This window comes from Scylla paramamosain, chromosome 7 (genome assembly GCF_035594125.1).
Source record: "Scylla paramamosain isolate STU-SP2022 chromosome 7, ASM3559412v1, whole genome shotgun sequence".
NCBI classification, from domain to species: Eukaryota; Metazoa; Arthropoda; class Malacostraca; order Decapoda; family Portunidae; genus Scylla; species Scylla paramamosain.
Window position 1 is genome coordinate 15,926,171 of NC_087157.1, and position 144,179 is coordinate 16,070,349.

A 144,179-nucleotide genomic window follows, 5' to 3' on the forward strand; every position below is an offset into this window, starting at 1 on the left:
CGAAAAAAAAAGCTAAAATCAACTGTTTTGATAATATTCTTTTATCATATAATTGCTCTGAATTTTCCCAGAATTTTGGCATTTCGGTACCTATAAATATAAATAACAAAAAAAAAAAACCTAATTTTTTAATTTTTTTTTTATTTTTTTTATTTTTTTTCTAAATAAAGTGTTATTTGTGGGTTTTAGCTTTTTGGTACTTAAGGAACTTAAAAACACTCATAATACACGTTTATCGTAATGTCCTTTCGTTTCCCAAACATAAGGTTCTTTGCGTGTATTTAAGCGTTTTTATAGATAACATAACCAAAAACACTCAAAATACATGTTTTTAGTAATGTTATTCTGTTTCTTCATAAAGTGTGTTTTGCATGCGTTTTAGCGGTTTGGTATATAATGAGCTCAAAAAAACTTCAAGGCAAATTCTTGGTAAAAATTGGTTTTATTCCAATGTAATGTGATTGCCCTACTTTTTAGTGCTTTATTGCCTATCACGCACAAAAACACTCAAAAGACACTTTTCTGGTAATGTCATTTTTTTTCATACAAATATGCTTTCGCATGCAATTTGGGGTTTTGGTAACTAAGAATGTGAAAAGCACTCAAAATTCACGCATTTAGTAAGGTTGTTCTGTTTCTTAATTGAAAGTGTTATTGATGAGTTTCAGCATTTTGGTATGTAAGAAACTTCTCTAATACACACATTTGGTAAGGTAGTTCTGTTTGTCAATTAAAAGTTATTCATGAGTTTCAGCATTTTGGTATGTAAGAAAATTCTCTATGTACACGAGTTTTTACGATTTTTGCCTTGTGGTTCTTGTGATACTATAAAACACTCATTATACACGTAATTTCTCGTAATGTCCTTTCTTTCTCAATATAGAGTGCTTTCCATCCATTTTCGTATTTTTTGTAGGTAAAAAGTTCAAAAACAAATAAAAATATATCTTTTTGGTAATGTTATTCTGTTTCTTCATATTGGTTGATATGCATCCGTTTTAGCGTTTTTCTACGTAAATCACCAAAAAGACACTTTTTCAGTAATATTGTTGAAATTGCTGAAAAACACTCAAAAGACAGGTTTCTGGTAAAGTCGTGTAATTTCCCCATATAGGTGGCTTTGCATGCACTTCAGGGTTTCGTACATAAATCCGGAAAAAAGCTAAAATTATTTTTTTATAATGATTTTTTTTACAAAATTTCCCTGAATTTTGCCAGAATTTGTGCATCTCGGTACCTATGAAGATAAATAACAATTTTTTTTCTCTCTCTCTATAAAGAGTGTTATTTGTGGGTTTTAGCTTTCTGGTACTTAAGGAACTTAAAAACACTCATAATACACGATTTTCGTAATGTCCTTTTGTTATACAAACATAGTGTTCTTTACATGTATTTAAGCGTTTTTATACGAGTAGGTAACATGATCAAAACACTCAAAATACATGATTTTGGTAATGTTATGCTGTTTCTCCATTAAGGGTGTTTTGCATGCGCTTTAGCGTTTTGGTATGTAAGGAGTTTAAAAAAACACTTAAAGGCAAGTTCTTCGTAAAAGTTGGTTTTACCCTCATGTAATGTGATTGTTCTGCTTTTTAGTGCTTTGTTGCATATCACGCTCAAAAACACTCAAAAGACACTTTTCTGGTAATGTCATTTTTTTTTTCCCACATAAAGCTAGTTTTGCATGTAATTTGGCATTTTCGTAACTAAGAATGTGGAAAACATTCAAAGTACAAAATTTGGTAAGGTAGTTCTGTTTAACGATTAAAAGTTTTATTCATGCATTTCATCATTTTGGTAATAAACTTCTCTATATACCCGAGTTTTTGCGTTTATTGCCTTGTGGTTCTTTTAAAACTATAAAACACTCATTATACACGTTTCTCGTAACGTCCTTTTGTTTCCTAATATAGAGTGCTTTACATCCATTTTTGCATTTTTTGTATTTAACAAGCTCAAAAACAATCATAATACGAGTATATCTTTTTGGTAATGTTATTTGATTTCTTTATAGAGGTTGGTTTGCATTCGCTTTAGCGTTTTACTACGTAAAACACTGAAAAGACATGTTTTCAGTAATTTTGTTTTGGATTCACATGTTGACTGACTTCCATATTATTTATCGTTTTGGTGCCTAACATGGTGAAAAAAACTGAAAAGACAGGTTTCAGGTAAAGTCGTTTACCTTCCCTATATAAGTGGCTTTGCATGCACTTTAGGGTTTGGTACATAACAATCCGAAAAAAAAAACTATAATTAACTTTTTTGTTAATGTTCTTTTTTCCACATAAATTCTCTGAATTTTATCAGAATTTTGGCATCTCGATACCTATGAAGATGAATAACCCCCCCAAAAAATCCCTTTTTTTTTATTTTGTTATTTATTTTAAAAAAGTGTTATTTGTGTGTTTTAGCTTTCTGGAACTGAAGGAAGTTAAAAAAACATTCATAATACACGTTTCTCGTAATGTCCTTTCGTTTCCCAAACATAAGGTTCTTTGTATGTATTTAAGCGTTTTTATAGATAACATGATAAAGAACACTCAAAATATATTTATTTGGTAATGTTATTCTGTTTCTCCATAAAATGTGTTTTGCATGCATTTTAGCGTTTTGGTATGTAAGGAGCTCAAAAACACTTAAAGGCAAGTTCTTGGTATAATTTGGTTTTATTCCCATGTAATGTGATTGCTCTTCCTTTTAGTGCTTTATTGCCTAACACGCTCAAAAACACTCAAAAGACATGGAAAGCCTCCCATATGAGGAAATTAAAGACATTTCCAGAAATCTGTCTTTTGAGTGTTTTTCAGCATGTTAGGCACCAAAACGATAAATAATAAGGAACTCACTCTATATGGGAATCCAAAACAAAATTACTGAAAACGTGTCTTCTCAGTGTTTTACGTAGAAAAAACGCTAAAACTGATGCAAACCAACCAATATCAAGAAGCAGAAAAACATTACCAAAAATGTATATTTTGAGTGTATTTTAGCTTGTTACCTACAAAAAAAAAACGTAAAAATTGATATAAAGCACTCTATATTGGGAAACAAAGGGACATTGCGAGAAAAATGAATGTTTTATAGTTAAAAAAAAACACACAAGGCAAATAACGCAAAAACTCGTGTATATGGAGAAGTTTCCTAGATACCAAAATGCTGAAACTCATGAATAACACTCTTAATTGAGAAACAGAACAATCTTACTAAATGCATGTCAAAAAACACTTAAAGGCAAGTTCTTGGTAAAAGTTGGTTTTATTCCCATATAATGTGATTGCCCTGCTTTTTAGTGCTTTATTGCCTAACACGCTCAAAAACACTCAAAAACACTTTTCTGGTAATGTCATTTTTTTTCCCACATAAAGCAAGTTTCGCATGGAATTTGGGGTTTTGGGAACTAAGAATGTAAAAAACACTCAAATTACACGCATTTAGTAAGGTTGTTCTGTTTCTTAATTAAGAGTGTTATTCATGAGTTTCAGCATTTTGGTATCTTAGAAATTTTTTTTTTTGCGTTTTTTGCCTTGTGATTCTAGTGAAACTATAAAAGAGTCATTATACACGTTTCTCGTCATATCCTTTTTTTTTTCCTAATATAGAGCTTTGCATCCATTTTCGCGTTTTTTTTTATGTAACAAGCTCAAAAAACACTCAAAATATACCTTTTTGGTAATGTTATTCTATTTCTTCATATTGGTTGGTTTGCATCCATTTTAGCGTTTTTCTACGTAAATCTTTTAAAAGACACGTTATCAGTAATTTTGTTTTGGATTTCCATATAGAGTGACTCATATTATTTATCGTTTTGGTGCCTAACATGCGGAAAAACACTCAAAAGACAGATTTCTTGTAAAGTCGTTAAATTTCCCCATATAGGTGGCTTTGCATACACTTTAGGCTTTGGTACATAACTCCGAAAAAAAAAGCTAAAATTAACTTTTTCGATAATGTTCTTTTTTCCACATAATTTCCTTGAATTTTGGCAGATTTTTGGCATCTTGGTACCTATGAACGTCAATAAAAAAAAATAAAAATGCTATTTTTTTATTTTTTTCTCTATAAAGAGTGTTATTTGTAGGTTTTAACGTTTTGGTACTTAAGGAACTTAAAAACATTCATAATACACATTTCTCGTAATGTCCTTTCGTTTCCCAAATATAAGGATCTTTGCATATATTTAAGCGTTTTTATAGGTAACATGATAAAAAACACTCAAAATACTTGTTTTTGATAATGTTATTTTGCTTCTCAATAAAGGAGTGTTTTGCATGCGTTTTAGCGATTTGGTATGTAAGGAGCTTAAAAGACTTCAAGGCAAGTTCTTGGTAAAAGTTGGTTTTATTCCCATGTAATATGATTGCCCTGCTTTTTAGTGCTTTTTTGCCTAACACACTCAAAAACACTCAAAAGACACTTCTGGTAGTATCATTTTTTTCCCACATAAAGCTAGTTTTGCATGCTATTTGGGGTTTTGCTAACTAAGAATAAAAAAAAAAAAAACACTCAAAATACACGCATTTGGTAAAGTTGTTCTGTTTCTCAATTAAGATTGTTATTCATGAGTTTCAGCATTTTGGTATCTAAGAAAGTTCTTTATATACACGAGTTTTTGCGTTTTTTGCTTTGTGGTTCTTGTGAACCACAAGTTCTTTTGGCCGAAAATAATAAGACACTTATTATACACGTTTCTCGTAATGTCCTTTTGTTTCCCAATAGGGAGTGCTTTGCATCCATTTTCGCGTTTTTTGTAGGTAACAAGCTCAAAAACACTCAAAATATTGGTAGTTATTCTATTTCTTAATATTGGTTGGTTTTCATCCGTTTTATCGTTTTTCTACGTAAAACACCGAAAGGACACGTTTTCAGTAATTTTGTTTTCGATTCCCAAAGAATTTTGCCAGAATTTTGGCATATCAGTACCTATGAAGATGAATAACAAAAACAAAAATTTATTTTATTTATTTATTTTTTTTTTCTCTCTATAAAGAGTGTTATTTGTGGGTTTTAGCTTTTTGGTACATAAGGAACTTAAAAACACTCACGTTTCTCGTAATGTCCTTTCGTTTCCCAAACATAAAGTTCTTTGCATGTTTTTAAGCGTTTTTATAGATAACATGATCAAAAACACTCAAAATACATGATTTGCTAATGTTATTCTGTTTCTCCATAAAATGTGTTTTGCGTGCGTTTTAGCGTTTTGGTATGTAAGGAGTTAAAACACTTAAAGGCAAGATCTTTGTAAAAGTTGGTTTTATTCCCACATAATGTGATTGTTCTACTTTTTAGTGCTTTGTTGCATATCACACTCAAAAACACTGAAAAGACATTTTCTGATAAAGTCATTTTTTTTCCACATAAAGCTAGTGTCGCATGTAGTTTGGGATTTTCACAACTATGGATGTGAAAAACACTCAAAATACACACATTTGGTAAGGTACTTCTGTTTCTCAATTAAATGTGTTATTCATGTATTTCAGCATTTTGGTATGTAAGAAACTTCTCTCTATACACGAGTGTTTGCGTTTTTTGCCTTGTGGTTCTTGTGAAACTATAAAACACTCATTTTACACGTTTTTCGTAATGTCCTTTTGTTTCCTAATATAGAGTGCTTTCCATCCATTTTCGCATTTTTTTGTAGGTAACAAGCTTAAAAACATTCATAATCTATCTTTTTGGTAATGTTATTCTATTTCTTCATATTGGTTGGTTTGCATCCGTTATAGTGTTTTTCTTCGTAAATCTCTGAAAAGACACGTTTTCAGTAATATTGTTGAAATTGCTGAAAAAAACACTTAAAAAACAGGTAAAGTCGTGTAATTTCTCCATATAGGTGGCTTTGCATGCACTTCAGGGTTTGGTATATATTTCCGGAAAAAAGCTAAAATAATTTTTTTTATAATGTTTTTTTTATCTAATTTCCTTGAATTTTGCCAGAATTTTGGCATCTCGGTACTTATGAAGATGAATAACAAAAAAAAAAATTCAATTTTTTTATATTTATTTATCTTATTTTATTTTATTTATTTTTTTGTCTATAAAGGGTGTTATTTGTGGGATTTAGCTTTTTGGTACTTATGGAAGTTAAAAACACTCATAATACACAATTTTCGTAATGTCCTTTCGTTTCACAAACATAGAGTTCTTTGCATGTATTTAAGCGTTTTTATAGGTAACATTATCAAAAACACTCAAAATTCATGTTTTTGGTAATGTTATTTTGTTTCTCCATAAAGGGTGTTTTGCATGCGTTTTAGCGTTTTGGTATATAAGGAGTTGAAAAACAGCTAAAGGCAAGTTCTTGGTAAAAGTTTTATTTCCATGATTCTTCTGCTTTTTAGTGCTTTGTTGCATAGCACGCTCAAAAGACACTTTTCTGGTAATGTCATTTTTTTCCCCACATAAAGCTAGTTTTGCATGTAATTTGGGATTTTCGGAACAAAGAATGTGAAAAACACTCAAAATACTCACATTTGGTAAGATAGTTCTGTTTTTCAATTAAAAGTGTTATTCCATAGTTTCAGCATTTTGGAATATAAGAAACTTCTCTATATACACGAGTTTTAGCGTTTTTTTATTTTTGATTCCCATATAGATTAACTTCCATGTTATTTATCGTGTTGCTTCCTAACATGCTGAAAAACACTCATAAGACAGTTTTCTGGCAAAGACGTTTAATTTCTCCATATAGGTGGCTGTGCATGCACTTTAGGGGTTTGGTACATAACAGTCCGAAAAAAAAAGCTAATTTTAAATTTTTTTCTTAATGTTCTTATTTCACATAATTTCCTGAATTTTGCCCGAATTTTGGCATCTTTGTACCTGTGAAGATAAATAAGAAAGAAAAAAAATATCGTGTTTTTTTTATTTATTAATTGTTTCTCAATAAAGAGTATTATTTGTGGTTTTTAGTTTTTTGGTAATTAACGAATTTAAAAACACTCATAATACAGGTTTCTCGTTATGTCCTTTCGTTTTCCAGAAATAGGGTTCTTTGCATGTATTTAAGCGTTTTTATTGGTAACATGATCAAAAACACTCAATATACATGTTTTTGGCTATGTTATTCTTTTTCACCATAAAGTGTGTTTTGCATGCGTTTTAGTGTTTTGGTATATAAGGAGATCAAAAACAATTAAAGGCAAGTTCTTGGTAAAAATTGGTTTTACTCCAATGTAATGTCATTCACCTGCTTTTTAGTGCTATCACGCTCAAAAACATTTAAAAGACATTTTTCTGGTAATGTCATTTTTTTTCCCACATAAAGCTGGTTTCGCATCCAATTTGGGGTTTTGGTAACTAAGAATGTGAAAAGCACTCAAAATACACGCATTTAGTAAGGTTTTTGTTTCTGAATTAAGAGTGATCTTCATGAGTTTCAGCATTTTGGTATCTAGGAAACTTCTTCATATACACGAATTTTTGCATTTTTTGCCTCGTGGTTCTTTTGAACTATCAAACACTTTTCTTGCAATATCCTTTTTTTTTCCCATTTTAGAGTGCTTTTCATCAATTTTCGCGTTTTTTATAGGTAACAAGTTAAAAAACACTCAAAATATACCTTTTTGGTAATGTTTTTCTATTTCTTGATATTGGTTGATTTGCATCCGTTTTAGCGTTTTTCTACGTAAAAAAATAAGAAGACACGTTTTCAGTAATTTTGTTTTGGATTCCCATATAGAGTGAGTTCCTTATTATTTATCGTTTTGGTGCCTAACATGCTGAAAAACACTCAAAACACAAATTTCTGATAAAGTCGTTCAATTTCTTCACATAGGAGGCTTTGCATGCACTTTAGGGATTGGTACATAACAGTCCAAATAAAAAACCTAAAATTAACTGTTTTGATAATATTCTTTTATAATATAATTGCCCTGAATTTTCCAGAAATTTGGCATCTCGGTACCTATGAAGAAGAATTACAAAGAAAAAAAAAACTAATTTTTAAATTTTTTTTATTTATTTATTTATTTATTTTCTAAATAAATAGTGTTATTTGTGGGTTTTAGCTTTTTGGTACTTAGGCAACTTAAAAACACTTATAATACACATTTCTTGTAATGTCCTTCCGTTTCCCAAATATAAGGTTCATTGCATGTATTTAAGCGTTTTTATAGATAACATAATCAAAAACACAAAAAATATATGTTTTTGTTAATTTTATTCTGTTTTTCCATAAAAGTTGTTTTCCATGTGTTTTAAGGTTTCGGTATGTAATGAGCTCAAAAACACTTAAAGCAAGTTCTTCGTAAAAGTTGTTTTTATTCCCATGTAATGTGATTCCCCTGCTTTTTAGTGCTTTATTGCCTAACACGCTCAAAAACTCTCAAAAGACACTTTTCTGTTAATATCATTTTTTTTCCCACATAAAGCTAGTTTTGCATGGAATTTGGGGTTTTGGTAACTAAGAATGTGAAAAAAAAAAACACTCAAAATACAGGCATTTACTAAGCTTGTTCTGTTTCTTAATTAAAAGTGTTATTCATGAGTTTTAGCATTTTGGTATGTAAGAAAATTTTCTAATACACACATTTGGTTAGGTAGTTCTGTTTCTCAATTAAAAGTGTTATTCATGAGTTTCAGCATTTTGGTATGTAAGAAACTTCTCTATATACACGAGTTTTTGAGTTTTTTGCCTTGTGGTTCTAGTGAAACTATAAAACACTCATTACATACGTTTCTCGTAATGTCCTTTTCTTTCCCAATATAAAGTGTTTTCCATCCATTTTCGCATTTTTTTGTAGGTAACAAGCTCAAAAACACATCAAAATATATCTTTTTGGTAATGTTATTCTATTTCTTCATATTGGTTGGTTTACATCCGTTTTAGCGTTTTTCTACGTAAATCACTGAAAAGACACGTTTTCAGTAATATTGTTGAAATTGCTAAAAAGCACTCAAAAGACAGGTTTCTGGTAAAGTCGTGTAATTTCCCCATATAGGTGGCTTTGCATGCACTTCCGGGTTTCGTACATAACTCCGGAAAAAGCTAAAATTATTTATTTTATAATGATTTTTTTTTACAAAATTTCCCTGAATTTTGCCAGAATTTTGGCATTTCGGTAACTATGAAGATGAATAACAAAATAAAAAAAAAATTCTCTCTAGTGTTATTTGTGGGTTTTAGCTTTTTGGTACTTAAGGAACTTAAAAACACTCATAATACACGATTTTTGTATTGTCCTTTTGTTATACAAACATAGGGTTCTTTACATGTATTTATGCGTTTTTATAGGTAACATGATAAAAAACACTCAAAATTTATGTTTTTGGTAATGTTATTTTGTTTTTCCATAAAGGGTGTTTTGCATGCGTCTTAGCGTTTTGGTATGTAATTAGTTTAAAAACACTTAAAGGCAAGTTCTTCGTAAAAGTTGGTTTTATTCCCATGTAATGTGATTGTTCTGCTTTTTAGTGCTTTGTTGCATATCACGCTGAAAAACACTCAAAAGACACGTTTCTGGTAATGTCATTTTTTTTCCCACATGAAGCTAGTTTCGCATGTAATTTGGCATTTTCGTAACTAAGAATGTGAAAAACACTCAAAATACACAATTTGGTAAGGTAGTTCTGTTTATCGATTAAAAGTGTTTTTCATGCATTTCATCATTTTGGTATGTAAGAAACTTCTCTATATACCCGAGTTTTTGCGTTTATTGCCTTGTGGTTCTTTTAAAACTATAAAACACTCATTATACACGTTTCTCGTAATGTCCTTTTCTTTCGTAATATAGAGTGCTTTACATCCATTTTTGCATTTTTTGTAGGTAACAAGCTCAAAAACAATCAAAATATATCTTTTTGGTAATGTTATTGTATTTCTTCATATAGGTTGGTTTGCATCCGCTTTAGCGTTTTTCTACGTAAAACACTGAAAAGACATGTTTTCAGTAATTTTGTTTTGGATTCACATATTGACTGACTTACATATTATTTATCGTTTGGTGCCTAACATGCTGAAAAACACTGAAAAGTAAAGTTTCTAGTAAAGTAGTTTAACTTCCCTATATAGGTGGCTTTGCATGCACTTTAGTGTTTGGTACATAAAAATCCGAAATAAAGCTATAATTATTTTTTTTTGATAATGTTTTTTTTTTCCATATAAATTCCCTGAATTTTGGCAGAATTTTGGCATCTCGATACCTATGAAGATGAATAACAAAAAAAAAATTTATTTTTTATTTTTTAATTATTTATTTATCTTTTTTAAATAAAGTGTGTTATTTGTGTGTTTTAGCTTTTTTGGTACTGAACGAACTTAAAAAATTACTTATAATACACGTTTCTCGTAATGTCCTTTCGTTTCCCAAACATAAGGTTCTTTGTATGCATTTAAGCGTTTTTATAGATAACATGATAAAAAACACTCAAAATACCTGTATTTGGTAATGTTATTTTGTTTCTCCATAAAAAAAATGTTTTGCATGCATTTTAGCGTTTTGGTATGTAAGGAGCTCAAAAACACTTAAAGGCATGTTCTTGGTATAATTTGGTTTTATTCCCATGTAATGTGATTGCCCTGCCTTTTAGTGCTTTATTGCCTAACACACTCAAAAACACTCAAAAGACATGCAAATCCTCTCATATGAGGAAATTAAAGACCTTACCAGAAATCTGTCTTTTGAGTGTTTTTTCAGCATGTTGGGCACCAAAACGATAAATAATAAGGAACTCACTCTATATGGGAATCCAAAACAAAATTACTGAAAACGTGTCTTCTCAGTGTTTTACGTAGAAAAACGCTAAAACTGATGGAAACCAACCAATATCAAGAAGCAGAAAAACATTACCAAAAATGTATATTTTGAGTTTTTTTGAGCTTGTTACCTACGCGAAAATTGATATAAAGCACTCTATATTGAGAAACAAAGAGACATCGCGAGAAAAGTGTATAATGAATGTTTTATAATTAAAAAAAAAAACACAAGGCAAAAAACGCAAAAACTCGTGTACTCGTATATGGTGAAGTTTCCTAGATACCAAAATGCTGAAACTCATGAATAACACTCTTAATTGAGAAACAGAACAACCTTACTAAATGCGTGTCAAAAAACACTTAAAGGCAAGTTCTTGGTAAAAGTTGGTTTTATTCCCATGTAATGTGATTGCCCTGCTTTTTAGTGTTTTATTGCCTAACACGTTCAAAAACACTCAAAAACACTTTTCTGGTAATGTCATTTTTTTCCCACATAAAGCTAGTTTCGCATGGAATTTCGGGTTTTGGTAACTAAGAATGTAAAAAAACTCTCAAATACATGCATTTAGTAAAGTTGTTCTGTTTCTTAATTAAGAGTGTTATTTCATGAGTTTCAGCATGTTGGTATCTTAGAAACTTCTCTATACACACGAGTCTTTGCGTTTTTTGCCTTATGATTCTACTGAAACTATAAAAGAGTCATTATACACGTTTCTCGTCATATCCTTTTTTTTCCTAATATAGAGAGCTTTGCATCCATTTTCGCGTTTTTTTTTTTATGTAACAAGCTCAAAAAACACTCAAAATATACCTTTTTGGTAATGTTATTCTATTTCTTCATATTAGTTGGTTTGCATCCGTTTTAGCGTTTTTCTACGTAAATCTTTTAAATGACACGTTATCAGTAATTTTGTTTTCGATTTCCATATAGAGTGACTCATATTATTTATCGTTTTGGTGCCTAACATGCGGAAAAACACTCAAAAGACAAGTTTCTTGTAAATTCGTTAAATTTCCCCATATAGGTGGCGTTGCATACACTCTAAGGTTTGGTACATAACTCCGAAAAAAACCTAAAATTAACTTTTTCGATAATGTTCTTTTTTCCACATAATTTCCCTGAATTTTGGCAGAGTTTTGGCATCTTGGTACCTATGAACATCAATAACAAAAAAATAAAAATGCTATTTTTTATTTATTTTTTTATTTTTTTTCTCTATAAAGAGTGTTATTTGTAGGTTTTAACGTTTTGCTACTTAAGGAACTTAAAAACATTCATAATACACATTTCTCTTAATGTCCCTTCGTTTCCCAAATATAAGGATCTTTGCATGTATTTAAGCGTTTTCATAGGTAATATGATAAAAAACACTCAAAACACTTGTTTTTGGTAATGTTATTCTGCTTCTTCATAAAGGAGTGTTTTGCATGCGTTTTAGCGATTTGGTATGTAAGGAGCTGAAAAACACTTCAAGGCAAGTTCTTGGTAAAAGTTGGTTTTATTCCCATGTAATATGATTGCCCTGCTTTTTAGTGCTTTATTGCCTAACACGCTCAAAAACACTCAAAAGACACTTCTGGTAATGTCATTTTTTTCCCACATAAAGCTAGTTTCGCATGCTATTTGGGGTTTTGCTAAGAATGTGAAAAAACACTCACTATACACGCATTTGGTAAGGTTGTTCTGTTACTCAATTAACATTGTTATTCATGAGTTTCAGCATTTTGGTATCTAAGAAAGCTCTTTATATACAAGAGTTTTTGCGGTTTTTGCCTTGTGGTTCTTGTGAACCACAAGTTCTTTTGCCCGAAAATAATAAGACACTCATTATACACGTTTCTCGTAATGTCCTTTTGTTTCCCAATAGGGAGTGCTTTGCATCCATTTTCGCGTTTTTTGTAGGTAACAAGCTCAAAAACTCTCAAAATATACCTTTTTGGTAATGTTATTCTATTTCTTCATATTGGTTGGTTTTCTTCCGTTTTATCGGTTTTCTACGTAAAATACCGAAAAGACACGTTTTCAGCAATTTTGTTTTCGATCCTCAAAGAATTTTGCCAGAATTTTGGCATCTCAGTACCTATGAAGATGAATAACAAAAAAAAAAAATTTTATTTATTTTATTTTTTTTTTTCTCTCTATAAAGAGTGCTATTTGTGGGTTTTAGCTTTTTGGTACTTAAGGAACTTAAAAACACTCATAATACACGTTTCTCGTAATGTCCTTTCGTTTCCCAAACATAAAGTTCTTTGCATGTATTTAAGCGTTTTTATAGATAACATGATCAAAAACACTAACAATACATGTTTTTGGTAATGTTATTCTGTTTCTCCATAAAATGTGTTTTGCATGCCTTTTAGCGTTTTGGTATGTAAGGAGCTAAAAACACTGAAAGGCAAGTTCTTCGTAAAAGTTGGTTTTATTCCCATATAATGTGATTGTTCTGCTTTTTAGTGCTTTGTTGCATGTCACGCTTAAAAACACTCAAAAGACACTTTTCTGATAAAGTCTTTTTTTTTTCCACATAAGGCTAGTTTCGCATGTAATTTGGGATTTTCTGAACTAAGAATGTGAAAAACACTCAAAATACACACATTTGGTAAGGTACTTCTGTTTCTCAATTAAATGTGTTATTCATGTATTTCAGCATATTGGTATGTAAGAAACTTCTCTCCATACACTAGTTTTTGCATTTTTTGCTTTGTGGTTCTTGTGAAACTATAAAACACTCATTTTACACGTTTCTCGTAATGTCCTTTTGCTTCCCAGTATAGAGTGTTTTCCATCCATTTTCGCTTTTTTTGTAGGTAAAAAGCTCAAAAACACTTTTTGATAATGTTATTCTATTTCTTCATATTCGTTGGTTTGCATTTGTTTTATCGTTTTTTCTACGTAAAACACTGAAAAGACACGTTTTTAGTAATTTTGTTTTGGATTCACATATTGACTGACTTCCATATTATTTATCGGTTTGGTGCTTAACATGCTGAAAAACATTGAAAAGACAGGTTTCTGATAAAGCCGTTTAATTTCCTCATATAGGTGGCTTTGCATGCACTTTAGGGTTTGGTACATAACAATCCGAAAAAAAGCTATAATTAACTTTTTTGATAATGTTCTTTTTTTCCACATAAATTCCCTGAATTTTGGCAGAATTTTGGCATCTCGGTACCTATGAAAATAAAATAAAAAAAAATGCGATATTTTTATTTATCTATTTTTTTTATTGATTTTTTTTCTCTTTAAAGAATGTTATTTGTGGGTTTTAACGTTTTGGTACTTAAGGAACTTAAAAACAGTCATAATACACGTTTCTCGTAATGTCCTTTCGTTTCTCAAAGATAGGATTCTTTGCATGTATTTAAGCGTTTTTATAGGTAACATGATAAAAAAACACTTAAAACACATGTTTTCTGTAATGTTTTTCTGCTTCTCCATAAAGGAGTGTTTTGCATGCGTTTTTGCGTTTTGGTATGTATGGAGCTCAAAAACACATAATGGCAAGTTCTTGGTACAAGTTGGTTTTATTCCCATGTAATGTGATTGCACTGCTTTTTAGTACTTTATTGCCTAACACGCTCAAAAACACTCAAAAGACACTTCTGGTAATGTCATTTTTTTTCCTACATAAAGCTAGTTTCGCATACTTTTTTGGATTTTGCTAATAATGTGTAAAACACTGAAATTACACACATTTGGTAAGGTTGTTCTGTTTTTCAATTAAGATTGTTATTCATGAGTTTCAGCATTTTGGTATCTAAGAAACTTCTTTATATACACGAGTTTTTGCGTTTTTTGCCTTGTGGTTCTTGTGAACCACAAGTTCTTTTGCCCGAAAATAATAAGACATTCATTATACACTTTTCTCGTAATGTCGTTTTGCTTTACAAAAGGGATTTGCATCAATTTTCACCTTTTTTGTAGGTAACAAGCTCAAAAACACTCAAAGTATACCTTTTTTGGTAATGTTATTCTATTTTTTCATATTGGTTGGTTTGCATCCATTTTAGCGTTTTTCTACGTAAAACACCGAGTAGACGTGTTTTCATTAATTTTATTTTGGATTTTCATATAGAGTGACTTCCATGTTATTTATCGTTTTGGTGCCTAACATGCTGAAAAACACTTATAAGACAGTTTTCTGGGAAAGACGTTTAATTTCCCCATATAGGTGGCTTTGCATGCACTTTTAGCTAAAATTAACGTTTTTAATAATGTTCTTATTTTACAAAATTTTCAGAATTTTGCCCGAATTTTGGCATCTTGGTACCTGTGGAGATGAATAAGAATGAAAAAAAAATATCGTATTTTTTTATTTATTTGTTTTTTTTTCTCAATAGAGAGTGTTATTTGTGGCTTTTAGCTTTTTGATACTTAATGAATTTAAAAACACTCATAATACACGTTTCCCGTAATGTCCTTTCCTTTCCCACAAAAAGGGTTCTTAGCCCTATTGTGTGGGTTTCCTCTACCTACGGTAAGCACTTTGCATTTATTGATCTTAAATTGCATTTGCCATCTATCCGTCCATTCATTCATTCTATTTAAGTCTGCCTGCAAGGCGATGGCATCCGATTCTGACCTAATTAATCTACCTATCTTTGTGTCATCCGCAAATTTACTAACATCACAACTAATTCCACTATCCAAGTCATTGATATACATTAGAAATAACAATGGCCCTAATACTGATCCATGTGGCACCCCACTAATTACATGACCCCACTCGGATTTCGAGCCGTTTATTACCACTCTCTGTCGCTTGTCACTAAGCCATGACCCTATCCAGCCTAACACCTTCCCATCTATCCCGTGTGCCCTAACCTTTCTCAGGAGCCTTTGATGGGGTACCTTGTCAAATGCTTTACTAAAGTCCAGATATAAGATATCATAACTATCACCATTATCTGCTGCCTCGTACACCTTACTGTAAAACCTTAACAAGTTTGTCAGGCAAGACTTCCCCTTCGTGAAGCCATGCTGTGACTGATTTATCAAGTTATTTTTGTCTAAATGTTCCCTAATGTTCCTCGCTATTATTGACTCTAACATTTTATCTACAACTGAAGTTAAGCTGACAGGTCTATAATTAGACGCTAAAGTTTTATCTCCTTTCTTAAAGATGGGTACTACATTAGCCTGCCTCCACATTACTGGTACCTCACCCGACTCCAGTGATTTCCTAAAGACAGAAACTAACGGCTCACTAATAATCTCTTTACATTCCTTAAGTACTCTGCGGTATATTTCATCAGGTCCTGGTGACTTGAACATTTTTAGCCTATCTATCTCCTGTTCCACTATCTCCCTAGTTATGGAAATATCTGTCAGCTCCTCATTCTCATCTGCTCTAAACACCTGTTCACTATCCGGCATATCCTGTATGTTTTCCTGGGTGAAGACAGTTAAAAAATAATCATTCAGAAGTTTACTAATCTCCTCCCCAGAACTAACCAGCTCCCCATCTGCTGCCGTTAATGGACCTACAATATCCTTATTCTTCGTCCTGTATACCTGATAAAATCCCTTGGGGTCCGTCTTCGCCTGGCTGGCTACCTTTGATTCATAATTGTCCTTAGCTTTCCTCGTTAACTTCCTGACTGTTCTAACTAATTCATTATATTGTGTCCTTAAAACTTCTTCACCTGCCCTTAATCTCCTATATATATACTTCTCTTATGCCCTATATAATGCTTTAACCTAGTAGTCATCCATTTAGGGTCATTTTTTTGTGATCTTATTGTTCCATACGGGATATTTGCTAACTGACCTGTATGAACTTTATCTACTAAATATTTATACAATTCATCTACATTTACTTCACCTAGTCCCCTCATCTCGTCCCCTACCATCCTCTCCACTTCCTCATCTACTCGCCTCGACCTCACCTCTCTCATTTCAGCATGACCTGACATTCCAACATACTCACACCTAGCTCCCCTCTTCCTCTTTCCTCCTCCCTTCCGGACACATCTTCCCTCCTCTTGTCCTACACCCTCACGCCTCACCTCACCTCTCTCATCCTGCCTTATCTCTCTGAACTCCGTCCCTGACCTGACCTCACCCTGCATCCTTTGCCAGTCCACTCCTTGGAGGTACCTTTTTAATTCTTCAAAATTTGCTCTCCTAAAGTCAGGTATTTTACTAGTGTTTTTGTTTCTAACTGTTTCTTCCCATTCTAAATTGTACCTAATATCCCTATGGTCACTGTTACCTAGCTGTCCTCCAACCTCTACCTGCGTGACTGCTTCCTCCCTGCTAGTAAGAATTAAATCTAGAATATTATTCCCCCTTGTGGGTTCTACGACTACCTGTTTTAAAAAATTATCCTGAATTACCTTAAGAAATTCCTCTGCTTCCTTGTTACCCACCATCAGACTCCAGTCGATATTCCTAAAATTAAAATCTACCACACATACCTGACTGTACCTGCCTGCTCTATTTAATTCCTGCCACAGTGAGGTGTTAATTTCCTCTGTACTGGTCGGTGGTCTGTAAACGATCCCTAGTACTACTGACTGCGATCCTACTTTAATATCTACCCATGTCGACTCTGCTTTGTTATCTGTTTTAATTCTACTGTTGATACAACACTGTAATGTGTCCCTAACGTATAACGCGACGCCTCCTCCTCTCCTGTTTTCCCTATCTTTATAGAACATTGTATACCCATCTATCTTAACCTCTGGATTAAATACTTTTCCTGACATATCTAACCAAGTTTCAGTTAAAGCAATGATATCAAATTTCTCAACGCTCGCTATTCTTCTAAGCAAGTCTATTTTATTCAGAATACTTCTACAGTTTGTGTAGTAAACACTTAAGCTATTTCTCACCATACAGTTTTAGTGTTTTGATACCTATGAGGCTCAGAACCTCTAAATATACACGTTTCTGATAAACTCATTTTGTCTCCAAATGCAGAGTACTTATTTTACATTTTGGCGTTTTTGTAAGAAGCTCAAAAAGAATAAAAATTTACGGTTTAAGTAATGTTATTCTGTTTGTCGATAAAGGGTGTTGTGCATGCGTTTAAGTGTTTTGGTATGGAAGGAGCTTAAAAACATTGAAAACAGACGTTTGTAGTAATGTTTTGTATTCCCATATAAGGTAATTTCCTTGTTTTTTTTTTAACATTTTAGTGGCTAACACCCTGAAAAACGTTTAAAAGACACCTTTCTGATGATTACCATTCTTTTCCCTATATCAAGTGATTTCAATATATTTTGACGGAATATGAATTTTGGTACAATATGAAAAACACTCAAATACACGTTTTTAGTATTTTTTTTTTTTAACTTTCGAATATAGAGTGCTATTCACGCGTTTTTTTGCGTTTTGGTACCTAATAAGCTAAAAAAAACAATCATAATACAAGTTTCTGGCAATATCATTTTATTCCCATGAATTTTACCGTTTTGCTATCTAATACGCTCAAAAACACAAAACAACATGTCTGGTAATGTTTCGTTTTCCAGTAAAGTAGTTTATATGCAATTTGGGTTTTTTTGTACTAACTGCGAAAAACACTGAAAATAAATGTTTTCAGTAATATTGTTCTTTTTCTCTATATAAAGTGCTATTGACGCAATTTAGAATTTTGCTACCTAAGAAGGTTAAAAATATTCACAAAACACGTTTCTGATAATGTTTCGTTTCCCCGGGTGATTTGCATGCATTTGACGTTTTGATACTTAATAATGTAAAAAAAATACTCAAAACAGATGTTTTTTGGTAATGTCTTTCAGTCTCCATATAAAAAGCTATTCACTTGTTTTAGCGTTTTGGTAACTAAGAGACGTTTCTTGTAATATCGTTTCCTTTCCCATATAGGGTACTTTGCATGAATTTTGGCGTTTTTATATGTAACAATCTCAAAAATACTGAAAATACACACTTTTGGTAATGCTATTCTGTTTCTCCATAAAAAAAGAGTTTTGGATGTGTTTTAGCGTTTTAGTTCGTAAGAACCTCAAAAAAAAACCCTAAAAAGATGCGTTTTTGATATTTCTGTTTTGTATTCAATAAAGGGTGCTTTCCATGCTTTTTCGTATTTTGGTTGACAAACCGCTGAAAACACTAAAAAGGCATATTTCTGGTAATGTCCTTTCGTTTCCCAGTATAAAGCACTTTGCATTCATTTTAGCTTTTTGGTATCTAAGAATGTGAAAATTACTAAAAATACACGTTTTTGGTAATGTTGTTCTCTTTCTCTATATAGAGTGCTATTCACCAGTTTTAACGTTTTGGTACATAAGAATCTCAAAAAAAAAAAAAAACACCATAAAACTTTTTGGTAATATCATTTTGTTTCACTACATATAATACTTAGAAGGTATTTTGCCATTTCTGCACATAAGTAGCTCAAACATACTCAAAATATACATTTTTGGTAATGTTATTCTGTTTCTCCATAAAGCGTATTTTCCACGCGTTTTGCGGTTTTTTTTTTTCGTAAGAAGCATAAAAACACTCAAAAGAAACGTCTTTGTATTCTAATAAAACACATAAACAATGTGTTTTAGCGTTTTAGTGCCTAAAATACAGGAAAAAATTGAATATTTTAGTAATGTCACTTCGTTTCCTCATATAAATAATGTATTTTGTTGTTTTGATACCTAAGAATGTGAAAAAAAACTTTTTTTTAAGAATGTGAAAAAACGTTTTTTTTTTTTTACAACAGGACAACGTTTAATGTTGTCTTGTTCCATATAGAGTATAGTTTACATGTTTTAGCATTTTTGGTATATATAAAAAATATATATATCGTATTGTTTCATCATATAGGGCACGTTGCATGCATTTCGCCGTTTCTCTACCTAAGAAGGTCAAAAATACTCAAAATACACATTTTTGGTAATCTTTTCTTTTGGTGTTTTGGACGCCTTTTAGCATTTTGATAAGGTAGAATCTTCTAAATTCTTGAAAATCAGCTTTGGTAATATCGTTTTGTATTCTAATATAGGGTGATTTCCATGCATTTTGGCGTTTTGATGCCTAAAACGATCAAAAACACTAAAAACACACGTCGTCGGGTATTATCGTTTCCTTTCCCCATATACAGTTCTCTGCATCCATTTTGGCCTTTTGGTATCTAAGAATGTGAAAAATATTACACTGTATCTTCATATATTACACTGTAATATATTACACTGTATCTTCATATAGAATACTATTCACGCGTTTTTGGTTTTTGATCAAAATAATAAAAAAAACAACAACTTTAGAATGCACAGTTCTGATAATATATTTTTTTTCTTTTTTATCACATAGGATATTTTGCATGCATTTTGACGTTTCTTTTCCTAACAAGTTGATAAATACTCAAAACACACATTTTTTGCTGATGTTATTCAACTTTTCTATATCGTTTTTTTTTTTTTTTTGCATGCGTTTCAGGGTTTCCGTACATGAGAAACTCAAAAACACTCAAAAGACACGTTTTTTAGTAATGTTCTTTTTGTATTCCATTAAAGGGTGCTTTCGATGGGTTTTTTTTAGCGTTTTCGTATCTAAGAACCTCAAAAACACTCAAAAGACACGTTTCTGGTAATGTAATTTCGTTTCCCCATATGGAGTGCTTTAAATTCATTTTGGCGTTTTGGTGACTAACAATGTGAAAATAAATAAATAAATAAATAAATAAATAAACAAGCTTTTTTGGTGGTTATGTTTTTCCATATAAAGTGCTATTCACGCATTTTAGAGCTTTGGTACCTAAGAAACTTAAAAACTTAAAATACATGTTCCTCGTAATATCTTTTTATTTCCGTATATAGAGTGCTTCGAAAGCATTTTAGTATTTTGGTATTTTATAATAAAAAAAAAACACGTTTATTATAATGTTCTGTTTTTCATTACGAAGTGCTTTTCACGCGTTTTTGCATGTTTGTGCCTTAGAAGCTCAAAAAAAAAAAAAAAAAAAAGATACTCATTATAGACTTTTCTCGTCATGTCTTTTCGCTTCCCCATATAGAGTGGTTTGCATGTATTATGACGTTTTGCTACCTAGCAAACTCAAACACACAATACACATTTTTGGTAATATTGTTCTGTTTCCTAAAATAACTTGTTTTGTATGTATTTTGCCATTTTGGTGCCTAACAAAACACGTTTTTGGTAATGTTCAGTTTCTTCATATAGGATACTTTTCAAACATTTTAGTGTTTGCTTCCTAAGAAGCTCACAAACACTCATTATACACGTCCCTGATAATATCGTTTCGTGTCTCATTATCGGGTACTTTGCATGCATTTTGGCGTTTCTCTACGTAAGAAGTTAAAAAAAAAAAAAAAAAACACTCCATCCACGATTTTGGTAATGTTATTGCTTGTGTCCATAAAGAGTGTTTTACACCCGTTTGAGCTTGTTGATAATGGAAGAAGCTTTAAAACATACAAAACAAAAGTTTTCTTAATGTTGATTTGCGTTCTCATATAAGATCTTTTCCATGATTTTTTTAGAGTTTTGGTGTTTAACAAGCTCAATGGCACTCAAAAGTTATGAGTCTGGTAATGACATTTCGTTAAACCTTTTTGAGTCCATTGCATGCATTTTGTCGTTCTAATACCTAACAATGTAAAAAACACACCAGAAACGTGTGTTTTCAGTGCATTTGAGCGTGTCAGGTACAAAAAACGCAAAAAATTATGTGAAAAAAAAATTTAAAAAATCGTGTATTGTTACTATTTTTTCAGCTTTTGAAGTAGTTTCCTTCAATTTTTTTTATTACCGCTTCGGACCCTTTTTGGGGACCGAAATCTCAGTTTTTGGTGCCCTTGGCCGGTTTCCCTCCTACAGAAAGAAAAAAGAAAATGCAAAATCGCGTTAATGGCAGAACATTACCAAAAAACGCTTACTTTGAGTGTTTTTGAGATTCTTACGTAACATAACGATAAAAAGCATGCAAAATACCCTTTAAGGAGGAATAGAATAACATTACGAAAAATGTGTAATTTGAGTATTTTTTGAGCTTGTAAGGTATAAAATGGGAAAAATGCAAGAAAATATCCGATATTGTAAAACGAATTATAATTAAAAGAAACGTTTATTATGAGTGTTATTGACCTTAGGTAACAAAACGCTAAAACGCATGGATAGCACTCTGTATGTAGAAACAGAACAACATTATCAAAAACGTGTGTATTGAGTGTTTTCCACTTTGTTAGGTTCCAAAATGCCAAAATATTTGCAAACCACATTCTATGGAGAAAGGAAACGACATTATCATTGACAAAACGTTAAAAAGCATGGAAAGCACCCTATATGGGAACACAAAACAAATTTACCAAAAATGTTTCGATTGAGAGTTTTTAAGATCCATATCAAGACGTGCAATCGTATGCAAAACACCTTAATGGGTAAACATACTAACATTACAAAAAATTTGGATTTTTTTGTGTTTTCGAGTTTCTTAAGTACAAAAACGCCAAAATGTATGCAAAGAACCCTATATAGGAAAACAAAATTATATTACCAGAAATGTGTATAATGAGTGTTTCTAAACTTCTTATGTATTAAAACAATAAAACTCTTGAAAAAAACAGTCCATATATTCAAAACAGAGATAAAATACATTACCCAAAAAACGTGGATTCTGTGTTTTTCACAGTTAGGTACCAAAACGCCAAAATGCATGCAAAGTAAGTAATTTGGAAAAACTGAATAACGTTACCATAAATGTGTATTGTAAGTGTGTTTGAGCTGGTTAAGTACGAAAACGCCGAACTCTATGGAAACTACTCTATATTGGTAAACGATAGGACATTATAAGAAACGTGTATAATGAGTGTTTTTACCATCTTAGGTACCGAAAAGCAAAAATGCGTAAATAGCACTCGATATGGAGAAACAGAACTATATTACCAAAAACGTGTATTTTGAGACGATATTACCAGAAATGTGAGTTATGAGTGTTATTAATCTTAGAAAAAAAAATTCTTAAAGGCATGAATGTGTACAAATAGACTATTACCAAAAAATTTGGAGAGTTCTTATTGTTAGTTACCAAAACGCCAAAATGCATGCAAAACACTTTATATGAAGAAACAAAACGACATTACCAGATACGTGCCTTTTCAAAGTTTTCAGCCACCAAAATTCGAAAATGTATGGAATAAAAAAAAAAAAAAAAAAAACGTGCCTTTTGAGTGTTTTTGAGCTTTTTACGTATGAAAACGCTAAAAAGCATGATAACTCTATTTATATAAAAAAAAAATAATAAAATAAGTAACATTACGAAAAAACTATTTTCAATGTTTTTGGTGGCTTTTACGTATAAAATAACAAAATGCATGCAAATTTCCCTATATGGGAAACTAAGTGATATTAGAAAAATCTGTATTATAAGTGTTTCTGAGCCTCTTACATACCAGAACGCTAAAATGCATCTTTGGCACTTTAGGTGGAGAAACAGAACAAGATTACCAAAAAAAGACTATTACATTAACATTGTTAGATAGCAAAACGCCAAAATGGATCCATAGCACCTTATATGGGTAAATACAAGGACATTATGATAAACGTCTATTATGGGTAATTTTGAGCTTCTTAGTTACCAAATCTCAAAAATTCGTGAAGAGCAATCTTTATTGAAAAAAAATAAATAAATAAAAAAAAATGACTAAAAACGTTTATTTTTATTTATTTATTTTTTTTTTAGGTACCAAAACGCCAAAATGCACGCAACGAACTATATATGGGAAAGGAAATGACATTACTAGAAACGTGTCTTTTAAGTGTTTTTGAGCGTGTTAGGCACCAAACGCAAAAAAAAAAAAATAGTATTTAAATCACCATATATAGGAACAGAAAACATCATTATCAGAAGCGTGTCTTTTGACTGTTTTAAGCTTCTTACATATCAAAACGCTGAAATGGATTCAAAACACCCTTTATGGAGAAACCAAATAACATTACCAAAAATGTGAAGTTCGAGTGTTTTTCAGCTTGTTAGGTATAGAAACGGCAACATTATTACAAAACAAAATGGTATTACCAGAAACGTGTATTATGAATATTATTGACCTTCTTAGGTAACAAAAAGCAAACACGCGTGAATAGCACTGTATGTGTAGAAACACCAAAAAGGTGTTTTCAGTGTTTTCACTTTGTTAGTACGAAAACTGGAAAATACATGAAACGCAGTTTATATGAGGAAATTAATCAACATTAGCATAAATGTGTCTTTACAGTGTTTTCAACGTTTTAGGAACCAAAAATCTAAAAAACATGGAAAGCACACTATATTGAAAAAAAAAGATACTTAAAACGTCTTTTTTTTTTTTTTTTAGCTTTTCATGTACCGAAACGCTAGAATCTATGCAAAGCATCCTTTATGGAGAAACATAATAACATTATAAAAAACGTGTGTATTCTCTGTTTTCAGCTTCCTAAATACAAAAACACCAAAATGCATACAAAGTACCCTTTATGGGAAACGAAATGACATTACAAGAAATGTGTATTACAAGTGTTTCTGAACTTAGTATAACTGTAAATGTTAAAACACTGCCAAAAACGTCTATTTTGAGTGTTTTTTGCAATATTACGTACCAAAACGCCAAAATGCATGCAAAGCACCATTTACGAGGAAACGAAAAGATATGACGTGAAACGTGCCTGGTGTTTTAATCTTTTTAAGTACCAAAACTTTAAAATGCCTTCATAGCAGTCTATATAGAGTAACAAAACAACATTACCAAAAACATTTCTTTTGAGTGTTTTTTTCACATTATTATATACCAAAAAGTATGAAAACACTCAATATGGGGAAACGAAACGACATTGCCAAAAACATGTCTTTTGAGTATTTTTGAGCCTGTTAAGGCAACAAAACGCTAAAATGCATTGAAAGCATTCTATATTGCAATACAAAACACATTAGAAAAAGCGTACCTTTTGAGTGTTTTTCATCTTCTTACGTACCAAGAAGTTAAAACTTATGCAAAACATTCTTTGTGTAGAATAACATTACAAAAAATGTGCTTTTTGGGTGCTTTTAAGCTTGTTAGCTACAGAAACGGAAAAAAAATGTATGCAAAGTACTTCATATGGTGAAACAAAACTTCATTAACTTAAAGGTGCATTTCATGTGTTTTTGATCTTCTTATGTAACATAAATCCTAAAACGCGTGAATAGCACTCCATATGTAGAAACTCAATAATATTACCAAAAAAGTGTTTCGATTATTTCTCAGAGTGTTAAATACCAAAACGCCAAAATATTTATAAAGAACTTTATATGGGAAACGAACACACACACACACACACACACACACACACACACACACACACACACACACACACACACACACTCACACACACACACACACACACACACACACACACACACACACACACACACACACACACACACACACACACACACACACACACACACACACACACACACACACACACACACACACACACACACACACACACACGTATATATATATAGAGAGAGAGAGAGAGAGAGAGGAGAGAGAGAGAGAGAGAGGAGAGAGAGAGAGATGAGAGAGAGAGAGAGAGGAGAGAGAGGAAGAGAGAGAGAGAGAGAGAGAGAGAGAGAGAAGAGAGAGGAGAGAGAGAGAGAGAGAGAGAGAGAGAGAGAATACACACGTTTTTTATAAATGTTATTATGTTTCTCCATAAAGGATGCTTTGCATAGATTCTAGCGTTTCGGTACATGAAAAGATAAAAAAAAAAAAAAAAAAAGATGTTTTAAGTATCTTTTTTTTTTCAATATAGTGTGCTTTCCATGTTTTTTTAGATTTTTGGTTCCTAAAACGTTGAAAACACTGTAAAGACACATTTATGCTAATGTTGATTAATTTCCTCATATAAACTGCGTTTCATGTATTTTCCAGTTTTCGTGTAAACAAAGTGAAAACACTGAAAACACCTTTTTGGTGTTTCTACACATACAGTGCTATATATATATATATATATATATATATATATATATATATATATATATATATATATATATAATATATATATATATATATATATATATATATATATATATATATATATATATATATATATATTATAATATATATATATATATAGATATATATATATATATATATATATATAATATATATTTATTTATTTATATATATATATATATATATATTTATATATATATATATATATATATATATATATATATATATATTATATATATATATATATATATATATATATATATATATATATATATATATATATATATATATATTATATATATATATATATATATATATATATATATATATATATATATATATATATATATATATATATATATATATATATATATATATATATATATATATATATATATATATATATATATATATATATATATATATATATATATATATATATATATATATATATATATATATATATAAAAACTTAAACGTGCATTTCATGTGTTTTTCATCTTTTTATGTAAAATAATTCCTAAAACGCGTGAATAGCACTCCGTATGTGGAAACTGAATAATATTACCAAAAAAAAAAAAAAAGCTTTGATTTCCAAACTACCCTCCTACGGTTTCTATCCTTCTCTCTGTAACTTCATCTCAAGTTTCCTTTCTGACCGTTCTATTGCTTCTGTGGTAGTCGGTCACTGTTCTTCTCCTAAATCTATTAACAGTGGTGTTCCTCAGGGTTCTGTCCTGTCACCCACTCTCTTCTTACTATTCATTAATGATCTTCTAAACCAAACTTCTTGTCCTATCCACTCCTATGCTGATGATACCAACCTGCACTTTTCCACGTCTTTTCATAGACGTCCAACCCTTCATGAGGTAAACATATCACGCAGGGAAGCCACAGAACGCCTGACTTCTGATCTTTCTAAAATTTCTGATTGGGGCAGAGCAAACTTGGTATTGTTCAATGCCTCAAAAACTCAATTCCTCCATCTATCAACTCGACACAACCTTCCAGACAACTATCCCCTCTTCTTCAATGACACTCAACTGTCCCCCTCTTCTACACTGAACATCCTCGGTCTGTCCTTTACTTATAATCTGAACTGGAAACTTCACATCTCATCTCTAGCTAAAACAGCTTCTATGAAGTTAGGTGTTCTGAGACGTCTCCGCCAGTTTTTCTCACCCCCCCCCCCCCCCCCGCTGCTAACTCTGTACAAGGGCCTTATCCGTCCATGTATGGAGTATGCTTCACATGTCTGAGGGGGTTCCACTCATACTGCTCTTCTAGACAGGGTGGAATCAAAAGCTTTTCGTCTGATCAACTCCTCTCCTCTAACTGACTGTCTTCAGCCTCTATCTCACCGCCGCAATGTTGCACATCTAGCTGTCTTCTACCGCTATTTTCATGCCAACTGCTCTTCTGATCTTGCTAACTGCATGCCTCCCCTCCTTCCACGGCCTCGCTGCACAAGACTTTCTTCTTTCTCTCACCCCTATTCTGTCCACCTCTCTAACGCAAGAGTTAACCAGTATTCTCAATCATTCATCCCTTTCTCTGGTAAACTCTGGAACTCCCTGCCTGCTTCTGTATTTCCACCTTCCTATGACTTGAATTCCTTCAAGAGGGAGGTTTCAAGACACTTATCCACCAATTTTTGACCACTGCTTTGACCCTTTTATGGGACTGGCATTTCAGTGGGCTTTTTTTTTTATTAGATTTTTGTTGCCCTTGGCCAGTATCCTTCCTACATAAAAAAAAAAAATATATATATATATATATATATATATATATATATATATATATATATATATATATATATATATATATATATATATATATATATATATATATATATATATATATATATATATATATATATATATATATATATATATATATATATATATATATATATATATATATATATATATATATATATATATATATATATATATATATATATATATATATATATATATATATAAAGCACACTATATTGAAAAAGAAAACATTACGAAAAATGTTTTGTTTTCAACTTATTACGTAACAAAGCGTTAAAAGGCAAGCCGTTCATGAAGAAACACAATAATATCATCAAAAGTGTGTATTTTCAATGTTTTGAGCTTGTAATGTAGAAAAATACCAAAATTCATGAAAGTACCCTCTTTCGGAAATGATACGATATTACAAGAAACAGGTATTATAAGTGTTCCTGAGTTTCTTAAGTACCAAACAATAAAATGCGTTAATAGCACTTTATATGTAGAAAAAAAAAATAAGGATACCAAAAAAGTCTTTCTTTTAAATGCTATTTCCATTGTTAAGTAAAAAAAACGCAAAAAAGCATGCAAAGAATTATATATGAGGAAACGAAATGACAAGACCAGAAACGTGTCGTTTGAGTGTTTTTGATTGTGTTAGGCACGAAAACGTTACAAAGCATGAAAAGCAATTCATATGAGAATACAAAATAATATTACCAAAAACGTGTCTTTGGAGTGTTTATGAGTTTTTTACGTACCAAAAAAACGCATACAAAACATTTTTTTTTATTGAGGTAAAGAATAGCATTACCAAAAATGCTTATTTTATATTTTTTATTTTTTATATTGTTATGAACAGAAAAAAAATAAAGATGCCTGCAAAGTACCCTACATTATGAAACAAAACGATATTATCAGAAACGTGTATTGAATGTTTTTTTTTTATACTAAGATGCTAAAACGTATGAATAACATTCAATATTAGGGAATATAAATACATTAAGAAAAACGTGTTTTTTACATTGTTAGGTACCAGAATGACAAAATGTATTCAGAGGACTCTAAATGGTGTAACGAAATGCCATTACCAGACACTTGACTTTTGAGTGCCTTTGAGAGTGTTACATACCGAAACTCTAAAAAAAAAACATGGAAAGTATCATGTATGGGAATACAAATCAACATTACCAAAAACTTGTCTTTTGTATGTTTTAAAGCTTTCATACCAACACACTCAAACGCGTGGAAAACACCCTTCATGGATGGAGTAATTGTTTCTTTAACTTATTATGTACATAGAAGCCAAAATGCAAGCAAAGTACCCCATAATGAGTAAAGAAACGATATTAACAGGAACGTGTTTCTGAGCTTCTTAGGTACCAAAACACTAAAACGCTTGAAAAGTATTCTATATGAAGAAACTTAACATTACCAAAAAGGTGTGTTTTGTTAGGTACCAAAGCGGTAAAATGCTTACAAAGAAAGTTATTTAAAGAAACAGAACAACATTATGATGAACGTGTTTTTTTTTTTTTTTAAAGGTAACAAAGCACTAAAATGCTTTCGATGATCTCTATATAAGGAAACAGAAAAACATTACAAGGAATATGTATTATAAGTGCTTTTGAGCTTGTTCGGTATCAAAGCTCTAAAACGCATGAATAGCAGTTTATATCGAGAAATATAACATCACCAAAAACGTTTATTTGTTATTTATTTTCACATTGTTAGGCACCGAAACAATAAAATGTCCCCAAAGCACTCTATATCGTGAAACGAAATGACATTACCAGAAATGTGTCTTTTGAGTGTTTTTTTTTTTTGAGCTTGTTAGAGAAAGAGAAAAACATTACCAAAATCGTGTAATTTGAATGTTTTTCACATTGTTAAGCAGCAAAAACACCATAATGCTTGCTCGCTATACGAGAAAATTAAACAACAATGTAAGAAATGTGTTTTTATGTGTTTTTTCAGCGTGTTAGGCACGAAAACGCTAAATAGCATGGAAAGCACCTTATATAGAAATGCAAAATAACATTACTAAAAGCGTGTCTTTTAAGTGTTTTAAACTTTTTACGTTCCAAAACGCTAAAACATGTGCAACAAACACGAATAACCTTACCAAATAGAAAAACCTTACCAAAAACGTGTATTTTGAGTCTTTTTGAGTCTGTTACGTACATCAACTTAAAAATGCATGTAAAGCACCCTGTATGGGGAAACGATAGGACATTACGAGAAGCGTGCATTATCAGTGTTTTGAGTCGCTTGCATATATATTGAATATATCCTATTTCTCTTAATGGAGAAACAGAACATCACCAAAAACGTGTTTTTGAGTGTGTGTTTTTTTTTTTGTTTTTTTTTTTACCTTGTTATGTACCAAAACGTCAAAATACATACGAAGCATCCTATATGGGGAAATGAAAAGACATTAAGAGAAACAAGTTTTATTAGTATTTTTGAGCTTCCTAAGTACCAAAACGCTAAAACGCACAAATAGCACCCTATATAGAGAAAAAGAACAACATTAGCTAAAACCTTTATTTTGAGCGTTTTTCACATTATGTAGCAAAACATAATGCATGCAGATCCCTATATGAAGAAGCAAAACGATATTACAGGAAACGTGTCTTTTGAGTGTTTACTTGAGTGTTAGGAATTAATATGCTAAAAAGCATTGAAAGCACCCTATTTGGCAATATAAAATAACATTACCAAAAAAGTATCTTTAGAGTGTTTTTCATCTTCTTACGTCCGAAATCGCTGAAACGCATGCAAAACAACCTTTATGGAGAAAGAGAATAACATTACCTAAAACTTGTATTTTGATTGTTTTTGTGCTAGTTAAGTATAAAAATGCCAAAATACACGTAAAACATTACGAGAAAAGTGTATTATGAGAGATTTTTAGCTTTTTAGGTACCAAGACGCAAAAACACGTCATTAGCACTTTATATGGAAAAACAACTCTACCGAAAACTCTTACTTAAACTTTTTTGATATTGTTAAGTACCAAAAGACAAAATGCATTGAAAGCTCCCTTTATCGGGAAACAAAATTATATTATCATCAACGTGTCTTTTGAGTGTTTTTGATTGTGTTAGACACCAAAAGCGCTCTATAAAGGAATACAAAACAACACTACTAAAAACGTGTTTTATAGGTTCTTATTTACAGAAACGCTAAAACCCAAGCAAAACACCCTTTATGGAGAAGCGAAATAAATATTTCGTTGATAAGTTACATTCAGGACAGTTAGGGAACTGTATAAACTTACCAAGTTTGTCAGGTGAGACACAGCATGGCTTTGTGAAGCCATGCTGTGACTGATTTATCAAGTTATGTTTGTCTAAATGCTCTTAAATGTTCTTCGAATGACTCCATTATTTTACATTCAACAGAAGTTAAGCTGACAGGTCTATAATTAGACGTTAAAGTTTTATCTCCTTTCTATATTCGCCTGCCTCCACATTACCGATATCTCACATAACTAAAGTGATTTCCTAAGGACAGAAACTAACAGATTACTTAAAACCTTTTTCCATTCCTTAAATACTCTGGAATATATTTCATGTGGTCCTGGTGACTTAAACTTTTCAGCTTATCTATCTCCTGTTCCACTATCTCTTTAGTTATGGTAATATCTGTCAGCTTCTCATTCTTTTCTACTCTAAATATCTTCTCACTATTCGGCAAATGTTTTCCTGAGCAAAGACAGTTAAAAAATACTCGCTCACAATTTTACTAATCTCCTGCCAACAATAAAGCAGGTCCCATTCTGCTGTCTTTAAGGAACTATTGTTTCTCTATTCTTCGTCTTATATGTCTGATAAAATCCCTTGGGGTCCATCTTCGCTTGGCTGGCTACCTTAAATCATAACTATTTTTAGCTTTCCTTGTTAAACTCCTGACTTTTCTAACTAATTCATTATATTATGGCCTTAAAACCACTTCCTCTGTCTTTAATCTCATATATACTTCTCTTTCGCCCTATGTAGTGTTTTAACCTCAGTCATCCATTTAGGATCATTTTTCTGCGATCTTATTCTTCTGTAATGGATTGTTTTATAGTTTCGTAAGAACCACAAGGCAAAAAAACGCAAAAACTCGTGTATATGGAGAAACAGAAAAAAAAAACTTTGCCAAATAACGTGTAATTTGAGTATTTTCACATTTTTATGTAGCAAAACGCCTAAATGCATGCAAAGTTATATAATGAAAGGAAAGACCATTACAAAAAAAAACGTGTATTATGAGTATTTTTTATTTTCTTAAGTACTAAAACGCTAAAACGCATGAATAGCACTCTTTTATAGAGAAAAGAACATATCCAAAAACGTATATTTTATTTATTTATTTTTTTCTTACCTTAGGTACAGAAACGACAAAATGTATACCAAAGATCCTATATGGTTAAACAAAATGACATTACGAGAAACATGTATTATGAGAATGAATAGCTCTATATATGGATAAACAAAACAACTTTACCAAAAATGTGTATTTTGAGTGTTTTTCACATTATTATTTACCAAAACGCCAGATTGCATCGAAAGACACCTAAATGGCTTTCGACATTACCAGAAACGTGTCTTTTAGGTTTTTAAGGAATGTTATGCACCATAGCGCCAAAAACCAGGGAAATCACCATATATGGGAATAAAAATATTATTACGAAAAGGTGTCTTTTGAGTGTTTTGACCTTTTTACGTACAGTAAATATATAACACATATAAAACATCCTTTATGGAAAATAAATACCAATATAACAAAAATCGTCTATTTTAACTTTTTGAGCTCATTAAGTACAAAACCGCAAAAATGTATGCACATGGGTAAAGGAAAGAACATTACGAGAAACGTCTAAATGTTTTTTTTTTTTCCAGGTATGAAAACTCTAAAACGCTTAAATAGCATTCTATTTGGAGAAACTGAACAACATTACTTAAAATTTGAATTTTTTTTTTTTTTCACATTGTCAGGTTCCAAACGCAGAAATGAATGCAAATACGGTTAAACGAAAAGACTATATAAAAATGTCATCATGGTATGTACCAAAATATTGAAGAGGGGCATGGAAAACAGCCTATATGGGAATTTAGAGTGTTTCTGACGTCCTTACGAACTAAAACGCTAAAACGCATACAAAACACCCTTAACGGAGAAACAGAATAACATTACCATAAACGTGTATTTTGAGTGTTTTTAAGCTTATTACATAGAGAAAAAAAAATGGTAAAGGGCATGCAAAGTACTGTATATGAGAAAACAAATGAACATTACAAGAAACGTGTATAATGAGTGTTTTTAAGTTTCTTAGGTAAGAAAACGATAACGAAAGGACATTTATATGGAGAAACAGAACATTACCAAAAACATGTATTTTGAGTGTTTTTCACCTTGTTAGGTACCAGAATTCCAAAATGCATGTAATACATCCTATACGAGGAAATGAAAGGACATTACGAGAAATGTTTCTGAGCTTCTTGCGTACCAAAACGATAAAATGCACGTAACGGACTCTGTATGTTACCAAAAACTTGCATTTTGAATGTTTTACACATTGTTAGGTAACAAAACACCAAAATGTATGCAAAGCTTCCTATATGGGGAAACGAAACGACATTACAAGAAACATATCTTTTAAATGTTTTTTGTGCATGTTAGGCATCAAAACACTAAGAAGCATGGCAAGCACCCTATATGGTAGTATAAAACATTACCCAAAACATGTCCTTTGAATGTTTTTCAGTTTCATACAAATGAAAACCCTTAAAAAGCATGCAAAACACTCTTTATGGAGAAACATAAAAACATCAAAAAACAAGTATTTTGAGTGTTTTTGAGATTCCTACGTACAAAAACAACAAAATCCATGCAAGTACCCTAAATGGGGCAACGAAAGAACATTACGAGAAACCTGTATTGTGAGTGTTTCTGAGCTTCTTAGGTACCAAAACGATAAAAAGCATGAATAGCACTCTATATGGAGAAAAAGAAAAACATTACCAAAAACGTGTATTTTCATGTGTATTTCACATTCTTTGGTACCCAAAACGTGAAATGCATGTAAAGCACCATATATGCGGAAAAGAAACGACATATAAAAAAACGTGTCTTTGGGTGTTTATGAGCGTGTTATGCACCAAAACGCTAAAAACATTCTAAGAACCCTATATGGGAAAACAAAACTACATAACAAAACAACCAACAAAACAACTTTTATGGAGAAACGGAATAACATTACCAAAACCGTGTATTTTCATTATTTTTCAGCTTGTTACATAGAAAAACGCCAAATGCATGCAAAATTGTCTATATGGAAAACAAAAAGAGATTACGACAAACGTGTGTTGTTTTTTTTTGTTTTTTTAGCTTCTTTGGTGCCGAAATGATTAAACATGTTAATAGCACGCTATATGGAGAAACAGAACAATATAACCAAAAAAAGTGTGTTTTGAGTGTTTTTAAAATTTTTACCTACCAAAACGTCAAAAGGCATGCAAAGCCCACTACATGGGAACACGAAACGACATTACAAGAACCGTATATGTTATGTAGTTTTGTTTTCCCATATAGGGTTCTTACAATGTTTTTTAGCGTTTTGGTGCATAACACGCTCATAAACACCCAAAGACAAGTTTTTTGATATGTCGTTTCTTTTCCGCATATATGGTACTTTACATGCATTTCACGTTTTGGGTACCAAAGAATGTGAAATACACATGAAAATACACGTTTTTGGTAATGTTTTTCTTTTTCTCCATATAGAGTGCTATTCATGCTTTTTATCGTTTTGGTACCTAAGAAGCTCAGAAACACTCACAATACAGGTTTCTCGTAATGTTCTTTCGTTGCCTCATTTAGGGTACTTGCATGGATTTTGTTGTTTTTGTACGTAGGAATCTTAAAAACACTCAAAATACTTGTTTTTTGATGTTTTTATGTTTCTCCATAAAGAGTGTTTTGCATGCTTTTTAAGGGTTTTCATTTGTATGAAACTGAAAAACATTCAAAGGACATGTTTTGGGTAATGTTTTATACTACCATATAGGGTGCTTGCCATGCTTCTTAGTGTTTTGATGCCTAACATGCACAAAAACATTTAAAAGATATGTTTTTTGTAATGTCGTTTCGTTTCCCCGTATAGGGAGCTTTCCATACATTTTGGTGTTTTGTTACCTAACAATGTGTAAAACATTCAAAATGCAAGTTTTTGGTAACATACAGAGTTCGTTACGTGCATTTTATCGTTTTGGTACGCAAGAAGCTCAGAAACACTCATAATACACATTTCTCGTAATGTCCTTTCATTTCCTCGTATAGGATCTATTACATGCATTTTGGAATTTTGGTACCTAACAAGGTGAAAAACACTCAAAATACATGTTTTTGGTAATGTTCTGTTTCTCCATATAAATGTCCTTTCGTTATCGTTTTCTTACCTAAGAAACTTAAAAACACAAATTATGCACGTTTCTTGTAATGTTCATTTGTTTTCTCATATAGAGTACTTTGCATGCCCTTTGGCATTTTTTTTTTCTATGTAATAAGCTTAAAAACACTCAAAATACACGTTTATGGTAATGTTATTCTGTTTCTCCGTTAAGGGTGTTTTGTATGCGTTTTAGCGTTTTAGTTCGTAAGGACGTCAGAAACACTCTAAATTCCCATATAGGTTGTTTTCCATGCCTTTTCAATATTTTGGTACATACCATGATGACATTTTTATATAGTCTTTTCGTTTAACCGTATTTGCATTCATTTCTGCGTTTGGAACCTGACAATGTGAAAAAAAAAAAACTAAAAAATACAAATTTTAAGTAATGTTGCTCAGTTTCTCCAAATAGAATGCTATTTAAGCGTTTTAGAGTTTTCATACCTGGAAAAAAAAAAACCATTTAGACGTTTCTTGTAATGTTCTTTCCTTTACCCATGTGTGCTTTGCATACATTTTTGCAGTTTTGTACTTAATGAGCTCAGAAAGTTAAAATACACGATTTTTGTTATATTGATATTTGTTTTCCATAAAGGATGTTTTATATGTGTTTTATATTTACTGTACGTAAAAAGGTCAAAACACTCAAAAGACACCTTTTTCGTAATAATATTTTTATTCCCATATATGGTGATTTCCCTGGTTTTTGGCGCTATGGTGCATAACATTACTTAAATACCTAAAAGACACGTTTCTGGTAATGTCGAAAGCCATTTAGGTGTCTTTCGATGCATTCTGGCGTTTTGGTAAATAATAATGTGGAAAACACTCAAAATACACATTTTTGGTAAAGTTGTTTTGTTTATCCATATATAGAGCTATTCATTCTCATAATACATGTTTCTCGTAATGTCATTTTGTTTAACCATATAGGATCTTTGGTATACATTTTGTCGTTTCTGTACCTAACAAGGTGAGAAAAAATAAATAAATAAATAAAATATACGTTTTTGGATATGTTCTTTTCTCTATAAAAGAGTGCTATTCATGCGTTTTAGCGTTTTAATACTTAAGAAAATCAAAAATACTCATAATACGTTTTTTTTTTGTAATGGTCTTTCCTTTCATTATATAACTTTGCATGCATTTAAGCGTTTTGCTACATAAAAATGTGAAAATACTCAAATTACACGTTGTTTGGCATAGTTTTTTTTTCTGTTTCTCCATATACACGAGTTTTTGCGTTTTTTTGCCTTGTGGTTTTTACGAAACTATAAAACAATCCCTTACAGAAGAATAAGATCGCAGAAAAATGATCCTAAATGGATGACTGAGGTTAAAACACTACATAGGGCGAAAAATAAGTATATATGAGATTAAAGACAGAGGAAGTGGTTTTAAGGCCATAATATAATGAATTAGCTAGAAAAGTCAGGAGTTTAACAAGGAAAGCTAAAAATAGTTATGAATTAAAGGTAGCCAGCCAAGCGAAGATGCACCCCAAGGGATTTTATCAGACATATAAGACGAAGAATAGAGAAACAATAGTTCCTTAAAGACAGCAGAATGGGACCTGCTTTATTGTTGGGAGAAGATTAGTAAAATTGTGAACGAGTATTTTTAACTGTCTTTTGCCCAGGAAAACATTTGCCGAATAGTGAGAAGATATTTAGAGTAGAAGAAAATGAGAAGCTGACAGATATTACCATAACTAAAGAGATAGTGGAACAGGATATAGATAAGCTGAAAAGTTCAAGTCACCAAGACCACATGAAATATATTCCAGAGTATTTAAGGAATGGAAAAAGGTTTTAAGTAATCTGTTAGTTTCTGTCCTTAGGAAATCACTTTAGTCATGTGAGGTATCGGTAATGTGGAGGCAGGCGAATATAGAAAGGAGATAACTTTAACGTCTAATTATAGACCTGTCAGCTTAACTTCTGTTGAATGTAAAATAATGGAGTCATTCGAAGAACATTTAAGCGTATTTAGACAAACATAACTTGATAAATCAGTCACAGCATGGCTTCACAAAGCCATGCTGTGTCTCACCTGACAAACTTGGTAAGTTTATACAGTTCCCTAACTGTCCTGAATGTAACTTATCAATGAAATATTTATTTCGCTTCTCCATAAAGGGTGTTTTGCTTGGGTTTTAGCGTTTCTGTAAATAAGAACCTATAAAACACGTTTTTAGTAGTGTTGTTTTGTATTCCTTTATAGAGCGCTTTCCATGCTTTTTAGCGTTTTGGTGTCTAACACAATCAAAAACACTCAAAAGACACGTTGATGATAATATCATTTTGTTTCCCGATAAAGGGGGCTTTCAATGCATTTTGTCTTTTGGTACTTAACAGTATCAAAAAAGTTTAAGTAAGAGTTTTCGGTAGAGTTGTTTTTCCATATAAAGTGCTAATCACGTGATTTTGCGTCTTAATCTCTCATAATACACTTTTCTCGTAATGTCCTTTCTTTTCTCCATGTAGGATGCTTTATGTGTAATTTGAAATTTTTATACTTAACTAGCACAAAAACAATCAAAATACAAGTTTTTGGTAATGTTATTCTGTTTCTCCATAAAGGTTGTTTTGCATGCGTTTCAGCGATTTCGGACGTAAGAAGGTCAAAAACACTCTAAAGATACTTTTTTGGTAATGTTATTTTATATTGCCAAATAGGGTGCTTTCAATGCTTTTTAGCATTTTGATTCCTAACACTCAAGTAAACACTCAAAAGACACGTTTCCTGTAATATTGTTTTGCTTCTTCATATAGGGATCTGCATGCATTATGATGTTTTGCTACATAATGTGAAAAACGCTCAAAATAAAGGTTTTAGCTAATGTTGTTCTTTTTCTCTATATAGGGTGCTATTCGTGCGTTTTAGCGTTTTGGTACTTAGGAAGCTCAAAAACACTAATAAAACTTGTTTCTCTTAATGTCTTTTCATTTCCCCATATAGGATGCTTCGTATGTATTTTGACGTTTTGGTACATAACAAGGTAAAAAAAAAAAAAAGAAAAAAAAAAAAACACTCAAAAACACGTTTTTGGTGATGTTCTGTTTCTCCATTAAGAGAAATAGGATATATTCAATATATATTCAGGCGACTCAAAACACTGATAATGCACGCTTCTCGTAATGTCCTATCGTTTCCCCATACAGGGTGCTTTACATGCATTTTTAAGTTGATGTACGTAACAGACTCAAAAAGACTCAAAATACACGTTTTTGGTAAGGTTTTTCTATTTGGTAAGGTTATTCGTGTTTGTTGCACGTGTTTTAGCGTTTTGGAACGTAAAAAGTTTAAAACACTTAAAAGACACGCTTTTAGTAATGTTATTTTGCATTTCTATATAAGGTGCTTTCCATGCTATTTAGCGTTTTCGTGCCTAACACGCTGAAAAACACATAAAAACACATTTCTTACATTGTTGTTTAATTTTCTCGTATAGCGAGCAAGCATTATGGTGTTTTTGCTGCCTAACAATGTGAAAAAACATTCAAATTACACGATTTTGGTAATGTTTTTCTCTTTCTCTAACAAGCTCAAAAAAACACTCAAAAAACACATTTCTGGTAATGTCATTTCGTTTCACGATATAGAGTGCTTTGGGGACATTTTATTGTTTCGGTGCCTAACAATGTGAAAATAAATAAATGAATAAACGTTTTTGGTGATGTTATATTTCTCCATATAAACTGCTATTCATGTGTTTTAGAGCTTTGATACCGAACAAGCTCAAAAGCACTTATAACACATATTCCTTGTAATGTCTTTCTCTTTCCTTATATAGAGATCATCGAAAGCATTTTAGTGCTTTGTTACCTTAAAAAAAAAAAAAAAAACACGTTCATCATAATGTTGTTCTGTTTCTTTAAATAACTTTCTTTGTAAGAAGCATTTTACCGCTTTGGTACCTAACAAAACACACCTTTTTGGTAATATTAAGTTTCTTCATATAGAATACTTTTCAAGCGTTTTAGTGTTTCGGTACCTAAGAAGCTCACAAACACGTTCCTGTTAATATCGTTTCTTTACTCATTATGGGGTACTTTGCTTGCATTTTGGCTTCTATGTACATAAGAAGTTAAAGAAACAATACTCCATCCATGAAGGGTGTTTTCCACGCGTTTGAGCATGTTGGTATGGAAGCTTTAAAACATAAAAAAGACAAGTTTTTTGTAATGTTGATTTGTATTCCCATATATGATAGTTTCCATGTTTTTTTTTGAGTTTCGGTATTTAACACTCTCAAAAGCACTCAAAAGTCAAGTGTCTGGTAATGGCATTTCGTTACACCATTTAGAGTCCTCTGCATACATTTTGTCATTCTGGTACCTAACAATGTAAAAAACACGTTTTTCTTAATGTATTTATATTCCCTAATATTGAATGTTATTCACACGTTTTAGCATCTTAGTATAAAAAAAAAAAAACATTCAATACACGTTTCTGATAATATCGTTTTGTTTCATAATGTAGGGTACTTTGCAGGCATCTTTATTTTTTTTCTGTTCATAACAATACAAAAAAAAAAAAAAATCTAGAATAAGCATTTTTGGTAATGGTATTCTTTACCTCAATAAAAAAATGTTTTGTATGCGTTTTATCATTTTGGTACGTAAAAAACTCAAAAACACTTCAAAGACACGTTTTTGGTAATATTATTTTGTATTCTCATATGAATTGCTTTTCATGCTTTGTAACGTTTTCGTGCCTAACACAATCAAAAACACTCAAACGACACGTTTCTGGTCTTGTCATTTCGTTTCCTCATATATAATTCTTTGCATGCTTTTTTGCGTTTTGTTACCTAACAATGGAAATAGCATTTAAAAGAAAGAGTTTTTTGGTATCGTTATTTATTTTTTTTTTCTCCATATAAAGTGCTATTAACGCATTTTATTCTTTGGTACTTAAGAAACTCAGGAACACTTATAATACCTGTTTCTTGTAATATCGTATCATTTCCGAAATAGGGTACTTTCATGAATTTTGGTATTTTTCTACATTACAAGCTCAAAACATTGAAAATACACACTTTTGATGATATTATTGTGTTTCTTCATGAACGGCTTGCCTTTTAACGCTTTGTTACGTAATAAGTTAAAAACAAAACATATTTCGTAATGTTTTCTTTTCCAATATAGTGTATATATATATATATATATATATATATATATATATATATATATATATATATATATATATATATATATATATATATATATATATATATATATATATATATATATATATATATATATATATATATATATATATATATATATATATATATATATATATATATATATATATATATATATATGTGTGTGTGTGTGTGTGTGTGTGTGTGTGTGTGTATGTGCGTGTGTGTGTATTCGTTTCCCATATAAATTTCTTTATAAATATTTTGGCGTTTTGGTACCTAACACTGAGAAATAATCGAAACACTTTTTTGGTAATATTATTGAGTTTCTACATATGGAGTGCTATTCACGCGTTTTAGGATTTATGTTACATAAGAAGATCAAAAACACATGAAATGCACCTTTGAGTTAATGAAGTTTTGTTTCACCATATGAAGTACTTTGCATACATTTTTTTTCCGTTTCTGTAGCTAACAAGCTTAAAAGCACCCAAAAAGCACATTTTTTGTAATATCATTCTACACAAAGAATGTTTTGCATAAGTTTTAACGTCTTGGTACGTAAGAAGATGAAAAACACTCAAAAGGTACGCTTTTTCTAATGTGTTTTGTATTGCAATATAGAGTGCTTTCAATGCATTTTAACGTTTTGTTGCCTGAACAGGCTCAAAAATACTCAAAAGACATGTTTTTGCCAATGTCGTATCGTTTCCCCATATAGAGTGTTTTCATACTTTTTGGTACATAACAATGTGAAAAAAACACTCAAAAGAAATGTTTTTGGTAATGTTGTTTTGTTACTCTATATAGACTGCTATGAAGGCATTTTAAAGTTTCGGTACTTAAAAAGATTAAAACACCAGGCACGTTTCACGTCATATCTTTTCGTTTCCTCGTAAATGGTGCTTTGCATGCATTTTGGCGTTTTGGTACGTAATATTGCAAAAAACACTCAAAATAGACGTTTTTAGCAGTGTTTTAACATTTACAGTTATACTAAGTTCAGAAACACTTGTAATACACATTTCTTGTAATGTCATTTCGTTTCCCATAAAGGGTACTTTGTATGCATTTTGGTGTTTTTGTACATAGGAAGCTGAAAACAGAGAATACACACGTTTTGATAATGTTATTATGTTTCTCCATAAAGGATGCTTTGCATAGATTCTAGCGTTTCGGTACGTAAAAAGCTAAAAAAAGAAAAAAAAGACGTTTTTAGTATCTTTTTTTTCAATATAGTGTGCTTTCCATGTTTTTTTAGATTTTTGGTTCCTAAAACGTTGAAAACACTGTAAAGACACATTTATACTAATGTTGATTAATTTCCTCATATAAACTGCGTTTCATGTATTTTCCAGTTTTCGTACTAACAAAGTGAAAACACTGAAAACACCTTTTTGGTGTTTCTACACATACAGTGCTATTCACGCGTGTTTGCTTTTTGTTACCTAAGAAGGTCAATAATATTCATAATACACGTTTCTGGTAATACCATTTTGTTTTGTAATAATGTTGCCGTTTCTATACCTAACAAGCTGAAAAACACTCGAACTTCACATTTTTGGTAATGTTATTTGGTTTCTCTATAAACGGTGTTTTGAATCCATTTCAGCGTTTTGATATGTAAGAAGCTTAAAACAGTCATAAGACACGCTTTTGATATAGAGTTTTCTGATGATTGATATAGATGTTTTCTGTTCCTATATATGGTGATTTAAATACTTTTTTTTTTTTTTTGCGTTTGGTGCCTAACACGCTCAAAAACACTTAAAAGACACGTTTCTAGTAATGTCATTTCCTTTCCCATATATAGTTCGTTGCGTGCATTTTGGCATTTCGGTACCTAAAAAAAATGAATAAATATATAAAAATAAACGTTTTTAGTCATTTTTTTATATATATATTTATTTTTTTTTTCAATAAAGATTGCTCTTCACGAATTTTTGAGATTTGGTAACTAAGAAGCTCAAAATTACTCATAATAGACGTTTATCATAATATCCTTGTATTTACCCATATAAGATGCTATGGATCCATTTTGGCGTTTTGCTCTCTAACAATGTTAATGTAATAGTCTTTTTTTGGTAATCTTGTTCTGTTTCTCCACCTAAAGTGCCAAAGGTGCGTTTTGGCGTTCTGGTACGTAAGAGGCTCAGAAACACTTATAATACAGATTTTTCTAATATCGCTTAGTTTCCCATATAGGGAAATTTGCATGCATTTTGTTATTTTTATACGTAAAACCCACCAAAAAAATTGAAAATAATTTTTTCGTAATGTTATTTATTTTATTATTTTTTTTTATAAATAGAGTTAGCATGCTTTTTAGCGTTTTCATACGTAAAAAGCTCAAAAACACTCAAAAGGCACGTTTTTGGTTTTTTTTTTTTTTATTCCTTACATTTTCGAATTTTGGTGGCTGAAAACTTTGAAAAGGCACGTATCTGGTAATGTCGTTTTGTTTCTTCATATAAAGTGTTTTACATGCATTTTGGCGTTTTGGTAACTAACAATAAGAACTCTCCAATTTTTTTGGTAATAGTCTAATTGTACACATGAGTGTTATTCATGCCTTTAACAATTTTGTTTTCTAAGATTAATATCACTCATAACTCACATTTCTGGTAATATCGTCTCAAAATACACGTTTTTGGTAATATAGTTCTGTTTCTCCATATCGAGTGCTATTTACGCATTTTTGCTTTTCGGTACTTAGGATGCTAAAAACACTCATTATACACATTTCTTATAATATCCTATCGTTTACCAGTATAGAGTAGTTTCCATAGAGTTCGGCGTTTTCGTACTTAATCAGCTCAAACACACTTACAATACACGTTTATGGTAACGTTATTCAGTTTCTCCAAATTACTTGCTTTGCATGCATTTTGACGTTTTGGTACCTAACTGAAAAACACATAGAATCCACGTTTTTGGGTAATGTATTTTTTCTCTGTTTTGAATATATAGACTGTTTTTTTCAAGAGTTTTATTGTTTTAATACATAAGAAGTTCAAAAACACTCATTATACACATTTCTGGTAATATAATTTTGTTTTCCAATATAGGGTTCTTTGCATACATTTTGGCGTTTTTGTACTTAAAAAACTCGAAAACACTAAAAAATCCAAATTTTTTGTAATGTTAGTATGTTTACCCATTAAGGTGTTTTGCATACGATTGCACGTCTTGATATGGATCTTAAAAACTCTCAATCGAAACATTTTTGGTAAATTTGTTTTGTGTTCCCATATAGGGTGCTTTCCATGCTTTTTAACGTTTTGTCAATGATAATGTCGTTTCCTTTCTCCATAGAATGTGGTTTGCAAATATTTTGGCATTTTGGAACCTAACAAAGTGGAAAACACTCAATACACACGTTTTTGATAATGTTGTTCTGTTTCTACATACAGAGTGCTATCCATGCGTTTTAGCGTTTTGTTACCTAAGGTCAATAACACTCATAATAAACGTTTCTGTTAATTATGTTTCGTTTTACAATATTGGATATTTTCTTGCATTTTTCCCATTTTATATCTTACAAGCTCAAAAAATACTCAAATTACACATTTTTCGTAATGTTATTCTATTCCTCCTTAAAGGGTATTTTGCATGCTTTGTATCGTTATGTTACGTAAGAATCTCAAAAACACTCAAAGTAAGCTTTTTTGGTAATGTTGTGCCATTAACGCGATTTTGCATTTTTTTTTTCTTTCTGTAGGAGGGAAACCGGCCAAGGGCACCAAAAACTGAGATTTCGGTCCCCAAAAAGGGTCCGAAGCGGTAATAAAAAAAATTGAAGGAAACTACTTCAAAAGCTGAAAAAATAGTAACAATACACGATTTTTTAATTTTTTTTTCACATCATTTTTTGCGTTTTTGTACCTGACACGCTCAAATGCACTGAAAACACACGTTTCTGGTGTGTTTTTTACATTGTTAGATATTAGAACGACAAAATGCATGCAATGGACTCAAAATGGTTTAACGAAATGTCATTACCAGACTCATAACTTTTGAGTGCCATTGAGCTTGTTAAACACAAAAACTCTAAAAAAAAAATCATGGAAAGGATCTTATATGAGAACGCAAATCAACATTAAGAAAACTTTTGTTTTGTATGTTTTAAAGCTTCTTCCATTATCAACAACTTCAAACGGGTGTAAAACACTCTTTATGGACACAAGCAATAACATTACCAAAATCGTGGATGGAGTGTATTTTTTTTTTTTTAACTTCTTACTTAGATAAACGCCAAAATGCATGCAAAGTACCCCATAATGAGACACGAAACGATATTATCAGGGACGTGTATAATGAATGTTTGTGAGCTTCTTAGGAAGCAAACACTAAAATGCTTGAAAAGTATCCTATATGAAGAAAGTGAACATTACCAAAAACGTGTTTTGTTAGGCACCAAAATGGCAAAATACATACAAAACAAGTTATTCTAAGAAACAGAACAATATTACCAAAAATGTGTATTGTGTGTTTAAGCTCGTTAGGTAGCAAAACGTCATAATACATGCAAACCACTCTATATGGGGAAGCGAAAAGACATGACGAGAAAAGTGTATAATGAGTATCTTTTTTTTTTTTTGAGCTTCTAAGACACAAACATGCAAAAATGCGTGAAAAGCACTTCATAATGAAAAACAGAACATTATAATAACGTGTTTTTTTTTATTATAAAATACCAAAACACTAAAATGCTTTCGAAGCACTCTATATACGGAAATAAAAAGATATTACGAGGAACATGTATTTTAAGTTTTTAAGTTTCTTAGGTGCCAAAGCTCTAAAATTCATGAATAGCACTTTATATGGAAAAACATAACCACCAAAAAAGCTTGTTTATTTATTTATTTATTTATTTATATATTTTCACATTGTTAGGCACCAAAACGCCAAAATGAATTTAAAGCACTCCATATGGGGAAACGAAATTACATTACCAGAAACGTGTCTTTTGAGCGTTTTTGAGGTTCTTAGATACGAAAACGCTAAAAAAAACCCATCGAAAGCACCCTTTATTGGAATACAAAAAGAACATTACCAAAAAACGTGTCTTTTGAGTGTTTTTGAGTTTCTCATGTACCGAAACCCTGAAACGCATGCAAAAAAAAAAAAAAAAAACGATATAGAAAAGTTGAATAACATCAGCAAAAATGTGTGTTTTGAGTATTTATGAACTTCTTAGGAAAAGAAACGTCAAAATGCATGCAAAATACCCTATGTGATTAAAAAAAAATATATATATATTATCAGAACTGTGCATTCTAAAGTTGTTCTACCTTATCAAAATGCTAAAAGGCGTCCAGAACACCAAAAGAAAAGATTACCAAAAATGTGTATTTTGAGTATTTTTGACCTTCTTAGGTAGAGAAACGGCGAAATGCATGCAACGTGTCCTATATGATGAAACAATACGATATATATATTTTTTTATATATACCAAAAACGCTAAAACATGTAAACTATACTCTATATGGAACAAGACAACATTAAACGTTGTCCTGTTGTAAAAAAAAAAAAAAACGTTTTTTTCACATTCTTAAAAAAAAAAGTTTTCTTTCACATTCTTAGTATCAAAACAACAAAATACATTCTTTATATGGGGAAACGAAGTGACATTACTAAAAATATTCAATTTTTTTCTGTATTTTAGGCACTAAAACGCTAAAACACATTGTTTATGTGTTTTATTAGAACACAAAGACGTTTCTTTTGAGTGTTTTTATGCTTCTTACGAAAAAAAAAAAAACGCAAAACGCGTGGAAAATACGCTTTATGGAGAAAGAGAATAACATTACCAAAAATGTATATTTTGAGTATGTTTGAGGTACTTATGTGCAGAAATGGCAAAATACCTTCTAAGTATTATATGTAGTGAAACAAAATTATATTACCAAAAACTTTTATGGTGTTTTTTTTTTGTTTTTTTTTGAGATTCCTATGTACCAAAACGTTAAAACTGGTGAATAGCACTCTATATAGAGAAAGAGAATAACATTACCAAAAACGTGTATTTTTAGTAATTTTCATTCTTAGATACCAAAAAGCTAAAATGAATGCAAAGTGCTTTATACTGGGAAACGAAAGGACATTACCAGAAATATGCCTTTTTAGTGTTTTCAGCGGTTTGTCAACCAAAATACGAAAAAGCATGGAAAGCACCCTTTATTGGAATACAAAACAGCAATATCAAAAACGCATCTTTTGAGGTTTTTTTTTTTGAAGTTCTTACGAACTAAAACGCTAAAACACATCCAAAACTCTTTTTTTTATGGAGAAACAGAATAGCATTACCAAAAGTGTGCATTTTCAGTATTTTTGAGATTGTTATATATAAAAACGCCAAAATTCATGCAAAGTAACCTATATGGGAAAGGAAATGATATTACAAGAAACGTCTCTTAGTTACCAAAACGCTAAAACAAGTGAATAGCTTTTTAAATGGAGACTGAAAAACATTACCAAAAAACATCTGTTTTGAGTATTTTTTTACATTATTAAGTATCAAAACGTCAAATGCATGCAAATCACCCGGGGAAACGAAACATTATCAGAAACGTGTTTTGTGAATATTTTTAACCTTCTTAGGTAGCAAAATTCTAAATTGCGTCAATAGCACTTTATATAGAGAAAAAGAACAATATTACTGAAAACATTTATTTTCAGTGTTTTTTGCATTGTTAGTACAAAAAAAACACAAATTGCATATAAACTACTTTACTGGAAAACGAAACATTACCAGACGTTGTTTTGTGTTTTTGAGCGTATTAGATAGCAAAATGGTAAAATTCATGGGAATAAAACGATATTGCCAGAAACTTGTATTATGATTGTTTTTTTTAGCTTATTAGGTACCAAAAAGCAAAAAACGCGTGAATAGCACTCTATATTGGAAAGTGAAAAAAAAATACTAAAAACGTGTATTTGAGTGTTTTTCATATTGTACCAAAATTCATATTCCGTCAAAATATATTGAAATCACTTGATATAGGGAAAAGGATGGTAATCATCAGAAAGGTGTCTTTTAAACGTTTTTCAGGGTGTTAGCCACTAAAATGTTAAAAAAATCAAGGAAAGCACCTTATATGGGAATACAAAACATTACTACAAACGTCTGTTTTCAGTGTTTTTAAGCTTCTTCCATACCAAAACACTTAAACGCATGCACAACACCCTTTATCGACCAACAGAATAACATTACTTAAACCGTAAATTTTTATTCTTTTTGAGCTTCTTACAAAAACGCCAAAATGTAAAATAAGTACTCTGCATTTGGAGACAAAATGAGTTTATCAGAAACGTGTATATTTAGAGGTTCTGAGCCTCATAAGTATCAAAACACTAAAACTGTATGGTGAGAAATAGCTTAAGTGTTTACTACACAAACTGTAGAAGTACTCGTATTCTGAATAAAATAGACTTGCTTAGAGGAATAGCGAGCGTGGAGAAATTTGATATCATTGCTTTAACTGAAACTTGGTTAGATATGTCAGGAAAAGTATTTAATCCAGAGGTTAAGATAGATGGGTATACAATGTTCTATAAAGATAGGGAAAACAGGAGAGGAGGAGGCGTCGCGTTATACGTTAGGGACACATTACAGTGTTGTATCAACAGTAGAATTAAAACAGATAACAAAGCAGAGTCGCAGTCAGTAGTACTAGGGGTCGTTTACAGACCACCGACCAGTACAGAGGAAATTAACACCTCACTGTGGCAGGAATTAAATAGAGCAGGCAGGTACAGTCAGGTATGTGTGGTAGATTTTAATTTTAGGAATATCGACTGGAGTCTGATGGTGGGTAACAAGGAAGCAGAGGAATTTCTTAAGGTAATTCAGGATAATTTTTTAAAACAGGTAGTCGTAGAACCCACAAGGGGGAATAATATTCTAGATTTAATTCTTACTAGCAGGGAGGAAGCAGTCACGCAGGTAGAGGTTGGAGGACAGCTAGGAAACAGTGACCATAGGGATATTAGGTACAATTTAGAATGGGAAGAAACAGTTAGAAACAAAAACACTAGTAAAATATCTGACTTTAGGAGAGCAAATTTTGAAGAATTAAAAAGGTACCTCCAAGGAGTGGACTGGCAAAGGATGCAGGGTGAGGTCAGGTCAGGGACGGAGTTCAGAGAGATAAGGCAGGATGAGAGAGGTGAGGTGAGGCGTGAGGGTGTAGGACAAGAGGAGGGAAGATGTGTCCGGAAGGGAGGAGGAAAGAGGAAGAGGGGAGCTAGGTGTGAGAATGTTAGAATGTCAGGTCATGCTGAAATGAGAGAGGTGAGGTCGAGGCGAGTAGATGAGGAAGTGGAGAGGATGGTAGGGGACGAGATGAGGGGACTAGGTGAAGTAAATGTAGATGAATTGTATAAATATTTCGTAGATAAAGTTCATACAGGTCAGTTAGCAAATATCCCGTATAGAACAATAAGATCACAAAAAAATGACCCTAAATGGATGACTACTAGGTTAAAGCATTATATAGGGCGTAAGAGAAGTATATATAGGAGATTAAGGGCAGGTGAAGAAGTTTTAAGGACACAATATAATGAATTAGTTAGAACAGTCAGGAAGTTAACGAGGAAAGCTAAGGACAATTATGAATCAAAGGTAGCCAGCCAGGCGAAGACGGACACCAAGGGATTTTATCAGGTATACAGGACGAAGAATAAGGATATTATAGGTCCATTAAAGGCAGCAGATGGGGAGCTGGTTAGTTCTGGGGAGGAGATTAGTAAACTTCTGAATGATTATTTTTTAACTGTCTTCACCCAGGAAAACATGCAGGATATGCCAGATAGTGAACAGGTGTTTAGAGCAGATGAGAATGAGAAGCTGACAGGTATTTCCATAACTAGGGAGATAGTGGAACAGGAGATAGATAGGCTAAAAAAGTTCAAGTCACTAGGACCTGATGAAATATACCCCAGAGTACTTAAGGAATGTAAAGAGATTATTAGTGAGCCGTTAGTTTCTGTCTTTAGGAAATCACTGGAGTCGGTTGAGATACCAGTAATGTGGAGGCAGGCTAATGTAGTACCCATCTTTAAGAAAGGAGATAAAACTTTAGCGTCTAATTATAGACCTGTCAGCTTAACTTCAGTTGTAGATAAAATGTTAGAGTCAATAATAGCGAGGAATATTAGGGAGCATTTAGACAAACATAACTTGATAAATCAGTCACAGCATGGCTTCACGAAGGGGAAGTCTTGCCTGACAAACTTGTTAAGTTTTTACAGTAAGGTGTACGAGGCAGCAGATAATGGTGATAGTTATGATATCTTATATCTGGACTTTAGTAAAGCATTTGACAAGGTACCCCATCAAAGGCTCCTGAGAAAGGTTAGGGCACACGGGATAGATGGGAAGGTGTTAGGCTGGATAGGGTCATGGCTTAGTGACAGGCGACAGAGAGTGGTAATAAACGGCTCGAAATCCGAGTGGGGTCATGTAATTAGTGGGGTGCCACAGGGATCAGTATTAGGGCCATTGTTATTTCTAATATATATCAATGACTTGGATAGTGGAATTAGTAGTGATGTTAGTAAATTTGCGGATGACACAAAGATAGGTAGATTAATTAGGTCAGAATCGGATGCCATCGCCTTGCAGGCAGACTTAAATAGAATGAATGAATGGACGGATAGATGACAAATGCAATTTAATATCAATAAATGCAAAGTGCTTAGCGTAGGTAGAGGAAACCCACACAATATGTATACATTAGACAACCAAACTCTGGTAGGTACAGGGTACGAGAAAGATTTAGGAGTTATAGTTAGCTCTGAACTCCGTCTAGGGAAACAATGCATAGAAGCCAGAAACAAGGCAAATAGGGTACTAGGATTCATTTTTAGGAGTGTTAAAAGTAGAAGGCCGGGAGTAATATTAAAGTTATACTTGGCGCTGGTCAGACCTCATCAAGACTACGCGGTGCAGTTCTGGTCCCCACATTACAGGAAAGATATAGGTCTATTAGAATCAGTACAAAGGAGAATGACTAAAAGGATACAGGGGATGAGGAGTATCCCTTACGAGGCGAGGTTGAAGCTGTTAAATTTACATTCTTTAGAGAGACGTAGGTTAAGAGGGGACCTGATAGAAGTCTTTAAGTGGTATAAGGGTTATAACAAGGGAGATGTAAGCAAAATTCTTAGGATCAGCAACCAGGGTAGAACAAGAAATAGCGGGTTCAAGCTTGAAAAATTTAGGTTTAGGAAGGAGATAGGAAAAAATTAGTTCTCAAATAGAGTGGTAGATGAGTGGAACGGACTCAGTAATCATGTAGTTAGTGCTAGGACACTAGAGAGCTTTAAGAGAAGATTAGACAAGTTTATGGATGGGGATAGCAGATGGAAATAGGTAGGTGTGTTTCATACAGGGACTGCCACATGTAAGCCTGGTCGCTTCTTGCAGCTTCCCTTATTTCTTATGTTCTTATGTTCTTATAACAATGCGAGTAACACTCATAAGACACGTTTTTTTTTTAATGTGTTTGTTTCTACATATAGAGTGCTAATGAGCCTTTTTTTACCTAAGAAAAAAATCATAATACATGTTTCTGGTAATTTTTTTTTTTCACCATATATTTTTTCCACATATAGAGTTGTTTCCATACACTTTGGCGTTTCGGTCCCTAACCAGGTCAAACATACGTAACATGCACGATTTTGCTAACATTTTTTTTTCTTGAAATTACTTGCCTTGTATACATTTTGGCGTTTTGGTACCTAACAAGGCGAAAAAACACTCAAAACACTTATTTTTGGTAATATTTTCTGTTTCTCCTTATAGAGTGCTTTTCACGCATTTTGGGGGTTTGTGACCTAAGAAGCCCAGAAACACTCATTATTCACGTTTCTGGTAATTTCGTTTCTTTTTCCCAATAAATGTTACTTTGCATCTTTGCATCTCTTATCTACGTAAAAAGTTTAAAAACACTTAAAAATCTACGGTTTTCGTTGGGTTGTCTGGTTGGTGTTGGTAAGGAAGAAGCTTAAAAACACACAAAAGACACGTTTTTCTTCATGTTGATTTGTATTCCAATTTACAGTGCTTTCTAAGATTTTTAGCTCTCAAAAACGATCAAAAAGATACCTTTCTTGTATTGACAATTAATTTCTTTCTTTCATTTCTTTGCATGTATTTTGGCGCTTTGGTACCGAACAATGTGAAAAACACACACACACACACACACAAAAAAAAACGTTTTTCCTAATGTTGTTTTGTTTCTCCATATTGTATGTTGTTCACGCGTTTTATAATTTTGGTAAGTAAGAACAAAAAATAAATAAATAAATAAATAGATTAATTAATAAATAAATAATAACTCATATAATACTTTTTTTCTGATAATATCGTTTTCTTTTGTCATATAAAGTACATTGCATGGATTTTCACGTTTCTGTTCCTAAGAAGCTAAAGAATACTGAAAATACACATTTTTGGTGATGTTATTATGTTCCTACATAAGAAATGCATACCTTTTAGCAATTTGGTACATAAGAATCCCCTAATTTTTCCAAAGACACGTTTTTGGTAATGTTTTGTTTCCCCATATATGACGGTTTCCATGCTTTTTAACGTTTTTTGTACTTAACACAATCAAAACACTCATACGACACGTTTCTTGTTGTATTATTATTATTATTATTATTTTTTTACAATATAGACTAATTTTTATTCATTTTGGCGCTTTGCAACTTAACAAAGTGAAAAACACTCAAAATACACGTTTTTTAAAATGTTCTCTTTCTCTGTATAACGTGCTATTCAAGCGTTTTACGATTTTGGTACCAAAGAATCTCAAAAACTCATAATAAACATTTCTTTGTAATGTCCTTTTCTTTCCCCCACATATAAGGTGCTTTGCATGCCTTTAGGCGTTTTGTTATTTAACAATGGAAAAAGCACTGAAAACAGACGTATTTTAGCAATGTTCTTTTTCTTCATATAAAGTGCTCTTCATACGTTTCAGCGTTTTACTGTGGAAGAAGCTCAGAACTACTTGTAACAGAAGTTTCTTGTAATATTGTTTCTTTTCTGAAAAACTGTACTTTCGATGTATTTTGGTATTTTTGTACGTAACAAACTCAAAAGATTGAAAATACACGTTTTTTGGTAATATTATTTCGTTTCTCCATGAACATAGTTTTTAAGCGTTTTGGTATGTAAAAAACTTAAAACACAAAACACTTAAAAGGCACATTTTTCGTTACGTTATCTTGTATATAAGGTGCTTTCTATGTGTTTTAGCGTTTTTGAGGCCTTATACATAAAAAAAAAACTAAAAGACGGCTTTCTGGTAATGTAGTTTCGTTTCTCCAGATGAAGTGCTTTTTATGCATTTTAACAATTTGGTACCTAACATTGTAAAACATACTCAAAATACACTTTTTTTGTAATGTTCTTTTCTACATATAGATTGTTATTCATGCCTTTTAGTGTTTTGGTACCTAAGAAGCTCAAAACTCTCAAAATGCATAATTCTCGTAATGTCTTTTCGTTTCCCCATATAGGGTACTTTCTATGCATTTTTGCGTTTTTGTTTGAAAGAATCTCATAAACACTCATAATACATCTTTTTGGCAAAGAAAGGGTGTTTTGGAAGCGTTTTAACGTTTTAGTACGGAAGTAACTCAAAAACACATAAAAATTTTTTTTTTTAATTTTTTTCCTCCATATACGGTGCTTTCCTTTGTTTCTTAGCGATTTGGTGCTAAACACATTTATAAACAACACTCAAAAGACAATTTTCTGGAAATCTCGTTTCTTTTCATACCTAACCATGTGAAATACACTGAAAATAAACGTTTTTAGTAATGTTATTCTGTTTCTTCATATAATAGGTACCTAAGAAACTCAAAAACACTCTTAACAGACGGCTCTGGTAATGCCCTTTTATTTCCCCATATAGGGTACATTACTTCCGTATTGCGTTTATTCTATGCACAAGCATGAAAATATTAAAAAGACTTGTTTTCATATTGCTTCATAATCTCTCTCAATAAAAGGTGTTTGGATGCGTTTTAGCGTTTTGGTAAATAATATGTTAAAAATACTGAAAAGATATACTTTTTGTAAGCTTTTTTTTATATTCCTATATAGCGTGATATCCATGCTTTTTTAACACGCTTAAAAACACTCAAAAGACACGTTTCAGGTAAAGCAGTTTTGTTTCTTTTCATACATTTTGGCGTTTTGGTACATAATAATGTGAGAAGCAATCAAAATACACGTTTTTGGTAATGTTCTGTTTTTCAATATAGAATGTTTTTCATGTGTTTTAGCATTTTGTACCTAAGAAGCTTAAAAACTCTCATAATACACTCTTCTCGTAATGTCTTTTCGTTTCCCCATTTGAAGTAATTGTCACGTATTTTGGCATTTTTTCTACGTAACAAGCTCAAAACACTCAAAATAAGGTTTTTGGTAAAAGATACTGTTACTCCATAAATTATTTTTGCATGGGTTTCAGCGTTTTAGTACGTCAGTAGCTCCAAATCACTGAAAAGACACGTTTTGTTTTCACATATAGGATTCTTACCATGCTTTTGCCTAAAACGCTCATAAACACTCAATAAAATCATTTCTGGATATGGCTTTTATTTCATCATATAGGATGTTTTGCACGCATGTTGACGCTTTGGTACCTAATAATGTGAAATACACTTAAAATACACGTTTTTTCTAATGTTCTCTTTCTCCATAAAGAAAGCTGTTCATGCTTTCAAGCGTTTAAATACCTAAAAAGATGAAAAAAAAAAAATAATACAAGTCTCCAGTAATGACCATTCCTTTCCTTATACGGGGCAATTTGTATACATTTTGGCTTTTTTACGTAACAAGCCCAAAAACACAGAAAATACTTATATTTGGTAATGGTAATGTCTTATATATATATATATATATATATATATATATATATATATATATATATATATATATATATATATATATATATATATATATATATATATATATATATATATATATATATATATATATATATATATATATATATTATAGACAAGACAACGCTAAAAAGCAAAGAAAGCGCACTATGTGGGAAAACTGAAGAACATTACAAGAAACGTTCTTTCCAATGGTTTTAGGTAATTACCTCCCATAACGCTAAAACTCACGCAAACTTACTTAGTTGAGACAGAGTAATATTACCAGAAGCAAGTATTCTGAGTGTTTTTCAACTTGTTACGTGCATAAACGCCAAAATGCATGTAAAGTACCCTATATGGAAAAAAAAAAAAAAAGAGAAACGTGTATCAAGCGCGTTTTTCAGCTTATTAGGTACCAAAATGCGAAAACGCCTTGACGCGCACTCTATATGAGGAAACAAAACATTACCAAAAACGTGTATTTTGTGCTAAAACTCATGCAAACCTGCGTAATTGAGACAGGAAGTAATATTACCAGAAACAAGTATTTTGAGTATTTTTTTCAGCTTCTTACGTGCATAAACGCCAAAATGCATGTTAAGTACCCTGTATGGGAAAATGAAAAAAAAAAAAGAAAAGAAACGTGTATTAGGAGCATTTTTGAGCTTATTAGGTACCAAATTGCGAAAACGCCTTGACGCGCACTCTATATGAAGAAACAGAACATTACCAAAAACGTGAATTTTGTGCTAAAACTCATGCAAACCCACTTAATTGAGACAGAGAGTAATATTACCAGAAACAAGTATTTTGAGTGTTTTTCAGCTTGTTACGTGCATAAACGCCAAAATGCATGTAAAGTACCCTATATGGGAAAATAAAAAAAAAAAACATTAAGAGAAACGTGTATTAGGAGCGTTATTTTATTTTTTTTTTTAGCTTATTAGGTACCAAAATGCGAAGACGCCTTGACGCGCACTCTATATGAGGAAACAGAACAACATTACCAAAAACGTGTATTTTGTGTTTTTACATTGTTAGGTACCAAAAACGCTAAAATGTATGCAAAGCACTCTATATAAGGAAAATAATCAACATTACCAAAAAAAGAGTCATTTTATTGTTTTTAACAATTTTAGACAGCAAAACGCTAAAATTCATGACAAGCACTCTACTTTGCAACACAGTTACCAAAAAGGTGTCTTTCCTGTCTTTTTGAGCTTATCATGCATGAAAAAGAAAAAAAAATACTCATGCAAAACACCTGTTATAGAGAGAAAAAGAAAAAATGTTTTTTTTCTTTTATATAGGAAGGATACTGGCCAAGGGCAACAAAAATCTAATAAAAAAAATGCCCACTGAAATGCCAGTCCCATGAAAGGGTCAAAGCAGTGGTCCAAAATTGGTGGATAAGTGTCTTGAAACCTCCCTCTTGAACGAATTCAAGTCGTAGGAAGGTGGAAATACAGAAGCAGGCAGGGAGTTCCAGAGTTTGCCAGAGAAAGGGATGAATGATTGAGAATGCTGGTTAACTCTTGCGTTAGAGAGGTGGACAGAATAGGAGTGAGAGAAAGAAGAAAGTCTTGTGCAGCGAGGCCGCGGAAGGAGGGGAGGCATGCAGTTAGCAAGATCAGAAGAGCAGTTAGCATGAAAATAGCGGTAGAAGACAGCTAGATATGCAACATTGCGGCGGTGAGAGAGAGGCTGAAGACAGTCAGTTAGAGGAGAGGAGTTGATGAGACGAAAAGCTTTTGATTCCACCCTGTCTAGAAGAGCAGTATGAGTGGAACCCCCCCAGACATGTGAAGCATACTCCATACATGGACGGATAAGGCCCTTGTACAGAGTTAGCAGCTGGGGGGGGTACTGATTTTCCTTGAAATGACTACTGCTTCCGTGTCAGAGACCCGTCTTTGTTTGCTGAGCGCATAACAGAGGTGATAATGTCTGGCATGGAGGCGTACATTCCTCACTCTTTTTCTCGTCCTAAACCTTCTAAACCTTGGTTTAACACAGCTTGTTCCCGTGCTATACATGATAGAGAGGTGGCCCACAAAAGGTACTTAAGCCTTCCATCACCAGAATCTCATGCACTTTATATTTCTTCCCGGAACCATGCCAAGTCTGTTCTCCAACTAGCCAAAAATTCCTTCATTAACAGAAAATGTCAAAACCTTTCAAGATCTAACTCCTCTCGTGATTTCTGGCATCTAGCCAAAAAATATCTCCTTCTCCATAAGAGTGCTATTCATGCCTTTTAACGTTTTAATACCAATGATTTTCTAAAACACTCACAATAAAAGTTTTTAGTAATGTTTTTTTTTTTTAGTTTCCCCATATAGAGTACTTTGCATATATTTTGGCATCTTTCTACGAATAAAGTTCAGAAACACCAAAGAACACGTTTTTGGTAAACTTATACTGTTTCTCTATAAAGAGTTTTTTTTTTTTGCATCCGCTTTAGCTTTTCGTTCGGAAATAGCTCAAAAACACTGAAAAAGAGACGTTTTTGGTAATGTTTTCTTTTCTATACAGTGTGTTTTCCAAGATTTTTAGTGTTATGGTGCCTCTAACGCTCATAACCACTCAAAAGACAAGTTTCTGAAAATCACGTTTCCTTTCCCCCATAAGGTGCTTTGCATGGATTTTGCCAATTTTGTACCTATCAGTGTAAAATACACTCAAAATACACGTGTTTGGTCATGTTGTACTGTTTCTCCATATAGGGTGCTATTCATGTGTTTTAGCATTTTGGTGCCTAAGAAGTAAAAAAAAAAAAAACTCATAATACACTTTTCTCGCAATGTCTTTTCGTTTCCCTTTATAGTGCACTTTGCATGCATATGGGCATTTTTATACGTAACAAGCACAAAAACAATCAAAATACACGTATTTAATAAGGATATATTGTTTTTCCATTAAGGGTTTTATGCATGTGTTTCAGCGTTTTGGTACGTAAGTACCTCAAAACACTGAAAACACATTTTTTTTTTCTGTCTTTCTTATTTTTTCTCATATAGTCTACTTTCCAGGCTTTTTATCGTTTTCGTGCCTAGCACGCCTATAACACTTAAAAGACACGTTTCTGGAAATCTAGTTTCGTTTTCCCATATAGGGTGCTTTGCATGCATTTTGCCGTTTTCGTACCTAACTGTGAAATGCACTCAAAATACACGTTTTTGTCAATGTTGTGATTTTCCATATACAGTGATATAGATATAAAAGTGACAGATCTAAGAAGATCAAAAACACCTAATGTCCTTTCTTTTCCCCATATAAGGTATAAAGTATTTTGGATTTATTTATTTATTTATCTTTTTTTTTTTTTACGTAATAAGCTGAAAAACACATGTTTTCCTGTTTCTCCATTAAAGGTTTTCTTGCATCCGTTTTAGCGTTTTGGTTCGTAACCGGATCAAAAACACTGAAAAGAGACGTTTATGGTATTTCATATATATATATATATATATATATATATATATATATATATATATATATATATATATATATATATATATATATATATATATATATATATATATATATATATATATATATATATATATATATATATATATATATATATATATATATATATATATATATATATATATACTCTTTATAGAGAAACAGTATAAGTTTACCAAACATGTGTACTTTGGTGTTTCTGAACTTTATTCGTAGAAAGATGCCAAAATATATGCAAAGTACTCTTTATGGGGAAACTAAAAAAAAAAAAACATTACTAAAAACTTTTATTGTGAGTGTTTTAGAAAATCATTGGTATTAAAACGCTAAAAGGCATGAATAGCACTCTTATGGAGAAACAGAATAATATTACCGAAAACGTGTTTTTTTTTGTGTGTTTTTTTCTTTCACATAGCAAACGAAAATGCAAGCAAAGGGGAAATGATACGACATGTTCAGAAACGTATCTTTTGAATATTTTTGAGCTTGTTACTTACCAAAACACTAAAACGCATGGAAAACACCCTTTTATAAAGAAAATAAATAACATTATCAGAAACGTGCATTTTGAATGATTTTTACATTATTAGGTACCAAAACGCCGAAATACACACAAAACCGTTATATGGGGAAATGAAACGACAGTACCATAAAAGTGTCCCATTTTTTTTTTTCAGCGTGTCAAGCAGCAAAACGCTAAACTACATGAAATGCACCTTATAAGGGAATAGAAAAAAAAAAAAAAACATTACTAAGAAAAATGTGTTTTTCAGTATATTTAAGTTTCTTCCTGAAACGCTAAAATGCATCAAAAATATTGTTTTGCGAAAAACGTGTATTTTGAATGGTTTTCAGATTTTACGAACCAAAGCCAAAATACATACAAAGCAAAGCAAAGGAAATAACGAGAAACATGTAATATGACATATTTTATGATGTTTATGTTCCAAAAGGCAAAAAAAAAAAAGTGTGAATAGCATTCTATATGGAAAACAACAACTTTACAAAAACTTGTGCTTTGAGTATTTTTCAAATTGTTACGTATCAAAGCGCCAAAATGCATGCAAAGTATCCTATACGAGGAAAGGAAAGAACATTACGAGAAACATGTATTATGAGTGTTTTTTACTTTTTTTTTAGTTACCAAAACGATTAAACGCATGAATATGGAGAAAAACAACAACAATACCAAATACGTGTATTTTGAATGTTTTTCACAATGTTAGGTATGAAAAGCTAAAACGCATGCTAGTCTTTTTATCCGCAACGTGTCTTTTCAGTTTTTTTTTTTTTTTTCAGCTTGTTAAACACCAAAGTGCTAAAGAAAAATGGAAACCACTAAAAATGGGAACAGGTACCAAATCACGAAATATCATTCTATATGGATAAAAAGAACAGCATTACCCTAAAACACGCATTTTTTTTTCACATTCTTAGGTACCAAAACGCGAAAATGCATGCAAATACTCCATTATAGATAAACGAAGCGACAATACTAAAACTGTGTCTTTTGAGTGTTTTTCAGTGTTATTTTCCAAAACACTAAAAGCTATCGAAAAGACTCTATATGGAAATAAAAATTAACATTACGTGTGTTTAGAGTGTTTTTGATCTCCTTACGTACCAAAACTCTAAAACGCATGCAAAACACTCTTAATGGAGAAATAGAATAACATTACCATAAACGTGTATTTTCAGTTTTTGAGTTTATTAAGTAGAAAAAGATAAAAAAGACAAAACCGTCCATAAAAACCGTTTATCATGAGTGTTTCTTTTTTTTTTATTCTCTTAGTATCAAAACGCTTAAACGCGTGAATAGCTCTTTTTATGAAAAACCAGAACAAAATTACCATGAACGGGATTTTAAGTGCTTTTCACCTTGTGAGGTATCAAAACGCCGAAATGCATGTAATGCATCTTGAATGGGAAAAAGAAAGGACATAACGAGAAACGTGTATTATGAGTGTTTTTAAGCTTCTTAGGTATAAGAACGATAAAATGCATGAATAGGACTCTATATGGAGAAATAGAAAAACATTACCAAAAACGTGTATTTAGAGTGTTTTTTCACATTTTTAGATAGCAAAACATCAAAAAGCATGCAAAATCCCTATATGGGGAAATGAGTAGCAATACAAGAAACGTATTTCTTTTTTCTGCACATTAGGGACCAAAACACTGAGAAACATGTAAAAACACACTATATGGAAATAGAAAATAGCATTACCAAAAACATGTCTTTTAACCGTTTTTGAGTTTCATATATAAGAAAACCCTAAAACATGTAAGACACCCTTTATGGAAAATATAAATGAATAAATAAAATAAATAAATAAATAAATAAAACTATCAAAATCAAATATTTTGAGTGTTTTGATACTGTTGCGTATAAAAACGTCGCAAAGTACCCTATATGCGGAAACAAAAGTATATTAAAAGAAACCTGTATTATGAGTGTTTCTGAACTACTTAGTTACGAAAAGAATAAAACGCATGAATAACTCTCTATATGGACAAATAAGAAACATTACCAAAAATATGTATTTTTAATGTGTATTTCACATTCTTAGGTACCAGAACGGAAGCTGTATGGAAAGCACTCTATATGCGGAAAAGAAACGACATATCTAAGAACGTGTCTTTCAGTGTTTATTATGATGTTATGCACAAAAAAAAAACGCAAAAAAAAAGATAAATAACAAAGGAACCCTATATAGGAAAAAAAAAAAATCAACTCGAAAAAACTGGTCTTTTGGGTGTTTTTGAACAACTTATATACCAAAACACTATAACGTATGCAAAACAACCTTTAAGCAGAAACATAATAACATTACCAAAAAACGTGTATTTTCATTATTTTTTTTATTTTGTTTAGAAAAATACCAAAATGCATGGAAAAACACCCAATATGCAAAGCACTCTATATGGGAAACGAAACGTCATAACCAGAAACGAGTCTTAAGTATTTTTGAGCGAGTCAGTCCCAAAACTGTGAAAATCATGTAAAAAAGCGATATTACCGGAAAAAGTATATTATGATCGTTTTTGAGCTTCTATAGTATTAAAACACAAAAACGTGTAATTAGCACACTGTATGCAGAAAAAAAAAGAATATCACGAAAAAAAAACTGTATTTTGAGTGTTTTTCACATTAGTAAGAAAACGCCAAATGCTTACAAAGAACTTTACATAGGTAAAAGAAATGACATTATCAGAAAGGTGTCATTCTTTTTTTTTCAGGCATCATAATGCTAAAAAGCATAGAAAGAACTCTATATAGGAATACAAAGCAACATTAAAATAACTATTAACTAATTAAACTAATTAATTAATTAATAACTAATAACTAATTAAAATAATTAGGAAACGAAACGATATTACCAGAAACGTGTATAAGTAGAGTTTCTGAGCTTCTTAGGTACCAGAACACTAAAACGCGTCAAAACACTCTATATAGAGAAACAGAGCAACATTACCAAAAACATGTTTTATAGAATTTTTAACATTCTTATGTAACAAACACCAAAAAGTATGCAAAGCATGTGATTTTAAAAGCAGAACAACTTTAACAAAAACGTGTATTTTTTGAGCTCATTAGGTTTTAAAACGCCAAAATGCATGCAAAACATTCTGTAAGGGGAAATGAAAGGACATTATGAGTCACGTGTATAATAAGAGCTTCTTAGCTATCGAAAAGCAAACATGCGTGAATAGCACTTTATATTGAGAAACATAAGAATATTAAAAAAAAAAAAAAAAAAAGCGTGTAATTTTTGTGTTTCTCACATTGTTAGATAAAAAAGAAAATAAAAACGTAAGAAAGCAAGAAAAACACTCTATATGGCGAAACGGAACATTACCAGAAACTTTTGTTTTAAATGCTTTTGAGCGTGTTAGGAAACAAAATGCTCAAAATCATGTGAAATAAAACAATACTTTCAGAAACATCTATTTTTATTATTTTCTGAGGTTATTAGGTACCGAAACACCCCCCCCCAAAAAAAAAAAAAGCGCAAATAGCATTCTATATAGAAGAAACATTACAAAATCTCTTATTTTGTGTGTTTTTGAGTTTCTTACGTATGAAACCGATAAAAACTCCGAGGTAAAACTCCCATTATGAAAAAAAAAAAAGCAGAATAACATTACAAAAATGATATATTCTGAGTAATTTTAAGCATGTTATATACAAAAACGGAAAAAAAAATGCATGCAAAATCAACGATAAGATGAAACAAAACATAATTACCAGAAACGTATATTTTGAATGTTATTGACCTTAAGTAACAAAAACATAAGGAGCGTGAATAGCGCTCTATATGTAGAAACAAAAATATATATACATATATATATATATATATATATATATATATATATATATATATATATATATATATATATATATATATATATATATATATATATATATATATATATATAAACGTGTGTTTCGAGTGTTTTTCACATTGTTAAGTACCAAAATGCCAAAACGCATACAAAAATGGGGAAAAGAAACGACATTACCAGAAACGTGCGTTTTCACGTTTTTTCATCGTCATGGAAATCACCTTAATTGGGAATACAAATCAACATTACCAAAAACGTGTCCTTAGAGCTTCTTTAAGCTTCATTATCAACACGTTAAAACCCATGCAAAATACCTTGTAGGAACAAGCCAGAATAACATATGGAACAAAAAAATATTACCAAAAACGTGAATTTTAAGTGTTTATCACAATTAGGTAGCAAAACGGCGAAATGCATGCAAATCACTCTACATAAGGAAACGGAAAGACTTTTTTTTTTATGTAGGAAGGACACTGGCCAAGGGCAACAAAAATCAAATTAAAAAAATGCCCACTGAAATGCCAGTCCCATAAAAGGTCAAAGCAGTGGTCAAAAATTGATGAATAAGTGTCTTGAAACCTCCCTCATGAAGGAATTCAAGTCATAGAAAGGTGGAAATACAGAAGCAGGCAGGGAGTTCCAGAGTTTACCAGAGAAAGGGATGAATGATTGAGAACACTGGTTAACTCTTGAGTTAGAGAGGTGGACAGAATAGGGGTGAGAGAAAGAAGAAAGCCTTGTGCAGCGAGGCCGCGGAAGGAGGGGAGGCATGCAGTTAGCAAGATCAGAAGAGCAGTTAGCATGAAAATAGTGGTAGAAGACAGCTAGATATGCAACATTGCGGCGGTGAGAGAGAGAGCCTGAAGACAGTCAGTTAGAGGAGAGGAGTTGATGAGACGAAAATCTTTTGATTCCACCCTGTCTAGAAGAGCAGTATGAGTTGAACCCCCCCAGACATGTGAAGCATACTCCATACATGGACGATAAGGCCCTTGTACAGAGTTAGCAGCTGGGGGGGTGAGAAAAACTGGTGGAGACGTCTCAGGACACCTAACTTCATAGAAGCTGTTTTAGCTAGAGATGAGATGTGAAGTTTCCAGTTCAGATTATAAGTAAAGGACAGACCGAGGATGTTCAGTGTAGAAGAGGGGGACAGTTGAGTGTCATTGAAGAAGAGAGGATAGTTGTCTGGAAGGTTGTGTCGAGTAGATAGATGGAGGAATTGAATTTTTGAGGCATTGAACAATACCAAGTTTGCTCTGCCCCAATCAAAAATTTTAGAAAGATCAGAAGTCAGGCGTTCTGTGGCTTCCCTGCGTGATATGTTTACCTCCTGAAGGGTTGGACGTCTATGAAAAGACGTGGAAAAGTGCAGGGTGGTATCATCAGCGTAGGAGTGGATAGGACAAGAAGTTTGGTTTAGAAGATCATTAATGAATAATAAGAAGAGAGTGGGTGAGAGGACAGAACCCTGAGGAACACCACTGTTAATAGATTTAGGAGAAGAACAGTGACCGTCTACCACAGCTTTGTGCCAGACTCTATCAAAAGCTTTTGATATGTCAAAGGCAACAGCAAAAGTTTCACCAAAATCTCTAAAAGAGGATGACCAAGACTCAGTAAGGAAAGCAAGAAGATCACCAGTAGAGCGGCTTTGACGGAACCCATACTGGCGATCAGATAGAAGGTTGTGAAGTGATAGATGTTTAAGAATCTTCCTGTTGAGGATAGATTAAAAAACTTTAGATGGGCAGGAAATTAAAGCAATAGGACGGTAGTTTGAGGGATTAGAACGGTCACCCTTTTTAAGAACAGGTTGAATGTAGGCAAACTTCCAGCAAGAAGGAAAGGTAGATGTTGACAGACAGAGCTGAAAGAGTTTGACTAGGCAAGGTGCAAGCACGGAGGCACAGTTGTAGGAGTTTTTAGATTTTTAGGTATAAAAAAGCTAAAATGCATAAATATCACTCTAAAGCGAGAAACACATTACTAAAGAAGTGTATTTTGAGTGTTTTTCACGTCATCAGGTACTAAAACCGCAAAATGGAGGTAAAGCACCCTATATGGGGAAACGAAACGACATTACCAGAAACGTGTCTTTTAAGTGTTTTTGAGCATGGTAAGCACGGAAACGCTAAGAAACAGAACAACATTACCAAAAACGTATATTTTGAGTGTTTTTCACATTTTCAGCTACCAAAAAGCGCAAAAAAGCATGCAAAGCCAGCTATATGGCGAAATAAAATGACATTATCAAAAACGTGTCTTTTAAGTGTTTTTATTTTCTGTGCGTTAACAGTAAAACGCTAAAAAGCAGTGGAATCACTCCATTTGGGGAAAAAAAGCATTACAAAAACCTGTATTTTCAAAGTTTTTTTTACACTTTTACATAAAAAAAAAAAACGCTAAATCACATGCAAAAACCCTTTTTGGAGAAACAGAATAACATTGCCCAAAACGTTTATTTTTAGTGTTTTGTACTTCTTACTAAGAAAAAAAAAACACGTCAAAATGCATGCGAAGCACTCTATGAATAGAGGAATGGACAATAAGTGATAAGTGTATTACGAGTGTCTTTGAGTTTTTAGGCACCATAACGCAAAAAAACGTGTTTTTGGTGTTTTCCACTTTGTTAGGTTCCGAATCGCCAAAAAAGCATACAAAGCATCCTTTATAAGGAAACAAAAGGACATTACGAGAAACGTGTATAATGAGTACCAAAACGCTAAAACGGCTCAGTAGTAGTCTATATGGACAAACAGAACAACATTACATAAAAAGAGTATTTTGACTGTATTTTGCACTTAGGTACCAAAACACCAAAATGCATCTAAAGCCCTCTTAATGATGAAACGAAATGACATTACGTTTCTTCTGTTGTTTTTGTGTTAGAAACCAAAACACTAAAAAAGGCACCATATTTGGAAATAAAAAAAAAAAAATAAATAAATAAATAAAAAAACTAGCAAAAGCGCGTCTATAGAGTATTTTTTGACCTTATGTACCAAAACGCTAAAATGCGTCCAAAATAACCATCATAAAGTAACGTGTATTTCATAGATAAAAAAAAAAAAAAATAAAAAAATGGCTATTTCTAGTGTTTTCAGCTTCTTACGTACAAAAAGACCAAAATGTATGCAAAGCGCCCTATATGATGAAGCAAAACGACATTACAAAAACACGTATTATGAGTGTTTTTGAGTTTCTTAGGTACCAAAACGCTACAAAGCGTGAACAGCACTCTTAATGGAGAAAAAGAATATTACTTTTTTTTTTTTTTTTTTTTTTTTTTGTGTGTGTGTGTGTGTGTATTTTTAACCATCTCAGGTACCGAAACGACAAAATGCATGCAAAAGCATCCTATATGGGGAAAGATATTACGAGAAACGTGTATTATGAGTGATTTTGCGCTTCTTAGGCACGAAAATGCTAAAACGCATGAGTAGCACACTGTTTGGAGAAACAGTACATAATTACGAAAAAAAACGTGTAATTTGAGTGTTTTTCACATTGTTAGGTTATAAAATGCCAAAGTGCTTACAAATTCCTCTACAGGGGTAAATGAAACGACATGACAAGAAAAATATCTTTTGTATTTTTTCAACACATCCTAATTAGCATGGAAAGTACCCTATATGAGAATACAACATAACATCACCAAAAACGTGTCTTTTAAGCGTTTTTATGCTTCTTACGTTCCAAAATGCTAAAACACATCCAAAACACATTTTATGGAGGAACAGAATAACGTCACCAAAACGTGTATTTTGAGTGTTTTTGAGCTTGTTACATACAAAAACACCAAAAAACATGCAAAGGACCCTGTATGGGGAAACGAAAGGAAATTACGAGAAACGTGTATTATGAGTGTCTGAGTATCTTAAAGTACAAAACATTAAATGAACTGAATAGCACTCTTAATGGAGAAACATAATAAGATTACCAAAAACGTGGTTTTGAGTGTTTTTCACCATGTTATGTAACGAAACACTAAAAATGAATGCATAGCACCCTATATGGCGAAACCAAAGGACATTACGAAAAACGTGTATTATAAGTGTTTTAGAGCTTCTTAGGTACCAAAACGCTAATACGCATAAATAGCGTTCTATGGAGAAAAATAACATTACCAAAAACGTGTAATTAAAATATTCTTTATAGTGTTAGGTACCAAAACGCCAAAATGGATGCAAAATTCCCTATAGAGGGAAATGAAACTAATTCCAGAAACGTCTTTTGCGTGATTTTCAGCATAAGCAACAAAACCCTAAATAGCATTCAAAACACCGGATATGGGAATACAAAACAACATCACCAAAAACGTGTCTTTTGAATATTTTCAAAATCCTTAAAACGCATGTAAAACACCCTTTATAGAGAAAAGAATAACATTACAAAAAAAAAGAACTTTTTTTTTCTTTTCCTTACAAAAACGCCAGAATCCATGGAAAACACTCTATATGGAGAAACAAAAGGACATTACGAGACACGTGTATTATTTTAGGAGCAAAGGCTCCTATGTGCCGAAACGAAAGGACATTACGAGAAAAGATGTGTTTTGAATGTTTTTGAGAGTGGTAGGCACCAAACCGCCAGATAGCAGGGGAATAACCCTATATGGGAATAAAAACATCACCAAGAAAGTGTCTTTTGAGTGTTTTTGAGCTTCTTATGTACCAAAACGTTAAAACGCATACAAAATTTGTGGAGAAACACAATAACGTGAATTTTGAGTCTTTTTAGCTTGTTATCTAAAAAAAAAAAACCGCCAAGATGATTGCAAAGCACCATATATGGAAAAAAGAAAGTATATTTTGAGAAATGTGCATTTTTTTTTTTTTTTTTGTTTCTTAGGTACCAAAACGCTAATGCTTGTGAACAGCACTCTTCATGGAGGAACAGAACAATATTATCAAAAACATATTTTTAAGCGTTTTTAACATTGTTAAAGGAACGTATCTTTTCAGTGTTTATGAACGTGTTGAGCACCAAAAGACTAAAAGAATGCAAAGCACCAAATATGGAAAAACAAAACGACTTAACCAAAAACGTGCATTTTGAGTGTTTTTGAGCTAGTTATGTACCAAAACGCTAAAACACATGTAAAATACCCTTTATGGGGAACAGAACAACTTTATCAAAAAAGTGTGTTTAGAGTTTTTGAGCTTGTTATATAGAAAAACGTCAAAATGGATGCAAAGTATCTTATATAATGAACCGAAAAGATATTACGAGAAACGAGTAATTTGAGTGTTTTAGAGCTTCTTAGGTACCTAAAGACGAATAGCACTCTATATTAATAAAAAGATCAAAATTACCAAAAAAGTGTATTTTGAGTTTTTTTTTTTTTTTTTTTTACAATGTTATGTACTAAAACGCTAAAATGTATGTGAAGCACCATGTACTGGGCAACGAAACGACATTTCCAGTAACATGTCTTTTGAATGTTTATAGCCATGCTTGGCACGAAAACACAAAAAAGCATCGAAAGCTCACTATATAGGAAATGAAACCATGTAACTTTTGAGTGTTTTTGAGCTACTTACCTACTAAGACCCTAAAACATATGCAAAACACGCTTGACAGAGAAACAGAAAAAAAAATAGTATAATGAACGTTTTTGAGCCTGTTACGTAGAAAAAAAAATAAAATGCATGGAAAGCACTATTAGGAAACGAAAAAAAAAAAACATTACAAGAACCATGTATTATGAGAGTTTTAGAGCTTTTTAGATACCAAAACGCTAAAAAGGATGAAAGATAAAAAATAAAATGACCAAAAAATATTCTTTTTGAGTGTTTTTTTTTTCACATTATGTACCAAAACGCTAAAATGTTTGAAAATCACCCCATATGGAGAAAAGAAAGGAATTTATGAGAAACGTATATTATGTATGTTTTGAGTTTCTTTGGTACCAAATCGCTAAAACGTGTGAATACCTGCTATGTTGAAAAACCGAACACCATTTCCAAAAACATGTATTTACAGTGCATCCAAACCATACTATATGTGGAGAGGAAACTAAACGTGCATTAACGTTTTGGTACATATGAAGCTGAAAACACTCAAAATACACACACACACACACACACACACACACACACACACACACACACATATATATATATATATATATATATATATATATATATATATATATATATATATATATATATATATATATATATATATATATATATATATATATATATATATATATATATATATATATATATATATATATATATATATATATATATATATATATATATATATATATATATATATATATATATATATATATATATATATATATTTATTTATTTATTTATTTATAATGATGTTTTGTTTTCGCGTGCTTTCCGTGCTTTTTAGTTTTTTGGTGCATAATATGTTCAAAACACCCATATGACACGTTCCTTGTTATATCGTTTCATTACCGTTAAATAGAGTGCTTTGCATGCATTTTTTTGCGTTTTAATACCTATCTTTTAAAAAAATTCAAAACACACGTTTTTGGCAATACTGTTCTATTTCTCCATGAAGGGCGTTTTGCATGCGTTTTAACGTTTTAATATGTAATATGCTGAAAAAAAAACAAAGAAAAGATACTTTTTTTTTAGTATTGTGTTTTCTTCTCCTATAAAGGGAATTTTTGCATACACCGGTGATTTGGTACCTAACAAGCTTAAAAAAAAAAAAAAAAAAAAAACAGAAAAGACACGTTTTTGGTAACGTTGTTTTCTTTTACCATTAAATGTGTCGTGCATGGAATTTGGCGTTAATTACATTCAATATACACGTTTTTTTTTTTTTTTATGTTGTTTTACTTATCCATATAAAATGCCATAAACTTGTCTTAGCCTTTTCTCACCTAAAAATCCGAAAAAAAATTCCTAATACACGTTTCTGTTAATATCGTTTCGTTTCACCATATCGGTTCCTTTGCTTGCATTTTTGGCGTTTTGTTAACTAACAAGCTAAAAAAAAATGAAAAAAAAAACATTTTTGCTATTTTTTTTCCCAATAAAAGGTGTTTTGGACGCGATTTAGCGTTTTGGTAAGTAAGAAACTAAAAAAAAAAAAATCAAAAGACACGTTTTTCATAATGTTTTGTTTTCAAATACAGATTGTTTTCCATGCTCTTTATCGTTTGTTGCCTAATATGCTCAAAAACACGCATGTAACATGTTTCTGGTGATGTCGTTTCCTTAACCCAAATAAGTTGCTTTGCATGCATTTTGGAGTTTTGCTAACTAGCTGTAAGACACTTATAACACAGGTTTGGTAATCTTCTGTTTCTCCATAAAGGATGTTTTGCATGCATTTTAGCGTTTTGATACATAAGAAGAAAAACACTCAAACGACACGTTTTTTACAATGTTGTTTGTTTTCCCCAAATAGGGTGATTTGCATCCACTTTAGCGTTTTGGTAAAAATAAGCTAGAAAATACTCAGGTTTCCTGTAATGTCATTTCGTTACCCCAAATAGAGTGCTTTACGTGCATTTTGGCGTTTTAGTACCTAAAAAGCTGGATAACACTCAAAATACACATTTTTGGTAATGTTCTATTTCTCCATAAAAAAAAAAAGCACTTTGCATGCGTTATAGCGATTTGGTACGCAAGAAGTCGTAAAACACTCAATAGACAAGTTTTAGTAATGTTCTTTTCTTTTCCCATAAAGGATGTTTTGCATGCACTTTGGCGCTTTTGTACCTAACAAGCTCAAAAAACTTTTAATACACGTTTTTGGTTAATGTTCATTTTTTTCTTCATGTAGAGTTTCTTCATGTATGTATTTTGGCGTTTTCGTACCTAACATGAGGAAAAACACTCATAGTACACGTACATTACATAGTACATTACAACATAGGTAATGTTGTTCTGCTTCTTTATATATGGTTCTTTGAATGCATTTTCAAGTTTTAGTATCTAATAGGTGGTAAAACCCTCATAATACAAGTTTTTCATAATGTTACTCCGTTTCTCCATATAGAGTGTTATTCATGTATTTTAGCATTTTATTGCATAAGAAGTTGAAAAAGACATAACATTTCTGTTAAAATCGTTTCTTTTCCCAATGTCTGGTAATTTGCATGCATTTTGGTGTTTTGGTACCTAACAAGCTCAAAAACACTCAAAAGAAATATTTTTTGCTGATGTTTTTGTTCCTCCATAAACGGTGTTTTGGATGCGTTTTAGCAGTTTGGTGCGTAAAAAGCACTCAAATGACATGTTTTTCATCAAGCATTTTTATTTTTCCATATAGAGTGTTTTCTACTTTTTTTTTTAGCATTTGATGCCTTACATAATAATAATAATAAAAAGCACATTTCTGGTAATGTTATTTCCTTACCCAAATAAGGTGATTTGCATGCATTTTCGGGTTTTGCTTCCTAACTTTGTGGAAAAAATTAAAAATAAAACTCATGATTTTGTTAATGTTGTTCTGTTTTTCCATAAGTGGTGTTTTCCACGCGTTGTAACGTTTTGGTACATAAGAAGCAGAAAACACACAGAAGTTTTTTATAATGTTGTTTGATTGTCCCAAATACGGTTCTTTGCATGCACTTTAGTGTTTTGTTAAGTAACAAGCACAAAAATAATAATATCTTTTCATTTCCCAATATAATTTAATTTGCATGCATTTTGGCGTTTTAGTACCTAACAAGTTTAAAAACACTCAAAATACCAGTTTTTGGTAATGATGTTCTGTTTTCCCATTGAGTTTTTGAGCGTTTTAGCAATTTGGTACGTAATAAGCTCAAAACACTCAAAAGACAGGTTTTTGATAATGTTGGTATCTTTTCTTTTCCGGTAATATAAGTTTTATATTCTTTTTACCCTTTTGGTGTCTAATATGCAGAAAAAAAAAAAAAAACTCAAATGGGGCGTTTCATGTAATGTCGTTTCATTACACAAAGTAGGGTGTTTTGCATGTATTTTGTCGTTTTGGTACCTAATAAGCTGAAAAACACTCAAAACACACGTTAGTTGTCAATAAAGACGTGTTGCATGCGTTTTAGAGTTTTCGTACGTAAGAAAATGAGTAAAAAAAAAAAACATTCATAAGAGTTTTCGGTAAAGTTCTTTTCTTTTTCAAAACAGATTCTTTTGCATGCAGTTTGGCGTTTTGGTACCTGAGAAAAAGAATATATGTTTTTTGGTAATATTTTTTTTTTTTTTTTGGTAATATTCTTCTGTTTCTTCATATAAGGTACTTTGTATGTATTTTGGAGTTTTAATATTTAACATCGGGAAAAAAAATCTCATAATATACGTTTTTGGTAATGTTGTGTTTCTCGATATTGACTGCTGTTCATGTATTTTAGGATTTTGGTAAAAAAAGAAGGTAAAAAAATAAAAACAATAATAATACACTTTTCTGTTAATATCTTTTCGTTTCCCGAAGTTGGGTAATGTTTTCTTTTTCCATATAGAGTGTTTTCCATACTTTCTAGCGCTTTGATTACTAATATACTGAAAAACACCCAAATGACACGTTTGTGGTGATGTTCCGTTATCCCAAACAGGGTGGTTTGCATGCATTTTTTGGTTTTTGCTATATAACAAGATGAAAAACACTTAAAACACACGTTTTTAATCATGTCGTCCTGTTTCTTCATATATGCTTTATATGAGTTTTGCCGATTTGGTATGTAACATAGGGATAAACACTCATAATACACATTTTTGGTAATGTTGTTCTGTTTCTCAATGCAGACTGGTATTCACAAGTTTTAGCCTTTTGGCACATAAGAAGCTGAAAAAAGCTGATAATACTTGTTTTCGTTAATATCGTTTAATTTCTAAATATCATGTGATTTGCATGCATTTTTGCATGCATACTCAAAACACCCGTTATTGGTTATGCTGTCCTGTTTCTCCATAAAGAGTATTTTGCAAACGTTTTAGGGTTTTGGTGCATTAGAAGCTCAAAAAAAAAAACGACACATTTTGATAATGTTTTGTTCTCCCATGTTTTCTATGTTTTTTTTTTAGCGTTTTTGTGCCTAATATGGTCAAAAATATCGTCTTGTTGTTCAAATTAGCGTGCTTTGCAAGCATTTTAGCGTTTTGATCCTAACAAGCTGGGAAACACTCGAAACATACGTTTTTGGTAAGGCTGTTCTGTTTCTCCATGATGGATGTTTTACATACGTTTTTGTACCTAAGAAGCTGAAAGCATTAAAAACACACGTTTTAGGTAATGTTTTATTTTTTTTTTCCCATATAGGATGCTTTGCATGTACTTTGGCGTTTTGGTACCTAAGAAATTCGAAAACACTTATAATATACGTTTTTGGTAAGGTTGTTGTAATTCTGTTTATAGGGTGCATTGTTTGCATTTTGGCGTTTTGGAATAACTGAAAAACTCTCATAATACACGGTTTATGTAATGCTGCTTCTCCATATAGAGTGTTTTGGGGTTTTGGTATCATAATACACATTTCTGTTAGAATCGTTTCGTTTCCCCATATCGGGCCATTTGCATGATTTTGGCGTGTTGTTATCTAAGAACCTCAAAACAATTAAAACACACTTTTTTTGCTAATGTTGCATTAATGCATTTTAGCGTTTGATGGTTAATACGCTCAAAAAACACCTCAATTACACGTTGTTACCCCAAATAGAGTGGTTTGCATGCATATTAACGTTTTGTTATTTAATAAGCTGAAAAATCTCAAAGTACACGCTTTTGTAAAAAAAAAAAAAATCTCTTAAAGGATGTTTTGAATGCGTTTTAGCGCTTTAGTACGTAAGATAAAAACAAAACAAAAATACTCAAAAACATGTTTTTATTTATTTATTTATCTTTATTTTTTTTTACATATGAGGTGCTTTGCATATAAAAACACTGAAAAGACACCTTTTTAGTAATGCTGTTATCTTTTCCCATATAAAATGCCTTGCATGAGCTGTTGCATTTTAGTACCTAAGAAAATAACACGTTTTTCGTAATGTTTTTCTGTTTCTCCCTATAGATTACTATTCATATGTTTTATCGGTTTGTTACCTAAGAAGGTGGAAAATACTCATAAAACAAAATTCTGTTAATATCGTTTCGTTTCCCCATATCGGGACATTTGCATGCATTTTTGCGTTTTGGTACCTATTAAGCTGGAAAACACTTAAGTTATGGGTAAAGTTTCCCCATAAAGGATATATTGCTCGCGTTTTATTGTTTTGGTACGTACTCGTAAGAAGCTGAAAATACTCAAAAGTCACGTTTATTTTGATGTTTTCTTTTTCCCAAATAGTGTTTTATAAACTATTCTGCGTTTTGTTGCCTAATACGCTCAAAAACACCCAAATGACACGTTTCTGGTAAAGTCCTTTCGTTACCCCCAAATAGGGTGTTTTGCAAGCATTTTGGAGTTTTGGTAAATACCAAGCAAGAAAAAACTGAAAACACATGTTTTTGGTCATGTTCTGATTCTCCATAAAGGGTGTTTTCCACGCGTTTTAGCGTTTTGGTGCGTAAGAAGCTAAAAAAGAAAAAAAAAACACTGATAAGACACGTTTTTGGCAATGTTCTCTTCTTTTCCCATATCGGGTGCTTTGCATGCACTTTGGAATTTGTGTTACCTAACAAGATCAAAAACATTCATGATACACGTATTTGGTAATTTTTTTTTTTTCATAGAGTTCTTTGCATGTATTTCGTCGTTTTGGTACGCAATATGGGGAAAAAACTCATAATAAACGTTTTTGGTAGTGTTATTCGGTTTCCCCATATAGACTGATATTAACGTGTTCTAGCGTTTTGCTACATAAGCTGTAAAACAATCATAAAACACTTTTGTATTAATATCGTTTCGCTTCCCAATATCAGTTAATTTGCATACATTTTGGCGTTGTGTTACCTAACAAGCTCAAAACTTTTAAAACTTCCGTTTTTAGTAATGTAGTTCTTTTTCCTCCTACAGGGTATTTTGCACACGTTTTAACTTTTTGGTACGTAAGAGGCTAAAAAAGCCTCTTACTTACCAAAAAGTTAAAACGCGTGCAAAATACCTCAAAAGACACTTAAAAGACGCTTTTATAATAATGACGTTTATATATATATATATATATATATATATATATATATATATATATATATATATATATATATATATATATATATATATATATATATATATATATATATATATATAGTGTTTTCCATTCTTTTTGGGCGTTTTGGTGACTAATATGCTAAGAAATAACCAAATGACACGTTTCTGGTAATGTCGTTACTTTATCTCATAGAGGGTTTGCATGTAGCTTTTGTACCTAGCAAGCTCAAAAACACTCAAAATACTCGTTTTTGTCAATGTTGTTCTGTTTATCCGTAAAGGGTGTTTTGCATGATGTTTTAGGGTTTTGGTACGTAAGATGAAAAAAAAAACACTCAAAAGATATGTTTTCGGTTATGTTTACTTTTTTTTTCCATTTAGGTTTGTTTTGCATTCCCTTTAGCGTTTTGGTACCTAACAACCTCAAAAAATACTTAATACACATTTTTTGGTAATGTTGCTTTGTTTCTTCATATAGGGTGCTTTGTATGCATTTTTGCATTTTGGTACCTAATATGAGGAAAAACACTCATAATAAAAGTTTTGGTAATGTTCTATTTCTCTATATAGGGTGCTATTCACGTGTTTAAGCGTGTTGGTACATAAAAAGCTGAAAAACACTCATAATAGAAGTTTCTGTTAATATCGTTTTGTTTCCCAATGTCGGGTGATTTTCATGCATTTTGGTGTTTTGTTACCTAACATGCTCTAAAAAATCTCAAAGTACACTTTTTTGCCAATGTTTTTTTTTCTGTTTCTCCATGAAGAGTGTTTTGTATGCGTTTCAGTGTTTTGGTAAGTAAGAAGCTGAGAAATACTCAAAACACAATTTTTTTGTAATGTTTGCTTTTCCCATACAGGATGCTCTGCATGCACTTTAGCATTTTGATACCTAACAAGCTCAAAATTATTGTTAATACACATTTTTGGTAATGTTGTTTTATTTCTTCATATAGGGTGCTTTGCATGAACTTTACCGTTTTGGTACCTTACAAACTCAAAAATATTCATAATACACGTTATTGGTGATATTGTTCTGTTTTTCCATATATTGTGCTATTCACGTGTTTTAGCATTTTCTTACCTATGAAGTTCAAAAACACTTATAATACATATTTATGTAATATCGTTTCGTTTCTCAGTATGTACTGCATGTATTTTGGCGTTCTCGTACCTAACAAGCTCAAAACTTTCAATACACCCGTTTTTGGTACTGCTATTCTGTTTCTTCATCGATGGTGTTATCCATGCGTTTTAGCACGTTTGGTACGTAAGAAACTCAAAAAGTTTCAAAAGACACATTTTTTAATAATGTTCTTTTCTTTTCCCAAATGGAGTGTTCTCCAAGGATTTAGCGTTTGGCGTCTAATATGCTCAAAACTCCCAAATGACACGTTTCTGTTAAAGTCATTCCGTTACCCGATTGAGGGTGTTTTGCATGCTTATTGGTGTTTTGTTACCTAAGGAGCTTAGAAACTCTAAAATGCATGTTTTTGGTAATGTTCTTTTTCTCCATAAAGGTTATTTTCCATGCGTTTTAGCGTTTTGTTACGTAATGAACTAAAAACAAAACATTCAAAATTGACGTTTTTAATAAAGTTGTTTTCTTCCGATATAGGGTACTTTGCATGCAGTTTGGCGATTTCAATGTTCACCACCAGCTTTGGCTTTCTTCTCCCTTCACTGACCATCCTGGTGAACTAGCCTACAACTTTGCTATCCTCCATGACCTAGAGCTATTGGTGCAACACCCTACTCGTATTCCTGACCGTCTTGGAGATACGCCCAACATTATTGACCTTTTCCTGACCTCTAATCCTTCTGCTTATGCTTCACCCTTTCTTCTCCGTTGGGCTCCTCCGATCGCAATCTCATATCTTTATCTTGTCCTATCACTCCAATCCCTCCTCAGGATCCCCCTAAGCGAAGGTGCCTCTGGCGTTTTGCCTCTGCTAGTTGGGGGGACCTGAGGAGGTATTTTGGTGATTTTCCTTGGAATGACTACTGCTTCCGTGTCAGAAACCCGTCTTTGTGTGCTGAGCGCATAACAGAGGTGATAGTGTTTGATATGGAGGCGTACATTCCTCACTCTTTTTCTCGTCCTAAACCTTCTAAACCTTGGTTTAACATAGCTTGTTCTCGTGCTATACATGATAGAGAGGTGGCCCACAAAAGGTACTTAAGCCTTCCATCACCAGAATCTCATGCACTTTATATTTCTGCCCGGAACCATGCCAAGTTTGTTCTCCAACTAGCCAAAAACTCCTTCATTAACAAAAAATTTCAAAACCTTTCAAGATCTAACTCCCCTCGTGATTTCTGGCATCTAGCCAAAAATATCTCCAATAACTTTGCTTCTTTTGCTTCTTCTTCTTTCCCTCCTCTACTTCAACCAGATGGCACCACTGCTATCACATCTATTTCTAAAGCTGAACTCTTTGCTCAAACCTTTGCTAAAAACCCTACCTTGGACGATTCTGGGCTTGTTCCTCCCTCTCCTCCACCCTCTGACTACTTCATGCCACATATTAAAATTCTTCGCAAAGATGTTTTCCATGCCCTCGCTGGCCTAAACCCTCGGAAGGCTTATGGACCTGATGGGGTCCCTCCTATTGTTCTCCGAAACTGTGCCTCCGTGCTTGCACCTTGCCTAGTCAAACTCTTTCAGCTCTGTCTGTCAACATCTACCTTTCCTTGTTGCTTGAAGTTTGCCTACATTCAACCTGTTCCTAAAAAGGGTAACCGCTCTAATCCCTCAAACTACCGTCCTTTGCTTTAATTTCCTGCTTATCTAAAGTTTTTGAATCTATCCTCAACAGGAAGATTCTTAAACATCTATCACTTTACAACCTTCTATCTGATCGCCAGTATGGGTTCCGTCACGGCCGCTCTACTGGTGATCTTCTGGCTTTCCTTACTGAGTCTTGGTCATCCTCTTTTAGAGACTTTGGTGAAACTTTTGCTGTTGCCTTGGCACAAAGTTTTTTTTTTCCAAACTACCCTCCTACGGTTTCTATCCTTCTCTCTGTAACTTCATCTCAAGTTTCCTTTCTGACCGTTCTATTGCTGCTGTGGTAGACGGTCACTGTTCTCCTAAATCTATTAATAGTGATGTTCCTCAGGGTTCTGTCCTGTCACCCACTCTCTTCTTATTATTAATTAATGATCTTCTAAACCAAACTTCTTGTCCTATCCACTCCTATGCTGATGATACCACCCTGCATTTTTCCACGTCTTTTCATAGACGTCCAACCCTTCAGGAGGTAAACATATCACGCAGGGAAGCCACAGAACGCCTGACTTCTGATCTTTCTAAAATTTCTGATTGGGGCAGAGCAAACTTGGTATTGTTCAATGCCTCAAAAACTCAATTCCTCCATCTATCAACTCGACACAACCTTCCAGACAACTATCCATTCTTCTTCAATGACACTCAACTGTCCCCCTCTTCTACAATGAACATCCTCAGTCTGTCCTTTACTTATAATCTGAACTGGAAACTTCACATCTCATCTCTGGCTAAAACAGCTTCTATGAAGTTAGGTGTTCTGAGACGTCTCCGCCAGTTTTTCTCACCCCCCCAGCTGCTAACTCTGTACAAGGGCCTTATCCGTCCATGTATGGAGTATGCTTCACATGTCTGGAGGGGTTCTACTCATACTGCTCTTCTAGACAGGGTGGAATCAAGAGCTTTTCGTCTCATCAACTCCTCTCCTCTAACTGACTGTCTTCAGCCCCTCTCTCACCGCCGCAATTTTGCATATCTAGCTGTCTTCTACCGCTATTTTCATGCCAACTGCTCTTCTGATCTTGCTAACTGCATGCCTCCCCTCCTTCCACGTCCTCGCTGCACAAGACTTTCTTCTTTCTCTCACCCCTATTCTGTCCACCTCTCTAACGCAAGAGTTAACCAGTATTCTCAATCATTAATCCCTTTCTCTGGTAAACTCTGGAACTCCTTGCCTGCTTCTGTATTTCCACCTTCCTATGACTTGAATTCCTTCAAGAGGGAGGTTTCAAGACACTTATCCACCAATTCTTGACCACTGCTTTGACCCTTTTATGGGACTGGCATTTCAGTGGGCATTTTTTTTTATTAGATTTTTGTTGCCCTTGGCCAGTATCCTTCCTACATAAAAAAAAAAAAAGAAACATTTATGGGAAACTTTAGGAAAAAAATCTTATTTCATTGTCTTTTAACTTGTTAGGTACTAGACCCCATATTGCATGGAAAGAACCCTATTTAATTAAGGAAGCGAAACGATATTAACAGAAACGTGTATTATGAGTGTTTTTATATATTTTTTTATGTACCAAAACGCTAAAACACGTGAATATTACTCTATTTGAGAGAAAAAAAAAAACATTAACAAAACTAGAAGCAAAACCACCAGAAACTTGTCATTTAGGTGTTTTGAGCGTATTAAGCAGCAAAACGCTAAAAAAGCAAGGAAAACACCCTATATGGGAAAACAAGATAACATTAACAAAATCGAGTGTTTTTGAGCTTCTTACGTAACAAAACGATAAAAGGCGTCCAAAACAATATTAGCAAAAACGTATGTTCTTAGATTTTTTTTTAGCTTGTTAGGTAACAAAACTCCAAGATGTATGCAAATTACCCTATATAGGTAAAAGAAACGATATTAACATAAAGGTGTATTATGTCTTTTTCAGCTTCATAGATACCAAAAGTCTAAAACACGTGAATAATACTATATTTGCAGAAACAAAACAACATTACCAAAAGCGTAGTTTATGAGTTTTTTCCCCATGATAGGTACCAAAACACCTAAAAGCATAGTGAACACCATACATAAAAAAAAAAAAAAAACAGACCAACATTACGAAAAACTTGTATGCTGAGTGTTTTTGAGCTTGTTAGATACAAAAACACCAAAGTGCATGCAAGACAACCTGTATAGGAAAAGCAATCAATATTAACAAAAACTTGTCTTTTGAGTGTTTTTCAGTTTCTTACGTACTAAAACTCTAAAACGCATGAAAAACACCCTTTATGGAGAAAGAGGACAACATTACTATAAACGCGTGTTTTGAGAGTTTTCCCGATCATTAGCTACCAAAACGCCAAAATGCAGATAGCACACTATTTGATGTAAAGAAATTATATTACCGGAAACGTGTCATTTGAGTGTTTTGACCATATTAGAAACCAACCCCACAAAAAAAAAAGAACATGAAAACACTCTATATAGGAAAAAAAATATATATAACATCGAAAATGTGTCTTTTGAATGTTTTTGAGCTTCTTACGTACCGAATTTCTAAAAAGCGTGCAAAACATCCCTTATGGTTAAATAGAACATTACCAAAAATGTGTGTTTTGAGTGTTTTTGAGCTTGTTGGGTACGAAAACGCCAAAATACACACAAATTAACGGACATTGAGAAACGAAAAGCTATTAAGAAAAAATATTATTATGAGTGTTTTTCAACATCTTATGTACGAAAACATTAAAACACGTGAATATCACTCTATATGGAGAAAAAAGCATTAACCAAACAAATGGGTTTTTTCCTCATGTTAGGTACGACAATCTATACAGAATACCATATATAAAAAACAGAACAACATTACCAAAAACGTATATTATAAATGTTTTTTGAGCTTCTTAGGTAATAAAATATTGAAACACGTGATTCGCACATCCATTTAGGCGTTTTGGTTTCTAAAAAGCTGGAAAACACTTAAATCATACGTTTTTGGTAATGTCTCCCGATAAAGGCTATTGTGCACGCGTTTTAGCATTTTGGAACGTAAGAAGCTCAAAAACACTCAAAAGACACCATTTTGATAATGTTGTTTTGATTTTTATATAGAGTGTCTCCCATGCTCTTTAGAGTTTTGGTGCCTAACGCTGAAAAGCCCCGAAATAACATTTCTTCTAGGAATGTCGTCTCTTTACCCTATAGAGGGTGAAATGGATGAATTTTTGCGTATTGGTACGTAATAAGCTGAAAAACATTCAAAATACACGTTTTTGGCAATATTATTCTGTTTCTCCATGAAGTTTCTTTTCTATGCATTATAGTGTTTTGGTACGTAAAAAGCTGAAAACAATCAAAAGACACGTTTTTGTTTGTTTCTCCAGTATAGCTTACTTTGCATGCACTTTGGCGTTTTCGAAAACACTACAAATACATGTTTTTGTACCCTAAATGAGGAAAGCAAACGCGATTTCCAGAAAAGTGCCTTTTGAATGTTTATTGGCGTGCTAGGCACCAAAACGCTAAAAAGCATGGAAAGCACCCTATAAAGGAAAACAAAACATCTTAACCAAAAACGTCTGTTTTCAGTGTTTTTGAATTTCTTACCTACCGAAACGCTAAATCGCATGAAAAAAAAAAAAAAACATGGAGAAATAATATTATCAAAAACAAATATTTCGAGTGTTTTTGAGTTAGTTAAGTAGAAAAACGCCAAAATGCATATATAGTATCTTAAATGGGAAAATGAAAAGACGTGACTAAAATGTGTACTATTGGTGTTTTTTTTTTTTTAACTTATTAGGTACGAAGTCGCTAAAATGCATGAATAACACTCTATATGAAATAACATTACCAAAAACGTATATTTTCAGTGTTTTCACATTGTTATGAATGAAAGCGCCATAATGCATGTAAAGCCCCCTATTTGGGGAAAGGAAACGAGATTTCAGAAACGTGTCTAAAATGTGTTCTTCAGCGTGTTAGGCACAAAAATGCTAAAAAGCATACAAATCACCTGATATGGGAATACAAAACAACATTAAGAAAACGTTTCTTTTGAGTGTCCTACGTACCAAAACGATAAAAAAAAAAAAAACATAGAAAACATCCTTTATGGAGAAACAGAATAACATTACCAAAAACAAGTATTTTTAATGTTTTATAAGATTGTTACGTAAAAAAAAAACGCCTAAATGAATCGAAAATACCCTATATGGGAAAAATCAAAAGACATTACGAGAAACGTGTATTATGGATGTTTTTGAACTTCTTAGTATCAAAAGGGTAAAACGCATGAATAACTCTCTATATGGAGAAAAAGAACAATATTGCCCCCCCCCAAAAAAAAAAACGTGCATTTTGAGTGTCATGACATTGTTAGTTACCAAAAAGCCAAAATGCATGCAAAGACCCATATATAGATATATGAAACGACATTAAAAACGCATGAAAATACCCTATATGGAGAAACAGAATACATTTACCAAAAACGTGTATTTTGAGTGTCTTTGAGCTTATTATGTACAAAATCGCCTATCATCAAACAAAACACCCTGCATATGGAAATGAAAGGACATTACGAGAAACGTTTGTTATTTTTTTTTATTACTCTCTTAAATACCAAATCAGAAAAAAGCTTCAATAGTGCTCTGAAGAAAAAGAACAAACTTACCAAAAACGTGTATTTTTTTTACATTGATAATTACCAAAATGCCAACATGCATGTAAAGCAAACCTATATGAAGAAATGAAACGAAATCACTAGAAACTTGTCTTTTGTTATTTTTTGAGCGTGTTAGGCACCAAATCAGTAAGAAGCAACGAAATCACCCTATAGGGGAATACAAAACTACTAAAACGTCTCTTTAGAGTGTTTTTTTAGGTTCTTACGAACTAAAATGTCAAAATACATGCAAACACCCTGTTAGGTACCAAAGCACCAAAAAGGGCCTATATGAGGAAATGAAAGAACATGACAAAAAACGTGTATCATGAGTTTTTTTTTTTCAGCTTCTTAGGTACCAAAACGCTAAAATAAATGAGAAGCACACTGTATGGAGAAAGAGAAAAACATTACCAAAATCGTGTAATTTGAATGTTGTTTTTTTTACATTGTCAGGTAGCAAAACACCATAATGCTTGCTCGCTATACGAGAAAATTAAACAATAATGTAAGAAATGTGTTTTTACGTGTTTTTCAGCGTGTTAGGCACGAAAACGCTAAATAGCATGGAAAGCACTTTATATAGAAATGCAAAATAACATTACTAAAAGCATGTCTTTTAAGTGTTTTAAACTTTTTACGTTCCAAAACGCTAAAACACGTGCAACAAACACGAATAACCCTACCAAATAGAAAAACCTTACCAAAACCGTGTATTTTGAGTCTTTTTCAGTCTGTTACGTACATCAACTTAAAAAATGCATGTACCCTGTATGTGGAAACGATAGGACATTACGAGAAACGTGCATTATCAGTGTTTTGAGTCTCTTAGGTACCAAACACTAAACCGCCTGAATGAAAATTGAATATATCCTATATCTCTTAATGGAGAAACAGAACATCACCAAAAATGTGTTTTTTAGTGTTTTTTTTTTTTACCTTGTTATGTACCAAAACGTCAAAAAACATACGAAGCATCCTATATGGGGAAATAGAAAGACATTAGGAGAAACAAGTTTTGTTAGTGTTTTTGAGCTTCCTAAATACCAAAACGCTAAAACGCATGAATAGCACCCTATATAGAGAAAAGGAACAACATTAGCTAAAACCTTTATTTTGGGCGTTTTTCACATTATCTAGCAAAACATCATAATGCATGCAGATCCCTATATGAAGAAGCAAAACTATATTACAGGAAACGTGTCTTTTGAGTGTTTAATTGAGTGTTAGGAATCAAAATGCTAAAAAGCATTGAAAGCACCCTATTTGGCAATATAAAATAACATTACCAAGAAAGTATCTTTAGAGTGTTTTTGACCTTCTTACGTCCAAAATCGCTGAAACGCATGCAAAACAACCTTTATGGAGAAACAGAATAACATTACCAAAAACTTGTATTTTGATTGTTTTTGTGCTTGTTAAGTACAAAAATGCCAAATTACACGCAAAGCATCCTACATGGAGAAAACAAAGGACATTACGAGAAAAGTGTATTATGAGAGATTTTGAGCTTTTTAGGTACCAAGACTCAAAGACACATGATTAGCACTTTATATGGAAAAACAACTCTACCGAAAACTTTTACTTAAACTCTTTTTCATAATGTTAAGTACCAAAAGACAAGAGGCATTGGAAGCCCCCTTTATCAGGAAACGAAACGACATTATCATCAACGTGCCTTTTGAGTGTTTTTCAACGTGTTAGACACCAGAACGCTAAAAAGCATGGAAAGCACTCTATAAAGGAATACAAAACAACCTTACTAAAAACGTGTTTCATAGGTTCTTATGTACAGAAACGCTAAAACCTATGCAAAACACCCTTTATGGAAAAGCGAAATAAATATTTCGTTGATAAATTACATTCAGGACAGTTAGGGAACATCCCTTACAGAAGAAAAAAATCGCAGAAGAATGATCCTAAATGGATGACTGAGGTTAAAACACTACATAGGGCGAAGGAGAAGTATATATGAGATTAAAGACAGGGCAAGTGGTTTTAAGGCCATAATATAATGAATTAGAAAAGTCAGGAGTTTAACAAGGAAAGCTAAAAATAGTTATGAATTAAAGGTAGCCAGCCAAGCGAAGATGGACCTCAAGGGATTTTATCAGGCATATAAGACGAAGAATAAAGAAACAATAGTTCCTTAAAGACAGCAGAATGGGACTTGATTAATTGTTGAGAGGAGATTAGTAAAATTGTGAGCGAGTATTTTTTAATTGTCTTTGCTCAGGAAAACATGCAGGATTTGCCGAATAGTGAAAAGATATTTAGAGTAGAAGAGGATGAGAAGCTGACAGATATTACCATAACTAAAAGAGATAGTGGAACAGGAGATAGATAAGTTGAAAAGTTCAAGTCACCAGGACCAGATGAAATATATTCCACAGTATTTAAGGAAAGGAAAAAGGTTATAAGTAATCTGTTAGTTTCTGTCCTTAGGAAATTACTTTAGTCATATGAGGTATCGGTAATTTGGAGGCAGGCGAATATAGTACCTACCTTTAAGAAAGGAGATAAAACTTTAACGTCTAACCTGTCAGCTTAACTTCTGTTGAATGTAAAATAATGGAGTCAATAATAGCGAAGAACATTTAAGAGCATTTAGACAAACATAACTTGATAACTGAGTTACAGCACGGCTTCTGGAATGGGGAGTCTTACCTGAGAAACTTGGTAAGTTTATACAGTAAGGTTTACAAGGCGGCAGATAATGGTGATAGTTATGGCATCCTATATCAGGACTTTAGTAAAGCGTTTGACAAGGTACCCTATCAGAGGCTACTGAGAAATGTTAGGGCGCACGAGAGAGATGAGGTGTTTAGATTGGATAAGGTCATGGCTAAGCGTCAGGCGGCAGAGTGTTGTAATAAACGGCTCTAAATTGGAGTGGGGTCAAGTAATTAGAGGGGTGACAAAAGGATTATTAGTATTAGGGCCGATGTTGTTAGTAATATATGTCAATGGCTTGGATAGTGGAATTAGTAGTGTTGTTAGTAAATTTGCGGATGACACGAGAAAATGTAGATTAATTAGGTCAGAATCGCATACCATCGCCTTGCAGGCAGATTTGAATAGGTTGAACGAATGGACGGACAGATGGCAAATGCAGTTTAATGTCAACAAATGCAAAGCACTTAGCGTAAGTAGAAGAAACCCACACAGTAGTTACACAATGAACAACCAAGTTCTGGTAGGTTCAGGGTAAGTAAAAGATTTGAGATTTAAGGTTATATCTGAACTCCGTCTAAGAAAGCAATGCAAAGAGGTCAGAAACAAAGCAAATAGTGTATTATGATTCATTTTCAGGAGTGCTAAAAGTAGAACTCCCGAAGCAATATTAAAGTTACATTTGGCGCTGGTCAGACTTCATCTAGACTACGCTGTCCAATTCTGGTCACCACATCACAGGAAGGATAAAGGTCTATTAGAATCAGTACAAAGGAAAATGACCAAAAGGATAGAGAGGATGAGGAGTATTCCTTACGAAGCGATATTCAAGCTGTTAAATTTACATTCTTTAAAGAGACGTAGGTTAAGAGTGGACCTAATAGAAGTCTTTTAGTGGTATATGGGTTATAATAAAGGGACCATAAGGAAAATTCTTAGAATCTGTAAATATGAGAGAACAAGAAAAACGGGTTCAAGCCTAAAAACTTGATGTTCAAAAAGGAGACAGGAAGAAATTGGTTCTCAAATAGAGTAGTAGATAATTGGAACGGACGTAGTAATCAAGCTGTTAGTGCTCAGGCATTTGGGAACAGTAAGAGAAAATTACACATTTATGGATGGGGATGATAGGTGGAAACAGGTAGGCATATTTCATACAAGTATTGCCACTTGTAGGCCTGATGCCATCTTGCAGATTTACTTATTTCTTATGTTTTTATGTTCTTATTACCAAAAGCGTGTATTTTCAGTGTTTTTCAGCTATTACGTGAAAAAAAAGCCAAAATGCATGCAAAGCACCCTATATGAAGAAAAAGAGCGACGTTACGAGAAACGTGCATTATGAGTGTTTTTAAGATTCTTAGGTACCAAAACGCTGAAACTCATGAATAACACTCCTAATTGAGATTTTTTTTTTTTTTATGTAGGAAGGATACTGGCCAAGGGCAACAAAAATCTAATAAAAAAAAATGCCCACTGAAATGCCAGTCCCTCAATAGGGTCAAAGCAGTGATCAAAAATTGGTGGATAAGTGTCTTGAAACCTCCCTCTTGAAGGAATTCAAGTCATAGGAAGGTGGAAATAAAGAAGCAGGCAAGGAGTTCCAGAGTTTACCAGAGAAAGGGATGAATGATTGAGAATACTGGTTAACTCTTGCGTTAGAGAGGTGGACAGAATAGGGGTGAGAGAAAGAAGAAAGTCTTGTGCAGCGAGGCCGTGGAAGGAGGGGAGGCATGCAGTTAGCAAGATCAGAAGAGCAGTTGGCATGAAAATAGCGGTAGAAGACAGCTAGATATGCAACATTGCGGCGGTGAGAGAGGGGCTGAAGACAGTCAGTTAGAGGAGAGGAGTTGATGAGACGAAAAGCTTTTGATTCCACCCTGTCTAGAACAGCAGTATGAGTGGAACCCCCCCAGACATGTGAAGCATACTCCATACATGGACGGATAAGGCCCTTGTACAGAGTTAGCAGCTGGGGGGGTGAGAAAAACTGGCGGAGACGTCTCAGAACACCTAACTTCATAGAAGCTGTTTTAGCTAGAGATGAGATGTGAAGTTTCCAGTTCAGATTATAAGTAAAGGACAGACCGAGGATGTTCAGTGTAGAAGAGGGGGACAGTTGAGTGTCATTGAAGAAGAGGGGATAGTTGTCTGGAAGATTGTGTCGAGTTGATAGATGGAGGAATTGAGTTTTTGAGGCATTGAACAATACCAAGTTTGCTCTGCCCCAATCAGAAATTTTAGAAAGATCAGAAGTCAGGCGTTCTGTGGCTTCCCTGCGTGATATGTTTACCTCCTGAAGGGTTGGACGTCTATGAAAAGACGTGGAAAAGTGCAGGGTGGTATCATCAGCATAGGAGTGGATAGGACAAGAAGTTTGGTTTAGAAGATCATTAATGAATAATAAGAAGAGAGTGAGTGACAGGACAAAACCCTGAGGAACACCACTGTTAATAGATTTAGGAGAAGAACAGTGACCGTCTACCACAGCAGCAATAGAACAGTCAGAAAGGAAACTTGAGATGAAGTTACAGAGAAAAGGATAGAAACCGTAGGAGGGTAGTTTGGAAATCAAAGCTTTGTGCCAGACTCTATCAAAGGCTTTTGATATGTCCAAGGCAACAGCAAAAGTTTCACCAAAGTCTCTAAAAGAGGATGACCAAGACTCAGTAAGGAAAGCCAGAAGATCACCAGTAGAGCGGCCTTGACGGAACCCATACTGGCGATCAGATAGAAGGTTGTGAAGTGATAGATGTTTAAGAATCTTCCTGTTGAGGATAGATTCAAAAACTTTAGATAAGCAGGAAATTAAAGCAATAGGACGCTAGTTTGAGGGATTAGAGCGGTCACCCTTTTTAGGAATAGGTTGAATGTAGACAAACTTCCAGCAAGAAGGAAAGGTAGATGTTGACAGACAGAGCTGAAAGAGTTTGACTAGGCAAGGTGCAAGCACGGAGGCACAGTTTCGGAGAACAATAGGAGGGACCCCATCAGGTCCATAAGCCTTCCGAGGGTTTAGGCCAGCGAGGGGATGGAAAACATCATTACGAAGAATTTTAATACGTGGCATGAAGTAGTCAGAGGGAGGAGGAGAGGGAGGAACAAGCCCAGAATCGTCCAAGGTAGAGTTTTTAGCAAAGGTTTGAGCAAAGAGTTCAGCTTTAGAAATAGGTGTGATAGCAGTGGTGCCATCTGGTTGAAGTAGAGGAGGGAAAGAAGAAGAAGCAAAGTTATTGGAGTTATTTTTGGCTAATTGCCAGAAATCACGAGGGGAGTTAGATCTTGAAAGGTTTTGACATTTTCTGTTAATGAAGGAGTTTTTGGCTAGTTGGAGAACAGACTTGGCATGGTTCCGGGCAGAAATATAAAGTGCATGAGATTCTGGTGATGGAAGGCTTAAGTACCTTTTGTGGGCCACCTCTCTAACATGTATAGCACGAGAACAAGCTGTGTTAAACCAAGGTTTAGAAGGTTTAGGACGAGAAAAAGAGTGAGGAATGTACACCTCCATGCCAGACACTATCACCTCTGTTATGCGCTCAGCACACAAAGACGGGTCTCTGACACGGAAGCAGTAGTCATTCCAAGGAAAATCAGCAAAATACCTCCTCAGGTCCCCCCAACTAGCAGAGGCAAAACGCCAGAGGCACCTTCGCTTAGGGGGATCCTGAGGAGGGATTGGAGTGATAGGACAAGATAAAGATATAAGATTGTGATCGGAGGAGCCCAACGGAGAAGAAAGGGTGACAGCATAAGCAGAAGGATTAGAGGTCAGGAAAAGGTCAAGAATGTTGGGCGTATCTCCAAGACGGTCAGGAATACGAGTAGGGTGTTGCACCAATTGCTCTAGGTCATGGAGGATAGCAAAGTTGTAGGCTAGTTCACCAGAATGGTCAGTGAAGGGAGAGGAAAGCCAGAGCTGGTGGTGAACATTGAAGTCTCCAAGAATGGAGATCTCTGCAAAAGGGAAGAGGGTCAGAATGTGCTCCACTTTGGAAGTTAAGTAGTCAAAGAATTTCTTATAGTCAGAGGAGTTAGGAGAGAGGTATACAGCACATATAAATTTAGTATGAGAATGACTCTGTAGTCGTAGCCAGATGGTGGAAAACTCGGAAGATTCAAGAGCGTGGGCACGAGAGCAGGTTAAGTCATTGCGCACATAAACGCAGCATCCAGCTTTGGATCGAAAATGAGGATAGAGAAAGTAGGAGGGAACAGAAAAGGGGCTACTGTCAGTTGCCTCAGACACCTGAGTTTCAGTGAGGAAAAGAAGATGAGGTTTAGAAGAGGAGAGGTGGTGTTCTACAGATTGAAAATTAGATCTTAGACCGCGAATGTTGCAGAAGTTAATGAAGAAAAAGTTGAGGGGGGTGTCAAGACACTTAGGATCGTCGACGGAAAGGCAGTCCGACCTGGGGACATTTATGGTCCCCTCCCCAGATGGGGACTCCGAGGCTGGTGTAGGAGTCGCCATGATTTTAAAATTTTTGGAGTGAAGGGTGTGTGTGTTATTAGGTGCTTGTAGTTTTGTGTGGAGGAAGAGAGTTGTCTTTAGAGGGCAGGCTGTGACTACCCCCTTGTGTTGTGAGACACAAAGGGAAACGTTCAATGAGGTCACAGCTGGGTTTAATGATAAGTTCACAGCACCCCCTGAATAGTGCTTTAGACCTCACTGGGAGTAATTATCGTTTCGGCAGGTGTCTACTGCCTCCTCCTGAAATACAGAATACTGAGATACAGAACAACCTTACCAAATGCCTGTATTTTGAGTGTTTTTCACATTCTTAGTTACCAAAACTCCAAATTGCATGCGAAACTAGCTTTATGTGGAAAAAAAAAATGACATTACCACAAGAGTGTCTTTTGAGTGTTTTTGAGCGTGTTAGGCAATAAAGCACTAAAAAGCAGGGCAATCACATTACATGGGAATAAAACCAAATTTTACCAAGAACTTGCCTTTAAGTGTTTTTGAGCTCCTTACATATAGAAACGCTAAAACGCATGCAAAACACCCTTTATGGAGAAACAGAAAAACTACCAAAAACATGTATTTTGAGTGTTATTGATCATGTTACCTATAAAAACGCTTAAATACATGCAAAGAACCCTATATTTGGGAAACGAAAGGACATTATCAGAAACGTGTATTATGAGTGTTTTTAAGTTCCTTAAGTACCAAAAACCTAAAACCCACAAATAACACTCTTTATAGAGAAAAACAATAAATAAAAAAATAGCAATTTTTTTTGTTTTTTTGTTATTCATCTTCATAGGTACCAAGATGCCAAAATTCTGGCAAAATTCAGGGAAATTATGTGGAAAAAAGAACATTATCAAAAAAGTTAATTATAGATTTTTTTTCGGACTGTTATGTACCAAACCCTAAAGTGCATGCAAAGCCACCTACATATAGAAATTAAACGACTCTACAAGAAACCTGTCTTTTGAGTGTTTTTTTAGCATGTTAGGCACCAAAACGATAAATACCATTGAAGTCACTCAATATGGGAATCCAAAACAAAATTACTGAAAACATGTCTTCTCAGTGTTTTACGTAGAAAAACGCTAAAACCAATACGAACCAATACGAAGAAATAGAAAAACATCACCAAAAAAAAATAGCAATTTTTTAAATGTTTTTGAACTTGTTACCTACAAAAAACGCGAAAATACATACAAAGCACTCTATATTGGGAAACAAAAGGACATCACGAGCAACGTGTATAATGAGTGTTTTATAGTTTCACAAGATCCACAAGGCAAAAAACACAAAAACTCGTATATATGGAGAAGTTTCTTAGATACCAAAATGCTGAAAATCATAACACTCTTAATTGAAAAACAGAAGAACCTTACTAAATGCGTGTATTTTGAGTGTTTTTTCACATTCTTAGTTAAAAAAAAACGAAATTCCATGCGAATATAGCTTTACGTGGGAAAAAAATGACATTACCAGAAAAGTGTCTTTTGAGTGTTTTTGAGAGTGTTAAGCAATAAAGCACTAAAAAGCAGGGCAATCACATTACATGGAATAAAACCACCGTTTACCAAGAACTTGCCTTTAAGTGTTTTTGAGCTCCTTATATGCGCTAAAACGCATGCAAAACACACTTTATATAGAAACAAAATAACATTACCAACAACAGGTATTTTCAATGTTTTTTAATCATGTTATCTATAAAAACGCTTAAATACATGCAAAGAACCTTATGTTTGGGAAAGGAAAGGATATTACAAGAAACGTGTGTTATGAGAGTTTTTAAGTTCCTTAAGAACCAAAAAGCTAAAACCCACAAGTAACACTCTTTATTTAGGAAAAAAATATATATAAATAGAAAAATAGGATTTTTTTTTTTTTTATTCATTTTCATAGGTACCGAGATGCCAAAATTCTGGCAAAATTCAGGGCAATTATATAATAAAAGATCATTATCAAAAAAGATAATTTTAGCTTTTTTTCGGACTGTTATTTACCGAACCCTAAAGTGCATGCAAAGCCACCTATATAAGGAAATTAAACGACTTTACCAGAAACCTGTCTTTTGAGTGATTTTCAGCTTGTTAGGCATCAAAATGATAAATAATATGGAAGTCACTCTATATGAGAATCCAAAACAAAATACTGAAAACGTGTCTTTTCTGTGTTTTACGTAGAAAAACGCTAAAACGGATGCAAACCAACCAATATGAAGAAATAGAATATTACCAAAAAGGTATATTTTGAGTGTTTTTAATCTTGTTACCTACAAAAAACGCGAGAAAGGATGCAAAGCACTCTATATTGGGAAACAAAAGGACATTACGAGAAACGTGAATAATGAGTGTTTTATAGTTTCACAAGAACCACAAGGCAAAAAACGCAAAAACTCGTGTATATGGAGAAGTTTCTTAGTTATCAAAACGCTGGTACTCATGAATAACACTCTTAAATGAGAAATATAACAACCTTACGAAATGCGTGTATTTTGAGTGTTTTTCACATTCTTATTTACCAAAACCCCAAATTGCATGCAAAACTAGCTTTATGTTGGAAAGAAATGACATTACCAGAAAAGTGACTTTGGGTGTTTTTGAGCGTGTTAGGCAATAAAACACTAAAAAGCAGGGCAATAACATTACATGGGAATGAAACCAACTTATACCAAGAACTTGCCTTTAAGTTTTTTTGAGCTCCTTACATACCAAAACGCTAAAACGAATGCAAAACACCCTTTATGGAGAATTAGAATAACATTACCAAAAACATGTATTTTGAGTGTTTTTGATGATGCTACCCATAAAAACGCGAAAATACATGCAAAGAACCCTATGTTTGGGAAACGAAAAGACATTACGAGAAACATGTATTATGAGTGTTTTTAAGTTCCTTAAGAACCAAAAAACTAAAACCCACAAATAACACTCTTTATAAAGAAAAATAAATAAATAAATATATAAAAAAAACAGCAATTTTTTATTTTTTTATTCATCTTCATAGGTACCGAGATGCCAAAATTCTGGGAAAATTCTGGGCAATTATGTGATACAAGAATATTATCAAAAAAGTTAATTTTAGCTTTTTTTTCGGAATGTTATGTACACAACTCTAAAGTGAATGCAAAGCCACCTACATGAGGAAATTAAACGACTTTACGAGAAACCTTACTTTTGAGTGTTTTTCAGTATGTTAGGCACCAAAACGATAATAATATGGAAGTCACTCAATATGGGAATCCAAAACAAAATTACTGAAAACGTGTCTTTTCAATGTTTTACGTAGAAAAATGCTAAAAAGGATGCAAACCAACCAATATGAAGAAATAGAATAACATTACCAAAAATGTATATTTTGAATGCTTTTGAGCTTGTTACCTAAAAAAAATGCAAAAATGGATGCAAAGTATTGCAAAACAAAAGGACATTCTGAGAGACGTGTATAATAAGTGTTTTATAGTTCCACAAGAACCAAAAGGCAAAAAAACAAAAACTCGTGTACCTAAAGAAGTTTCTTAGATACCAAAATGATGAAACTCATGAATAACACTTTTAATTGAGAAACAGAATTACCTTACAAAATGTGTGTATTTTGAGTGTTTTTCACATTCTTACTTACGAAAATCCCAAATTACATGCGAAACTAGCTTTAGGTGGGAAATAAATGACACTACCAGAAAATTGTCTTTTCAGTGTTTTTGAGCGTTATATGCAACAAAGCACTAAAAAGCAGAACAATCACATTACATTGGAATAAAACCAAATTTTACGAAGAATAAAAAAAAAAAAAAAAGTTTACAAAATTAGTGTATTTTGGGTGTTTTTCACATTCTTAGTTACCAAAACCCCAAATTGCATGCGAAATATTGTGGAATAAAAATGTGGGAAAAAAATGACATTAAAAAAAAAAATTTTTTGAGTGTTTTTGAGCGTGGTAGGAAATAAAGCACTAAAAAGCAGGGTAATCACATTACATAGGGAAAAAAACAATTTTTACCAAGAACTTCCCTTTAAGATTTTTTGAGCTCCTTACATACAAAAACGCTAAAACGCATGCAAAACAACCTTTATGGAGAAACAGAATAACTACCAAAAATACGTATTTTGAGTGTTTTTGATCATGTTACCTATAAAAACACTTAAATACATGTTTGGGAAACGAAAAAAAAACATTACGAGAAACGTGTATTATGAGTGTTTTTTAAGTTTCTTAAGTACCAAAAACCTAAAAGCTACAAATAACACTCTTTATAGAGAAAAAAATATATATAAATAAATAAAAAAATAGCACATTTTTTTTTTTTTTGTTATTCATATTCATAGGTACTGAGATGCCAAAAGTCTGGCAAAATTCAGGGAAATTATGTGGAAAAAAGAACATTATCCAAAAAAGTTAATTTTAGCTTTTTTACCAATTTTAGCTGTTATGTACCAAAACTTAAAGTGCATCCAAAGCCACCTATATGGCAAATTACACGACTTTACCAGAAACCTGTCTTTTGAGTGTTTTCTTTTTTTTAGCATGTTACGCATCAAAAGGATAAATAATATGGAAGTCACTCAATATGGGAATGCAAAAAAATATTACTGAAAACGTGTCTTTTCCGTGTTTTACGTAGAAAAACGCTAAAACGGATGGAAACCAACCAATATGAAGAAATAGAATAACGTTACCAAAAAGGTATATTTTGAGTGATTTTGAGCCTGTTAACCACAAAAAACGCGAAAATGGATGCAAAGCACTCTATATTGGGAAACAAAAGGACATTACGAGGAACGTGTATAATGAGTGTTTTATGGTTTCACAAGAACCACAAGGCAAAAAACGCAAAAACTCGTATATATGGATAAGTTTCTTAGATACCAAAATGCTGAAACTCATGAATAACACTCTTAATTTAGAAACAGAATAACCTTACTAAATGCGTGTATTTTGAGAGCTTTTCACAATATTAGTTACCAAAACCCCAAATTGCATGCGAAACCAGATTTATGTGGGAAAAAATGACATTCCCAGAAAAGTGTCTTTTGAGTGTTTTTGAGCGTGATAGGATATAAAGCCCTAAAAAGCAGAGGAATCACATTAAATTTGAATCAAACCAATTTTTACCAAGAACTTGCCTTTAAGTGTTAAGTTGCCTTTGAGCTCCTTATATACCAAAACGTTAAAACGCCTGCAAAACAAACTTTATGGAGAAACAGAATAAAATTACCAAAAACATGTATTTTGAGTGTTTTTGATCATGTTATCTATCAAAATGCTTAAATACATAAAAAGAACCTTATGTTTAGGAAACGAAAGGACATTACGAGAAACGTAACGTAACGTAAAAAGCTAAAACCCACAAATGTCACTCTTTATTTAGAAAAAATAAATAAATAGAATAAATAAAAAAAAATAAAAAATAAATATTTTTTTTTCATTCATCTTCATAGGTACCGAGATGACAAAATTCTGGGAAAATTCAGGGCAATTATGTGATAAAAGAATATTATCAAAAAAGTTGATTTTACCTTTTTTTTCGGACTGTTATGTACCAAACCCTAAAGAGCATGCAACATATACACGAATTTTTGCGTTTTTTGCCTTGTGTTTTTTTTTTAAACTATAAAGCATTAATTATACACTTTTCTCGCAATGTCCCTTTGTTTCCCAATATAGAGTGCTTTGTATCAATTTTTGCGTTTTTTTTTTGTAGGTAACAAGCTCAAAAACACTCAAAATATACATTTTTGGTAATGTTTTTCTGCTTCTTGGTTGGTTTGCATCAGTTTTAACGTTTTTCTACGTAAAACACTAAGAAGACACGTTTTCAGCAATTTTCTTTTGGATTCCCACATAGAGTGAGTTCCTTATTATTTATCATTTTGGTGCCTAACATGCTGAAAAACACTGAAAAGACAGATTTTTGGTAAGGTCTTTAATTTCCTCATATGCGACGCCTTGCATGTCTTTTGAGTGTTTTTGAGCGTGTTACGCAATAAAGCACTAGAAGGAAGGGCAATCACATTACATGGGAAGAAAACCAAATTTTACGAAGAACTTGCCTTTAAGTGTTTTTTTTTTTACATACCAAAACGCTGAACGCATGCAAAATACATTTTATGGAGAAACAGAATAATATTACCAAATACATGTATTTTGATTTTTTTTTATAATGTTATCTATAAAAACGCTTAAATACATGCAAAGAACCTTATGCTTGCGAAACGAAAGGATATTACGAGAAATGTTTGTTATAAGTGTTTTTACGTTCCTTAAGTACCAAAAAGCTAAAACCCACAAATAACACTCTTTATTTAGAAAAAAAAAGTAAGAAAATAAAAAAATAGGATTTTTATTTTTTTGTTATTCATCTTCATAGGTACCGAGATGCCAAAATTCTGGGAAAATTCAGGACTATTATATAATAAAAGAAAATTATCAAAAAATAATTTTAGCTTTTTTTCGGACTCTTATGTACCAAACCCTAAAGTGTATCCAAAGACTCCTATATGAAGAAAATTAAACGACCTTACCAGAAATCTGTTTTTTGAGTGTTTTTCAGCATGTTAGGCACAAAAACGATAAATAATAAGGAACTCACTCTATATGAGAATCCAAAACAAAATTGCTGAAAACGTGTCTTTTCTGTGTTTTACGTAGAAAAACGATAAAACGGATGCAAACCAACCAATATCAAGAAATAGAAAAAAACATTACCAAAAAAGGTATATTTTGAGTGTTTTTGAGCTTGTTACCTAAAAAAAAAACGCGAAAATTTATGCAAAGAACTCTATATAAGAAAACAAAAGGACTTTACAAGAAAAGTGTATAATGAGTTTTTTATAGTTCAAAAGCCCCAAAAGGCAAAAACCACAAAAACTCGTGTATATGGACAAAGTTCCTAGACACCAAAATGCTGAAACTCATGAATAACACTCTTAATTGAGAAACAGAACAACCTTACTAAATGCGTGAATTTTGAGTGCTTTTCACATTCTTAGTTACCAAAACCTCAAATTGCATGCGAAACCACCTTTATGTGAGAAAAAAATGACATTACCAGAAAAGTGTCTTTTACGTGTTTTTTTTTTTTTTTTAGCGTGATAGGCAATAAAGCACTAAAAAGCAGGGTAATCATATTACATTGGAATAACACCTATTTATACCAAAAACTTGCCTTTAAATTTTTTTGAGCTCCTTATGTACCAAACCGCTAAAACGCATGCAAAACAAACTTTATGGAGAAACAGAATAACATTACCAAAAACATGTATTTTGAGTGTTTTTGATCATGTTATCTATAAAAACGCTTAAATACATGCAAAGGACATTATGTTTGGGAAACAAAAAGACATTACGAGAAACGTGTATTATGAGTGTTTTTTAAGTTCCTTAAGTACCAAAAACCTAAAACCCACAAATAACACTCTTTATTTAGAAAATAAAAAAAAATAAAAAAATAGGAATTTTACTTTTTTTTTTTTTTTGTTATTCATCTTCATAGGTACCGAGATGACAAAATTCTGGGAAAATTCAAGGCAATCATATGATAAAAAATATATTATCAAAAAATTTAATTTCAGCTTTTTTTTTCGGACTGTTATATACCAAACCCTAAAGTGCATGCAAAGCCTTTTATATGAGGAAATTAAACGACCTTACCAGAAATCTGTTTTTTGTGTTTTTTTTTTAGCATGTTAGGCATCAAAACGATAAATAATAAGGAACTCACTCCACTCCAAAACAAAATTACTGAAAACGTGTCTTCTCAGTGTTTTACGTAGAAAAACGCTAATACGGATGCAAAGCAACCAATATCAAGAAATAGAAAAACGTTATCTTAATAGGTATATTTTGAGTGTTTTTGTGCTTGTTACCTATAAAAAACGCGAAAATTGATGCAAAGCACTCTATATTGGGAAACAAAAGGACATTGAAAGAAAAGTGTATAATGAGTGTTTTATAGTTCACAAGAACCACAAGGCAAAACACGCAAAATCTCGTGTATGTGGAGAGGTTTCCGAGATACAAAAATGCTAAAACTCATGTATAACACTCCTAATTGAGAAACTGAACAACCTTAATAAATGCGTGTATTTTGAGTGCTTTTCACATTCTTAGTTACCAAAACCCCAAATTGCATGCGGAAACAGATTTCTGGGAAAAAAAAAGACTTTACCAGAAAAGTGTCTTTTGAGTGTTTTTGAGCGTGATAGGCAATAAAGCACTAAAAAGGAGGGCAATGACATTACATTGGAGGAAAACGAATTATTACCAAAAACTTGCCTTTAAGTGTTTTCGAGCTCCTTATATATCAAAACACTAAAACGCATGCAAAACACTCTTTATGGTGAAACAGAATAACATTACCAAAAACATGTATTTTGAGTATTTTTGATCATGTTACCAATAAAAACGCTTAAATACATGCAAAGAATATTTTTGAGAAACGAAAGGAGATTACAAGAAACGTGTATTATGAGTGTTTTTAAGTTCATTAATTACCAAAAAGCTAAAAGCCACAAATAACACTCTTGATTGAGAAACAATAAATAAAAAAATAAAAAAATACGATATTTTTTTCTCTCTTATTCATCTTCACAGGTACCAAGATGCCAAAATTCGGGCAAAATTCAGGAAATTATGTGAAATAAGAACATTATCAAAAAAGTTAAATTTAGCTTTTTTTCGGACTGTTATGTACCAAACCCCTAAAGTGCATACAAAGCCACCTATATGGGGAAATTAAACGTCTTTGCCAGAAAACAATCTTACTAGTTTTTTTCAGCATGTTAGGAACCAACACGATAAATAACACCGAAGTCAATCTATATGGGAATCCAAAACAAAATTAATAAAAACGTGTCTTTTCGGTGTTTTACGTAGATAAACGCTAAAACGAATGCAAACCAAGCAATATGAAGTAATAAAATAACATTACCAAAAAAGAATATTTTGAATGTTTTTGAAATTGTTACCCACAAAAAACGCGAAAATTGATGGAAAACACTCTATATTGGGAACCAAATAACATTACGAGAAACGTGAATAGTGAGTGTTTTATAGTTTCCCAAGAACTACAAGGCAAAAAACGCAAAAACTCGTCTATATAGAGATATTTCTTACATTCCAAAATGCTGAAAATCTGGAACAACACTCCTAATTGAGAAACAGAACAATCTTACTAAATGCGTGTATTTTGAGTGTTTTTTACATTCTTAGTGATCAAAACCCCAAATTGCATGCAAAACCAGCTTTATGTGAGAAAAAAATGACACTACCAGAAAAATGTCTTTTGAGCGTTTTTGAGCGTGTTAGGCAATAAAGCACTAAAAAGCAGGGCAATCACATTACATTGGAATAAAACCAATTTTTAATAAGAACTTGCCTTTAAGTGTGTTTGAGCTAATTATATACCAAAACAATAAAATGCATGCAAAATAAACTTTATAGTAAAACAGAATAACATTACCATAAACATGTATTTTGAGTGTTTTTGATCATGTTACCAATAAAAACGCTTAAATACATGCAACGAACCCTATTTTTGGGAAACGAAATGACATTACGAGAAACGTGTATTATGAGTGTTTTTAAGTTCCTTAAGTACCAAAAAAGCTAAAACCCACAAATAACACTCTTTATAGAGAGAAAAAAAGAGAGAAAAAAAAAAATATATATATATATATATATATATATATATATATATATATATATATATATATATATATATATATATATATATATATATATATATATATATATATATATATATATATATATATATATATATATATATATATATATATATATATATATTTTTTTTTTTTTTTTTTTTATTTTTTTTATTCATCTTCATAGGTACTAAGATGCCAAAATTCTGGCAATATTCTTTGGGAATCAAAAACAAAATTACTGAAAACTTGTCTTTTCGGTGTTTTACGTAGAAAAACGCTAAAAAAGAAGAAAACCAACCAATATGAAGAAATAGAATAACATCACCAAAAAGGTATATTTTTTAGTGTTTTTGAGCTTGTTACCTACAAAAAAAAAACGCGAAAATGGATGCAAAGCACTCCCTATTTGGAAAGAAAAGGATATTACAAGAAATATGTATAATGAGTGTTTTATTATTTTCGGGGAAAGGAACGTTTCTCGTAATGTTCTTTCGTTTCCCAAATATAAGGTTCTTTGCATGTATTTAAGCGTTTTTATAGATAACATGATCAGAAACACTCAAAATACATGTATTTGGTAATGTTATTCTGTTTCTCCATAAAATGTATTTTGCATGCGTTTTAGCGTTTTGGTATGTAAGGAGCTCAAAAACACTTAAAGTCATGTTCTTGGTAAAATTTTGTTTTATTCCCATGTAATGTGATTGCCCTGGCTTTTAGTGCTTTATTGCGTAACACGCTCAAAAACACTGAAAGGCATGCAAATCCTCCCATATGAGGAAATTAAAGACCTTACCAGAAATCTGTCTTTTGAGTGTTTTTCAGCATGTTAGGCACAAAAACGAAAAATGATAAGGAACTCACTGCATGTGGGAATCCAAAAGAAAATTACTGAAAACGTTTCTTCTCAGTGTTTTACGTAGAAAAAACGCTAAAACTGATACAAACCAAGAAATATCAAGAAGCAGAAAAACATGATCAAAAATGTGTATTTTGAGTGTTTTTGAGTTTGTTACCTACAAAACAACGCAAAAATGGATACAAAGCACTCTATATTGGGAAACAAAGGGACATTGCGAGAAAAGTGTATAATGAATGTTTTATAATTCAAAAAAAACCACGAGGCAAAAAACGCAAAAACTCGTGTATATGCTGAAACTCATGAATAACACTCTTAATTGAGAAACAGAGCAACCTTACTAAATGCTTGTCAAAAACACTAAAAGGCAAGTTCTTCGTAAAAGTTGGTTTAATTCCCATGTAATGTGATTGCCCTGCTTTTTCGTGCTTTATTGCCTAACACGCTCAAATTCATTCAAAGACACTTTTCTGGTAATGCCATTTTTTTCCCACAAAAAGCTAATTTCGCATGGAATTTGGAGTTTTGGTAACTAAGAATGTAAAAAAAAAACACTCAAAATGCACGTATTTAGTAAGGTTGTTCTGTTTCTTGATTAAGAGTATTATTCATGAGTTTCAGTATTTTGGTATCTTAGAAACTTCTCCATACAGTCGAGTTTTTGCATTTTTTGCTTTGTGATTCTAGTGAAACTATGAAACAATCATTATACACGTTTCTCGTTATGTCCTTTTTTTCCTTATATAGAGAGCTTTGCATCCATTTTCGCTTTTTTTTTTATGTAACAAGCTCAAAAACACACAAAATATACTTTTCTGGTAATGTTATTCTATTTCTTCATATTGGTTGATTTGCATCCGTTTTAGCGTTTTTCTACGTAAATCTTTTAAAAGACACGTTTTCAGTAATTTTGTTTTGGATTTCCATATAAAGTGACTCTCATATTATTTATCTTTTTCTTGCCTAACATGCAGAAAAACACTCAAAAGACAGATTTCTTATAAAGTCGTTAAATTTCATCAGATAGGTGGCTTTGCATACACTTTATTGTTTGGAACATAACTCCGAAAAAAAGGTAAAATTAAATTTTTCAATAATGTTCTTTTTTCCACATAATTTCCCTGAATTTTTGCAGAATTTTGGCATCTTGGTACCTATGAACATCAATAACAAAAAAATAAAAATGCTATTATTTTATTTATTTTTATTTTTTTCTCTATAAAGAGTGTTATTTGTAGGTTTTAACGTTTTGGTACTAAAGGAACTTAAAAACATTTATAATACACATTTCTTGTAATGTCCTTTCGTTTCCCAAATATGGGGATCTTTGCATCTATTTAAACGTTTTTATAGGTAACATGATAAAAAACACTCAAAACACTTGTTTTTTGTAATGTTATTCTGGTTCTCCATAAAGGAGTGTTTTGCATGCGTTTTAGCGATTTGGTATGTAAGGAGCTGAAAAACACTTCATGGCACATTCTTGGTAAAAGTTGGTTTTATTCCAATGTAATATGATTGCCCTGCTTTTTAGTGTTTTATTGCGTAACACGCTCAAAAACACTGAAAAGACACTTCTGGTAATGTCATTTTTTTTTCCCACATAAAGCTAGTTTCGCATGCTATTAGGGGCTTGCTAAGAATGTGAAAAAAAAAACACTCAAAATACACGCATTTGGTAATATTGTTCTGTTTCTCAATTAAGATTGTTATTCATGAGTTTAAGCATTTTGGTATCTAAGAAACTTCTTTATATACACGAGTTTTTGCGTTTTTTGCCTTGTGGTTCTTTTCAACCACAAGTTCCTTTGCCTGAAAATAATAAGAAACTCATTATACATGTTTCTCGTAATGTCGTTTTCTTTCAAAATAGGGAATGCTTTGCATCCATTTTCGCGTTTTTTGTAGGTAACAAGCTCAAAAACACTCAAAATATACCGTTTTGGTAATGTTATTCTTTTTCATCGTATTGGTTGGTTTTCATCTGTTTTAGCGTTTTTCCTACGTAAAACACCGAAAAGACACGTTTTCAGTAATTTTGTTTTCGATTCCCAAAGAATATAGCCAGAATTTTGGCATCTTAGTATCTATGAAGATAAATAAAAAAAATATATATAATTTTTTTTTCACTCTATAAAGAGTGTTATTTGTGGGTTTTAGCTTTTTTTGGTACTTAAGGAACTTAAAAACACTCATAATACACGTTTCACGCAATGTCCTTTCGTTTCACAAAAATAAGGATCTTTGCATGTTTTTAAGCGTTTTTATTGGTAACATGATCAAAAACACTCAAAATACATGTTTTTGGTAATGTTATTCTGTTTCACCATAAAGAGTGTTTTGCATGCGTTTTAGTGTTTTGGTATATGAGGAGCTCAAAAACACTTAAAGGCATGTTCTTGGTAAAAATTCGTTTTCCTCCAATGTAATGTGATTGCCCTCCTTTTTAGTGCTTCATTGCCTATCACACTCAAAAACTCTCAAAAGACACTTTTCTGGTAAAGTCTTTTTATTTATTCCCACAAATCTATTTTCGCATGCAATTTGAGGTTTTGGTAACTAAGAATGTGAAAAGCATTCAAAATACACGCATTTATTAAGGTTGTCCTGTTTCTCAATTAAGAGTGTTATACATGAGTTTTAGCATTTTTGTATATAGGAAACCTCTCCATATATACGAGATTTTGCGTGTTTTGCCTTGTGGTTCTTTTGAACTATAAAACACTCATTATACACTTTTATTGCAATGTCCTTTTGTTTCCCAATATAGAGTGCTTTGCATCAATTTTCGCGTTTTTTGTAGGTAACAAGGACAAAACACTCAAAATATACCTTTTTAGTAACGTTTTCCTATTTCTTGATATTGGTTGCTTTGCATCCGTTTTAGCGTTTTTCTACGTAAAACACTGAGAAGACACGTTTTCAGAAACTTTGTTTTGGATTCTCATATAGAGTGAGTTCCTTATTATTTATTGTTTTGGTGCCTAACATGCTAAAAAAAACACTCAAAAAACAGATTTCTGGTAAGGTCGTTTAATTTCCTTATATATGAGGCTTTGCATGCACTTTAGGGTTTGATACATAACAGTCCGAAAAAAAAGCTGAAATTAACTTTTTTGATGATATTCTTTTATCATATGATTGCCCTGAATTTTCCCAGAATTTTGGCATCTCGGTACCTATGAAGACGAATAACAAAAAAAAAAAAAAAAAAAAATTCCTTTTTTATTTATTTTTATTTTTTTATTTTCTAAATCAAGTGTTATTTGTGGGTTTCAGATTTGTGGTACTTAAGGAACTTAAAACACATTCATAATACACGTTTCTCGTAATGTCCTTTTCTTTCTTAAACATAATGTTCTTTGCATGTATTTAAGCGTTTTTATAGATAACATGATCAAAAACACTCAAAATACATGTTTTTGTAATGTTATTCTGTTTCTCTATAAATTTTGTTTTGCATGCGTTTAAGCGGTTTGGTACATGAGGAGCTCAAAAACATTTAAAGGCAAGTTTTTGGTATAAATTGGTGTTATTCCAATGTAATATGATTGTCTTGCTTTTTAGTGCTTTATTGCCTATCACGCTCAAAAAAACACTTAAAAGACACTTTTCTGGTAGTGTCATTTTTTTCTTACATAAAGGTGGTTTCGCATGAAATTTTAGGTTTTGGTAACTAAGAATGTGAAAAGCACTCAAAATACACGCATTTAGTAAGGTTGTTCTGTTTCTCAATTAAGAGTGTTATTCATGAGATTCAGCATTTTGTTATCTAGGAAACTTCTCCATATACACGAGTTGTTGTGTTTTTTGCCTTTTGGTTCTTTTGAACTATAAAAATCTCATTTTACACTTTTCTTCCAAAGTCATTTTGTTTTCTAATATAGAGTGCTTTGCATATATTCTCGCTTTTTTTATAGGTAACAAGCTCAAAAACACTCAAAATATACCTTTTTTGGTAATGTTTTTCTGTTTCTTGATATAGGTTGGTTTTTCATCTGTTTTAGCGTTTTTCTACGTAAAACACTGAAAAGACACGTTTTCAGCAATTTTATTTTTGGATTCTCATATAGAGTGAGTTCCTTATTTTTAACGTTTTTGTGCCTAACATGCTGAAAAACACTGAAAAAAACAGATATCTGTTAAGGTCGTTTAATATCCTCGCATGGGAGTCTTTGGATGCACTTTTGGGTTTGGTAGATAAGAGTCCGAAAAAAAAAAAAAATTTTTTTTTTTTGACAATTTTCTTTTATCATATAATAGCCTTGAATTTTCCCAGAATTTTGACATCTCGGTACCTATGAAGATGAATAAAAAAAAAAAAAAAATACCTTTTTTTATTTTCTTACTTTTTTTTCTATATAAAGAGTGTTATTTGTGGGTTTTAGCTTTTTGGTACTTAAGGAACTTAAAAACACTTATAAAACACATTTCTCGTAATGTTCTTTCGTTTCGCAAACATAAGGTTCTTTGCATGTATTTAAGCGTTTTTATAGATAACATGATCAAAAACACTCAAAATATATGTTTTTTGGTAATTTTATTCTCTTTCTCCATAAAAGATGTTTTGCATGCGTTTTAGCGTTTTGGTATGTAATGAGCTCAAAAACATTTAAAGGCAAGTTCTTGGTAAACGTTGTTTTTATTCCCATGTAATGTGATTGCCCTGCTTTTTAGTGCTTTATTGCCTAACACGCTCAAAAACACTCAAAAGACACTTTTCTGGTAATATCATTTTTTTTCCCCACATAAAAGTAGGTTTGCATGGAATTTCGGGTTTTGGTAACTAAGAATGTGAAATAAATCTCAAAACACAGGCATTTAGTAAGTTGTTCTATTTCTTAATTAAATGTGTTATTCGTGAGTTTCAGCATTTTTGTATGTAAGAAACTTTTCTAATACACACATTTGGTAAGGTATTTCTATTTTAAAATTAAAAGTGTTATTCATGAGTTTCAGCTCTTTGGTATGTAAGAAACTTCATTATGTACACGAGTTTTTGAATTTTTTACCTTGTGGTTCTTTTGAAACTATAAAACACTCATACACGTTTCTCGTAATGTCCTTTTCTTTGCCAATATAAAGTTCTTTCCATCCATTTTTGCATTTTTTGTAGGTAACGAGCTCAAAAACACATCAAAATATATCTTTTTAGTGATGTTATTCTATTTCTTCATATTGGTTTGTTTACATCCGTTTTAGCGTTTTTCTACGTAAATCACTGAAAAGACACGTTTTCAGTAATATTGTTGAAATTGCTGAAAAAACAATGAAAAGACAGGTTTCTGGTAAAGTCGTGTAATTTCCCGATATAGGTGGATTTGCATGCACTTCAGGGTTTGTACATAACTCCGGAAAAAAGCTAAAATTATCTTTTTTTATAATGATTTTGTTTTACAAAATTTCCGTGAATTTTGCCAGAATTTTGGCATATACGTACCTATGAAGATGAATAAAGAAAAAAAAAATTTTTTCTCGCTATAAAGAATGTTATTTGTGGGTTTTAGCTTTTTGATAGTTAAGGAACTTAAAAACACTCAAATTACACGTTTCTCGTAATATCCTTTTGTTTCCCAAAAATAGGGTTCTTTTCATGTATTTAAGCGTTTTTATTGGTAACACCTCGGTTATTGGTAACATCTCGGTATCTGTGAAGATGAATAAGAAAGAAAAAATATATCGTATTTTTTTCATTTATTTATTGTTTCTCAATAAAGAGAGTTATTTGTGGCTTTTAGCTTTTTGGTAATTAATGAACTTAAAAACACTCATAAAACACGATTTTCGTAATGTCCTTTTGTTATACAAACATAGGGTTCTTTACATGTATTTAAGTGTTTTTATAGGTTACATGATCAAAAACACTCAAAATACATGTTTTTGGTAAAGTTATTTTGTTTCTCCATAAAGGATGTTTTGCACCGTTTTAGCGATTTGGTATGTAAGGAGTTAAAAAAACACTTAAAGGCAAGTTCTTCGTAAAAGTTGCTTTTATTCCCATGTAATGTGATTGTTCTGCTTTTTAGCGCTTTGTTGCATATCATGCTCATAAACACTAAAAAGACACTTTTTTGGTAATGTCATTTTTTTTTTTCCCACATGAAGGTAGTTTCGCATGTAATTTGGCATTTTCATAACTAAGAATGCGAAAAACACTCAAAATACACAATTTGGTAAGGTAGTTTTGTTTATCGATTAAAAGTGTTATTCATGCATTTCATCATTTGATAAGTTTCTCTATATACACGAGTTTTTTGCGTTTATTGCCTTGTGGTTCTTTTAAAACTATAAAACACTCATTATACACGTTTCTCGTAATATCCTTTTGTTTCCTAATATAGAGTGCTTTACATATATTTTTGCATTTTTTTTCTAAGTAACAAGCTCAAAACCACTCAAAATAGATCTTTTTGGTAATGTTATTCTATTTCTTCATATAGGTTGGTTTGCATACACTACCGTTTTTCTACGTAAAACACTGAAGACACGTTTTCAGTAATTTTGTTTTGAATTCACATATTGACTGACTTCTATATTATTTATCGTTTTGGTGCCTAACATGCTGAAAAACACTGAAAAGACATGTTTCTGGTAAAGTCGTTTAACTTCCTTATATAGGTGGCTTTGCATGCAGTTTAGGGTTTGCTACATAACAATCCGAAAAAAAAGCTATAATTAACTTTTCTGGTAATGTTATTTTTTCCACATAAATTCCCTGAATTTTGGTAGAATTTTGGCATCTCGGTACCTATAAGGATGAATAACAAAAAAAAGATAAGAAATAATCAGATTTTTTAATTAAAAAAAATAATCTAAATAAAGAGTTTTATTTGTGGGTTTTAGCTTTTAGGTACTGAAGGAACTTAAAAAAACACTCATAATACGTTTCTCGTAATGTCCTTTCGTTTCCCAAACATAAGGTTCTTTGCATGTATTTAAGCGTTTTTATAGATAACATGATCAAAAACACTTAAAATACATGTATTTGGTAATATTACTCTGTTTCTCAATAAAAAATGTATTTTGCATGCGTTTTAACGTTTTGGTATGTAAGGAGCTCAAAAACACTTAAAGGCATGTTCTTGGTAAAATTTGGTTGTATTCCCATGTAATGTGATTGCCCTGGCTTTTATTGCTTTATTGCGTAACACGCTCAAAAACACTAAAAAGACATGCAAAGCCTCCCATATGAGGAAATTAAACACCTTACCAAAAATCTGTCTTTTGACTGTTTTTTAGCATGTTAGGCACCAAAACGATAAATAATAAGGAACTCACTCTATGTGGGAATCCAAAAGAAAATTACTGAAAACGTGTCTTCTCAGTGTTTTACGTAGAAAAACGGTAAAACTGATACAAACCAACTAATATCAAGAAGCAGAAAAACATTACCAAAAATGTATATTTTGAGTGTTTTTGAGCTTGTTACCTACAAAAAAACGCGAAAATGGATACAAAGCACTCTATATTGGGAAACAAAGGGACATTGCGAAAAAAGTGTATAATGAATATTTTATAGTTCAAAAAAACCACAAGGGAAAAAACGCAAAAAACTCGTGTATATGCTGAAACTCATGAATAACACTCTTAATTGAGAAACAGAGCAACCTTACTAAATGCATGTTAAAAACAATAAAATGCAAGTTCTTCGTAAAAGTTGGTTTTATTCCCATGTAATGTGATTGCCCTGCTTTTTAGTTCTTTATTGCCTAACACGCTCAAAAACACTCAAAGACACTTTTCTGGTAATGTCATTTTTTCATATACTCGTATAAAGCTAGTTTCGCATTTAATTTAGGGTTTTGGTAACTAAGAATGTAAAAAAAAAAAAAAAATACACGCATTTAGTAAGGATTAAGAGTGTTATTCATGAGTTTCAGTATTTTGGTATTTTAGAAACTTCTCCACACAGTCGAGTTTTTGCGTTTTTTGCCTTGTGATTCTGGTGAAACTATAAAACACTCATTATACACGTTTCTCATTATGTCCTTTTTTTCCTTACAGAGAGTGCTTTGCATCCATTTTCGCGTTTTTTTTTATGTAACAAGCTCAAAAACACACAAAATATACTTTTATGGTAATGTTATTCTATTTCTTCATATTGGTTGGTTTGCATCCGTTTTAGCGTTTTTCTACGTAAATCTTTTAAAAGACACGTTTCCAGTAATTTTGTTTTGGATTTCCATATAGAGTGACTTTCATATTATTTATCGTTTTGGTGCCTAACATGCTTTTTGGTGCCTTTTGCTTCCCAATATAGAGTGCTTTCCATCCATTTTCGCGTTTTTTGTAAGTAACAATTCCAAAAACACTCAAAATATACCTTTTTGGTAATGTTATTCTCTTTCTTTATTTTGGTTGGTTTGCATCCGTTTTAGCGTTTTCTACGTAAAACACCGAAAAGACACGTTTTCAGTAATTTTGTTTTGGATTCCCATATATCATGTTGGTTCCTAACATGCTGAAAAACAGTCATAAGACAGTTTTCTGACAAAAACGTTTAATTTCCCCATATAGGTGGCTTTGCATGCACTTTAGGGGTTTAGTATATAACAGTCCGAAAAAAGAGCTAAATTTAACTTTTTTGATAATGTTCTTATTTCATATAATTTCCTGAACTTTGCCCAAATTTTGGCACCTCGTTACCTGTGAAGATGAATAAGAATAAAAAAAAAAATCGTATTTATTTTATTTATTTTATTTTATTTTTTGTTAATAAAGAGTGTAATTTTTGGCTTTTAGCTTTTTCGTACTTAATGAACTTAAAAACACTCATAATACACGTTTCTCGTAATGTCCTTCCATTTCTAGAAAATTGGGTTCTTTACATGTATTTAAACGTTTTTATTGGTAACATGATCAAAAACACTCAAAATACATGTTTTTGGTAATGTTATTCTGTTTCACCATAAAGTGTATTTTGCATGCATTTTAGCGTTTTGATATATAAGCAGCTCAAATACACTTAAAGGCAAGTTCTTGTTAAAATTTGGTTTTATTCTAATGTAATGTGATTGCCCTGCTTTTTAGTGCTTTATTGCCTAACACGCTCAAAAATACTCAAAAGACATTTTTCTGGTAATGTCATTTTTTTCCCACATAAAGCTGGTTTCGTATGCAATTTTGGGTTTTGGTAACAAAGGATGTGAAAAGCACTCAAAATACACGCCTTTAGTAAGATTGTTGTTTCTCAATTAAGAGTGTTGTTCCAGAGTTTCAACATTTTGAAATGTAAGAAACTTCTCTATTTACACGGGTTTTTGCGTTTTTTGCCTTGTAGTTCTTGTGAAACTATAAAACACTCATTATACATGTTTCTCGGAATGTCCTTTTGCTTCCCAATATAGAGTGCTTTGCATCAATTTTCGCGTTTTTTGTAGGTAACAATTTCAAAAACACTCAAAATATACCTTTTTCGTAATGTTATTTTATTTCTTCTTATTGGTTGGTTTGCATCCGTTTTAGTGTTTTTCTACGTAAAACACCAAAAGACACGTTTTTAGTAATTTTGTTTCGGATTCCCATATAGATTGACTTCCATGTTATTTATCGTGTTGATGCCTAACATGCTGAAAAACACTCATAAGACCGTTTTCTGGCAAAGACGTTTAATTTCCACATATAGGTGGCTTTGCATGCACTTTAGGGGTTTAGTACATAACAGTCCGAAAAAAAAGCTAAATTTAACTTTTTTGATAATGCACTTATTTCACATAATTTCCTGAATTTTGCCCGAATTTTGGCATCTCGGTACCTGTGAAGATAAATAAGAAAGAAGAAAAAATATTGTATTTTTTAAAATTTATTTATTGTTTCTCAATAAAGAGTGTTATTTGTGGCTTTTAGCTTTCTGGTAATTAATGAACTTAAAAACACTCATAATACACGTTTCTCGTAATCTCCTTTCGTTTCCCAAAAATAGTGTTCTTTGCATGTATTTAAGCGTATTTATTAATAACATGATCAAAAACACTCAAAATACATGTTTTTGGTAATGTTATTCTGTTTCACCATAAAGAGTGTTTTGCATGCGTTTTAGTATTTTGGTATATAAGGAGCTCAAAAACACTTAAAGGCATGTTCTTGGTAAAAATTCCTTTTCCTCCAATGTAATGTGATTGCCCTCATTTTTAGTGCTTTATTGCCTATCACGCTCAAAAACACTCAAAAGACACTTCTCTGGTAAATTTTTTTTTTCCAAAAATCTATTTTCACATGCAATTTTGTTTTTTTGGTAACTAAGAATGTGAAAAGCACTTAAAATACACGCATTTAGTAAGGTTGTTCTGTTTCTCAATTAAGAGTGTTATTCATGAGTTTCAGCATTTTGGTATCTAGCAACCTTCTCCATATACACGAGTTTTTGTGTTTTTTGTCTTTTGGTTCTTTTGAACTATAAAAAAAACTCTTTATACACTTTTCTTGCAAAGTCCTTTTGTTTTCTAATATAGAGTGCTTTGCATCAATTTTCGCGTTTTTTGTAGGTAACAAGATCAAAAACACTCAAAATATACCTTTTTGGTAATGTTTTTCTATTTCTTGGTATTGGTTGGTTTCCATCCGTTTTAGCGTTTTTCTACGTAAAGCACAGAAAAAAAAAACACGTTTTCAGCAATTTTGTTTTGGATTCTCATATAGAGTGAGTTCCTTATTATTTATCGTTTTGGTGCCTAACTGAAAATCATGCTCAAATGCTGAAAATCACTCAAAAAACAGATTTCTGGGAAGGTCGTTTAATTTTCTCATATAGAAGTCTTTGGATGCACTTTAGGGTTTGGTACATAACAGCCCAAAAAAAACTAAAATTAACTTTTTTTATAATTTTTCTTATCATATAATAGCCCTGAATTTTCCCAGAATTTTGTCATCTCGGTAACTATAAAGATGAATAACAAAAGAAAAAAAATACTATTTTTTTTTCTTACTTTTTTTTCTAAATAAAGAGTGTTATTTGTGGGTTTTAGCTTTTTGGTACTTAAGGAACTTAAAAACACTTATAATACACATTTCTCGTAATGTCCTTTCGCAAACATAGGGTTCTTTGCATGTATTTAAGCGTTTTTATAGATAACATAATGAAAATCACTGAAAAAATATGTTTTTGGTAATTTTATTCTGTTTCTCCATAAAAAAAAAAGTGTTTTGCATGTGTTTTAGCGGTTTGGTATGTAATGAGGTCAAAAACACTTGAAGGCAAGTTCTTGGTAAAATTTCTTTTTATTCCCATCTAATATGATTGCCGTGCTTTTTAGTGCTTTATTGCCAAACACGCTCAAAAACACTCAAAAGACACTTTTCTTGTAATATCATATTTTTTCCGACATAAAGCTAGTTTTGCATGGAATTTGGGGTTTTGGTAACTAAGAATGTGGAAAAAAACTAAAAACACAAGCATTTAGTAACGTTGTTCTATTTCTTAATTAAAAGTGTTATTCATGAGTTTCAGCATTTTGGTATGTAAGAAACTTTTCTAATACACATTTTGGTAAGGTGTTTCTATTTTAAAATTAAAAGTGTTATTCATGAGTTTCAGCTTTTTGGTATGTAAGAAACTTCTTTATGTACACAAGTTTTTGAGTTTTTTACCTTGTGGTTCTTGTCAAACTATAAAACACTCATACACGTTTCTTGTAATGTCCTTTTCTTTGCCAATATTAAGTGCTTTTCATCCATTTTTGCATTTTTTGTAGGTAACAAGTTCAAAAACACATCAAAATATATCTTTTTGGTAATGTTATTGTATTTCTTCATATTGGTTGGTTTACATCTGTTTTAGCGTTTTTCTACGTAAATCACTGAAAAGACACGTTTTCAGTAATATTGTTGAAATTGCTGAAGAAAACACAAAAGACAGGTTTCTGGTAAAGTCGTGTAATTTCGCCATATAGGTGGATTTGCATGCACTTCAGGGTTTGTACATAATTCCGGAAAAAGCTAAAATTATATTTTTTATAATTATTTTTTTTTTACAAAATTTCCATGAATTTTGCCAGAATTTTTGCATCTCGGTACCTATGAAGATGAATAAAAAAATTTTTTTTTTTCTCTATGAAGAGTGTTATTTGTGGGTTTTTAGCTTTTCGGTACTTAAGGAACTTAAAAACAGTCATAATACACGATTTTCGTAATGTTCTTTCGTTTCACAGACATAGAGTTCTTTGCATGTATTTAAGCGTTTTTATAGGTATGATCAAAAACACTCAAAATACATGTTTTTGGTAATGTTTTTCTGTTTCTCCATAAAGGGTGTTTTGCATGTGTTTTAGCGATTTGGTATGTAAGGAGTTAAAAACACTTAAAGGCAAGTTCTTCGTAAAAGTTTGTTTTATTCCCATGTAATGTGATTGTTCTGCTTTTTAGTGCTTTATTGCATATCACACTGAAAAACACTAAAAAGACACTTTTTTGGTAAGGTCATTTTTTTTCCCACATGAAGGTAGTTTCGCATGTAATTTGGCATTTTCATAACTAAGAATATGAAAAAACACTGAAAATACACAATTTGGTAAGGTAGTTCTGTTTATCGATTAAAAGTGTTATTCATGTATTTCATCATTTTGGTATGTAGGAAATTTCTCTATATACACGAGTTTTTGCGTTTATTGCCTTTTAGTTCTTTTAAAACTATAAAATACTCATTATACACATTTCTCGTAAATTCCTTCTGTTTCCTAATATAGAGTGCTTTACATCCATTTTTGCATTTTTTTGTAGGTAACAAGCTCAAAAACACACAAAATATTTTTTTTTGGTAATGTTATTCTATTTCTTCATATAGGTTGGTTTGCATCCACTTTAGCGTTCTTCTACTTAAAACACTGAAAAGACACGTTTTCAGTAAATTTGTTTTGGATTCACATATTAACTGACTTCCATATTATTTACCGTTTTGGTGCCTAACATGCTGAAAAACACTGAAAAGACAGGTTTCTGGTAAAGTCGTTTAACTTCCCTATATATGTGGCTTTGCATGCACTTTATGATTTGGTACATAACAATCCGGAAAAAAAGCTATAATTAACTTTTTTGGTAATGTTCTTTTTTCCACATAAATTCCCTGAATTTTGGCAGAATTTTGGCATCTCGGTACCTATAAGGATGAATAACAAAAAAAAAAAGTATTCCAATTTTTTTTTCTAAATAAAGAGTGTTATTTGTGGGTTTTAGCTTTTAGGTACTGAAGGAACTTAAAAAAAACACTTATAATACATGTTTGTCGTAATGTCCTTTCGTTTCCCAAACATAAGGTTCTTTGCATGTATTTAAGCGTTTTTATAGATAACATGATCGAAAAACACTCAAAATACATGTATTTGGTAATATTATTCTGTTTCTCCATAATATGTATTTTGCATGCGTTTTAGCGTTTTTGTATGTAAGGAGCTCAAAAACACTTAAAGGCAAGTTCTTGGTAAAATTTGGTTTTATTCCCATGTAATGTGATTGCCTGGCTTTTAAGTGCTTTATTGCATAACACGCTCAAAAACACTTAAAAGACATGCAAGGCCTCGCATATGAGGAAATTAAAGACCTTACCAGAAATCTGTCTTTTGAGTGTTTTTTAGCATGTTAGGCACCAAAATGATAAATAATAAGGCACTCACTCTATTTGGGAATCCAAAAGAAAATTACTGAAAACGTGTCTTCTCAGTGTTTTACGTGGAAAAACGCTAAAACTGATGCAAACCAACCAATAGAAAGAAGCAGAAACACATTACCAAAAATGTATATTTTGAGTGTTTTTGAGCTTGTTACCTATAATAAAACGCAAAAATTTATACAAAGCACTCTATATTGGGAAACAAAGGGACATTGCGAGAAAAGTGTATAATGAATGTTTTATAGTAAAAAAAAAAAAAAAAACACATGCCAAAAACGCAAACACTCGTGTATATGGAGAAGTTTCCTAGATACAAAAATGCCAAAACTCATGAATAACACTCTTAAATGAGAAACAGAACAACCTTACTAAATGCGTGTCAAAAATACTAAAAGGCAAGTTCTTCGTAAAAGTTACTTTTATTCCCACATAATGTGATTGCCCTGCTTTTTAATGCTTTATTGCCTAACACGCTCAAAAACACTCAAAGACACTTTTCTGGTAATATCATTTTTTTCCCACATTTCGCATGGAATTTGGGGTTTTGGTAACTAAGAATGTAAAAAACACACTCAAAATACACGCATTTAGTAAAGTTGCTCTGTTTCTTGATTAAGAATGTTATTCATGAGTTTCAGCATTTTGGTATCTTAGAAACTTCTCCACACAGACAAGTTTTTGCGTTTTTTGCCTTATGATTCTGGTGAAACTATAAAACACTCATTATACACGTTTCTCGTTATGTCCTTTTTTTCCTAATATACAGTGCTTTGCATCCATTTTTTTTTTTTATGTAACAAGCTCAAAAACACACAAAACATACTTTTTTGGTAATGTTATTCTATTTTTTCATATTGGTTGGTTTGCATCCGTTTTAGGATTTTTTTACGTAAATCTTTTAAAAGACACGTTTTCAGTAATTTTGTGTTGGATTTCCATATAGAGTGACTTTCATATTATTTATCGTTTTGGTGCCTAACATGCGGAAAAATACACAAAAGACAGGTTTCTTGTAAAGTCGTTAAATTTTCCCAAATAGGTGGCTTTGCATACACTTTATGGTTTGGTACATAACTCCGAAAAAAAAGGTAAAATTAACTTTTTCGATAATGTTCTTTTTTCCACATAATTTCCCTGAATTTTGGCAGAATTTTGGCATTTTGGTACCTATGAACATCAATAACAAAAAAATAAAAATGCTATTTTTTTATTCTATTTATTTATTTTTTCTCTATAAAGAGTGTTATTTGTAGGTTTTAACGTTTTGGTACTTAAGGAACTTAAAAAAACATTCATAATGCACATTTCTTGTAATGTCCTTTTCTCCCAAATATAGGGATCTTTGCATGTATTTAAGCGTTTTTATAGGTAACATGATAAAAAACACTCAAAAACACTTGTTTTTGGTAATGTTATCCTGGTTCTCCATAAAGAAGTGTTTTGCATGCGTTTTAGCGATTTGGTATGTAAGGAGCTGAAAAACACTTCAAGGCAAGTTCTTGGTAAAAGTTGGTTTTATTCCAATGTAAAATAATTGCCCTGCTTTTTAGTGCTTTATTGCCTAACACGCTCAAAAACACTCAAAAGACACTTCTGGTAATGTCATTTTTTCATACTTAAAGCTAGTTTCGCCTGCTATTTGGGGTTTTGCTAAGAATGTGAAGAAAAAAAAACACTCAAAATACACGCATTTGGTAATATTGTTCTGTTTCTCAATTAGGATTGTTATTCATGAGTTTTAGCATTTTGGTATCTAAGAAACTTCTTTATATACACGAGTTTTTGTATTTTTTTGCTTTGTGGTTCTTGTGAACCATAATTTCTTTTCCCTGAAAATAATAAGACACTCATTATACACGCTTCTCGTAATGTCCTTTTCTTTCCCAATAGGGAGTGCTTTGCATCCATTTTCGCGTTTTTTGTAGGTAACAAGCTCAAAACACTCAAAATATACCTTTTTTTGTAATGTTTTTCTATTTCTTCATATTGGTTGGTTTGCATCCGTTTTTTCTTTTTTTCTACGTAAAACACTGAAGAGACATGTTTTCAGTAATTTTGTTTTCGATTCCCAAAGAATATTGCCAGAATTTTGGCATCTTAGTACCTATGAAGATGAATAAAAAAAATAAAAAAAAATTTTTTTCTCTCTGTAAAGAGTGTTATTTGTGGGTTTATAGCATTTTTGGTACTTAAGTAACTTAAAAACACTCATAATACACCTTTTGTCGTAATATCGTTTCGTTTCCCAATTATAAGGTTCTTTGCATGTATTTAAGCGTTTTTATGAATAACATGATCAAAAAACCTAAAAATACATGTTTGTGGTAATGTTACTCTGTTTCTCCATAAAGGGTGTTTTGCATGCGTTTTAGCGTTTTGGTATGTAAGGACTTAAACAAAAACACTTAAAGGTAAGTTCTTTGTAAAAGTCGGTTTTATTCTCTTGTAATGTGATTGTTCTGTTTTTTAGTGCTTTGTTGCATATCACGCTCAAAAACACTCAAAATACACTTTTCTGGTAATTTTTTTTTTCCTAAATAAAGCTAGTTTCGCATGTAATTTGGGATTTTCGTAACTAAGAATGTGAAAAACACTCAAAATACACACATTTGGTAAGGTAGTTCTGTTTCTCAATTAAAAGTGTTATTCATGCATTTCAGCATTTTGGTATGTAAGAAACTTCTCTATATACACGAGTTTTTCCGATTTTTACCATGTGATTCGTGTGAAACTATAGAACACTCATTATACACGTTTCACGTAATGTTCTTCTGTTTCCCAATATAGAGTGCTTTCCATCCATTTTCGCATTTTTTGTAGGTAACAAGCTGAAAAACACTCAAAATATATATTTTTGGTATTGTTATTCTATTTTTTCATATTGGTTGGTTTGTATCCGTTTTAGGGTTTTTCTTCGTAAATCACTGAAAAGACACGTTTTCAGAACTATTGTTGAAATTGCTGAAAAACACTCAAACGACAGATTTCTGGTAAAGTCGTGTAATTTCACCATAATGGTGGCTTTGCATGCACTTTTGGGTTTGGTACATAATTCCGGAAAAAAAGATAAATTTTTTTTTATGTTTTTTTTTTTTACATAATTTCACTGAATTTTGCCTTAATTTTGGCATCTTCATACATATGTAGATGAGTAACAAAAAAAAAATTTGTTTATTTTTTTCTCTATTTGTGGGTATTAGTTTTTTGCTACTTGAGGAACTTAAAAACAATCATAATACACTATTTTCGTAATGTCCTTTCGTTTCACAGACATAGACTTCTTTGCATGTATTTAAGCGTTTTTATAGGTGTGATCAAAAACACAAAATACATGTTTTTTGGTAATGTTATTCTGTTTCTCCATTAAGGGTGTTTTGCATGCGGTTTAGCGTTTTGGTATGTAAGGAGTTAAAAACACTTAAAGGCAAGTTCTTCGTAAAAGTTGGTTTTATTCCTATATAATGTAATTATTCTGCTTTTTTAGTGCTTTGTTGCATATCACGCTCAAAAACACTCAAAAGACACTTTTCTGATAATATCATTTTTTTCCCACATAAAGCTAGTTTCGCACGTAATTTGGGATTTTCGTAACTAAGAATTTGAAAAAAAAACACTCAAAATACACACATTTGGTAAGTTAGTTCTGTTTGTCAATTGAAAGTGTTATTCATGAGTTTTAGCATTTTGGTATGTAAGAAACTTCTCTATATACACGAGTTTTTGCGTTTTTTGTCTTGTGGTTCTTTTGAAACTATAAAACAATCATTATACACGTTTCTCTAAATGTCCTTTTGTTTCCTAATATAGAGTGGTTTTACATCCATTTTCCCGTTTTTTTAGGTAAAAAGCTCAAAAACACTTTTTGGTAATGTTATTTTATTTCTTCATATTCGTTGCTTTGTATCCGTTTTAGTGTTTTTTCTACGTAAAACACTGAATAGAAACGTTTTCAGAAATTTTGTTTTGGATTCACATATTGACTGATTTCCATATTATTTCTCGGTTTGGTGCCTAACATGCTGAAAAACTCTGAAAAAACAGGTGTCTGGTAAAGTCGTTTAATTTCCTCATATAGGTGGCTTTGCATGCTCTTTAGGGTTTCGTAAATAACAATCCGAAAAAAAAAAGCTATAATTAACTTTTTTGATAATGTTCTTTTTTCCACATAAATTCCCTGAATTTTGGCAGAATTTTGGCATCTCGGTACTTATGAAAATCAATACAAAAAAAAAGTGTTATTTTTGTATAATTTGTTTTATATTTTTTCTCTTTAAAGAGTGTTATTTGTGGGTTTTAACGTTTTGGTACTTAATGAACTTAAAAACAGTTATAATACACGTTTCTCGTAATGTCCTTTCGTTTCCCAAACATGTTTTTCTACTTCTCCATTAAGGAGTGTTTTGCATGCGTTTTAGCGTTTTGGTATGTAAGGAGCTCAAAAACACATAATGGCAAGTTCTTGGTCAAAGTTGGTTTTATTCCCATGTAATGTGATTGCCCTGTTTTTTAGTGCTTTATTGCCTAACACACTCAAAAAAAATGAAAAGACACTTCTGGTAATGTCATTTTTTCCCACATAAAGCTAGTTTTGCATGCTATTTGGGATTTTGCTAACTAAGAATGTGAAAAACACTGAAAATACACGCTTTTGGTAAGGTTGTTCTGTTTTTCAATTAATATTGTTATTCATGAGTTTCATCATTTTGGTATCTATCTTTATATACACGAGTTTTTGCGTTTTTTGCCTTGTGGTTCTTGCGAACCACAAGTTCTTTTGCTCGAAAATAATAAGACACTCATTATACACGTTTCTCGTAATGTCTTTTGGTTTCCCAATAGGGAGTGCTTTGCATCCATTTTCACCTTTTTTCTAGGTAACAAGCTCAATAATACTCAAAATATGCTTTTTTGGTAATGTTATTCTATTTTTTTTTCATATTGGTTGGTTTGCATCCGTTTTAGCGTTTTTCTACGTAAAACACAGAAAAGACCCGTTTTCAGTAATTTTGTTTTGGATTCCCATATAGAGTGACTTCCATGTTATTGATCGTTTTGGTGCCTAACATGCTGAAAAACACTCATAAGACAGTTTTCTGGCAAAGATGTTTGATTTCCCCATATAGGTGGCTTTGGATGCACTTTAGGGTTTGCTACATAACAGTCGGAAAAAAAATAAATAAAATTAACTTTTTTGATAAAATTTTTATTTCACAAAATTTCATGAATTTTGCCCGAATTTTGGCATCTCGGTACCTGTGAAGATGAATAAGAAAGAAAAAAAATATCGTATTTATTTTATTTATTTATTTATTTTTCTCAATAGAGTTATTTGTGGCTTTTAGCTTTTTAGTACTTAATGAATTTAAAAACACTCATAATACACGTTTCTCATAATGTCCTTTCGTTTCCCACAAATAGGGTTCTTAGCATGTATTTAAGCGTTTTATTGGTAACATGATCAAAGACACTCAAAATACATGTTTTTGGTAATGTTATTCTGTTTCTCCACCAAGTGTGTTTTGCATGCATATAGCACTCAAAATACACGCATTTTTGTTATATAAGGAGCTCAAAAACACTTAAAGGCAAGTTCTTGGTAAACATTGGTGTTATTCCCATGTAATGTGATTGCCCTTGTTTTTAGTGTTTTACTGCCTATCACGCTCAAAAACACTCAATAGACACTTTTCTGAAAATGTCATTTTTTTTAGCACATAAAGCTGGTTTCGCAATCAATTTGTGTTTTGGGTAACTAAGAATGTGAAAAGTACTCAAAATACACGCATTTAGTAAGTTTATTCTGTTTCTCAATTAAGAGTGTTATTCATGAGTTTAAGCATTTTGGTATCTAGGAAACTTCTCCATATACAGGAGTTTTTGCGTTTTTTACCTTGTGGTTCTTTTGATTATAAAACACTCATTATACAATTTTCTCGCAATGTCCCTTGCTTTCCCAATATAGAGTGTTTTGCATGAATTTTCGCGTTTTTTTTTTAAGGTAACAAGCTCAAAAACACTCAAAATGTACCTTTTTGGAAATGTTTTTCTATTTCTTGATATTGGTTGGTAATTTTGTAATTGTAAGTAATTTTCTTTTGGATTCCCGTATTGAGTGAGTTCATTATTATTTATCGTTTTGGTGCCTAACATGCTGAAAAACACTCAAAAGACATATTTCTGGTAAAGTAATTCAGTTTCCTCATATAGGAGGCTTTGCATACTCTTTAGGGTTTGGTTCATAACAGTCTGAAAAAAAAGCTAAAATCAACTTTTTTGATAATATTCTTTTATCATATAATTGCCCTGAATTTTCCCAGAATTTTGTCATCTCGGTACCTATGAAGATGAATGACAAAAAAAAAAAAATTATATATATATATATATATATATATATATATATATATATATATATATATATATATATATATATATATATATATATATATATATATATATATATATATATATATATATATATATATATATATATATATATATATATATATATATATATATATATATATATATATATATATATATATATATATATTTTTATTTATTTATTATTTTCTAAATAAAGATTGTTATTTGTGGGTTTTAGCTTTTTGGTACTTAAGGAACTTAAAAACACTCATAATACACGTTTCTCGTAATATCCTTTCGTTTCCCAAACATAAGGTTCTTTCTATGTATTTAAGCGTTTTTATAGATAACATGATCAAAAACACTCAAAATACATGTTTTTGGTAAAGTTATTCTGTTTCTCCATAAAGAGTGTCTTGCAGGCGTTTTAGCGTTTTGGTATATAAGGAGCTCAAAAAACTTAAACGCAAGTTCTTGGTAAAAATTGGTTTTATTCGAATTTAATGTGATTCCCCTACTTTTTAGTGCTTTATATCCTATCACGCTCAAAAACACTCAAAAGACACTTTTCTGGTAATTTCATTTTTTCCCACATAAATCTGGTTTCGCATGCAATTTGGGGTTTTCGTAACTAAGAATGTGAAAATCTCTCAAAATACACGCATTTAGTAAGGTTGTTCTGTTTCTAAATTAAGAGTGTTATTCATGAGTTTTAGCATTTTGGTATCTAAGAATCTTATCCATATATACGAGTTTTTACGTTTTTTGCCTTTTGGTTCTTGTGAAACCATAAAACACTCATTATACACGTTTCTCGTAATATCCTTTTCTTTCCCAGTATAGAGTGCTTTGCATCCATTTTCGCGTTTTTTGTGGTTAACAGGCTCAAAAACACTCAAAATATACCTTTTTGGTAATGTTATTCTATTTCTTCATATTGGTTGGTTTCCATCCGTTTTAGCGTATTTCTATGTAAAACACGGAAAAAACACGTTTTCAGTAATTTTGTTTTGCATTCCCATATTGAGTGACGTGCATATTATTTATCCTTTTCATGCCTAACATGCTAAAAAAGAAAACACTCAAAAGAGAGGTTTCTGGTAAAGTTGTGTAATTTCCCCATATAGGTGGCTTTGGATGCACTTTAGGGTTTGGTACATAACAGTCCGATAAAAAAGCTTAAATTAGCTTTTTTTGATAATGATCTTTTTTCCACATAATTTCCCTGACTTTTGCTAGACTTTCGGCATCTCAGTACCTATGAATATGAATAACAAAAAAAGAATTGCTATTTTTTTATTTATTTATTTATTTTTTTTTTTTCTCTATAAAGAGTGTTATTTGTAACTTTAAGCTTTTTGGTACTAAAGAAACTTAAAAACACGTAATCCACGTTTCTCGTAATGTTTTTTTTTTCGTTTCCCAAACATGTATTTAAGTTTTTTTTTATAGGTAACATGATCAAAAACACTCAAAATACGTGTTTTTGGTAATGTTATTCTGTTTCTCCATAAAGGGTGTTTTGCATTCGTTATAGCGTTTTTGTATGTAAGGAGCTCAAAAATCTTAAAGAGAAGTTCTTTGTAAAAATTGGTCTTATCCCTATGTAATGTGATTGCCCGGCTTTTTAGTGCTTTATTTCCTAACACGCACAAAAACACTCAAAAAAACATTTTTATGGGAGTCATTTTTTCCATTTTTATCCCACAATATTTCGCATGCAATTTGGGGTTTTGGTAACTAAGAATGTGAAAAACACCCAAAATACACTCATTTGGTAAGCTTTTTCTTTTTTTTTTTATTCCTGGTAAAATATGGTTTTATTCCAATGTAATGCTTTTTAGTGCTTTGTTGCATATAACGCTCAAAAACACTCAGAAGACACTTTTCTGGTAATGTCATTTATTTCCCACATAAAGCTAGTTTGCATGTAATTTGAGGTACACGAGTTTTTGCGTTTTTTGCCTTTTAGTTCTTGTGGAACTATAAAACACTCATTATACACGTTTCTCAGAATGTCCTTTTGTTTTGCAATACATTACATAGAAAAACATTACCAAAAAGATATATTTTGAGTGTTTTTGAGCTTGTTACCTATAAAAAAACGCGAAAATTGATACAAAGCACTCTATATTGGGAAACAAAGTGTCATTGCGAGAAAAGTGTATAATAAATGTTTTATAGTTCAAAAGAACCACAAGGCAAAAAACGCAAAAAACTCGTGTATATGGAGAAGTTTCCTAGATACCAAAATGCTGAAACTCATGAATAACACTCTTAATTGAGAAACAGAACAACTTTACTAAATGCGTGTATTTTGAGTGCTTTTCACATTCTTAGTTACCAAAATCCCAAATTTCATGCGAAACCAGCTTTATGTGGGAAAAAAAATGACATTATCAGAAAAGTGTCTTTTGAGTGTTTTTGAGCGTGATAGGCAATAAAGTACTAAAAAGCAGTGGAATCACGTTACATGGCAATAAAATCAATTTTTACCAAGAACTTGCCTTTAAGTGTTTTGAGCTCCTTATATACTAAAACGCTAAAACGCATGCAAAACACACTTTATGGAGAAAGAGAATAACATTACCAAAAACATTTATTTTGAGTGTTTTTGATCATGTTACCAATAAAAACGCTTAAATACATGAAAAGAACCCTATTTTTGGGAAACGAAAGGACATTACAAGAAATATGTCTTATGAGTGTTTCTAAGATCATTATTTACCAAAAAGCTAAAAGCCACAAATAGCACTCTTTATTGAGAAAAAAAAAATTAATAAATAAAAAAATACGATATTTTTTTCTTTCTTTTTCATCTTCACAGGTACCGAGATGCCAAAATTTGGGCAAAATTCAAGAAATTATGAGTCAATAATCAAAAAAGTTAATTTTAGCTCTTTTTTTCGTACTGTTATGTACCAAACCCTAAAGTGAATGGAAAGCCACTTATATGGGGAAATTAAACGTCTTTGCCAAAAAACTGTTTTATGAGTGTTTTTCAGCTTGTCAGACACCATAACGGTAAATAACATGCAAGTAACTCTATATGGGAACCTAAAATAAAACGACTGAAAACGTATCTTTTCGGTGTTTTACGTAGAAAAACGCTAAAACGGATGCAAACCAACCAATAAGAAGAAAAAAATAATAACATTACCAAAAAGGTATATTTTGAGTGATTTTGAGCTTGTTACCTACAAAAAACGCGAAAATGGATGCAAGGCACTCCGTATTGGGAAACAAAAGGACATCACGAGAAACGTGTATAATGAGTGTCTTATTATTTTTGAGCAAAAGAACTTGTGGTTCACAAGAACCACAAAGCAAAAAAGCAAAAAACTCGTGTGTATAAAGATGTTTCTTAGATACCAAAATGCTGAAACTTATAAATAATAATATTAATTGAGAAACAGAAGAACCTTACCAAATGCGTTTATTTTGAGTGTTTTTCACATTCTTAGCAAAACCCAAAATAACACGCAAAACTATGTTGGAAAAAAATGACATTAATAGAAGTGTCTTTTGAGTGTTTTTGAGCGTGTTAGGCTATAAATCAAAAAAAAAAAAAACAGGGCAATCACATTACATAGAAATAAAACCAACTTTTACCAAGAACTTGCCTTGAAGTGTTTTTGACCTCCTTACAAAGCAAAACGCTAAAAGGCATGCAAAAAACTCCTTTATGGAGAAGCAGAATAACATTACTAAAAACATGTGTTTTTGAGTTTTTTTGATCATGTTACCTATAAAAACGCTTAAATACATGGAAAGAACCTTATGTTTGGGAAACGAAAGGACATTACGAGAAACGTGTATTAGGACCGTTTTTAAGTTCTTTAAGTACCAAAACGTTAAAACCCATAAACATCACTCTTTATAGAGAAAAAAATAAATCAATAAAAAAGATAACTTTTTTTTTTATATTGATTTTCATAGGTATCAAGATGACAAAATTTTGGCAAAATTCAGGAAATTTATGTGGAAAAAAAAACATTATCAAAAAAGTTAATTTTAGCTTTTTTTCGGACTGTTATGTACCAAACCCTAAAGTGCATGCAAAGCCACCTATATATGGAAATTAAACGACTTTACAAGAAACCTGCCTTTTGAGAGTTTTTTTTAGCATGTTAGGCACGAAAACGATAAATACCATTGAAGTCACTCAATATGGGAATTCAAAACAAAATTACTGAAAACATGTCTTCTCAGTGTTTTACGTAGAAAAACGCTAAAACGGATGCAAACTAACCAATACGAAGAAATAGAAAAACATCACCAAAAAGGTATATTTTGAGTGTTTTTGAACTTGTTACCTAGAAAAAACGCGAAAATGCATGCAAAGCACTCTGTATTGGGAAACAAAAGGACATTACGAGAAATGACTATAATGAGTGTTTTATAGTTTCACAAGATCCACAAGGCAAAAAACACAAGAACTCGTATATATGGAGAATTTTCTTAGATAACAAAATGCTGAAACTCATGAATAATACTCTTAATTGAAAAACAGAATAACCTTACTAAATGCGTGTATTTTGAGTGTTTTTATCAAATTCTTAGTTAAAAGAAAGGGAAATTCCATGCAAATATAGCTTTATGTGGGAAAAAAAATGACATTACCAGAAAAGTGTCTTTTGAGTGTTTTTGAGAGTGTTAGGCAATAAAGCACTAAAAAACAGGGCAATCACTTTACATGGAATAAAACGAACGTTTACCAAGAACTTGCCTTTAATGGTTATTCAGCTCCTTATATGCGCTAAAACGCATGAAAAACACACTTTATATAGAAACAAAATAACATTACCAACAACAGGTATTTTGAGTGTATTTTAATAATTTTATCTATAAAAACGCTTAAATACATGCAAAGAACCTTATGTTTGGGAAAGGAAAGGATATTACGAGAAACGTGTATTATGAGTGTTTTTAAGTTCCTTAAGAACCAAAAAGCTAAAACCCACAAGTAACACTCCTTATTTAGAAAAAAATAAATAAAATAATAATTAGAAAAATAGGAATTTTTTAATTTTTTTTATTCATCTTCATAGGTACCGAGATGTCAAAATTCTTGCAAAATTCAGGGCAATTATGTGATAAAAGTTAATTTTAGTTTTTTTTTTTTCGGACTGTTATTTACCAAACGCCTAAAGTGCTTGCAAAGCCAACTATTTGAGGAAATTAAACGACTTTACCAGAAACATGTCTTTTGAGTGCTTGTTTGAGTGCTTTCAGCTTGTTAAGCATCAAAACGATAAATAATATGGAAGTCACTCTATATGAGAATCCAAAACAAAATACTGAAAACGTGTCTTTTCTGTGTTTTAGGTAGGAAAACTTTAAAACGGATGCAAACTAACAAATATGAAGAAATAGAATATTACCAAAAAGGTATATCTTGAGTGTTTTTAATCTTGTTACCTACAAAAAAAACGCGAAAAAGGATGCAAAACACTCTATATTGGGAAACAAAAGGACATTACGAGAAACGTGAATGAGTGTTTTATAGTTTCAGAAGAACTAAAAGGCAAAAAACGCAAAAACTCGTGTATATGGAGAAGTTTCTTAGTTACCAAAACGCTGGTACTCATGAATAACACTCTTATATGAGAAAAATAACAACCTTACGAAATGCGTGTATTTTGAGTGTTTTTCACATTCTTATTTACCAAAACCCCAAATTGCATGCATAACTAGCTTTATGTTGGTAAGAAATGACATTTGCAGAAAAGTGACTTTGGGTGTTTCTGAGCATGTTAGGCAATAAAGCACTAAAAAGCAGGGCAATAACATTACATGGGAATGAAACCAACTTTTACCAAAAACTTGCCTTTAAGTTTTTTTGAGCTCATTACATACTAAACGCTAAAACGAATGCAAAACACCCTTTATGGAGAGTTAGAATAACATTACCAAAAACATGTATTTTGAGTGTTTTTGATCATGCTACCTATAAATACGCGAAAATACATGCAAAGAACCCTATATTTGGGAAACGAAAGGACATTACGAGAAACGTGTATTATGAGTGTTTTTAAGTTCCTTAAGAACCAAAAAACTCTTTATAAATAAAAAAATAAAATAAATAAATATATAAAAAAAACGCCGATTTTTTTTTTCTTATTCATCTTCATAGGTACCGATATGCCAAAATTCTGGGAAAATTCTGGGCAATTATGTGATAAAAGAATATTATGAAAAAAGTTAATTTTATCTTTTTTTCGGAATGTTATGTACCAAACTCTAAAGTGAATGCAAAGCCACATACATGAGGAAATTAAACGACTTTACGAGAAACCTTACTTTTGAGTGTTTTTCAGTATGTTAGGCACCAAAACTATAATAACATTGAAGTCACTCAATATGGGAATCGAAAACAAAATTACTGAAGACGTGTCTTTTCAGTGTTTTACGTAGAAAAACGCTAAAAAAGAAGCAAACCAACCAATATGAAGAAATAGAAAAACATTACCAAAAATGTATATTTTGAATGTTTTGAGCTTGTTACCTAAAAAAAATGCAAAAATGGATGCAAAGTATTGCAAAACAAAAGGACATTCTGAGAAACGTGTATAATGAGTGTTTTATAGTTCCACAAGAACCAACAGGCAAAACACACAAAAACTCGTGTACCTAGAGAAGTTTCTTAGATACCAAAATGATAAAACTCTTAAATAACACTTTTAATTGAGAAACAGAATTACCTTACAAAATGTGTGTATTTTGAGTGTTTTTCACATTCTTAGTTACGATAATCCCAAATTACATGCGAAACTAGCTTTATGTGGGAAATAAATGACATTACCAGAAAAGTGTCTTTTGAGTGTTTTTGAGCGTTATATGCAACAAAGCACTAAGAAGTAGAACAATCACATTACATTGGAATATAACCAAATTTTACGAGGAATAAAAAAAAAGAAAAAGCTTACCAAATGAGTGTATTTTGGGTGTTTTTCACATTCTTAGTTACCAAAACCCCAAATTGCATGCGAAATATTGTTGGATAAAAATGTGGGAAAAAAAAGACATTAATATAAAAAAGTTTTTTTGAGTGTTTTTGAGTGTGTTAGAAAATAAAGTACTAAAAAGCAGGTCAATCACATCACATAGGGATAAAATAAATTTTTACCACTTTCCTTTAAGATTTTTTTGAGCTCCTTACATACAAAAACGCTAAAACGCATGCAAAACACCCTTTATGGAGAAACAGAATAACATTACCAAAAACACGTATTTTGAGTGTTTTTGATCATGTTACCTATAAAAAAAACACTTAAATACATGTTTGGGAAACGAAAAAAAACATTACGAGAAACGTGTATTATGAGTGTTTTTAAGTTTCTTAAGTACCAAAAAGCTAAAAGCCACAAATAACACTTTTTATAGAGAAAATAAATAAATAAATAAATAAAAAAAATTGAATTTGTTTTTTGTTTTTCATATTCATAGGTACTGAAATGCCGAAAGTCTGGCAAAATTCAGGGTAATTATGTGGAAAAAAGAATATTATCAAAGAAGTTAATTTTAGCTTTTTTTTCGGACTGTTATGTACCAAATCCTAAAGAGCATCCAAAGCCACCTATATGGTGAAATTACACAACTTTACCAGAAACCTCTGTTTTGAGTGTTTTCTTTTTTAGCATGTTAGGCATCAAATAAATAATTAATTAATATACCTTTTAATAATAATAATATGGAAGTCACTCAATATGGGAATGAAAAAGAAAATTACTGAAAACGTGTTTTTTCCGTGTTTTACGTAGAAAAACGCTAAAACGGATGCAAACCAACCAATATAAAGAAATAGAATAACTTTACCAAAAAGGTATATTTTGATTGTTTTTCAGCCTGTTAACCACAAAACGCGAAAATGGATGCAAAGCACTCTAAATTGGGAAACAAAGGGACATTACGAGAAACGTGTGTAATGAGTGTTTTATGGTTTCACAAAAACCACAAGGCAAAAAACGCAAAAACTCGTATATATTGATAAGTTTCTTAGATACCAAAATGCTGAAACTCATGAATAACACTCTTAATTGAGAAACAGAACAACCTTACTAAATGCGTGTATTTTGAGAGCTTTTCACATTCTTAGTTACCAAAATCTAAAATTGCATGCGAAATCAGATTTATGTGGGAAAAAATGACATTACCAGAAAAGTGTCCCTTGAGTGTTTTTGAGCGTGATAGCACTAAAAAGCAGGGGAATCACATTAAATTCGAATAAAACCAATTTTTACCAAGAACTTGCATTTAAGTGTTTTTGAGCTCCTTATATACCAAAAAGCAAAAACGCATGCAAAACACACTTTTTGGAGAAACAAAATAACATTACCAAAAACATGTATTTTGAGTGTTTTGATCATGTTATCTATAAAAACGCTTAAATACCTAGAAAGAACCTTATGTTTGGGAAACGAAAGGACATTACGAGAAACATGTATTATGAGTGTTTTTAAGTTTCTTAAGTACGAAAAAGCTATAACCAACAAATAACACTCTTTATTTAGAAAAATAAATAAATAAATAAAAAAATAAAAAAATATAAAAAAAAATTTTGTCATTCATCTTCATAGGTACCGAGATGACAAAATTCTGGGAAAATTCAGGGCAATTATATGATAAAACAATATTATCAAACAAGTTGATTTTAGCTTTTTTTTTCGGACTGTTATGTACTAAACCCTAAAGAGCATGCAAAGCCTGCTATATGAGGAATTTGAATGACTTTACCAGAAATCTGTCTTTTGAGTGTTTTTCAGCATGTTAGGCACCAAAACGATAAATAATAATGAACTCACTCAATATGCGAATCAAAAACAAAATTACTTAAAACGTGTCTTCTTCGTATTTTACGTAGAAAAACGCTAAAACGGATGCAAACCAACCAATATCAAGAAATAGAAAAACATTACCAAAAAGATACATTTTGAGTGTTTTTGAGCTTGTTACCTTAAAAAAAACGCGAAAATTGATGCAAGGCACTCTATATTGGGAAAGAAAGGGACATTGCGAGAAAAATGTATAATGAGTGTTTTATAGTTAAAAGAACCACAAGGCAAAAAACGCAAAAACTCGTGTATATGGAGACGTTTCCTAGATACCAAAATGCTGAAACTCATGAATAACACTTTTAATTGAGAAACAGAACAACTTTACTAAATGCGTGTATTTAGAGTGCTTTTCACATTCTTATTTACCCAAAACCCAAATTGATTGTGAAACCAGCTTTTTGTGGTAAAAAAAAAAAAAGACATTTTCAGTGTTTTTGAGCGTGATAGGCAGTAAAGCACTAAAAAGAAGGGCAATCACATTACATTGGAATAAAACCAGTGTTTACCAAGAACTTGCCTTTAAGTGTTTTTGAACTCCTTATATAACAAAACGCTAAAATGCATGCAAAACACACTTGATGGAGAAACAGAATAACATTACCAAAAACATGTAATTTGAGTGTTTTTTATCATGTTACCAATAAAACGCTTAAATACATGCTAAGAACCCTATTTGTGGAAAACGAAAGGACATTACGAGAAACGTGTATTATGAGTGCTTTTAAATTCATTAAGTACCAAAAAGCTAAAACCCACAAATAACTCTCTATTCAGAAAATATAAATAAATAAAAAAATACAATATTTTTTTTCTTTCTTATTCATCTTCAGAGGTACCGAGATGCGAAAATTCGGGCAAAATTCATGAAATTTTGTGAAATAACATTATCAAAAAAGTTAATTTTAGCTTTTTTTTTCGACTGTTATGTGGCTAACCCTAAAGTGCATGCCCACCTATATGGGGAAATTAAACATCTTTGCCAGAAAACTGTCTTACGAGTGTTTCTTAGCATGTTAGGCACCAAAACGACAAATAACATGGAAGTCATTCTATATGGGAATCCAAAACAAAATTACTGAAAATGTGTCTTCGGTGTTTTACGTAGAAAAACGCTAAACCGGATGCAAACCAACCAATATGAAAAAAAAAATAGAATAACATTAACAAAAAGGTATATTTTGAGTGTTTTGAGCTTGTTACCTACAAAAAAGGTGAAAATGGATACAAAGCACTCCCTATTGGGAAAAAAAAGGACATTACGAGAAACTTGTATAATGAGTGTCTTATTATTTTCGAGCAAAAGAACTTGTGGTTTACAAGAACCACAAGGCAAAAAATGCAAAAACTCGTGATACCAAAATGCTGAAACTCATGATTAACAATCTTAATTGAAAAATAGTACAACCTTACCAAAAGCGTGTATTTTCAGTGTTTTTCACATTCTTAGTTATCAAAATCATAAATAGCATGCGAAACTAGCTTTATGTGGGAAAAAAATGACATTACCAGAAGTGTTTTTTGAGTGTTTTTGAGCGTTTTATGCAATAAAGCACTAAAAACAGGGCAATCACATTGCATGGGAATAAAACCAACTTTGACCAAGAACTTGCCATTATGTGTTTTTGAGCTCCTTACATACCAAAACGCTAAAACGCATGCAAAACACTCCTTTATGGAGAAGCAGAAAAACATTACAAAAAAACATGTGTTTTAAGTGTTTTTGATCATGTTACCTATAAAAACGCTTAAATACATGTAAAGAACCCTATGTTTGGGAAACGAAAGGACATTACGAGAAACGTGTATTATGACTGTTTTTAAGTTCCTTAAGTACCAAAACGTTGAAACCCACAAATAACACCGTTTAAAGAGAAAAAAAAATAAAACAAAATTTAATAAATAGCATTTTTTTGGTATTGATTTTCATAAGTACCGAGATGCCAAAATTCTGCCAAAATTCAGGGAATTTATGTGGAAAAAAGAACATTATCAAAAAAGTTCATTATAGCTTTTTATCGTATTGTTATTTACCAAACCCTAAAGAGCATTCAAAGCCACCTATAGGAGGAAATTAAAGAACTTTACCAGAAACCTGTCTTTTCAGTGTTTTTCAGCATGTTAGGCACCAAACCGATAAATAATATGGAAGTCAGTCAATATGTGAATCCAAAACAAAATTGCTGAAAACGTGTCTATTCAGTGTTTTACGTAGAAAAAACACTAAAACGGATGCAAAGCAACGAATATGAAAAAATAGAATAACATTACCAAAAAGTGTTTTTGAGCTTTTTACCTACAAAAAAAAAACACGAAAATGGATGTAAAAGCACTCTATATTAGGAAGCAAAAGGACATTTAGAGAAACGTGTATAATGATTGTTTTATAGATTTACAAGAACCACAAGACAAAAACCGCAGAAACTCGTGTATATAGAGAAGTTTCTTACATACCAAAATGCTAAAACTCATGAATAACACTTTTAATTGAGAAACAGAACTACCTTACCAAATCAGTGTATTTTGAGTGTTTTTCACATTCTTAGTTACGAAAATCCCAAAATACGTGCGAAACTAGCTTTAAGCGGGAAAAAAATGACATTATCAGAGAAGTGTCTTTTGAGTGTTTTTGAGCGTGATATGCAACAAAGCACTAAAAAGCAGAATAATCACATTATATAGGAATGAAACCAACTTTTACGAAGAACTTGCCTTTAAGTGTTTTTAACTCGTTACATACCAAAACGCTAAAAAAGCATGGAAAACACCATTTATGGAGAAACAGAATAACATTACCAAAAACATGTATTTTGAGCGTTTTTGATCATGTTACCTATAAAAACGCTTAAATACATGCAAAGAACCCTATGTCTGTGAAACGAAAGGACATTACGAAAATCGTGTATTATGATTGTTTTTAAGTTCCTCAAGTACCAAAAAACTAAAACCCACAAATAGAGAAAAAAATAAATAATAAAAATTTTTTTTTTTTTTTTTGTTATTCATCTACATAGGTATGAAGATGCTAAAATTCAGGCAAAATTCAGGGAAATTATGTAAAAAAAACATTATAAAAAAAATTTTGCTTTTTTCCGGAATTATGTACCAAATCCAGAAATGCATGCAAAGCCACCTATATGGAGAAATTACACGATTTACCAGAAATCTGTCTTTTGAGTGTTTTTCAACAATTTTAACAATATTACTGAAAACGTTTCTTTTCAGTGATTTACGGAGAAAAACGTTAAAACGGATGCAAACCAACCAATATAAAGAAATAGAATAACATTACCAAAAAGATATATTATGAGTGTTTTTCAGCTTGTTACCTACAAAAAATGCGAATATGGATGGAAAGCACTCTATATTGGGAAACAAAAGAAGATTGCAAGAAACGTTTATAATGACTGTTTTATAGTTTCACACGAACGACAAGGCAAAAAATGCAAAAACTCGTGTATATAGAGAAGTTTCTTACATACCAAAATGCTGAAATGCATGAATAACACTTTCAATTGAGAAACAGAACCACCTTACCAAATGTGTGTATTTTGATTCTTTTTCACATTCTTAGTTACGAAAATCCCAAATTACTTGCGAAACTAGCTTTATGTGGGGAAAAAAAATATATTACAAGAAAAGTGTCTTTTGAGTGTTTTTGATCGTGATATGCAAAAAAGCACTAAAAAGCAGAACAATCGCATTACATGGGAATAAAACTAACTTTTACGAAGGACTTGCCTTTAATTTTTTTTTAAACTCCTTACATAACAAAACGCTAAAACGCATGCAAAACACCCTTTATGGAGAAAGAGTAACATTACCAAAAACATGTATTTTGAGTGTTTTTGATCATGTTATTTATAAAAACGCTTAAATAGATGCAAAGAACCTTATGTTTGGGAAACGAAAGGACATTACGAGAAACGTGTATTATTAGTGTTTTTAAGTTCCTTAAGTACCAAAAAAGCTAAAACCAACAAATAACACTCTATATAGAGAAAAAAAAATAATAAAATAAAAATTTTTTTTTCTTTTTTTTGTTATTCATCTTCATAGGTTCTAAGATGTCAAAATTCTGGCAATATTCTTTGGGAATCGAAAAAAAAATTACTGAAAACGTGTCTTTTCCGTGTTTTACGTAGAAAAACGCTAATACGGATGTAAACCAACCAATATGAAGAAATAGAATAACATTACCAAAAAGGTATATTTTGAGTGTTTTTGAGCTTGTTCCCTACAAAAAAACGCGAAAATGGATGCAAAGCACTCCCTATTGGGAAAGAAAAGGACATTACGAGAAACGTGTATAATGAGTGTATTATTATTTTCGGGTAAAAGAACTTGTGGTTCACAAGAACCACAAGGCAAAAAACGCAAAAAAACTCGTGTATATAAAGAAGTTTCTTTGATACCAAAATGCTGAAACTCATGAATAAAAAACTTAATCGAGAAACAGAACAATATTACCAAAAGCATGTATTTTGATTGTTTTTTCACATTCTTAGCAAAACTCCAAATAGCATGCGAAACTAGCTTTATGTGGAAAAAAATGACATTACCAGAAGTGTCTTTTGAGTGTTTTTGAGCGTGTTAGGCAATTAAGCACTAAAGAGCAGGGCAATCATATTACACTGAAATAACACAAACTTTTACCAAAAACTTGCCTTGAAGTGTTTTTCAGCTCCTTACATACCAAATCGCTAAAACGCATGAAAAACACACCTTTATGGAGAAGCAGAATAACATTGCCAAAAACAAGTGTTTTTGAGTGTTTTTTATCATGTTACCTATAAAAACGGTTAAATACATGGAAAGATCCCTATATTTGGGAAACGAAAGGACATTACGAGAAATGTGTATTATGAATGTTTTTAAGTTCCTTAAGTACCAAAACGTTAAAACCTACAAATAACACTCTTTATAGAGAAAAAAAATAAATAAAAAAATAAATAAAAAAATAGCATTTTTATTTTTTTGTTATTGATGTTTATAGGTATGAAAATGCCAAAAATTCTGCCAAAATTCAGGGAAATTATGTGGAAAAAAGAACTTTATCGAAAAAGTTAATTTTACCTTTTTTTCGGTGTTATGTACCAAACCATGAAGTGTATGTAAAGCCACCTATTTGGGAAAATTTAACGTTTTTACAAGAAACCTGTCTTTTGAGTGTTTTTCCGCATGTTAGGCACCAAAACGATAGATAATATGAAAGTTAGTCTATATGGAAATCCAAAACAAAATTACTGAAAACGTGTCTTTTAAAAGATTTACGTTGAAAAATGCTAAAACACATGCAAACCAACTAATATGAAAAAATAGAATAACATTACCAGAAAGGTATATTTTCTGTGTTTTTGAGCTTGTTACATAAAAAAAAAACGCAAAAATGGATGCAAATCACTGTATATTAGGAAAAAATGGACATAACGAGAAACGTGTATAATGAGTGTTTTATAGTTTCACCAGAATCACAAGGCAAAAAACGCAAAAACTCGTCTGTGTGGAGAAGTTTCTAAGATACCAAAATGCTGAAACTCGTGAATAACACTCCTAATAAAAAAAACAGAGCAACTTTACTAAATGCGTGTATTTCGAGTGTTCTTTTTACATTCTTAGTTACCAAAACCCCAAATTCCAAGCGAAATGTGGGAATAAAATGATATTACCAGAAAAGTGTCTTTGAGTGTTTTTGAGCGTGTTAAGCAATAAAGCACTAAAAAGCAGGGCAATCACATTACATGGGAATAAAACCAACTTTTACGAAGAACTTGCCTTTTAGTGTTTTTGACACGCATTTAGAAAGGTTATTCTGTTTCTCAATTAAGAGTGTTATTCATGAGTTTCAGCATTTTTGTATCTAGGAAACTTCTCCATATACACGAGTTTTTGCTTTTTTTGCCTTGTGTGTTTTTTTTTTTTTAACTATAAAATATTCATTATACACTTTTCTCGCAATGTCCCTTTCTTTCCCAATATAGAGTGATTTGTATCAATTTTTGCGTTTTTTTTTTTTGTGTAGGTAACAAGCCCAAAAACACTCAAAATATACATCTTTGTTAATGTTTTTCTGCTTCTTGATATTGGTTAGTTTGCATCAGCTTTAGCGTTTTTTCTACGTAAAACACTGAGAAGACACGTTTTCAGTAATTTTTTTTTGGATTCCCACATAGAGTGAGTTCCTTATTATTTATCGTTTTGGTGCCTAACATGCTGAAAAAAAACTCAAAAGACAGATTTCTGGTAAGGTCTTTAATTTCCTCATATGCGAGGCCTTACATATCTTCTGAGTGTTTTTGAGCGTGTTACGCAATAAAGCAGTAAAAGCCAGGGTAATCACATTACATGGGAATGAACCAAATTTAACCAAGAACTTGCCTTTAAGTGTTTTTGAGCTCTTTACATACCAAAACGATAAAACGCATGCAAAATACATTTTATGGAGAAACAGTATAATATTACCAAAATACATGTATTTTGAGTGATTTTGATCATATTATCTATAAAAACGCTTAAATACATGCAAAGAACTTATGTTTTGGAAACGAATGGACATTACGAGAAACGTGTATTATGAGTGTTTTCATCCTTATAGGTACCGAGATGCGAGTTAAACGACTTTACCGGAAACCTGTCTTTTCAGTGTTTTTCAGCATGTTAGGCACCAAAACGATAAATAATATGGAAGTCAGTCAATATGTGAATCGAAAACAAAATTACTTTTCAGTGTTTAACGTAGAAAAACGCTAAAGCGGATGCAAACCAACTTATATGAAGATATAAAATAACTTTACCAAAAAATATATTTTGAGTGTTTGGATGTAAATGGATGTAAAGCACTCTATATTAGGAAACAAAAGGACATTACGAGAATCGTGTATAATAAGTGTTTTATAGTTTTAAAAGAACCACAAGGCAATAAACGCAAAAACTCGTGTATATAGAGAAATTTCTTACATACCAAAGTGATGAAATGCATGAATAACACTCTTAATCGATAAACAGAACTACCTTACCAAATTGTGTATTTTGAGTGTTTTTCACATTCTTAGTTACGAAAATTATTTGCGAAACTACCTTCATGTGGGGAAAAAAAATGACATTACCAAAAAAATGTTTTTTTGTGTGTTTTTAAGCGTGATATGCAACAAAGCACTAAAAAGCAAAACAATCACATTACATGGGAATAAAACCAACTTTTACGAAGAACTTGCCTTTAAGTGTTTTTTATCTCCTTACATACCAAATCCCTAAAACGGAAGTAAAACACCATTTAAGGAGAAACAGAAGAACATTACCAAAAACATGTATTTTGAGTGTTTTTCATCATGTAACATATAAAAACGCTTAAATACATATAAAGAACTCTATGCTTTTATAACAAAAGGACATTACGAAGATCGTGTATTATGAGTGTTTTTAAATTCTTTCAGTACCAAAAAGCTAAAACCCACAAATAAAACTCTTTATAGAGAGAAAAATTTTTTTTTTGTTTGTTATTTTATCTTCATAGATACCGAGATGCCAAAATTCTGGCAAAATTCAAAGAAATTTTGTAAAAAATTTTCTTCCTGAGTTATGTACAAACTCTGAAGTGCATGCAAATCCACCAATATGGGGAAATTACACGACTTTACCAGAAACCTGTCTTTTGAGTGTTTTTCAGCAATTTCAGCAATATTACAGAAAACGTGTCTTTTCAGTGATTTACGTAAAAAAACGCTAAAACGGATGTAAACCAACCAATATGAAGAAATTTAATAACATTACCAAAAAGATATATTTTGATGTGTTTTTGAGCTTGTTACCTACAAAAAATGCAAAAATGGATGAAAAGCACTTTATATTGGCAAAGAAAAGGACATTACGAGAAACGTGTATGAGTATTTTATAGTTTGACAAGAACCTCAAGGTAAAAAACTCAAAAACTCGTGTACATAAAGAAGTTTCTTACATACCAAAAAGCTGAAACTCATGAATAACACTTTTAATTTAAAACCTTATTAAATGTTTGTATTAGAAAAGTTTCTTACATACCAAAATGCTGAAACTCCAGAATAACACTTTTAATTAAGAAATAGAACAACCTTACTAAATGCTGAAACTCATGAATAACACTTTTAATTTTAAAACAGAAATACCTTATTTGCGAGTTAAATAAGTGTATTAGAAAAGTTTCTTACATACCAAAATGCTGAAATTCCAGAATAACACTTTTAATTAAGAAATAGAACAACCTTACTAAATGCTTGTGTTTTAATTTTTTTTTAAGTTTTAAGTTTTAAGTTTTTTACCAAAACCCCAAATTCCATCCAAACTAGCTTTATGTGGGAAAAAAAATGATATTACCATAAAAGTGTCTTTTGAATGTTTTTGAGCGTGTTAAGCAATAAAGCACTAAAAAGCAGCGCAATCACATTACATGGGAATAAAAACAACTTTTACCAAGAACTTGCCTTTAAGTGTTTTTGAGCTCATTACATACCAAAACGCTATAACGCATGCAAAAACATCTTTTATGGAGAAACAGAATAAAATTACCAAAAACATATATTTTGAGTGTTTTTGATCATGTTATCTATAAAACGCTTAAATACATGCAAAGAACATTATGTTTGCTAAACTAAAGGACATTACGAGAAATGTGCATTATAAGTGTTTTTAAGTTCCTTAAGTACTAAAAGCTAAAACCCACAAATAACACTCTTTATTTAGAATAAAAGTAAGAAAATAAAAAAATAGGATTTTTTTTTTTGTTATTCATCTTTATAGGTACCGAGATGCCAAAATTCTGGGAAAATTCAGGGCTATTATATGATAAAAGAAAATTATCAAAAAAGTTAATTTTAGCTTTTTTTTCGGACTCTTATGTACCAAACTCTAAAGTGCATCGAAAGACTCCTATATGAGGAAATTAAACGACCTTACCAGAAATCTGTTTTTTGAGTGTTTTTTTCAGCATGTTAGGCACCAAAACGATAAATAATAAGGAACTCACTCTATATGGGAATCCAAAACAAAGTTACTGAAAACGTGTCTTCTCAGAGTTTTACGAAGAAAAACGCTAAAACGGATGCAAAGCAACCAATATCAAGAAATAGAAAAATGTTACTAAAATGTATATTTTGAGTGTTTTTGAGCTTGTTACCTAGAAAAAACGGGAAAATTGATGCAAAGCACTCTATATTGGGAAACAAAAGGACATTGCAAGAATATTGTATAATGAGTGTTTTATAGTTCAAAAGACCCACAAGGCAAAAAACGCAAAATCTCGTGTATATGAAAAGGTTTCCTAGATACAAAAATGCTAAATCCCATGTATAACACTCCTAATTAAGAAACAGAACAACCTTAATAAATGCATGTATCTGAGTGCTTTTCACATTCTTAATTACCAAAAATCCCAAATTGCATGCGAAAATAGATTTGTGGGAAAAAAAAAATTCAAGAAAATTGTCTTTTAAGTATTTTTGAGCGTGATAGGCAAAAAAGCACTGAAAAGGAGGACAATCACATTACATTGGAGGAAAACGAATTTTTACAAAGAACTTGCCTTTAAGTGTTTTTGAGCTCCTTATATACCAAAACACTAAAACTCATGCAAAACACTCTTTATAGTGAAACAGATTAACATTACCAAAAACATGTATTTTGAGTGTTTTTGATCATGTTTACAATAAAAACGCTTAAATACATGCAAATAACCCTATTTTTGGGAAATGAAAGGAGATTACGAGAAACATGTATTATGAGTTTTTAACTTTATTAATTACCAAAAAGCTAAAAGCCACAAATAACACTCTTTATTGAGAAACAATAAATAAATTAAAAAAAAACAATATTTTTTTTCTTTTTTTATTAATCTTCACAGGTATTGAGATGCATAAATTCGGGCAAAATTCAGGAAATTATTTGAAATAAGTGCATTATCAAAACAGTTAAATAGCTTTTTTTCGGACTGTTATGTACCAAACCCCTAAAGTGCATGCAAAGGCACCTATATGAGGAAATTAAACGTCTTTGCCAGAAAAAAGGCTTATGAGTGTTTTTCAGCATGTTAGGAACCAAAACGATAAATAACATGGAAGTCAATCTATATGGGAATGCAAAACAAAACTACTAAAATCGTGTCTTTTCGGTGTTTTAGGTAGAAAATCGCTAAAACGGATGCAAACCAACCAATATGAAGAAATAAAATAACACTACCAAAAAGGTATATTTTGAGTGTTTTTCTAAATTGTTACCTACAAAAAACGCGAAAATGGAGGAAAAGCACTCTATATTGGGAAGCAAAATCACATTACGAGAAACGTATATAATGAGTGTTTTATAGTTTCACAAGAACTACAAGGCAAAAAACGCAAAAACCCGTGTATATAGAGAAGTTTCTTACATTCCAAAATGCTGAAACTCTGGAACAACTCTCTTAATTGAGAAACAGAACAATCTTACTAAATGCGTGTATTTTGAGTGTTTTTCACATCTTTTGTTACGAAAACCTCAAATTGCATGCAAAACCAGCTTTATGTGGGAAAAATATGACATTACCAGAAAAATGTCTTTTGAGTGTTTTTGAGCGTGTTAGGATATAAAGCCCTAAAAATCAGGGCAATCACATTACATTGGAATAAAACCCATTTTTAACAAGAACTTGCCTTTAAGAGTATTTGAGCTCCTTATATACCAAAACACTAAAATGCATGCAAAATACACTTTATGGTGAAACAGAAAAACTACCAAAAACATGTATTTTGAGTGTTTTTGATCATGTTGCCAATAAAAACGCTTAAATACATACAAAGAACCCTATTTTTTGGAAATGAAAGGACATTACAAGAAACGTGTATTATGAGTGTTTTTCAGTTCATTAAGTACGAAAAAGCTAAAGGCCACAAATTGAGAAAAATTTATTGAGAAAATAAAATAAATAAATAAAAAGAAATTAAATATTTTTTTTATTTTTATTCATGTTCACAGGTAACGAGGTGCCAAAATTTGGGCAACGTTCAGGAAATTATATGAAATAAGCACATTATCAAAAAAGTTAAATTTAGCTTTTTTTTCGGTCTGTTATATACTAAACCCCTAAAGTGCATGCAAAGCCACCTATATGGGGAAATTAAACGTCTTTGCCAGAAAACTGTTTTATGAGTGTTTTTTCAGCATGTTAGGAACCAACACGATAAAACCCAAGGAAGTCAATCTATTTGGGAATCCAAAACAAAATTACTGAAAACGTGTCTTTTCGGTGTTTTACGTAGGAAACGCTAAAACGGATGGAAACCAACTAAAATGAGGAAATAGAATAACAATACCAAAAAGGTATATTTTGGGTGTTTTTGAAATTGTTACCTACAAAAAACGTGAAAATGGATGGAAAGCAAAAGGCACCAAAAAGAATGTTAGGCACCAAAACGATAAATAATATGAAAGTCACTCTATATGGAAATCCAAAACAAAATTACTGGAAACGTGGCTTTTAAATGATTTACGTACAAAAACGATAAAATGGATGCTAACTAACCAATATGAAGAAATAGAATAACATTACCAAAAAAATATATTTTGTGTGTTTTTGAGCTTGTTACATAAAAAAAAAACGCGAAAATGGATACAAAGCAATCTATATAAGGAAAAAAAAAGGACATAATGAGAAACGTGTAAAATGAGTGTTTTATAGTTTCACCAAAATCACAAGGCAAAAAACGCAAAAAGTCGACTGTATGGAGAAGTTTCTAAAATACCAAAATATTGAAACTCAGGAATAACTCACTTAATCTTTGCTAAATGCGTGTATTTTGAGTGTTTTCTTACATTCTTAGTTACCAAAACTCCAAATTTCATGCGAAACTATCTTTATACGGGAAAAAAAATGACATTACCAGAAAAGTGTCTTTGAGTGTTTTTGAGCGTGTTAGGCAATAAAGCACTAAAAAGCAGGGCAATCACATTACATATGAATAAAACCAACTTTTACGAAGAACTTGCCTTTTAGTGTTTTTGACACGCATTTAGTAAGGTTGCTCTGTTTCTCAATTAAGAGTGTTATTCATGAGTTTCATCATATACACGAGTTTTTGCGTTTTTTGCATTGTGTTTTTTTTTTTACTATAAAACATTCATTATACACTTTTCTCGCAATGTCCCTTTCTTTCCCAATATAGAGTGCTTTGTATCCATTTTAGCGTTTTTTTTTGTAGGTAACAAACTTAAAACACTCAAAATATACATTTTTCGTAATGTTTTTCTGCTTCTTGATATTGGTTGGTTTGTATCAGTTTTAGCGTTTTTCTACGTAAAACACTGAGAAGACACGTTTTCAGTAATTTTCTTTTCGATTCCCACATAGAGTGAGTTCCTTATTATTTATCATTTTGGTGCCTAATATGCTGAAAAACACTCAAAAGACAGATTTCTGGTAAGGTCTTTAATTTCCTCATATGCAAGGCCTTGCATGTCTTTTGAGCGTTTTTGAGCGTGTTATGCCATAAAGCACTTAAAGGAAGGGCAATCGTATTACATATGAATAAAACCAAATTTTACCAAGAACTTGCCTTTAAGTGTTCTTGACCTTCTTACATACCAAAACGCTGAAACGCATGCAAAATACATTTTATGGAGAAACAGAATAATATTACCAAATACATGTATTTTGAGTGTTTTTGATCATGTTATATATAAAAACGCTTAAATTCATGTAAAGAACCTTATGTTTGGGAAACTAAAGGACATTACGAGAAACGTGTATTATGAGTGTTTTTTAAGTTCCTTCAGTACCTAAAAGCTAAAACCCACAAATAACACTCTTTATTTAGAAAGAAAAATAATAAATAAAAAAATTAAAAAATTGGGATTTTTTTTTCTTTTTTTGTTATTCATCCTTATAGGTACCGAGATGACAAAATTCTACCAAAATTCAGGGAATTCATGTGGAAAAAAGAACATTACAATAAAAGTTAATTATAGCTTTTTTTTTCGGATTGTTATGTACCAAACCCTAAAGTGCATGCAAAGCACTTTAGGAAGTGAAACGACTTTACCAGAAACCTGTCTTTTCACTGTTTTTTCAGCATGTTAGGCATCAAAACGATAAATAATATGGAAGTCAGTCAATATGTGAATCCAAAACAAAAATACTGAAAACGTGTCTTTTCAGTGTTTTAGGTAGAAAAAACGGTAAAGCGAATGCAAACTAACCTATATGAAGAAATAGAATAACATTTCCAAAAAAGATATATTTTTAGTGTTTTTGAGCTTGTTACAAAAAAAAATGCAAAAATGGATGTAAAGCACTCTATATTAGGAATCAAAAGGACATTACGAGAAACGTGTATAATGAGTGTTTTATAGTTTTAAAAGAACCACAAGGCAATAAACGCAAAAACTCGTGTATATAGAGAAACTTACCAAATGATGAAATGCTTGAATAACAGTTTAAGTCGATAAACAGAACTACCTTACCAAATTGTGTATTTTGAGTGTTTTTCACATTCTTCGTTACGAAAATGCCACATTACATGCGAAACTACCTTCATGTGGGGAAAAAAAAATGACATTACCAAAAAATTGTCTTTTTAGTGTTTTTGAGCGTGATATGCAACAAAGCACAAAACAACAGAACAATCACATTACATGGGAATAAAACCAACTTTTACGAAGAACTTGCCTTTAAGTGTTTTTTAACTCCTTACATACCAAATCGCTAAAACGCATGCAAAACACCTTTTATGGAGAAACAGAATAACATTACCAAAAACATGTATTTTGAGTGTTTTTGATCATTTAACCTATAAAAACGCTTAAATAAATGTAAAGAACCCTATGTTTGTGTAACAAAAGAACGTTTCGAAAATCGTGTAATATGAGTGTTTTTAAGTTCCCTAAGTACTAAAAAGCTAAAACCCACAAATAACACTCTTTATAAAGACAAAAAAAAAAAAAAAAATTTGTTATTCATCTTCATAGGTATGGAGATGCCAAAATTCTTGCAAAATTCATGGAAATTTTGTAAAAAAAAATCATTATAAAAAAAATAATTTTAGCTTTTTTCTGGAGTTATGTACAAATCATGAAGTGCATGCAAATCCACCTATATGGGGAAATTACACGACTTTACCAGAAACCTGTCTTTTGAGTGTTTTTCAGGAATTTCAACAATATTACTGAAAACGTGTCTTTTCAGTGATTTACGGAGAAAAAAGCTAAAACGGATGTAAACAAACCAGTATGAAGAAATAGAATAACATTACCAAAAAATATATATTTTGATGTGTTTTTGAGCTTGTTATCTACAAAAAATGCAAAAATGGATGGAAAGCACTTTATATTGCCAAAGAAAAGAACATTACGAGAAATGTGTATGAGTGTTTTATAGTTTCAAAAGAACCACAAGGTAAAAAACTCAAAAACTCGTGTTTTCGTGTTTCTTATATAGCAAGGAGCTGAAACTCATGAATAAAACTTTTAATTTTGAAACAGAAATATCTTACCAAATCTGAGTATTAGAAAAGTTTCTTACATACCAAAATGCTGAAAATCAAGAATACCACTTTTAATTAAGAAATAGAACAACCTTACTAAATGCTAGTGTTTTAATTTTTTTTTCACATTCTTAGTTACCAAAACCCCAAATTCCATCCAAACTAGCTTTATGTGGGAAAAAAAAATGATATTACCAAAAAAGTGTCTTTTGAATGTTTTTGAGCGTGTTAAGCAATAAAGCACTAAAAAGCAAGACAATCACATTACATGGGAATAAAAACAACTTGCCTTTTTGTGTGTTTTTGAGCTCATTACATACCAAAACGCTAAAACTATGCAAAGCATATTTTATGGAGAAACAGAATAAAATTACCAAAAACATATATTTTGAGTGTTTTTGATCATGATATCTATAAAACGCTTAAATGCATGCAAAGAACCTTATGTTTGCTAAACGAAAGGACATTACGAGAAATGTGCATTATAAGTGTTTTTAAGTTCCTTAAGTACCAAAAAGCTAAAACCCACAAATAACTCTTTATTTAGAATAAAAGTAAGAAAATAAAAAAAATAGGATTTTTTTTTTTGTTATTCATCTTTATAGGTACCGAGATGCCAAAATTCGGGGAAAATTAAGGGCTATTATATGATAAAAGAAAATTATCAAAAAAGTTAATTTTAGCTTTTTTTTCGGACTCTTATGTACCAAACCCTAAAGTGCATGCAAAGACTCCTATATGAGGAAATTATACGACCTTACCAGAAATCTGTTTTTTGAGTGTTTTTCAGCATGCTAGGCACAAAAACGATAAATAATAAGTAACTCACTCTATATGAGAATCCAAAACAAAATTGCTGAAAACGTGTCTTTTCAGTGTTTTACGTAGAAAAACGCTAAAACGGATGCAAACCAACCAATATCAAGAAATAGAAAAACATTACCAAAAAGGTATATTTTGAGTGTTTTTGAGCTTGTTACCTACAAAAAACGAGAAAATTGATGCAAAGCACTCTATATTAGAAAACAAAAGGACTTTGCAAGAAAAGTGTATAATGAGATTTTTATAGTTCAAAGGAACCAAAAGGCAAAAAACACAAAAACTAGTGTATATAAAGAAGGTTCTTAGATACCAAAATGCTGAAACTCATGAATAACACTCTTAATTGAGAAACAGAACAACCTAACTAAATGCGTGTATTTTAAGTGCTTTTCACATTCTTAGTTACCAAAACCTCAAATTGCATGCGAAACCACCTTTATGTGAGAAAAAAAATGATATTACCAGAAAAGTGTCTTTTAAGTGTTTTTTTGAGCATTATAGGCAATAAAGCACTAAAAAGCAGGGCAATCATATTACATTGGAATAACACCAATTTATAACAAAAATTTGCCTTTAAGTGTTTTTGAGCTCGTTATGTACCAAAACGCTAAAATACATGCAAAGAACATTATGTTTGGGAAACAAAAGGACATTACGAGAAACGTGTATTATGAGTGTTTTTTTAGTTCCTTAAGTACCAAAAACCTAAAACCCACAAATAACACTCTTTATTTAGATAATAAAAAATTAAAAAATAAAAATAATAGGATTTTTTTTTTTTTGTTATTCATCTTGAAAGGTACCGAGATGCCAAAATTCTGTGAAAATTCAGGGCATTCATATGATAAAAGAATATTATCAAAAAAGTTAATTTCAGCAATTTTTTTCGGACTGTTATGTACCAAACCCTAAAGTGCATGCAAAGCCTTTTATATGAGGAAATTAAACGACCGTACCAGAAATCTGTTTTTTGAGTTTTTTTTTTTTTTGCATGTTAGGCACCAAAACGATAAATAATAAGGAACTCACTCTATATGGGAATCCAAAACAAAGTTACTGAAAACGTATCTTCTTAGTGTTTTACGTAGAAAAACGCTAAAACGGATGCAAAACAACCAATATCAAGAAATAAAAAAACGTTACTAAAAAGGTATATTTTGATTGTTTTTGTGCTTGTTACCTACAAAAAATGCGAAAATTGATGCAAAGCACACAATATTGGG